At 38.5% G+C, this 121541-nt stretch overlaps 1 pseudogene; it reads right to left on the reverse strand.

The window, feature by feature from the left end:
• Positions 1-19669: 19669 nt before the first annotated feature.
• On the reverse strand, positions 19670-98205 carry LOC125348489 (annotated as a pseudogene).
• Between the last annotated feature and the right edge of the window lie 23336 nt (positions 98206-121541).

Genomic DNA, 121541 nt, shown 5'->3' on the forward strand with positions numbered 1-121541 from the left:
TGACAGAGGTCCTTTTAATGTGCAAAAAGATAAGGTTTGCATCATGAAAATTATCAGTAGTTTATTTATTTTAACTATTATATTTTTCAACTCACTAATATTTAATGTCCTTTGAATTTTTTAAATTATCTTTAAATAATTGTACAAAGGAGATAGTATTAAACAGAGTAGTTTTATTAATGTTTGGCATCTTGATAATGTATCTTCAACTTTCTCACCCCACTTCTATCCAGGCCTTCACTTAGTTTTCAAATATTTGGGTATATACAACCCATTCTTTAGTTCATGCTCTCTCCTTTCCCCATGTAATCATCTGCCTTTCTATACCTTTCCCAACTCCTCTTTGCAACTACCCATATCTGGTCTTGATTTTATTAGTCATTTACCAAATGCTTCTAAACAATTATACTATTTCCACTCTCCACAGAGTCTGCTATGCGCCAGTGCATCCATTTGTAACCACTTGCATACTAACCAGAGTGTTTACTTACAGATTTATGCATTTTGTCTATCAAAAAATGAGAGAAACTACTCAACCTTATTTTCACTTGATCTCATTTACATAATAGGATTTTATCCCAATTCTTTCCCTTTCTTTATGAAGGGTACAATGTCATTCTTTCTAATGCATGAATAAAATTCCATGTCTATTATGACATATTCTTGACCGATTTGTCCATTGAGGAGCATATGAACTAATTCCACACCTTGGCTATGGTGAATAGTGGTATAGTGAAATGGTTGTGTTGATGACTTTAATGTAACCTTGTTTGTGTTCTATGGGATAAATGCCCAAGAATGGAATTGCCATGCCAGGGGGATATCTGTGTTTAGTTTTTTGAGTAACCTCTCAATGGCTTTCAGAGAGGTTGAACATAAATACATTCCCACTAACACAGTATCAATTGCCATTTTTACCACATCCACACAAAGACTGTTGTTGTTAGGTGACAATGGCCATTCTAACTGGGGTGAAAGTGAATGTTGCTTTGATTTGCATTTCCTTTATGGCCAGAGCCATTGGGGATTTCTTTATGTGTCTGTTTATCATTTTTATTTCTCCTTCTGAGAATTCTCTTTATTTTGTGCCTCTATCATACTGTGTAGATCCCTTAATTATTATCATTGTAATTGTTTTTGCTTTTATTTGTCTGTTGTCATGCTTAAACTGTGGGCCTGGGCACTGTCCCTGTACACATCAGCTCAAGGCTAGTGCCCTATGATTTTAGTCAAAGTGCTACTTTGTTTCATAATCATATACAAACCTTTAGAATGCAGAGAATTCCCTCCTATTCCGTATTTTCCAGACAGAAGCGCAGTACTTCTCCTTAATTGCGTACTTGGGTCCCATACTAGAACTTCAAGTCAAGTGAGTTATTTTCTTGTTTTTATTGGATAGGTTGGGCCCATTCCTCAGAGAGGATGAGTGGTTTGGTGCATTGCTGAGCCCTAGCAGACAGCAGCAGGGATCCCTGGAATATCACAATGCACCTGTGTGTGGTCACTGTCTCCTGTGGAATGTAACAGCCTACTAGTGTGTTTCCAGCTCTCTTATCTGTTCAAATGTGACCTTCTCACTAATGTTCTCTTGGCTTCATTTTCTGAGAGAAAATTCGTTATGAAACTAGAAATCTTTTCTAATTGGTTCCCTTATATTTTCTCTCTCTCTCTTTTTTTTATTTGATAGAAATTGAATACACAACTTGCATATATAATGCATGTCGTGTAGTAATTGTCAACCCTGTATTCTTCTTTGGTTATTTACTATAAGAAAATTTCACCATTAATATAACTCATTTTATTTTGTCTTGCTTTTTTCCTGCACTTTCATTCCGGATTTCACAATGTAATATTGTGTGTGTGTGTGTGTGTGTGTGTATGTATATTTGCGTGTGTGAATATGTGTGTGTGCACACGTGCTGTGTGTGCCAGTTCTGGGACTGGTAGCTATCTCTTAGCTTTTGCATTCAAGGTTTTTGTCCTACTGCTTGACAGTCATAGCTCCACTTCTGGCTTTTTGTTGTTTACTAGGAGAAAAGAATCTCATGGTCTTCCATGCCTGAGGTGGCTTTGAACCATGACCCTTAGATCTCAGCCTCCTGAATAGGTAGGATTCCAGGTGTGCGCCATTGGAACCTGGCTTCAATATACAATTTTTAGAAGTCTGTAAGTATAAAATTACATACAAGGTTTGGGGTACCAAAATAAACAACAATCAAAACAGGGGCCAAACCAAAGGAAAAAAAATGAAAGAAAAAAGAAATAACTTCAAACAGTACATTCAAAAACAAAATAAACACTGAGGGAGAGAGTGTGGGGGCTGGGGGTGAGTGGGAGAAAACAAGGAAGGAGGTAGCAATGTTTCACAAAAAAAAAATTCATTATTGTATGTAACTGTAACCCATCTGAAATCACCCTTACAATAAAATAAAATAAAAATTATTAAAAAGTGTGTAAAGAATAGGATGTTGATATGTTTTTCTCATTACTGTTTATTAAGTGTTCTTGACACATGATCATGCTGTATGAGTGGTATTATAGAATGAACAAACTGAATCTTTTTTTTTTTTTTTTTTTTTTTTTTGCCAGTTCTGGGCTCAAACTCAGGGCCTGAGCACTTTCCCTGGCGTATTTTTGCTCATGGCTTGCACTCTGCCAACTTGAGCCACAGTACACTTCTGTCCTTTTCTGTATGTGTGGTGCTGACAAATCGAACCTAGGGCCTCATGTATACAAGGGCAAGCACTCTTGTTAATAGGCCATATTCCCAGCCCCAACAAACTGAATCTATGAAGGCAGCAATTGCTACATTTTTTCCCCTCCTTACTCAGAATACAGTGAGGTCAGATTTAACTCTTTGGAGTTTTTAGAATTCCTCTGCCTGAGGCCAGGTGGGCTTCTCCATGGGTCAGTAATCACAGAAGGAGAAATCCAAATTCTGTCCCGGAAAGGCTGGTTTCTCAACCTTGCAGCTCTAGCCTGAAAATTGCGGTGGAAATGTTTTATGGCAGACAATGTTATAAAATTATAAATTGGAGGATGTTTGGAAGCAGAAGTTCATAGATCAGGGAGATATGCTTGGGGCATATCAAGTTATTAAGAGGAGATGAAAAACTGGATTTCTAAGTTACAGGGGAGAAAAATCTGAAGGGGATATTGTTACCTGGACCATAATTAAAACAGGATATCTTGAGATGGCATCGATAAGAGTCAAGGAGTGAAGGTCATGACCTTTACAGATGGTTCTGGCCGTGCTCTTGATTCTTCCCTATTTACTAAGCATCAAACTTTCCTGGCAGTAGCTATCCAAGTAAGTTGTCACCTGGAAATTCTTTTTTTTTTAAGTTTTTATTATAAAACTGATGTACAGAGAGGTTACAGTTTCATACCTTAGGCATTGGATACATTTCTTGTACTGTTTGTTACCTTGTCCCTCATACCCCCTCTCTCCTCCCCCTTTCCCCCCCCCAGGTGTTCAGTTCGCTTACACCATACAGTTTTGCAAGTATTGCTTTTGTTGTTGTTTTTCTTAATTTACCCTTTGTCTCTCAATTTTGATATTCTCTTTCCCTTTCCTAGTTCTAACACACATAATGTCCTTTCTGAGGAATGGGCTCAAGCTAGTAAATACAAACAAGGGAAGAACTTCACTTCACAATCGAGTATGGGTCCCAGCCAGGGCCCTAAGTAGAAGTGCTGCACTTCTGTCTAGAATATATAGAATAGGAGGGAATTTTCTACATTCTTTAGGCTTGCCTTCAGTTCTCTCATTAAAGAATTAAGTGAACCAAACAGCACATACTGGCACAAAGATAGACCTGTGGTCCAGGGAATAGAATAGAAGATCCAGAAATGAACACAAAGTTCTACACCCAGTTCATATTCACTTGGGAAGCCAAAAACATAAAATGGAAGAAACACAGTCTCTTTCACAAATGGTGCTTGCAAAGCTAGATATCCACGTACAGAAGACCAAAACTAGATCCTCATATATCACCTTACACCAGCATCAACTCAAAATGGATTGAAGACCTCAGTGTAAGACCAAAAACCTTTAAATTATTCCCCAAAGCAGTAGGGAACACCAGGCTCCAGACACAAGTCAAACCTTCTAAGTAACGATCCAGATGTGCAATAAAAAAGAACGATTTCATAAACAGATTTGTATCAAACATAAAAGTGTTTGTACAGCAAAAAAATAGCTAACAAAACAAATAGCCCACAAAATGGAAGAGAATTTTTATGAGCTATACATCAGAAAAGTCACTAATAGGATATACTTAGAGCTCAAAACATTACACCCCCAAATATTAAACCCAGAAAGAAACAACAACCCACAGTAATAATTGGGCTAATGATTTCAAGAAAGACTTCTCAGAAGAAGTAAAAATGACCAAAAGACACATGAAGAAATGCTCAGTATCTCTGTCCATAAAGGAAATGCAAACCAAAACAACACTGAGATTCTACATCATCAATAGAATGGCCATTATCAAAAATGAACAATGGCAAATGCTAGCTTGGATGTGGCCAAAAAGGGGGAATCTACTACACTGTTGGTATACCTATGTTTCTCTGGGTCTAGCTAACTTCACTTAATATAATTTTTTCTACATCTTTCCATTCCTCACAAAATGGAACAATATCATTAATTCTGATGGATGAGTGGAATTCTATTGTGTATATCTCCTCACATTTTCTTGATGCATTCATCCACTAAGAGGCTTCTGAGCTGCTTCTAGATCTTGGCTGTGGTAAACAATGCTGCAAAGACCATGTTTGTGCTGGTGGATTTAGTGTGCCTTTCTTTGTGTTCTACTGGATAAATGCTTAGGAGTGCATTTTCTGGGTTGCAAGGAAGCTGTTTGTTCCAATTTGGAGCAACTACTGCACTACTTTCCAGAGTGGTTGGTTGGACAAGTTTACGTTCTTACCAATAGTGCAATAGTGTTCCCTTTTGACCATGTCCCCACCAGCATCTGTTATTGTTAGTTTTCTTGATGTGGCCCTTCTAACCTGGGTGAGATAGAATCTCATTGTTGTCTTGATTTTCATTCCATTTATGGCAGGACATGTTGAACATTACTTCATGTGTCTATTAGCCATTCCTACTTATTCTTCAGAGAAGCCTTTCTTTAAGTCTTTAGCCCATATATTAATTGGGTTGTTGTCTCTTTAAATGTTACCTTGTCAACCCTTGTGTCTCCATGTCTGTGCATCCCCTTATAATCCCAAAGATATGTAAATAAACAAGACAAAGATGAAACAAAAACAACAAAGTCAAAAATATTATACACATATATATACCTGTATGTGTATGTATATAAATATTTTTTTCATTATTTCATTTTGCCCTCCTTTATTTGAATTGAAATCCCATTCCAAGGTCTCTTCTTTCTTGTATTAATTCTTATTTTTCTTAGATTTTTTTTGTAATGACAAAAATTGAGTCCACACCACGTACATGCTACAAAAATGTTCTCCCATTGGTCTACCTACACACAGATCTCTACTGGTATTCATCACGAGACAATTTTACCTCACATATTTACTTTCTTGGATTTTTCAAAGTAATATATTTTGACTGTATATGGAATGTAAACTTCTTGTTTTTAGTGGTAGTCATGGACAGGAATGTTAACTTTTATTGTTCTACACATTACTGTTTTTGTTTTTATTGTTTCTGACAGAGAATAATGCTCCATCTGTAGTGTTGATTGAATAAACTGATAAAATGTATGCAGCAATTTTTTATGATTGTTAATTCTCTTCTTACTCTTGGACTTTGCTTTAGTGAGTGAGTGCCAGTCCTAGAGCTTGAACTCAGAGCCTGGGTGATGTCCATGGGCTTCTTTGTCTCGGGCTGTTGTTCTACCTCTGGGAATACAGGTCTACTTTTGGCTTTTTACTAGCTAAGTGAAGATAAGAGTCTCACCAATTTTCCTGTCTGGTGGACTCCAGCCATTGGTTCCTGGATGGATTTTGCATATTTAAACTAGAATTGCTTCAATCCAGAGAGGTCTGGTTGGAATTCTCTTACATTAGTGTTGATATCCACATGCCTGAGGGCAGATGAACCACCATATATGTGCAGGATGGAAATCAAAGTTTGAACAACCCACACCCTGGACTACAAAGGCTTCTAAGGTTGCTACTCTCCTTCAAAGATTCTCTTCAAAATCATACATGTCTATTAATGTACAAGGTTTTAATTTTAGAAAGGAGCAGTTCATATATCAAGAAGACTGGTCTTTAGACTCTCCCAACTTGACAAAAAATATTATGACAATAAAGCTACAAGTCCAGAGTAAGAAGTAGGTAAGAAGTTGTGGCCTGGAACACATCTAATATAAACATCATTCAAGTGAACCTGTGTTATCAGAATCAAGATCCCAAGTCGTGACCTTTTCAAATGACTTCTGGCTATTATCTTGTATATCTTCTCACTGTGCCCCAACTTCTCCATGAATTACCCAGCCAGATACTAACCTGGAAATTCCTGATTGGTGCTCTCAACATACATAATGTCAGTTTCAGAGTCATGGTATCACCTTATTTTCTCCAGGTACTAGAGTTGTCTTGTGGGTATTCTAAATCTCCAGCTCAGCACCATGAAGTTCTTGGCAGTCCTTGTATTATTGGGGCTTTCTGCTGTCCTGGTTTATGCTGGTAAGTAATAGATTTATCAAACTGAAAGTTTGTGTGCAAGTATGCTGTCTCTAGACAGTGACTTTAGAGGTTTTTATGAAGCTGCACATTCCTGACCTGATGTTCAGAACCTACTTCTATTTCCATTTTTATTGTTAAGCTATCATAGCACTGGATTCTGTTTTCCTAATTCAGTCAGATGTTTTCTCTTTTGTGAACTTCACAGTCTAATGCCAATTATTGTTATTACATGGTGATTTTATTTTTTACTATTATCTTTATGTATTTTACATAGGAGTTCACATTGAAGAAACAGTTAATACAGTTTATCTTAATGTTCCTTCTTTCCTTATACTTACCTCACCTTCCCCTACCCAGCCTTTCTCTTATTTTTTTCAACCTGATAGAGAATAGATTCATTTCTTGCCTGCATACCTCCCCCCCTTTCCTCTTCAGCTATGTTTCCCCCTATATGTGGAAGCTACATTTAGCTTACAAACTCATAAGTAAATGTGTTGAATGGTATGCAACTACATAAAAAAGTTTGAATTGGACTAGATTCATGGAAGACTTCAAAATTGCAATTCCTTAGAAAGCCAATATCAAAGTTCAGCAAAATAAAAGATGAGGAAACTAATACTCAGAAGGAATGGGATGTAGTTAAGGAGAAAGAGTACACATATAAAGACGAATAGTAATCCTTAGAAGGTAATTAATCAATGGGTTATGTAAAGAAGTATAAGAAAACTATGTTGTCTTGTCCAGGCATCATTATCTTCAATCCAACCACTCAAAATATCCGAGAATAAACATTCCAAGTAATAATCACATTCTGTTTTCCCTCTCAAATGTTTTTCATGTTTTTTGATCTTTCAGAGAATGATTCATTAAAGTCTACATCTGATGCCTTAGGTATTGGAAACCTGCTCTGCCATTCTTGTCCTTTTTTTTTTTTTTTTTTTTTTTTTGACCATTTCTTTCCAGGCTTATGCCTGTCAGCTTCCATGGACATATTCTATTTTATAAAGACTTCAAAGATGAGGACAGATATATTCCTGTTGATGAAATTCATTTTGAAAACAAATGATTCCTCCTTTCTTACATATTGTTATAAATTATAAAAGGAAGCCTCTCACACAGAATTATCAGATCTGTAGATATTGTTCCACTTTGCTTAGCACAATGCTCAAAACATGAGGCCACAAATGAGGGGCTAAGTACTTTTGGTTTTCCTTTCTTGTTTGTGCCACTCCTGGAGCTTGAACTCTTATGTTGAGTGATGTCCCTGAACTTTTCTCATCATGCACTCAATCATTTGAGCCACAACTCCACTTCTGACCTTCTTGGTAGCCTACTGGACATAAGAGTCTCATGAACTTCCCTGCCACGGACTGACTTTGACCATGATCTTCAGATCTCAGCCACCTGAGTGGCTAGAATTGCAAGCATGAACCATCAGCACTATAATTTAGAATAATATTGCTGATGTTTACTGTATATACCTTTTCATAATTTGCAGGTTCAAATATATGGCTAATGTTAAAAATAAGACAACTTTTACTGTCTTGAAGTAAGGTGGAATGAAGCCTATAGATGTTGTTTATTGAGGAAGGTATTGCCTGCAGCATAGGATTCTGTAATCATGAAGAGAGTGGGGTGTAATGTGTGTTGCTACAAGTGGGGAATATATCTATTGATTAGAACAATGTTCACTTTCAATCTCCAGCTTCACAACCAAAATTATAGACTGTAAGTTCCCTTAAGGCTTCTGGGCAACAGTTTTCTGTGGATAAGGAAACAGGTAGATTTGACCTTTGTGCTCATTCCTGGGACAAAGAATTTTCCTGTCTTCTCAATCAATGTCACTGCACAAGGAAAGAGGTTTCCATACATCTGTCTCTGAACAAATACAAGTGTCATAAGGAATGAGGAAGAGAGGAAATTTATAGAAAGAATGAAGATGTACGCCACTTAACAACAAGACTGTAGACATGATTTTGCAACAAAATATCTCTCCAGCACTGGGTGGGACAGTTACTACATGAAGGAGAGAAAATGTGAAACCTAACAGTCTTTTCTTCATTTGAAATGTCCTTCAGATGACTCCATTGCTGATGACTCTGTTGTAGATGTGTCTCTGTGGATGGCTATTTTCCTCAATAGCTCTGATGATGTTATCTGGAACCTACCAGGTGAGAAGATTTCATCTAAATGATTCTTTTTTTTTATGAATATAAGGAAATTGCAGTGCTCCTCGTTTGTCCTCCTTACCTTAGCAAATTCTGTAAGGAAGAAAGAGTGGCAGAAATAAGCTTCAATTGTCTTCCATGACTCCCTTAATGCTTTGTGTTCTGATTCAGGTTAATATATAAATTTCAAAGTAGCCAAGAGGTTGAGGTTTCTTGGTTGTCAATTGTAACTGTATCCTTGCTATAATAATGGCATTAGAGAACGTTTATCCCTAATAGAAATTATTGGAAGAACAAAATATCTCCTTCTAGCATGCACACATTTTATTTTAATTGAAAACACTGTTATCTTTGGTAATTATTCAGAAACTATAAATGATTTGATAATGAGGCTTCTGCAGGTAGACTCCTTTGTGAGATATTCAGGGCAATGTTGAGAAGACGAAACTTCATTAGCATTGAGTTCCATTTCTCAAAGATTCCTTTGTTTCCCCCTTTTCATTCAATGTGCCACATTTAACGTATTATTTTATTTAAAGTAGTATTTTGTAGTTGTTTATCTCAATTCAGATACCAAGACTCTTAAGACACAGTCGGCATCCTTATTATCAACTTCTTCACATTACTTTTTTCATTTTCAGAAGATATTAAAGTCATATTTCAAAGGCCACTGGAATCAATATTGGAGTGAGAATGAAAACATTTTCATCGTGAATATTTGTTCTTCAGGACTGGATCAGAACATCTTTTCATTTAATTTGATCCAATAAACTCCTGCCCTTGGTAATGTAGCTTCTCATCTCCACTCACTTCAATCATCTTGCAAATAAATATTGATTGTGAGCTTCATCATACATGCTTTATTTTATTATGCATTTCTGGGATTTCCCATTGTTTAGACAATCCATTTGAGATACTGACTTTTATTTAAACACCTCTGTGGTTTATTTGATAACCTGACTTTATCTTTGCTTTCTATGGTTTTAGACATAATACCAGAGCCCTGTCATTTCTTTGCATAATCACACTAAATCAACACTTTCAAGGTTTCAGTGTCCAGGTTCTTGCCATCATACCCTTCTATCACATAATATAAAACGAACGTCTTTTCTGGAATTTGATGACTAGAAAAGAAACAGTCAAGGGCAGCTCAGTTTAGCTACGGTACAGTCAGTGTCCAGAGCGGTAAGTGATGAACTGCTGCTATCAAATAACCAAAGGAAAGTTTATGGATGGGATCCAGAAAGCTCTCAAGTTATCATCAGCAGAGAAATCACTCAGTGACAAAGATAAAATTAGATTAGCAAGCTATCTTTAAAAAAAAATCCACCCCTTCCCTATGATGCTTGGTTTGGGAGCAGGAGAGGCATGGGATCAAGTCTAAAGGTAAAAGTCCATCAAGGAAGAACAGTATGCCACATTCTGTCTGCAATTAACTAGCAATAAACCAGTCTGTAGGCCTAACTAAACTGGGAGAAAACAAGCCCAGTAGCATGCAGAGTAAGAATTGGTGGTAAGTTCAACTTATTAGCAGAAAATGAAAAACCAACATCTCCCACTCCACTTGAGTAATAAAACAAAACAGAAAAGGAAAGGTACATTTAAATTATTATGGCAGTGGGAAAACCCACAAGATAACAAATATGCTTTTCTCTGTGCTAATGTTAGGTTTGCTTCTTCATCACAACTTGAGTAATAAAACATTCTATACTCTTGGACATGTAATGCAAATCAATCCTTTGGAAAATTTAGCCAGAAAAAGGAAGTTATTAGTTCAGCTATCACTCTAGAGACATGAAAAGCTTGTTGCCTCAGTAGTCTTTGATGAAAGAAAAACAGAATTCTCTTATTTCCTGTATGAAATATTTCTGTGACTCTGAATTCCAAACTTTATGTCTCTAATGTCAGAAATGTGGAGAGAGTTCATTTCTCAAACTCACATACCTACAATAAAGTACTTAACAATATTAAAATTTCCCATGCAAACACACATTGTATTCTAGGAGAGATTCCATAAGAAATTGGTACTGGGAAACATTTCTGATTAACTACATGTAACAAGCATTGAAAGACAGAAAACTCAGCCTGGTTCACATGGAATTATCCTGACATGAGGGACAGGAACCAGCCTTCCCAAAAGGATCTGGTAAAGGGGTGTTATACAGCATTGGGACCAAGTGATAGTTTTTTTTTTCTAATCCAGATACCTGATTACCTAGTTTAATTGAAAACATATTTTTGTCTTCCTCTAATATACAAAAAATAATAATTTCCAATGCTGGTGGCATCTACAACTTCCTTTCCATTTGCAAAACCCAAAAGCATCCATTGTGGGCATGAGCAGTGGGTGCTGTACCTGTGTGTGTTTGGTGGATTATATTTTCATAGTTGTAGATTGAACATCATTTTTTGTTTTTTGTTGTTTTTTTTTTTGCCAGTCCTGCAGCTTGGACTCAAGGTCTGAGCACTGTCCCTGGCTTCTTTTTGCTGAAGGCTAGCACTCTGCTACTTGAGCCATAGCGCCACTGCTGGCCATTTTCTGTATATGTGGTGCTGGGGAATCAAACCCAGGGCTTCATGTATACGAGGCAAGCACTCTTGCCACTAGGCCATATTCCCAGCCCCATTTTCTGTATTCTTGAGGAGATAACTGAGAAGAAATTTGACAACACACAGAATTCCCAACTAGCAATATGTTTCATAGCATTTAAGTCCTTCCCCTGGGGCCCTGGCTGGGTTCAAAACCAGGGTATTATTGATGTGCAGACTTGCCCCTTGTATTTATTTCTGTTGAGCCTGTTACCACCAAGGACAAGTGCACAAGCACTAGGTTCCTTTACTTGCAATAAACTGTGCACACAAATACATGGGAGAGTACCACCTCCTCCTTCTATCTACTCAGTTGTCACTTTTCAGAAATGTCAGTTTGGGTCACTTTATCTGGAACTTCATTCCCATTTTCTTCCTTCCAGCATAAGATTCTATTATCCATCCTGTATGATTTATTTGCAGGCCCTCCAATTTCAAACGTATGTATGCTTGCCTCATTTCTCTCTATTTCATTACTTTTCAGTGTTCTGATATTTCTGTAAATCCAGATGGCATGAGGTTTCTCTCTATTTTTTTCACTATCCTTCTTCATCAATAGGTACTAAATGATTTGATACATATTACACAGATTTATGGAAATCAGTTGAGTATTTTTTATTATCTCTAAGAACTCCATTCAATTTTATCTCCTCTTGCTCTTCATAAATGAAGCTTTATGCAAGACTTGCCATAATAGAAAAATTCTTAGCTCATTTTTGTTGTTGTTTGCTTTGTGTTTTTTGAGGGGGGTGCAGGGTGGTGTTTGCTTTGTATCTGGTGGTTGGTTGCTTTTCTTTTTGTTTTGGTCATGGGGCTTGTACTCAGGGCCTGGGTTTTGTCACAGACTTGTTTTTGCAGGCTAGTGCTTTACCTCTTGGAGCCACAATGCCAAATCTGGTTTTCTTGTACTTAATTGGAGTTAGAGTCTCATAGACTCAGATCCCAGGCTCCCGAGTAGCTAGAATTAGAGGCACGAGCCACCAGCACCAACCTGAGAGTCTTCTTTTCTTAGACTACTGTATTTCTCACTCAGTAGGACACCAGTGAATTCACTATATGTAGAGAAGAGAGGCCCTTATGTGAAGAAATCACAGCCTGACAGACTCAGGACTGGCCTTGGAACTGGCTACTCTGTACTGATTTTTTTCCTAGGAGCAGGAGTGAAGTGTAATGGGGTGGAATTTTATACTCTAATGGCTTTGAAATTAGCACAGTGGTGAGTAGGATGGGAAGTCATGGGTTTCTCCATCTTTCCAGAAGTGCTGGTATACCTGTTTTCCACAAAGAGGCGAAAACTTGGAGAAGTTGTGACCTGAAAAGAACTTAAGATTGGAAACAGTAGAATTCAATCCTGTCTCACAGACTCAGGAACTTGACAAGTGTTTGACATCTTGACATTTACAAATGGCCTTGAGCTGTACTGATGTTTCTGCTCAGCCTCTCTCTTTGCCAAACTTCCTGGCATTCAGTAAACAAAATTGTGGTCTGTGGTCTGAGAGTTCCTCTCTGTGTTAGGTGGTATTAAGTGTCATGGTGTGGAATCCTGGGGTCAGCACATTGCCTTGGTCTAAAGCAGTCTTGATAATGCTACATGGCTTTCAATTACCACCATGAAATATTTATTCCCATGATTCTTTGGAATTTTCTACATTCCTGGTCTCTGGCTATAAGGATTTATGTAAAAATTATTACCAGAAGAGACGTATATAACAAATCTAACTACAGTTGAGGAAGTTGGTTGCCAGAGCCTACAAAGAGAGTGGATAGCAACTCCTGTTATTTTATTCCACCACCTGCTTAATCTTGTTTTTGGTGGTTATTCCATGTATCTTTTGCTTGGCTATTAAATTTTCCTTTCAGCCACATCTTCTATTCTAAACTGACATTCAAAGGCATTTTCTTTTGTGTCCACAGTATATATTTAAGAAAGTAAGCATAAGCTTATGACAAGGCAAGAAAGAATGAACACATATGCAGTTTCTAAACCTTTTCCATTTTCTGTGCATTTTTTCTCAATGTGTCCACACAAGGCTAAAGATTTTCAAGTTTTAACACCTAGAATATTGGTCAAAGGTTCTCTTTTCTATACAAAGTGAAGTTTGTATTATTTTTCCCACGTTTCAGACTCTACATTGAACTCAGTCATCTCAGTTTTGCTCCAATTCCTTGATCAAAGCAAGAACTCTCCAACATGAGCTTTGCCTGTAGCCCAGATGTTTTTGTCCGTGCCAACTGGACATGGAATAAATACTTTTTTGGTTACCGCCTCTACTGGTTCACACTGCAATCATGCAGGTAACAGCCCCTAATTATGTGCAGTTGGAAGCATAAGCCAATGGCACTTTAACACAATATCATAGTATTCTTTGGGTCTTGATTGCATCTATCCTACCAGTAAGTGCCTGCTTTCACCATTCTTTCTCCATGGAACATGGAAATATTTTATTGTTTTAACTAAACATTCTGTTTAATTCAGGGATTATTCCAAAGCTACAAATAGCTTTATGATGAGCACTCTTCAAGTCTGACTTTTTCATGACTTATTTAGGATACTTGGACAACTTGCAAAATCATGAAAGATCAAGTTCCATGTCTGACTTCTTTGTTCATTTCTCCCTGGCTCTCCAGGTGACTCCATTGAATTTAGTGGCACCTGATAGTTGTAATTCCCACTAAGGTTCCAATGAGTTCTTCATCCTGTTTGCCAAACTCTTTTTATTGTAAGTTCATTTTCTGATTTTATGTATTGGCTACCTGCTATGAATAGAAATTAATATATAACTCATAACAAAGACATTTGTATCTTCTAGATTTATTCTTTTTTGTGTTTAAAAATATTTTATCATCTTTAAGTAGTTGTACAAAGGAGTTTCCATTTGCCAAAGCAGTTTATGAACACAGAACATCTTGATCCATGTCAGCCCTTTCAATATTCTTACCCATCCATCTCAATCAACCTTTGTTATGGGGTCCACGAGAGGGGAATCTGCGTCCCTCCAAGAGTGCACCACACAGAAAGAGTCTCAAGCAAATTGATGAATTTATTTGGGAAGTGGAAAGCAAACTGACTGGCTAGGAAAGCAGCACAGACTTGGGAACTATAACTGCGACCCCTAGCAGTCTTCAAGCTGGGGTTTATAAAGTTAGAAGCTACATATTCTATAGCAGGTGGTCACGTAGCACTGACACAGTGGGTTAATGCAAGGAGTAGAGCAAGTCACAAATGGGTTAAACAAGCCAGTTACAGAAGCAGAATTTCGTGGGCAGGCTGACCTAATATCAATTTTATTTTAACAATTGTTACCATGTTCCCCTAATATCACTAAGCAAGCATGAGTGGGCTAAAACCATCCAATACTCAATCATAAGTGGACCAACCTGAGAGTTGCCATGGCATTATTGTAACTACTACTATGGTTTCTACCTAGATACAGAGAGGAACAAGGGCTACACATGTTTTTTAATGTCAAACTACAAGGAACTAGTCTCACAGGTGGGGATGCATACCTCTAGCATGGAGTCACCATCAGTGTTTAGAATCTTCTATAACATTGATACTAAAAATTATTATATTTCTCACTCTAAAACCCCAGGCACATAGATCTAAGAAAATGGAGAGATCCATGGTCACTATGTTCACACTTTGTTACAGTTCTGTGGATGGGGGGCAGGGAGGGGGAAACTTAGCACATTCAAGATGGAGTCAGCTCTGCTCCCCCCAATACCTTTTCCCTTACTTATCTTAATTTTGTTATATATTGAACTGTTTGCTATTGAAGATAGCAGTTCATGTGTATAATGAATCTTGATCTTTGTCAACACAAAACTGAAAACAGTACCCTCAAACCATTCAACTCCAATGGAGAGCTAAGTGGGACACCATGGTGACTGGAAAAGAGCCATGGGGCCAAGTGTAATGGTAATAGCACATGAACTGGTCCAGGCCTAAATAGTGTAGAGCCAGGGGTCAAGGTCACAGGAAACTCCCAGTCTCAGGCAATAAGCCCAGGAAGTCCGGTGTCTGCCCCTGCCTCCTGGGTTAAGTCACACCCATCACTTCGGGGGAGGGGCTGGGATGCCAGGGATTCACCTTACCCCACTATGAAGACAAGATTCCCAACCCTACCATCCCCCATGTGGCCACTGTATCTGATTTGCTTCTCTTTCTGAAAATTCCACAAAGGCTACCCCATCTCTGCTACTGGTCATCGTTCTTTTGCCTTTCTTCCCTCCTTTTTTGTAATGATCATTTTTCAATTTCAAACTCAAGTCACTCAAATTCCCTGTGGAAACTCTCAACTTAAGGACTGTTGGACAGAAACAATCCATGACAGATTGGCAGATATGCATTCAGGATGAAGGGTGTGTGCCCGAGTATGAACAGGACTAACGTTTTTCTTAGGAATTGTCAACATCTCTTCTTCTGCTTGTTCTCCTAATTCATCCAGTCTGTAACAAAAAGCATTTATTGTTCGATTATTTATTTTTTGCTGGAGATTGAAACCGGAGCATTGGTTCTTATCCACAAACCAAAACAAATATTTTAAAAATGAAAAAAAGAGGAATTTGCCATGAGAGACATTTCCTTGAGCACCTAAGGAAGTATGACACAGAACTAAAATTGCAACATGGTACTTGAAGTCCTAACCATTCTTCTACCTCTTCTAGAATTTTCTTTATTTCTGATCAGTGGTTTGTATTTTGTTCAACACGATGTACTCAGTCAGTTCACTAAATAGTAAAATCACGTTATCTTTTAGATGTAGGCAACATTGTTTTGTGTTTCACTACAAAACAAACTAATTTATTTTGTTCTTTTTCCTCTTTTCTGCAAACTTTGACCCTATTTAGGATTCTGTCCTTTTTTTTTTTCTTAAATGCTCTATTCTTTCTTCATTTCCCTAGACCTCTGGGAAAAGATCCAAGAAGCACAAAGTATGGTGGGAGTGAAGAGGACATTCTTTAAAGCTGGTCATTGGAGAAGCAAACCCTGGGCAGCACAAAGTGTGTTGTTAGCCCCATTGCACCTCTCAGTAGTTGGGAGAGAAGCAAACAAGTCCCAGAGTTCAGATGGGAGAAGACAGTAAATATCTGGGTTAGTGAGCATGCAGATGCATCTAAGGGGGGCACTGAGCATGGGGCCAACAATGATTCTCACACTTTATTTTTCCACAATTTTCATATTTTCATGATGCTGAATCAGGCAAAAGATGTAGGTAGTGAAGGAGAAATCTCCCTTGTAATGGAGCATCTCAGTCATACAGTGGCGCCAGTTCCTGGCCAAATAAATAGTGCTTGTAGATTGCTGTAGTTTTTCTTTCAAAAGGAGGAAGGTCTGGGAATATGGCCTAGTAGTAGAGTGCTTGCCTTGCATGCATGAAGCCCTGGGTTCAATTCCTCAGTACCACATAAACTGAAAAAGCCAGAAGTGGCACTGTGGATCAAGAGGTACAGTGCTACCCTTGAGCAAAATATCCAGGGACAATTATCAGGAAAACTAACAATAACAAATGCTGGAGGGGATGTGGCCAAAGGGAACCCTACTTCATTGTTGGTGGAAATATAAACTTGTTCAACCACTCTGGAAAGCAGTATGGAGATTCCTCAGAAGGCTACACATAGAACTCCCCTATGACCCAGCAGCCTCACTCTTGGGCCTCTACCTAAAAGATTACAAACAAGAACACACTAAAGCCACCAGCACAACAATGTTCATTGCAGCAAAATTTGTCATTGTTAAAATATGGAACCAACTCAGATGCTCCTCACTAGACTAATGGATCAGAAAAATGTGGCACATATACACAATGGAATTTTATGCCTCTATCAGAATGACATTGCCCCATTTGTAAGGAAATGGATGGACTTTGAAAAATTTATACTAAGTGAAATGAGCCAGACCCAAAGAAACATGGACTCTATGGTTTCCCTCATAGGGAATTATCAGCACAGATTTAGGCTAGTCACAGCAGAGAATCACAAGAGCCCAATAGCTATGCCCTTATGAACACATAAGATGAGGCTAAGTGAAATGAACTCCATGTTATGGAAATGAGTGTTATATCACTGTTGTAGTTACTTTCAACATTCCATCTGAAACTGTAGATTTTTTGTTATTGTTGATGATCCTCTTGTATCCCCTTCTTTTGTTTGTTCCCGTGCTATCACTTTATCTCATCTGAGTACCCTGAATACTGTTTATATGGGTATTAGAATTAGAGAAGAGAAAGAGAATATCAAAATTGAGATACAAAGGATAAAAAGACAAATGACTCCAAAAGCAATACTTACAAAACCATTTGGTTTAAACCAACTGTACACCTCACTGGCGGGGGTTGGGGGGGGAGAGGGAAAGGTGGAGGGGAAGGGGGAAAATGAGGGAGGAGGTAACAAATTTTACAAGAAATGTACTCACTGCCTTATGTATGAAACTGTAGCCCCTCTGTACATCACTTTGACAAAAAATATAAGTAATTATTTTTTTAAATCCAGGGACAGTGCTCAGTTCCTGAGTTTAAGCCCCAGGAATGGAAAAAAAAAGTTAAAAAGGAGGAAGGCTAGACTGGAAAAACCGCTTTTATGCAAATGTGTCTGCTTTCTGCACACCAACAATCCTGGCAAGTGCTCTCAGTGAGAATTTTCAGTCAAAGAAAGAACCAAGTTTCACTGTTATTTGAAAATCATGAGAGTCCCTCCAATGTGTGTTTGACACAAAGGACATCATTTTTATGACCATGAAAATCATTTACATGTTTAAATGGGAGAGAGAAGGATGCATCTTTTGAATGTAGGAACTTCCTAATAACTAAGTGGCCCTAGAGAGAAGTTCAGCACTATAGTTTGGGGACTCGGTTGGTTTTAATACTGCAATGTGATGTTACATTAGATTTTGTTTCCTTGTTGTTTTATTTAATAACTTGAATTCATCACCACAAAAGACAACTACTTTGACATGTGTATCAGTGAAGCACAGAGACCTAAAAGCAGGGACAACTGAAAAACCACAAGGCTTAGGTGCTCACTGTTTTTTTCTCCTTCCCTTAGAATGCACTAGTCGATCACTCCTCAGGTAGAATTTAAAGTTCCTTTGCCTCTTTATTGTCTGAATGCATTTTCATTGTCATTGTAAAGATGATGTACAGAGAGGGTACAGTTATATAAGTCAGGGTACATTTAAAGGAGTATATTTCTTTTTTATTTGGAATTATAATTATCTGTTTAATAAAACTATACATCTAATATAAGATATACATTTAAAGTAACTATGCCATCTAATAATGTAAAGAACAGAGGTGAGATAGGAAATGTCTATGCAGAGCTGAAACTAAACCACCCCCCATACTACATTTTATCTCCCTTGTCTAATTATCTCACCTGATGGTATATAAAAATTATTTTACTATGTGACCATAAAAATATCAGTTCTACTGCTGCCAATAAGGGATCAATAATTGCTGCAGTTGCTACAGTCGCTGCAGGCCAGCGGCTTGGAGGGCAAGTGGAGACAGAGTCACAGAAGAAGAGGGGGCCCCGGTCGAGACAGACTCCGGAGACCAGACTCCAGGTACAGATCTAGTTTATTGCACAGTTTCAAAGCCTGTATAGGCAAATCGCCCAGTATATGATGTAATCAAGAGCCAATAGGTAACAGACACCTGTATTTAGGGACTCTTTTGAATAGGGACTTTCCAGGAGGTGTAGGCCTGGGGCAGAGCCAATTCATGCCTTAATGCCCATTGGGTTTGCCCCAGAGCATGTAGTGACTCTGCGGTTTGCAGCAGAGTTCCGGGCATCCGTGGCTCTACACAGATAGCTGCTAGCTCTCCTGGAGCATTCCCCACAAATAATTGTTTTTATAACATTAAGTTATTTGTGAAAACTGTCACAATCTTAAAATCACGATTCCAGAAATGATTCCAGTCATGCCTAGAACAGAAAAGAGAGCCCAACGACCTCACAGGCTTTGCTATACCAAACAAATGGAAAGCAGATTGATTTTAGAAAAATCCCATACTTTTTCCCTCTGTGTATGCTTAGATTTCTTACACAAATAACAAAAACATTCATTTCAAGAATAAACTCCTTAGAAAAAGTCCAACAGTTGATAATCAGCTAGTAAGTTTTATGCATGTTTTTTCTACTTCAATCAATTTCTTACATCTATCAATTTCAAACACACTTAAGCAGGAAAGTCTTCTTAATGTGAACACATGAATTTCTTAAGTGTTCTGAGCTCTGCAAGGTTACATTTGTCCCATGCTGCTTTTGGTTTCCCATCTCTTCTTTGCTTTAAACCCCCATGCCAGTTTCTTCTTTCCAGCAGCGTGTTAATTTTCAGCTTCCTTTTTGGCTTCTACAAACTTGTGGCAGGCAATTAATTGCTTTGGCAATTTTTACACCAAGCTCTTGTGTGGCTAGCTGGTTGCTGAGTTTTTCAGCCTTCTCGACATCCTACTCCTCCACAGCCTGGTCTATCCTCTTTCCGAGACTTGATTTTTCAACCTTTTTCTTTTTCACAGGAGGTTCAAATCTATCACTGGCTCCAAAATTGTGAGTAAGCTCCTTCCACTGAGCTTTATTTGACGACTGTTCTCTATGAGATTCTTTTCCATTCTTCAACTTATCTTTTCTGGAGTGCTTTCTTTTTCTCCCTCTGAATCTTCAGGCTGAAGTTTTCTGTTCAGAATGTTTTTTATGCAATTATTGAAATGTATTCCACATATTTATGGGAATTATAGAAGGTCACTCCTTATATGCATTTGCCTGGACCCCAGGCTCAGTTTCTGGCCCATCTTCGGGGAACTCTGAGGTATCTGATTGCCAACTGGTCCCATCCTCCTTAACTGCTTATATGTTTAACTTCGACTAAGGTATGGCTTCATCTTCAGAATTAGACTCAATATCACTTTCATTTAGGCCAGGAGGCAGTAAGTATCCCACTCCACATCCTTTCTTCGACCAGCAAATGGCTGCCAGGCAGCCATCTTAGGACCCTGTCAATATCCTAAAGGAGTTTATTTCTTTGTGGGCAATGTCACCCCTTCCCTCATGCTCTCCCACTTTTTTCCTCCCATCGTTCATTTTCATCATAGTGTCTATTAAACACTGCTGCTGATCTTTCCATCATTTGTCCAACCATTTCTTTGCCCCCCATAGTCCTCCCAAATACAATAAAAGAACAAACTGGACAAAAGGGGGGGGCGGGAAACAGGCATCATTGTCTCCCACTTGTAATCCTAGCTATTCAGGAGGATGAGATTTGAGGATGGCAGTTCAACGGCAGCCCAAACAAGAAAGTCCGTGAGACCCTCATGTCTAATACAAAATGTTTGGAAGTACATCTGTGACTCATGTAACTGAGCACTAGAATTGAGCAAGAGAGTCTGAAGGACAATGCCCCAATAATGAGTGAAAAACATCAATCAATCAATAAGATAGGCACCAGTGGCTCACACCTGTAATCCTAGCTACTCACAAGGCTGTGATTTGAGGATTGCCATTAAAAGCCAGCCTTGCAGGAACGTTCATGAGACTCTTATCTCCAATTAACCACCAGAAAATTGGAAGTGGCACTTGACTCAAGTGGTAGAGTGCTAGCCTTGAGTGAAGAGCTCAGGGACAGTTCCCAGACCAAGGATTCAAGCCCCATGACCAAAAAAAAAAAAAAAAAAAAAAAAAAAGAAAGAAAAAAGACAGAAAATGAAGAATAAAACATAAAAATAGCAACAAAGGAAAAAAATCCCTTTGTTTCCATTTCCTAGAGTTCATATCAGTAAATACTCTTTAGTCTCACTGTGTGTGAATGCCTAGATGCCTATATAATTTATCATGTTCCAGTATAATTTTTTTACATTGAGTGTGTTTGTAGATGAAAAGGCATATTGTGACTACCACAAATAAAGGAAAGCATGCAACCTGACATTCAATATGAGAATATTTCATCTTGCATATGACTCATTCAATTCTTTCTTCCTGTTTTGATCTTTGCTTTCTTGGCTTTTGAATATACTGTATTTTGACAGTGTGTATAGAAGGTAAAGTTTTATTGCTCTGCCCATTATTGGTTTTCTTTTATTGTTTCTGACATAGAATAATACTCAATAGGCATTTTCCAATGAATAAACTGGTTCAGTGAATGCAGAAAATTTTTATAAATCTTTATTCCCTTCTTACTCTTGGATTTTGCTTTTCCTATGGTGCCAGTTCTGTGCCTTGAACAGAGCTTGGATGATATCTCTGAGTTTCTTTTGCTCAAGGCTATTGCTCTAGCTCTTGAGCCACAGCTCTAATTTTGAGTTTTGGGTAATTTAGTAGAGATAAAATTCTATCAGAATTTCTGGTCTGACTAAGTCTAGAGTAGCTAGATTTCCAGGAAGGAGCCATTGGTGTATGCCTGGGTTTTGCATTTTAAAATGAGAATTGCTTGAATTCAGATAGGTGAGATTTTTTTTTTTTTACATAAGAGATAGAATCCATCTGCTTGAGGCCAGATGAACCTCTTCACATGTTCAAGATGGAAGTCACAATTTCAAAAATGCACAGCCTAGCCATGGAAGGCTCTGGAGATTGCTACTTAACCTTAAATATAGTATAAAATGTAATAAGATAGTAATTTTAGAAGGAGCAGTTCATATCATAGGGACTGGCCGTGAGATTCTCCAGCTTGACAGAAGTGATTACAACAATGAAGCTAAAAGTCCAGAGTAAGAAGTAGCTGGGAGAAAGCTGTGGGGCAGAACACATTAAATAAAAAAAAAAATCCTTGATTTGAAACCTGTGCCATCCAAATCAAGGATCAGAAGTAATGACTTTTTCAAATGACTTCTGGCTTTAATCTTGAATTACCTCTGTCCAGTATGCGCCAACTGCTCCAGGAATTAACTAGCCAGATACTTACCTGGAAATTCATGATTGGTTCACAAAACATACATAATGTCAGTTCTAGAGTCCTGGTGTCAGCACCTTGCCTTCTCCTGGTTCTGGAGTTTTCAGGTGTGCTACTGTAAATCAACTCAGCACCCTGAAGTTCTTGGTACTCCTTGTATTACTAGGGCTTTCTACCTTTCTGGTTTCTTCTGGTAAGTAAAAAATTTATCCAAGTGAAAGTTTGTGTGCAAATATGCTCTCTCTGAGACAGTGACTTCAGAGGTTTTCATGAAGCTTAACCTTCCTGACCTGATGTTCAGAACCTACTTCCATCTCCATTTCAATATTAATCTATAATGGCACTGGAGAGTATTTTCCTAATTCAATCAAATGTTTTCTGTATTGTGAACTTCAGAGAGTAATGCCAATTATTGTGAGTGCAAGGATTATTTTGATCTCTAAATAGTTGTAGGCAGTAGTTCCCATTTAAGTAGCAGTGGATAGAGTATATCTTAATGTCACTTCTTTCAACATTCTCTCCTAGCCTTCCCCTACCTATCCTTTGCCTTACTTTCTCAATTTTATAGAATATAGATTCAATTATTATCTGCATTTCCCCTCTCCTTTCACTTTATCCATGTCTTCTCCTATGTGGAAGCGAGATTTAGCTTATAAACTCATAAATGAATGTGTTGGATGGCATGCAAGTATGTACAATAAAAACCACTGAAATATGGTAGAGTCATGGGAGATATCAAAGAGTGCAATTCCTTACAATGCCAAAATCAAAGTTCAACAACTTAAAACACTAAGCAGCTAATATACAGAAGGGATGGGATGGTGCTAAGAGTAAAGAGTAGGCAAATGAAGAGGGGTAATAATGTTTAGAAAGGAATCAGTGGCTTATTTCAAGAAATATAGGAGGACTATGTAGTCTTGTCCAGGTGTCATTTGTCTTCAGTCTGACCCCACAGGACCACTGCTTTCTAAGAAGAGACATTCCCATTACTTGTCATAGTCTGTCTTCCCTCTCAATTTTTTTTCTTTTTTTGATCTTTTTTTTTAAGTTTTTATTATAAAACTGATGTACATAGAGGTTACAGTTTCATACGTTAGGCATTGGGTACATTTCTTGTACTGTTTGTTACCTTGTCCCTCATACCCCCTTCCCTCCCCCCCTTTCCCTTCCCCCCCCCCCCCCACGGAGGTGTTCAGTTCACTTACACCAAACAGTTTTGCAAGTATTGCTTTTGTAGTTGTTTCTCTTTTTTTACCCTGTGTCTCTCAAATTTGGTATTCCCTTTGAATTTCCTACTTCCAATACCAGTAAACACTGTTTCCAATATACTCAGATAAGATTACAGAGATAGTGTAGGTACAACCACAGGAAGGTGATACAAGAACATCATCAATAATAGAAGCTACAGATAAACATAGGACGTTGAAAGTAGTTACAACTGTGATATAACAATTGTTTCCACAACATGGAGTTCATTTCTCTTAGCATCTTCTTTTTTTGATCTTTCAAAGAATGAATCAACAGAGACAACATCTGACATAGCTATTGGAAACCTGTTCAGTCATTATTCTTCTTCTTCTTTCTAAGACTGTTTCTTTCCCAGCCTCATTCCTGTCAGCTTTCATATATATATTCCATTTTATGAAAGCTTCTAAGAAAAGTCTGGGGAAGATACATTTATGATGATGAAATTTCTTTTGAAACCAAATATCTCCTCTTTCCTTAGATCTTGTTATGAATTATAAAAGGAATCCTCTCACACAGAATTAAGAGATCTGTAGCTATTTTCCCTCCTTCCTTAGCCAAATTCTCAAAGCTATGAGGCTAGATATGAGGGGTCCAGCAATTTGTGTTTTTCTTTATTGTTTGTGCCACTCCTGGGGCTTGAACTCTGGACTTGAGTCTTCTCCCTGAGCTTTTGTCCTTATGCACTCAACCACTTGATCCACAGCTCCACTTCTGGTCCTAATGGTAGCTAATTTCAAATAAGACTCTCATGGACTTTCCTACCAGGGACTTTGACTCTTGGTCCCAGAACTCAGCAAATGGAGTAGCTAGAATTACAAGCATGAACCATCAGTGACCTGATTTAGAATATACTTGTTGTTGTTTAATATATATATGTACCTTTTCATAATTTTCAGGAACAAAAACGAGGCTTATGTTAAAAGTAAGACAACTGTCACTGAAAAAAATTAAAATGGAATAAATCTTCTAGATGCAGCCTAATGAGGAAGGTATTGGGCACAGGACAGGATACTGTGATCATGAAGACAGTGCGGTCTAATATGTGCTGCTACAAGTGGTACATAGATTTAATATGTGTGCAAATATGCTCTCTCTGAGACAGTGACTTTAGAGGTTTTCATAAACCTGAACCTTCCTGACCTGATGTTCAGAACCTACTTCCATCTCCATGTTCACTTTCATTCTCTCACTTGACAAATGAGGTTGTAGAGTGTGAGTTCCCTTATTGCTTCTGGGCAACAGTTTCCATGAAAGAAGAAATGAGGGGGAGTTGATATTTTTGCTCTGGAACAAAGAAGTAGTCTGTGTTCTCCATCAATGAAACTGAACAAGAAAGAAGGCTTCAATAATATATTTGTCTATCAATAAATGCAGTTGACAAAATGAATGGGGAATGATGGAAGTTTATAGAAATCATGAAGATGGAAGCCACTTAACAACAGGAATGTAGAGATAATTTTGGAACAAACTAATGTATGTGCAATAATGAGGGAAACACGTCTTTCAGATGACTTAGCTGCAGATGGCTCTACTTTAGAGGACTCTTCGAGGATAGCTGCATTCCCCAGTCACTTTTGATGTGTAACAGAAACTAAAAGGTAAGTCTTTTTTAGTGACACTCTTTATATTTAAACCCTGTCTAATTTTCCAAACCTCAGTAAAACCTATGAGGAAGAGAGAGGTGCAGGAACAAACTATTATTTTCTTCCCACAATTCCCTAAATCTTTGAGTTCTGATTCAAGTTAAAAGATAATTTCAAAGGGGCCAAGAGGTTGAAGTTTCTGCCTTATCAATTTTAACTGCATAATGGTGGTACAGAAAGTTTATCCTGAGTAAAAATGATTGGAAAAACTAAGTATCTCCTTGTAGCATGCACACATTTCATTTTAAATTGAAAACACTATTATCTTTGGAATACTCAGAAATTACAAATGAACTGATAATCAGGCTTTGCATGGAGCCTGTCTTTTGAGATATTGAATTCAAATTTGGGACCATGAAGCTCCATCAGTGCTGACATCCATTGTCCAACGTCACATTCATCTCCTCTTTGCTCTCAAGTTGACTTCTTTAAAATTGGTAGCAAATTGTACTTGTTCATCTCCATGCAGACCCCAAGCTTCTGAGAATACAGTCTGCATCTTTATTATGAACCTCTACATTTTCAGACCTATTGTGGGGCTATTACAATGGCCATAGAGATAAATAGGGCAGTAAGAATGAAAACATTTTCATCTTGAAGACTTGTTCCTCAGGACTGGACCAGAACAACTTTTCATTTGCTTTGACTTGCTTTGCTGGACCTGTCCATGTCCTTTTGTATTCTACCAGTTTGAACCACAGCTCCACTCCTTGTTTACTTGTACTTAATAGGAGGCTTTCCTGACAAGAGGGACTTCAAATCAGAATCCTCAGATTTCAGCCTTCTGAGTATCTAGAATTGCAAGCATGAGCCACTGACATTCTCTTCTTGATTCTTTCTTCCTCTAAACACAGTGCACAACGATTGGTTCTTTAGATCAGTGTATTGCTCACTCGGAATGACATCACTGAATTTATTGCATGGAAGCCCTAATGTAAACAAGTCACAGCCCGATTGACTCAGGGTAGGCCTTCAAAATCACTGCTCTACATTGATTACCTAAAAGGTGAAGTAAGGTATGAAGGGCTGTAGGGTTCTACAACCCTTACACCTGGTGCCAAAACCCTTAGGGGCTTATGTCAGAAGTCATTGGATCGACTCTGCTTCCCTTTCCAAGGGCCAGGTCCCCTCCAGGCTGTTCCTCCTAGAGCCCAGATTGCCCAAGGAAGGAGGATATCCAACTCAGATCTCTCCCCTTCTCCACTGTTGGCTGTGCATTCACTACATAATCTCCTGTCTCCTGTTTATGTCTGATGAGAGAGTCTGTCTTCATCTGTTCACCTCTATCTGTTCTCTCTCTTTCTCTCTCTCTCTCTCTCTCCCTCTCTCACTCACTTTCTGTCTCCTTCCCTCCTCTTGAGAACACCCACCTGCTATTAGTGTGTGACACTTGCTTTCTGTTACTCTGTGGGCTTTTTTTAAAATTTGCGTTTTATCTGCCTGTCTGTTTGCTTGCTCACTTACTCAATAAAGCTCTGTCAAGTTATCTTACCATCATGACTTGCCAAGAAATTCACCATTTTAGCCACATGGTGGGTTTTCATGAGACTCCAACACTTCTCCCAAGCCCTCCCTTTCAACCTTCTGGTCTGCCATTTCAGACTTCCAATTCAAACTAATGTGCTTCTGTTAAATATTAAATTTTTAATTCTGAAATGATTTGCTTTTTTATTTCAATTATAACAATTACCTCTGCTTCTTGTGACAAAAATTAGGGAATAGTCCTCTTGGCAATCAATTACATTGGAATGTGGGCATAACTTCTTGGTAAGGAGGAAAGTCAGTTTGGATTAGGAGAAAATCCTTGCAAATTTATCTGCCCAGGCAGCCTTGCTCTAGATAGATTAACAAACAGCAAAGGCTTTGAGAAGAGTCATTGGGCAGTTCTAACAAAACCAAGACTTAACTAGCTCCACAGGCCAGAAGAAAAAAAATGAGCAGTTTGAAATTCAAAGTGCAAAGAAGCTCATCAGATTTAGGTGCGAACAAATGTGTCTAAGGGTTATTACCTTACATTGATTGGTTGTATAATATTAAGATTAGCAAGTTTTACATACCTCAACCAAAGTTCACTTAAGCATTTGTTTATGTCAAGGTCCTTCAAATGAGTTAAAAGGCTTAACTCAAATGCTACTTTTCCTGTCTAATATGGCTTTTCCATACCGAGCTGACTTTTTTATCTTAATTAGTACCCTAATGTGTTATATTCAGGCTGTTTCATCAGTTACTGTTTCAAAACTCTCATTGTGACCACTATTGAGTTTGTCATTATAGATTTGATCCTCTGAGCATTTCCAGTCTGATCCACAGAGGGATAAATAAGTCTTGCAAGTATTTATTGGTCAAACTTAATGTTTTTTCTTAGTGAGTTCCAGGAAAGCCCTGTTTAGAAATGATTTCCATTGATTTCCTTGTTTTTTTTTCAATTGGGAATTAAAAGGGTCTCTTTGCATCAACTCTTACCTGTTCTTTCAGAATCCCCCCTCAAAGTGGGATGCAATTAACTAACACATGCTATCCCAGCAATGTGCAAAAACACCAACTGGGACATCATCCCAGCAAGAACAAGAGAACCACCAGACAGAGCTTGTGCTGGCAATGGGGGTAACAGAAGTGGGACAACGGTGCAGTAAGTTAAGAGGGGCTAGTGTCAGATTTTAAATGGAATCACTTTTGGCTTGCCCTTTCAAAATTCTCCATAGTAGAAGGTCAAAATAAAATGGTGAATAAGTATTCCTATCTAAGGTTTATACCTGGGCAGGAACTAATGTCTACTAACTGCTATTTCTGTTTATAGTAGGTCTCCCATCCACACTCTATATGCCAGACCTCTATCATCCAGTAAATGTACAAGGTCTCCCACCAGGCCATTAACCACTCAATTCCACCCTAAATTCTGACTAGTTATTCTTTACCAATCCACCATTCTCTCCCAAACAGTGTCACCAGAAGTGAATCAGTCAGAAATAGTCAGGGATATGATCCACCAATGACAGGACCACCAGAAATACAGGAGACTAGAAATAACAAAGTCTTTCAACTTTTAATTCTTTGCCCCTAACAGATGGCTGCTCTAATAATGTTTTTGTTTCTTATTCAGCCCAACCCTCATAAGACTTCTTTCAGATTTGATCCAAGGATGCATATGAACATTGACCACAAAGGAACTGGTACTGCTGCCTTCTCCACAGCAGACACCAGCTCCACCTTCTACCCCTAAGGTGGATGCATGCTGCCAGCTGGAAGCAGCCAGAAAGAGTTAGCACCTCTGTACAACTACCTAAATGCTGGAATGTTAGGTCCACCCCCCAAAAAGAGCCCCTTCTCTTGTTTTCTCTCTGTCTAAAACCACATGTAGACCACACCCTCTTTGTTCTCTGTGCAAGACTACATATGGTCCTCCCAAGAAGTCCCTGCCCAGCACATGTAACCCAGGTAACTGGCACACCTAGGGGTGGGAGATCCCCCAGGCTCTGAAGTCACTTCCTCATCCTGGGAGATTACTTCTTCATTCACTGTTGCCACATCTCCTCCTGGCTTTTTCCTGTATAATCTCTCTCTGCCCTATGTTTTCACCCTGAACAACAACCTCTGGTGTTGGCTTGCAGTTTGGTTATCCTAATAAACTCTTCAGCTTGAGCCACATGGAGGTCACCTTTCTCAAATCCTAACAGGTTTCATCATCTGTGCTCCTGTCTGGGACAAAGCCTTTGGCTATATTCTTTGTCGGCATTACTGCACAAGAAGTTGAAACCCAGATTCTTTGTGCACTATACCAGCACAGATTAAGTGTTGCAAAAATAATTGCATCACCATTTTTTCCTCTAGTGTTACTACTCTTTCATCTCTCTGCCTTAGTTTTTTGGGAACTTTTCATTCTCACACATGACACATTGACCAATTCTCTTCTTTCCCTTCTTATACCTGTACTCTTCAATACACTGGTTTTCTGAAAGAGTAGACAGCATGAAGTCTTGTTATACTTTGCTTCTAGGTCACACTTCCAATAACTTTTATTGTCTGTACCTCTCAAAACTTGATGAACCAACTGGTACATGGGCTCATTAATTCATGTATGTAAGTTCATTTCATGTCCTTTTTACTCTTTGCTCTTGAATTGTATACAAGAGGTGCAAATCTAGTGAGAACCAATTTGGTTTTTTATATCACTGTTGACCTTGATCACAATGAAATCCTGTGACCTCACTACAGGTAGAGACAAGAGGCCCTTATATGAAGGATGAACTCCCTTCTCACAAGATGCAGTTGAAATTTTCTTAAGTTTCTCTTTAAAGGTAGGGACTCTTCAATTAGGGTCCTTGTCTTGGACAGGAAATGAAGAATTTCTAGATGTCACAATGGTAAGAACACTTGACAAAGCTTTCTTGAGTATGTAAACAAGCAGGTAAGCAGAGAAGTTTAAATGCAGGAGCATTCTCTAACAGAGTGTGGGTGCTCTCAAAGGGAGAAAGAGAGACAGAGACAGAGAGACAGTTCTTTGGCCTAAAGGGTATTTACATAGTAAAGGTAGGGGGTCTGACTTCAAAATTATGCAAAGACACCTGCAGTATCTTTGTTGTAATCATTCCTGGTGTCACACTTTCTGAGTTCCTGGATGGTTTTGGACATTTTTTCCAGAAAAGAATGAATTTTGCCATAAAACTGTTGCTTTTCCTTGAGACAAGAGATCTGCTCGCATTTGGTTAGGATGTTGCTTAAGGTTTTGGGAAGCATTTTTCTCAGGAAGGCATACCTCAGGAATAAATGCATCCTGTGGTCTGTCTTTGAGGCAAAAACAGTGCTTCTGTATTTCTAAATACCATGTTTCTACATTCACCAGGTCTCATTTTCCTCAGTTCATCATGCCTCAGCCTGACAGACTCAGGACACATGCCTGCTCAACTCTAATACTATCCAAAGAGATGTGTGCTGTGTAAGTGTGCTTCTACATGTGCTGTAAGTTTGTCACTTCTAAACCTTTCAAAAGGACAAATCAGGTACCAGGTTGGTGGGTATGGGTTTCTTCAACTTGCCAGAAGTGCTGATAAGCACTGTACTATGCAAGCTCTGTTTCCCCACAAGGAACAAGAATCCTAGAAGAGTTGTTTTTGGAAAAGTACTTAATATGGTAAATGATTGGATTAAAACACAGGTTCTAGAATAAGAATCTGCCATGCATTTGAACTTCTGAGGCTAACAAATGGCAATCTGCTGTGCTGTTCATTGGGCTCCACTGCTCTCTTCCCCAAACTTCCTGGAATTAAGTAAATGAGTTTCAGGATTGGAAGGTCCTGGTTGTGTGCTTTGTGGATTAGGTGGCTTGATGGAGACTCCTGGGATCAACACCTGACTGTTATCTGAAGCAACCTTCACAGTGCTGCTTGGGTTTTATTTACTACTACAAAGTTCTCACAAACCTGGTTCTAGTAAGAATTTCTACTTTTCTGGTCTCTGGCAGCAGAGAAGTAAGGATTCTTACTTGAAAAGAACTTTGGGGGCCTGGAAATAAATATATTTACTCTTGAAAAGTTGGTCATCTGTGTCAAGACTGATAGTAGAGAATAACTCACGTTCTGTGTTTCTCAAACTTTTCCATCCTTGTTCTGATTATATGATGTGGACTTGATTGGCTGTGAGGATTTCCACATCTGTCACATCTTTCTCTGATGCTAAGGGTGACATTCAAGTACATTTTTGTGCCTGCTGAATATATATATATATATTTTTTTTTTGAAAGTCCAAATTTTGGAGTCTTTATTGGGACACTGGCGGTCTGTTGACTGGCCAATTACAAAAACCTCCAGCCCCCAACAGAGCTTGCACCAAACTTTTAAAGACAAAGGTCACATGTTGGGTGGAGAACAAGCCTCCAGAAAGCAGTATACAGAAACACAGCACTAGGAGCAGGGCTCCCCTGGGCCTAAACAACACAAGGTATCTACATATCCCCCAAAGCTGGGCCTTCCTGGCTCCACTCATAGAGCCAGGCATCACAATTAGGCTTTGAGCTGTGTGGACAGCCCCCCGTCTCCAGGCTAGGCTCCAGGATGTCTGTGAAAGCAATAGCCCCATCCCCCCAGCACCTGGCAAGGCAAGAGATGGCTGTGACTCAGTTTCCACATTACATTCTCCACTGTTCTTACATAAATGAAATCAAATATTTGATTTCCTCATTTTATCTCCCACTACTCTGTGCACATGAAATTAAATTATTGATCTTTCTTTCTCCAATGCTAAGGGTGATATTCAAGTACATTTTTGTGCCTGCTGAATATATTTTTAAAATAATTGAGGGGCTGGGGATATAGCCTAGTGGCAAGAGTGCCTGCCTCGGATACACGAGGCCCTAGGTTCGATTCCCCAGCACCACATACACAGAAAACGGCCAGAAGCGGCGCTGTGGCTCAAGTGGCAGAGTGCTAGCCTTGAGCGGGAAGAAGCCAGGGACAGTGCTCAGGCCCTGAGTCCAAGGCCCAGGACTGGCAAAAAAAAAAATAATAATAATCGAATGCTTAATCATACTAAGTTTTTATTAGTTCTCTAAGTGTTTTATTATACGTCTGATTTCCCTTAATGTGTCCACTCACAAATAAAGCCTTTGTAGTATGACCATCTAGAGTGTTGATCACATTACCGTTTTCTGTCATAGTACTGGTTATGGCCTATCTTCTTTCCTTCCCTCCACTAGATTTAAGTTGGAACTTAGTTGTCTCAGGCTTGCTTGGCTTACATGTTCAAACTGAAGCACTCCTATTGGAACCATACCTCCTTCCTTTTTACTGGTTAATTAATGTAGACAACATGCGATGTTCTTCTGCTACGGCCTTGAAACAACAATCCTCCAGGTCCCAGCTTCTTATGTAGTTGTTTTTATAGATAGGAGCCACTGCCACTATATCTTATTTTCCTCTTCTCCTTATGAAAATTCCTCAATTTCTACCTGATCTTTTGCCTTTCTGCACCTTTCCCAATGATCTTTTTTTACTCTTCTTAGCCTCAAGTTTGTCAACAACCCTGCACAAACTCTCAGCTCAAGGACAGTTGGGCATGTACAATCAATTCCAGATTGGTAGAGATACACTCAGGATGAAGGACGTTTGTCCATGCATGAGCAGGACTTCTTTCCCTGAGGAACTGGAAACATTCCTCTTTTAGCTTTCCCTCCAAAGTGATTTATTCTTGGAGCTATACTATGAGTTGTTTGTTTGTTTTTCTATTTATTTTTGTTGATGTAGATTGAAACCAGGGCCTTGTTAGGCAAACACTCTGTCACTGAACTCAACGCAAAGACCCAAATAAACATTTTAAAAGTGCAAAATACAAAAGAGGAATTTGAAATGAGAAACATTTCCTTGAGCACCAGTGAAATAAGATATGGAACTGAAATTGCATTAAAATACTTGAATGCCTAAAATTTCATGCAGTTCTTTTTTTTTTTTTTTTGCTGCTTAAATTTTTTTCACTTTCTTACAGAGGGGTTACAGTTTCATACTTAAGGCAGTGAGTACATTTCTAATTTAACTTGTTACCTCCTCCCTCACTTTTTCCTCTGCCTCCCCTTCCCCATTTCCCTACTCTCCATGAGTTGTACAGTTGGTTTACACCATACAGTTTTGTAAGTATTGCTGTTGCATTGATTTGCCTTTTTATCATTTGTCTCTTGATCTTGCTATTCCTTTTCCCATCCTTCATTTCAATACACATATACAGTAGCCAAGGTATGGATACTGTATATATGTGTAATTTGGTCTATTTAAAAACAAGTCCCTTACTGTTGTGCTTGTGGAATGTTACAAGCAATGGTTGCATCACCTCCTAGCACTGTTCCCAGCTGCTCTATTCCCGTGACTCTTCACTCTTCCTTGTGTTTTAAGCCTGAGGTATAGAAGTACCTATCTGCCACGAGTAGTAAACTCTTGCATATCACAGTGCCCTTGCTTCGATTTTCAGCCTTTCTAACACCTTAGTAGTCATTCTTTACATGGAGTTTTGTAACTTGTGCTCTCTGTTTTTCTTTTTTTCTTTTTTTAATTTTATTATCAAACTGATGTCCTGTTTTAACTATGGCCCAGGCAACAGTATTCCTTTCAGATTATTGTCCCCATGTAATTTGGATCTCTATTGTTATAATCTCCTCTTAAAAACTTGAGATGCTCTAGACATATCTCTCTTATCTATGGACTTCTGCTCCCAAGACATTTTCAGCACCATAACTTTTTCACAAGAATCTTCAGGATAGAGCAGCAAGGTCAAGAGATCAGCCTTTCCAGGCTAGTATGTGGATTCCTCAATCTGTGATTACTTACCCTCCTGAACCTGTGGAGAAGCTTGTCTGGCCTCAGGGAAAGGATTTCTAATAACTCCCAAGAATCAAATCTGACTTTACTACATGTAAGAGATTCATGTATAAAAATACAAAATCTAAGACTAAGAAGGGAAAAAAGATGTATTAGTTGCTGAATTCAGTTTATTCATTCTATAATTCTACTTATAGAGTATTATCATAAGTTAAGAACAGTGAAAAGACAGTGAGCAAAGTATGCCAATATCCTATTACTTACACACTTTTAAAATTTTTATTTATTTTACTGGTAGGGTGGTGTCAAAGGGTGACAGTACAGTTACAGATAATCAGTAGGCTTCTTGTGGAACATTGTTACCTCCTCCCTTGTTTTCTCCCACTTTCCCTCCTCCTCCCTGACTTCTCTCTCCCTAAAGTTTCTTGTGTTTTTCAGTGTATTGTGTGAAGTTATTTCTTTGTTCTTTCATTTTTTTTCCTTTGGTTTATCCCCTGTTGTTGTTTTTTTTTATTTTGGTACCCTGTGTCTTATATGTAATTTTATATTTACATACTTTTAAAAATAGGATATTGAAATCACACCTGGAATGTTACTTATTCAGGAGGCTAAGATCTAAGGGAAGTGGTTCAAAGCTACCTCAGGCAGGGAAGACTTACCTCTCAGGAAACAACAAATAAGACAGAAGTGGAACTGTGGCTCTTAAGAGGTAGAGCACTAGCCTTGAACACAAAAGCTAAGAGATAACATTCAGTCCCAGAAATCACACACACACACACACACACACACACACACACACACACACACACTAATACATTGAGAAATCAGGAAAGAAAAGGGAAAGGAAAAAAAAGCAAAAATAAAATCAGTTATATGTGTGGTGAAATTTTCTTATAGTTAATAACAAAGGAAGAATACAGGATTGACAATTAGTAGAGGACCTGCTTAATACATGCAAAGTTATGTATTCAATTCCCATCACACACAAAAAAGAAAAAAAAGAATAAGTACACAAAAAAGAAAAATATTGTTTGTGTCAGAATGGAATTTTCCTTCAGATAAGGAAGCCAAGAAGGCATTAGTGAAAAGGTAACAATTGAACAGGTAACAGAACTAGGAATTCACCAGTAGACTGTTGTATTTGCATTTGGCATCCTTACCTTTACAAATGCCCTTGAGCTGTGCTGATGTTTCTGCTTGGTCAATCTCCTCCTTCACACTTGCTGGCATTCAGGGAACAAAACTGATCTGGAAGTTCCTTTGTTTGCTCTGAGTATTAAGTGCAATCACATGGAATCCTTGGGTCACACACTGTCTTTGTCTAAATAAGTGTTGATAATGCTGCTTGACTTTCAATTTCTCCAATGAAATATTTACATGCTTGGTTCTGAGGACATTTCTACAATCCTGGTCTCTAGCTCTAAGTAATTATGTAAGAATAGAAGTACATAGTTAACCTATTTACTGTTGAGAAAGTTGGTCACCAGAGGCTACAAAGAGTGGTGAAAAACTCATGTTGTTTTAGTGTATCACCTTTTTAATCTTCTTTTCAGTGTTTATTCCAGGTAGAGTTGACTTGCCCTTAACTTTCCTCCTTCTGCCATGCCTTTCTTGTGCTTCAAACTGTCATTCAAAAGGGACCAGTCAGGAGAAAGAAACCATGCTGGGTTAAGCATGATAAGTTAGATCTGTAGGATGAAAGAAGCCTGATGAATGTGTAAGCACAAATCCTAGGGCTCAGGTGAAAGATCCATGATGCAAGAATGGTACTAGACACATTCTATACCTCTATCAGAAAGAATGACATCGCCCCATTCGTAAGGAAATGGAAGGACTTGGGAAAAAATCATACTAAATGAAATGAGCCAGATCCAAAGAAACATAGACTCTATGGTTTCCCTCATTGGGAATAATTAGTACACATCTTGGATAATCCTACCAAAAGATCACAGTAGCTCAATAGCTATATCCATATTAATACCTAAGATGATGCTAAGAAAAATGAACCCAAGATATGGAAATAAGTGTTTTATTGTTGTTGTTGTCCTTTTCAAAATACCATGTAAAATTATCCCCTTTTTCTTTTGTAGTTGTTTCCTATGGTTTTACCCCTGGTATCACTGCAACTGATTTTGGTATCCTGGATATTGTATATATATATATATATATATATATGTGTGTGTGTGTGTGTGTGTGTGTGTGTGTGTGTGTGTGTGTGTGTGTGTGTGTATGTGTGTGTTGATACTAGGGAAGGGTAGGGATATATCAAATTGAGAAACAAATGATAGAAAGACAAACCAATGCAACAGCAATACTTACAAAACTATATAGTGTAAACCAACTGTACAACTCATGGGGGGAAGGATATTGAGAGGGGGAATAGGAGAGAAAAATGAGGGAGGAAGTAACAAGTTGGATAAGAAATTACAAGAAGTGAATAAATTAAAAATACACACACACACATATATACATACATACATACATACATACATACATACATACATACATACATACATACATATGAATGGTAATAGCGAGGACACTCCTTAAAGCTGCTCATTGGAGAAGCAAACCCTGGGCAACTCTAAGTGTACTCTTAGCCCAGGTTGCATCTTCACAGCAATTGGTGGAAAAGCAAAGAACAAGATCTAGAGTTCAGATGCAGAAGACTGTCAGGAGTCAGGCTATTAAACATGCAGATACATCTAAAAGGGCCGCAGAGCAGGAGGCCAGAAACAATTTTGAAGTTTTACTTTTCTGAATTTTTCAGATTTTCACTATGTCTGCTCAGGCAAAAGATGCAGGTTTAAGGTAGATATAGGATGTAATGTAGCGTCTCAATCATATGGTGAATCAAATTCCTAGCTCAGTAGTGTCTCTGATTAATAGTTTGTTGTTTTTCTAAAAAAAAAAAAAAAAAAGAGGAGAGACAGAGAAAGGCACTATGTATCTAAATACCTTTGCTTTCTCCACCTGAAACAAAAACAATTCTGGCAAGTGCTTTCGGTGAGAATTGTCAATCAAAGGGGAAGCTAGTTTTCAGTGTTATTTCAAGATAAGAGAGACCTTTCAATGAGGGTTTGTCACAAAAGACATTGTTTTTTTCAGCAAGAAAATCAGTTAAGTCTTTAAATGAGAGAATGGAAAACATGCCTTTTGAGTGTAGAGAATCCCGTACTACTTACCTTTTCCATAGAGAAATTCAACATTGTAGCTTGTGGACACAGTTGGCTCTAAGACTAGGATGTGACATTAAGTTAAGTTTTCTGTCCTTGTTTTTTTTTTTAATTTAATAGCATCAATTTATTCCACAAAAGAAAGTAGTTTGACAGTATATCAGTGAATCACTAAGACTATAGCAGACACCCAGAAGGCCACAATGCTCATGTGTTCCCTGTTTCTTCTCCTTTCCTCAAAATGTACTAGGCTACCAATCAGCTTGAGTTTACAGTTCCTTTGAGTCTTTATTTTCTTAATGCATTTTATTATTGTAATGGTGATGGATAGAAGTGACTCAGTTACTTAAGTCAGATAAAAGAGTACATTTCCTTTTGGACAATGTCATCCTTTCCCTTGCTCTCTCCCCATTTTTTTTTCTCCCATGGTCACCCACATGTCATGTTGTTCATTTGCAATGTAATGTCTAGTGATTACTGCTGCTAATTTGTTCACCCTTTCTCCCACCATTTCTGTGCCACCCCCCCTTACCTTCCCAAAGACAAATAAATGAACAAACAAGACAAAAAGAAAATGCCAGGTGTCATTGTATTACACGTATAATACTAGCTACTCAGGAGGCTGGTATCTGAGCATCTCAGTTCAAAGCCAGGCAGGACAAGAAAGTCTGTGAAACTCTCATCTACAATAAACTACTCCTAAAAAGCCTGAAGTGGTGCTGTGGTTCAAGTGATAGAGCACTAGTCTTGAGCAGAAGTTCAGGGACAGAAACCAAGGCCTGAGTTCAAGGCCAAGTAACAGAAAAAGACAGAAAAAGACAGAAAGAAAGAAAGAAAGAAAGAAAGAAAGAAAGAAAGAAAGAAAGAAAGAAAGAAAGAAAGAAGAGAGAGAGAAAGAAAGAAAGAAAGAAAGAAAGAAAGAAAGATAAAAATCAACAACAAATCAAATACTTCTTGTTTCCATTTCCACAAATATCACTTTATATGATCAGATACACACAGTAATTGAGATTTTCTGTTCCACTACTACGAATATCCTCCTTTTGTTATACTGTGTGTGGATGCCTAGAAACCCACATAATTTATCATATTCCAGTGTATTTGTTATTTTAGCACCCACTGTGATTACTTGTAGATGTTTAGACTCATGGTGGATAGCTACCACAAATGAAGGAAATCAGGCAACCTATGTTTCTCTGGGTCTAGTTAACTCCATTTAATAATTTTTCCCAAATCTTTCCATTCATTACAAATGGAACACTATAAATCATTCTGATGGATGGCTGGAATTCCATTGTATATATCTCCAGCATTTTTTTTTTTATCAATTCATTCACCGTGGGTCATCTGGGTTTCTTCCATATCTTGGCTGTGGTAAACAATGCTGTAATGAACATGATTTTGCTGGTAGCTTTCAAGTGGCCGTGTTTGGGCCCAGGAGTGAAATTTCTGGATTATAAGGAAGCTCTACATTTAGTCTTTTGAGGAACCTCCCTAGTGCTTTACAGACTGGTTGAACAAGTTTACATTTTCACCAACTATCTAATAGAGTTCCCTTTTGTCCATATCCATTTGTTAAAATTAGTTTCTTTGGTAATGACCATTCTAAGTAGGCTTAGGTGGAATTTCAATGTTGTTTTGATTCACAATTCCTTTTTAGACAGACATGTTAAACATTTCTTCATGTGTCTATTGGCCATACTTATTTCTCCTTCAGAGAAGGCTCTCTTTATGTCTCTAACCCATTTATTAATTGGGTTCTTGTCTCTTTCACTGTTACATTTACAATTAAATTTTTTTTTAAAATAAAATGAAATTTAAAAAGTTACTTTTTAACCCTTAGTCTCTTCATGCCTATGCCTCTTCCAGTCCCAATGATAGAGAAATGAACAAACAAGACAAAAAAATACAATCTATATTTTATATGTGAATATATGTATGTGGTATGTTGTATTTGTGTATGCATGTATATATGTTGCCTTTCATTATTTCCTATTTGGCCCCTTATCTGAAATTGACATATGGTTCCAAGATTTCTTCTTTCTTGTATTAATTCTTCTTTTTCTCAGATTCTGTTTTTGTGGTAATGATGAGAAATAAGTGCAAACCATGTTCGTGCTAAGAAAATGCTCTCCCATTGGTCTACCCACAGATCTCCATTGATATTCCACTTGAGAATACTAACCTCATATATTGTATTATCTTGGCTTTTGAATAGATGGAAGGTAAACTTCTTTTTTGTTGTTGATCATAGCATAAAATGTAAGATTTTATAGTTCTGCCCATTACTAGTTTTCATTTATTGTTTCTGACACAGAATAATGCTCCATCAATATTGTTGAGTGAATAAACTGGTTCAGAGAATGAAAAGATTTTTTTTAAAGTTCATTCTGTTCTTTCTATTGGATTTTTGCTTTTGATGAGTGCTTGCCAGTACTTGGGCTTGAAATCAGGGCCTGGATGATCTCCCTGGGCTTCTTTTACTCAATGCTATTGTTCTACCTCTACAGTTCCAGCTTGGGTTTTTTGGTAGTTTAGTGGTGATACGTCACACAGATTTTGCTGCCAGGCTGCCTCCTGAGTAGCTAGGATTCCAGGCAGGAGCACCTGTGCCTGTCTGGATTTTGCATATTTAAACTAGAATTGCTTAACTATAGAGGGATCAGTTGTGATTTCCTTTTCACATTAGTGTTCAAATCCAAGCAACTAAGGCCAGATAAACCAACACATATATGCAGGATGGAAGTAGGCAAGATAAACAGAAAACCAACAGATTGGGAGAAGATCATAACTAGCCATACAATGGACAAAGGCCTCATATCTAAAATATATGTAGAACTCAAAAAATTAAATTCCCTCAAAACAAATCCTCAAAGACCCATTGGCCCTCTCAACTAGAGGGCTCAAGACATAAAAAGAGACTTCTCTGAAGAGGAAATGATCATGTACAAGAGACATGAAGAAGTGCTCTACATCACTGGCCATGAAAGAAATGCAAATCAAAACAACATTGAGATTTCACTTCACCCCAGTAAGAATGTCCATTATCAGGAAAACTAACAACAACGAATGCTGGAGGTATTGTAGGGAACCCTACTGCATTGTTGGTAGGAATGTAAACTTGTTCAATCACCTTGGAAAGTGGTATGGAGGTTCCTCAGAAGGCTAAACTTAGAGCTCCCCTTTGACCCAGCAGCCCCACTCTTGGGCATCTATCCAAAAGATTACAAGCAAGACCACACAAAAGCCACCAGCACAACAATGCTCATCACAGCACAATTTGTCATTGCTAACATATGGAACCAACCCAGATGCCTCTCAGTAGACGAGTGGATCAGGAAAATGTGGTGCATACACACAATCGAATTGTATGCCCCTATCAGAAAGAATGACATTGCCACATTTGTAAGTAAATAGAAGGACTTGGAAAAAACTATACTACATGAAGTGAGCCAGACACAAAGAATCAAGGACTCTATGGTTTCTCTCATAGGGAATAATTAGTACAGGTTTAGGCTACTCATAACAGAACATGACAATAACCCAATAGCTATGCCCTTATGAACACATAAGATGATGCTAAGTGAAATGAATTCCATGTTATTGAAACAAATGTTATAGCATTGTTGTAATTATTTTCAACATGCCATATGAAACCATACCCTTTTTTTTTTCCTCTTGTATTCCCTTCCAATGGTTTAACTCCCACTATCACTGTATCTGATCTTAGTACCCTGGATACTGTATATACATGTATTAGAACTAGGGAAGGGAAAGGGAATGCCAAACTCGAGAGTCAAAGGATAAAAAGACAATCCATTCCAAAAGCAACACTTACATTTCTCTTAGCGCTCTTATGTGTTCATAAGGGCATAGCTATTGGGCTCTTGTGATCCTCTGCTGTGACTAGCCTGTGCTAATTATTCCCTATGAGGGAGACTATAGAGTCCATGTTTCTTTGGGTCTGGCTCACTTCACTTAGTATAATTTTTTCCAAGTCCTTCCATTTCCTTATGAATGGGGTAATGTCATTCTTTCTGATAGAGGCATAAAATTCCATTGTGTATATATACCACATTTTCCTGATCCATTTGTCTACTGAGGGGCAGCTGGGTTGGTTCCATACTTTAGCAAAGACAAATTGTGCTGCGATGAACATTGTTGTACTAATGGCTTTAGTGTGTTCTTGTTTGTGGTCTTTTGGGTAGATGCCCCAAAGTGGGGATGCTGGGTCATTGGGGAGCTCTATGTTTAGCCTTCTGAGGAATCTCCATATGGCTTTCCAGAGTAGCTGAACGAGTTTACATTCGCACCAACAATGAAGTAGGGTTCCCTTTTGGCCACATCCCCTCCAACATTTATTATTGTTAGTTTTCTTGATATAGGACATTCTTACTGGGGTAAGATGGAATCTCAGTGTTGTTTTGATTTGCATTTCTTTTATGGCCAGTGATGTAGAGCACTTTTTCATATGTCTCTTGACCATTATCATTTCCTCATCAGAGAGAACTCCATGTTATGGAAATGACCGTTATATCACTGTTGTAATTATTTTAAACATGCCATGTGAAACAGTAGCTTCTATTGTTGATGATCCTCTTGTATCCCCTTCCTGTGATTGTACCTGCACTATCAATGTATCTTATTTGAGTACATTGGAAACTGTGTATACTGGTAGTAGAAATAGGAAAGTGAAAGGGAATACCAAAATTGAGAGACACTGGATAAAATGACAAACAATTAAAAAGCAATGCTTGCAAAACTGTTTGGTGTAAACCAACTGAACAACTCATGGGGGTAGAGGGAAAGTGGGATGGGGAAGGGGGGAATGCTGGAGGTGGTAACAAATAGTACAAGAAATGTATCCAATGCCTAACGTATGAAACTGTAACCTCTCTGTACATCAGTTTGACAATAAGAATAAATAAATTTTTTAAAAATCTCATAAAAAAGCAATACTTACAAACCTATTTGGTGTAAACCAACTGTACAACTCATGGGAGAGAGGCAGAAAAGGAAAGTGGTGAGGGGAAATGAGGGAGGGGGCAACAAGTTGAACAAGAAATGTACTCACTGCCTTACATATAAAACTGTGACCCCTCTGTACTTTACTTTGACAATGAAGGAAAAACAAACAAAAAAAAAAGAGATAGATGGGAGGAAGTTTTGGCTTGAAACACACTTAATATACAACATCCTTGAGTGTCATCAGAATCAGCAATCAAATGTAATGACCTTTTCAAGTGACTTCTGGCTTCAATCTTGATAACCTGTGCCCTAGGTTATCCAGGAAATACCAAGTCAGATACTTACCTCAGACATCCTGATTGATGCTCTCAATATGCATAAAGTCAGTCCCTTGTCCCAAGGTGTCAGCACCTTGCCTTCTCCTGGTACTGGTGTTGTCTTGTGGGGATTCTAAATCTTCAACTCAGCACCATGAAGTTCTTGGCTCTCCTGCTATTCCTTGGGATTTCTACCATCCTCGCTTCTGCTGGTAAGTAAAAGATTTATCCAAGTGAAAGTTTGTGTACAATTATGCTCTCTCTTAGATGGTGACTTTAGAAGTTTTCTTTTTTTTTTTCAAATTTTTATTATCAAACTGATGTACAGAAAGGTTACAGTTTCATATGTTAAGCTTTGGATACATTTCTTGTACTGTTTTGCCTTGTCCCTCATACCCCCCTCATTCCTCCCCCTTTCCCTTTCTCCCCCTGAGGTGTTCAGTTCACTTTCACCAAACAGTTTTGCAAGTATTGCTTTTGTAGTTGTTTGTCTTTTTTTACCCTGTGTCTCTCAATTTTGGTATTCCCTTTCAATTTCCCACTTCTAATACCAGTATACACAGTTTCCAATATACTCAGATAAGATTACAGAGATAGTGTAGGTACAACCACAGGAAGGTGATACAAGAACATCATCAATAATAGAAGCTACAGATACAGATGGGACGTTGAAAGTAGTTACAACTTTGATATAACAACTGTTTCCATAACATGGAGTTCATTTCACTTAGCATCGTCTTATGTGTTCATAAGGGTATAGCTATTGGGCTCTTGTGATGCTCTGCTATGACTTGACTAAACCTGTACTAATTATTCCCAATAAGGAAGACCATAGAGTCCATGTTTCTTTGGGTCTGGCTCACTTCACTTAGTATAATTTTTTCCAAGTCCTTCCATTTCCTTACAAATAGGGCAATGTCATTCTTTCTGATAGAGGCATAAAATTCCATTGTGTATATGTACCACATTTTCCTGATCCATTCGTCTACTGAGGGGCATCTGGGTTGGTTCCAGATTCTAGCTATGACAAATTGTGCTGCGGTGAACATTTTTGTGCTGGTGGCATTACTGTGATTTTGTTTGTGGTCTTTTGGATAGATACCCAAAAGTGGGGCTGCTGGGTCATAGGGGAGTTCTATATTTAGCCTTCTGAGGAATCTCCATACTGCTTGCCAGAGTGGCTGAATCAGTCTATATTCCCACCAACAATGAAGTAGGGTTCCTTTTTGGCCACATCCCCTACAACAATTGTTATTGTTAGTTTTCTTGATATATGACATTCTTACTGGGGTGAGATGGAATCTCAATGTTGTTTTGATTTGCATTTCTTTTATGGCCAGTGATGTAAAGCACTTTTTCATATGTCTCTTGGCCATTCTCATTTCCTCATCAGAGAAGTCTCTTTGTAAGTCTTTAGCCCACTTGATGAGGGGGCTATTGGTTCTTTGCAGTTTTATTTTGATGAAGCTTAACCTTCCTGACCTGAAGTTCAGAACCTCCTTCCATCTCCATTTGAATATTTATCTATCATTACACTGGGTTCTGTTTTACTAATTCAATCTGATGTCTTCTCTGTTGTGACCTTCACAGTCTAGTGCCAATTATTGTTCCTATAAGGTGGTTTATTTTTTATTATTATCTTTAAGTAGTTGTACAGAGGAGTTGCCATTTAAGAATAGTGAATACAGTCTATCATAATCAATGTCACTTCTTTACAAATTCTCACTTAGCCTTCCTCTACCTACATGTTCCCATACTTTTCACAATATTATAGAATATAGATTTAATTCTTGTATGCATTTTATCACCCCTCTCCTCTTCATCCATGTTTTCCCCTTATGTGGAATCTAGATTTAACTTACAAACTCTTAAGCAAATAAGTTTAAGGGTATGCAAGTATGTACAACCAAAAACATTGAAATATAGTCTAGTCACACGTGATCTCAAAGATTGCAATTCCTTAGAAAGCCCAAATCAAAGCTCTGCAAAATAAAACATTAGTAAGCTAATAGTCAGAAGGGAAGAGAAGGGGTTAAGGGAAGCAAGTAGGAAAATGGTAATAATAATGTTTAGAAGGGGATCATTGGCTTATTTCGAGAATACTAAGACTGTGTTGTCTTGTCCAGGTATCATTTATCTTCAGTCTTACCACTCAGGACCACTGCTACCCAAGAATAAACACGACCATTAGTGCTCACATTCTATCATCCCTCTCTCTCTCTTTTTTTTTTTTTTTTTTTTTTTTTTTTTTTTAGTTTTTCAAAGAGTGAGTCAACAGAGACTACATCTGACACCATAGGTATTGGATTCCTGCTCTGCCTTTCTTCTCCTTCTTTCTAATACCATTTTCCCCAGCCTCATTCCTATCACCTTTCATGGACATATTTTATATAATAGACTTCTAAGGAAAGCCATGGAAAGATACATTTCTGATGTTGAAATGCATTTTGAAGCCTAAAAATCTCATTTCTTTACATATTATAATAAATCATAAAAGGAAGCCTCTCACAAAGAGTTATCAGATCTGTGGATCTGATCATTCCTCCTTCCTTAGACTAAGGCTCAAAGCTTTGAGGCCAGATATGAGAGGGCTGAGTGGTTTTTGTTTTGCTTTAATGTTTGTACCACTCCTAGGGCTTCAACTCTAGGCCTGAGTGCTGTACCTGAGCCTTTTTGAACATGCACTCAATCACTTGAGCCACAACTCCATTTTGGACTATATACTAGGTAATTAGACATAATAATCTCCTGCACTTTCTTCCCAGGGACTGACTTTGACTCTTGCTCTTCAGATCTCAGCCACCTGAGTAGCTAGAATTACAACTATGAACCACCAATGCCCTGCTTTAGAGCATTATTATTGCTGTTTAATGTATATGCACCTTTTCATAATTCTGAGGATCAAATATGTGGCCAATGCTCCTAAGGCAACTTTTACTGTCCTTAAGTAGATTGGAATGAATCCTACAGAAGTTGTTTAATGAAGAAGGTACTGGGTACAGAAAAGGATGCTGTAATCATGAAGACAGTGCTGCTGTAAGTGAGGCATATGGTTAATGCCTAGACCAATGTTCACTTTCAATCTCTGACTTGACAACTAAGGTTGTAGGCTTTAGGCTCCCTCATTGCTTCTGTGCAACAGTTTTCTGTGGATAAGAAAACAGGTAGATTTACCCTTTTTGCTCACACTTAGTACACAAAACAAGCCTGTCTTCTCAGTTAGTGTCATTGGACATGCAGGGAGGTGTCAATGTATTTGTCTCTCAACAAATACACATGACAAAAGAATGATGGAAGTTTCTAGGATAAATGAAGATGTGAGCTACTTAAAAACAGGAATGGAGAGATACTTTTAGAACAAAAATATGTGTGCCCAATACTGTGTGGTACACATGTTATATTACCTGAGTGAGAGAGGATTGTCACCTGACAGTTTTCTCTTCATTTCAAATGTCCCTCAGATAACTCGGCAACAGGTGATTCAGCTGCCAGTGACCATTCTGAAGAGGACTATCTGTTGATAGATGAATTCGTCAAAGCCTTTTATTTACTTCTTAGGTACCGACCAGGTAAGAAGATTCAATTTTTTTTTAAAAGATTCCATCTTAACAAGTCTTTTCTTTGTGTGTATGTATGTAAAGAAATGACAGAGCTCTCTATTTCTTCTTACATCATCAAAGTTTATGAGACAGTATGAATAGCAGGAATAAACTTTGATTTTCTTCCCATGGCTCTCTTAATTCCTTGTGCTCTGATTCATGTTAATATATAAATTACAAAGGAGTCAAGAGGTTGAAGTTTCTTGGGTGTCAATTTTAACTGCATCCTTGCTATAATTATGGCATTAGAGAAAGCTTATCCTTAGTAGAAATTATTAGAAGTGCAAAATATATCCTTAAGGATGAACACATCTTATTTTAATTGTAAACACTGTTATCTCTGGAAATTGTTTAAGAACTACAAATGGTTTGATAATGAGGCTTGTGCAGGTAGACTCTTTTGTGAGATACTCAGAACTTTGGGAAGATGAATCTTTATCAGCACTGAGGTCCATTTTACAATGCTACCTTCATCTCCATTTGTGTTCAAAGTGACCCCTTTACAGTTCTTATTTTGTAGTTATACTCTACATTCAGAGTCCTAAACCCTGAGAACATAGTCCACACTGTTATTACCACATCTTGATATTATTTTTCATTTTCAGGCCCTCCTAAAATTTTATCTCAATGGCAAAAGAAACAAAAAGAGGAGTTTATATGGCCTCAGGCAGAGGAATTCTAATAACTCTAAAAAGATAAATCTGACATCCCTGCATTTCAGAGATTCTTGAATAAAAATTCAAAGTCCAAGAATAATAAGGGAAAAAACATATATAAATTGCTACATTTTTAGACTCAGTTTTTCATTCTATAATACAGAACAATAATTCTATAATACAGAGCATGATCATGTGTCAAGAACACTCAAAAAAACAGTAATGAGCAAAGCATAGAAACTGCCTATTCCTTACAAACTTTTTAATATTTTTATTTCATTGTAAGGGTGATTTCAGAGGGGTTAAGTTACATAAGTAAGATAACGAATATATTTTTTGTGAAACATTGTTATGTCCACCCTTATTTTTTTCCAGTCACCTCCCCACAACCCCCAAGTCTCTCCCGCAATGTTTGTTTTGTTTTGTTAATGCACTGTTTGAAGTTATTTATTTTTTCTTTCATTTTTTTCCTTTGGTTTGTCCCTGTTGAGACTGTTTTTATATTTTGGTACCTTGCAACTTGTATGTGCTTTTATATTTAAACACTTTTCAAAATACTATATTGAAGCTAGGTTACATGGCTCATACCTGGAGTCCTACCTATTCAGGAGGCTGACATCAAAGGGTCAGACAGGGAAAACTATGTAATTCTTTTCTCCGAGTAAACAACAAAATCCAGAAGGAGAGCAATGACTGTCAAGTGGTAGAGCAATAACCTTGAGTGCAAAAGCTAAGACATGGCAAAAAGTCCCATACTGACACACACACACACACATACACACACACACACACACACACACACACACACAATATTACATTGAGAAATCAGGAAAGAAAGGACAGAAAAAAAGCAAGGAAAAATAAAATGGATTATAGGTGTAGATAACTTTTCTTACAATAAATAACAAAAGAAGAATACAGTGTTTACAATTATTTGATCATCTGTTTAATATGTGCAAAATCATGTATTCAATTCTCATCAAATAAAAAAAAGAAGAAAAAATGATAAGGAAACAAAGTAGGAAAGATTGTGAGTGTCAGTAAGGATTTCTTCCTCAAATAAGGAAGCCAGAGGACCATAATGAAAAGGTTACATTTTAATAAATAACAGAGCTGTAGCTCACCAATAGACTTTTTCATTCTAGTGCATTCCACAGGAGACAGTGAGCAAACACAGGTGCATTGTGATGTTCCATGGGTCCCTGCTGCTCTCTGTTTGGGTTCAGCACTGAACCAAACCACTCATTCTTTCTGAGGAATGGACCCAAGCTATTCAAGAAAAACATTACTTCTCTTGAAATTCTAGTTCGGGACCCAAGTACTAAGAAGAAGTGGTGCACTTCTGTGTGGAAAATACAGATAAGGGGGAATTCTCTACATTCTAAAGGCTTGTTTGTACTCACTCCTATGTTTAAATACTTATGAGAGGAAGGGGCAGTGTGGCTCAAGTGGTAGAGCACAAGACTTGAGCTGAAGAGTTCAGAGATAGCACCCAGGCCCAGGTTTCAAGCCCCACAACAGGCTAATCATACTAATAGTAATAATAAATGATATAAAGAGCTTGATATTGGCACAAAATAATGAAAATTTACAAAAGGAGAAGAAATACCCAAAGGCTCTGGCTATAGATGAACTACAAATCGAAACAAGGCTGAGAATCCACTTCAGCGAGATAGGATGGCCAATGTCACCTAACAATAACAATCCCAGTGTGGATGTGGTCAAAGGGCACCCTAATACAGTGTCAGTGGGAATGTAATCATGTTCTACCATTCTGAAAACAATATGGAAGGTTCTCCAGACAGAAATGATAGAGATACCCCGTGAACAAGCAATTCCATTACTGATCATTTAATCCAATAAAACACAAAGTAAGTTACATTAAAGCCATGAACACAAACATGTTCACTGCAGCCTTATTCACCATAGCTAAGGTATGGAGTCTAGCTATATGCCCCTCAATTAGTAAATGGGTTGAGAAGATGTGTTATATAGATACTTTGGAATTTTATTCATCCATTACAAATAATGATATGCCATTTATTAAGAAAGGGAAAGCCTTGGGGTAATTCCTACTAAGTAAACCAGATCCAGAAAAACAAAGGTTGTCATAGATACAATGTACCTATAAAATTGCAAGTAAATACACTGGTTAGTGTGCAAGTGGTTACAAATGGATTCACTGAAGTATAGTAGATTGTATGGAGAGCAAAAATAGTATAGTGTTTAAGAAACATTAGCTCAATGACTGACAAAACCAAAACCAGAAACAGATGCTTGCAAAGAGTAGTGGGGACAGGTGGAGAGGGGAAGATAAATAAATGTGGAACGGAAGGAGAATAGACTAAAATATTCATTGTATATTCCACAAAACTATGGGAAGGGGTAGATAGAAGTGGGGTGAGAATGTTGAAGATACATTATCAAGATGCATTAGATTCATAAACTGCTTTGTTAAATACCACCTCCTTTGTAAATCTACTTAGAGATAATTTTTAAAAAATTTAAAGGACATTAAGTATTGGAGAGTTGAAACATATAATGGTTAAAAAAAACAAATAAACCAGTGATATTCTTAGGTAAACCATATCTGTGCCCACAATAAAAAAGACCTCTATCATTTGCAACCACACTGACAATATATTTCCCTTTGTGCTCAAAATTCTCAAAGATAGCACCAGGAACCACACTAGTCAGAATTTGATGATGTATCACTGTAGGAAGAGAAAGAAAGGTATGAGGAGAGAGCATGCCTTTCGGGCCTCTAAAAGTCAGTAAGATTCCTTGTCATGAGAAATCATGGCCCAAGGTAATGAGACAAAAGGAATGACTCTTGTCTTGGTGAGCCTTTATCACAAAAAAAGTGGTATTCATTAAACCAGTTAATTCACTGGGCAATACCTATGTAGTATTATTCCATGTCAGAAACAATAAAAGAAGACCAAATTGGGCAAAGCAATCAAACTCTACCTTCCATACATACTGTCAAAATACAACATATCCATAGGCCAAGAAGCAAAGATAGAAACAGGAAGGAAGAATTGAATGAGTCATATGTGAGGTGAAATATTCTCATATTGAATATCAGTGCAGAACTAGGTGTGAAGGACAATTTCACTTGCCTAGCTTGGGCATGTTCTCAAATTCAATTCTCTTCATTACCAAAACCCGAATCTTAGAGAAAAAAGAACCAATACAGGAAATAAGAAACCTTGGAATAGAATTGCAATATCAGTTAAGGGGTGAGGGTCATAAAAAGAAATAATAAAAGGGAATATTTAAATATATAAAAATACATTATACATATATATTTATATGCTTATATATAAGTATATGTATTTGTTTATTTTTTGTTTTCTTTTTCTCTTGGTTATTCATTTATTTGTCTTTGGGATTGAAATGAGAGGCAATGACATGAAGGGACTATGGGTGGGAAAGTAACATTGAAAGACACAACAGCCAAATTATTGAATTGGCTAAAGACTTAAAGACAGGAATTTCAGATGAAGAAGTAAGAATGGCCGATAGACACATGAAGAGAACTTTAACATCTCAAGTGGGGCAATGTCATTCTTTCTGATAGAGGCATAAAATTCCATTGTGTATATGTACCACATTTTCCCGATCCATTCATCTACTGAGGGGCATCTGGGTTGGTTCCAGATTCTAGCTATGACAAATTGTGCTGCAATGAATATTGTTGTGCTGGTGGCATTACTGTGATTTTGTTTGTGGTCTTTTGGATAGATACACAAAAGTGGGGCTGCTGGGTCATAGGGGAGTTCTATCTTTAGCCTTCTGAGGAATCTCCATACTGATTTCCAGAGTGGCTGAACTAGTTTACATTCCCACCAACAATGAAGAAGGGTTCCCTTTTGGCCACATCCCCTCCAACAATTGTTATTGTTAGTTTTCTTGATATATGACATTCTTACTGGGGTGAGATGGAATTTCAATGTTGTTTTGATTTGCATTTCTTTTATGGCCAGTGATGTAGATCACTTTTTCATATGTCTCTTGGCCATTCTCATTTCCTCATCAGAGAAGTCTCTTTGTCAGCCTTTAGCCCACTTGATGAGGGGGCTATTGGTTCTTTGCGGTTTTGTTTTGGAAGAAGGTAATTTTTTTAGTTTTGCATATATTTTAGAGATGAGGCCTTTGTCCTTTGAATGGCCAGTAAAGATCTTCTCCCAGTCTGTGGGCTTTCTGTTTATCTTGGGAGCTATGTCCTTTGCCCTGCAGAAGCTCTGCAATTTGATGCAGTCCCATTTGTCCAACCTTTCTTTGATTTGTAGCCTTTCTGGGTCATTGCTAAGGAAGTTCCGTCCTGTACCAAGGAGCCCAAGTGTTTCTCCTACTCTTTCCTTTAGTGTTTTCAGGGTGTCTGTTTTGATTTGAGGTCTTTAATCCATTTGGAATTGATTTTGGTGCAGGGTGATAAGGATCTAGTTTTAGTTTGTTGCATGTGTTAAGCCAGTTTTGCCAGCACCATTTGTTAAAGAGGCTATCTTTCTTCCAAACTGTTGTTTTAGCTTCTTTATCAAAGATTAAGTAGGCATGGTTCTGTGGGTTCATTTCCGGGTCTTCAATTCTGTTCCATTGGTCTTCAGGCCTGTTCAGGTGCCAATACCAAGCTGTTTTTATTACTATAGCTTTATAATACAGCTTGATGTTGGGAATTGTAATTCCTCTAGCACTGTTCTTTCTGCTTAGGATTGTTTATGCTATTCTAGGTCTTTTATTGTTCCATATGAATTTCTGGATTGCTTCCTCTATTTCATTAAAAAATGGTGTTGGGATATTAATAGGTATTGCATTGAATTTGTAGATAGCCTTTGGCAATATTGCCATTTTGATTATATTAATCCTCCCAATCCAGGAGCATGGGAAGTTTTTCCATTTCCTTAGTTCTGAGATAATTTCATTTTTCAAGCTTTTAAAGTTCTCCTCAAAGAGGTCTTTCACTTCTTTAGTTAAGGTTATTCCTAGGTATTTTATGTTTTTGTGGGCTATTATAAAAGGAGTTGCTTTCCTTATTTCCGCCTCGGTCTTCAGGTCGTTAGCATAGAGAAAGGCCGTTGATTTCTGAGGGTTTATTTTATATCCTACAACTTTGTCAAAGTTTTGGATCAGCTCTAGTATCTTGGTGGTAGAGTCTATGGGATTCTTTAGGTATAGGATCATGTCATCTGCAAAGAGAGAAAGTTTAACTTCATCTTTTCCTATTTGGATACTCTTTATATTTTCTTCTTGCCTGATTGCTCTGGCTAGGAATTCTTGTACTACGTTGAAGAGCACGGGAGAGAGTGGACATCCCTGCTTTGTTCCTGATTTTAAAGGGAATGGCTTTAGTTTTTCACCATTTAGAGTTATTCTTGCTGTTGGTTTGTCATAAACTGCCTTGATTATATTCAGGAATGTTGCCTGGAATCCCAGTTTTTCCAGGGCTTTAACATAAATGGTTGCTGGATTTTATCCAATGCTTTTTCCGCATCCAGAGATAAAGTGGTTCTTTACCTTGCTCTGGTTGATGTGGTGGATTACATTAATTGACTTGTGTATACTAAACCAACTTTGCATCCCTGGGATGAATCCAGTTTGATCGTGGTGTATGATTTTTTTGATGAACTGTTGAAGTCGATTGGCCAGAATTTTGTTGAGAATTTTTGCGTCTATGTTCATCAGGGAAATCGGTCTATAGTGCTCTTTCCATGATGAGTCCCTGCCTGGTTTTGGGATGAGGGTTATACTGGCTTCATAGAATGAGTCTGGTAGTGAACGGGGATTCTAAGGTTACTTTGCCCTTTCTCCCCTTTCGTTCACATAACTCCCTGTCCTTGGTCCCCAATTCGAATTTGAGTAGCTCATTCTTGGTGGTTATTGTATTGGTGACTTAGTCTCTCACGTTTCGTTTTTTTGAAGGATATGACGTGCCTTCTTGAATCATTTTTTCCTCATTTCAGATGCCCCTGAGGATGAGAATAATGTTGACATCTAAAACATCAGGGATCCATCACTACTGGACTTTTCCCTTATCCATATTAATGTCCAAGGTAAGAATTGTTTATCTAATTGATCTTTAATGTGGTTAACCGACACTCAGTTTCCACTGTTACAGAAAAATATGGGGCAAAGAGAAAGAATCAAGATATTCACCTGGGTTTTGCTCATTGCTCTCTTAATTCCTTGTGCAGGAATCAAGTTACCATGTAAATTTAAATTTAAAAGGAGACAAAGTTTGCAGATTTTTTTCCCATAACATGGAATTCATTTTACTTAGCATCATCTTATGTGTTCATAAGGGCATAGCTATTGGGCTCTTGTGATCCTCTACTGTGACTAGCCTAAACCTGTGCTAATTATTCCCTATGAGGGAAATCACAGAGTCCATGTTTATTTGGGTCTGGCTCACTTCACTTAGTATAATTTTTTTCCAAGTTCTTCCATTTCCTTACAAATGGGGTAATGTCATTCTTTTTGATAGAGGCATAAAATTCCATTGTGTATATATACCACATTTTCTTGATCCACTCATCTACTGAGGGGCATCTGGGTTGGTTCCATATTTTAGCAATGACAAATTGTGCTGAGATGAACATTGTTGTGCTGGTGGCTTTAGTGTGTTCTTGTTTGTAATTTTGGGGGTAGATACAATTTATTTTATTTTTTTGTGCCGGCTTTTGTAGTTTGTTAATTCCCAAGTGTGTTTGTGTAAGTGTTCATGGGTTCACATGTGTGTGTGTGCATGCTCACTAACTAGTCCTTCCTTTCTTTGTTGTTTTAGAATTCTTCTAGACTATAACTATTAGTGATCTCAATGTGTTCTAATCTTTTAGAAGCTTTGTTGGATGTTGGTCCTGGGGCTTGAACTCAGGGACTGAGTTGTCAGGACTGCACTGTCCCTGAGCACATTTACTCTACAATTGGAAGCAAAGCTCTATTTCTGACTTTTTAGTGTTTAATTGAAAAGAAGAATCTCCCAGTCTTTCCTGGCCAGGCTGGATTCAAAGCACAATTCTCATATATCAGTCTCCTCAATAGCTATGATTTCAAGTATGCTCCATTGGCATCCAGCATCAATTTTCCCTGCATCATATTTATGATATCGGCATTAGAGAGGAGATTGTCTTTAGCAGAAATCATTGGAATGCACATTTTCTTTATGAATTATGTGATTCTTTAATTTACCTCTATTTGAAAACTCTTTATTCTTTGGAGGTTTTCTTTTGTTGGTCATGGGGCTCGAACTATGGGCCTGGTCACTGTCTCTGACCTCTTCAGCTCCAGGATAGCCCTCTAACACTTGAGCCACAGCACCACTTCAGGCTTGTCTCCTAGATAACTGGAGATAAAAGTCTTATAGACTTTTTTCTTTCTCTGCTTGCTACCAGCCATGATCATCAGATCTCATCCTCTTGAGTAGCTAGGATTACAGGCATGAGCCACCACTGTTAGGCTTTTGTAGATATTTTAAAAGTAGAAATGGTTTTAGGATGAATCTTCTCATTGTCAGTGCTTTTTCTGATACTTACATTACTTTGGACATTTGCAAATTCATGTGGCATCAAGATTTAGTTTTCAATTTAGGTTTATTGCCTTTTGAATTCAAAGTTACTACAGTAAATTCAATGCCCCCTGATGGTTTTCAGTTCCCATTTAGATATCAGAGTGGAGCACATTCTTCCGAACCTTGACACTCCATTTTCAATTTCAGCCTTGTTATAGGGATATGAATTTTAGTAGAAAAAGTGCTTTTATTGGTTTTGTAGCTTTAGATTTGTACCTCTGTACTTGTCCAGAATATCTCTTCATTCAATTTCTTCCAACAAAGTAGCTTTTGCCTACCCTGGTTGATCATCACTCATCATTTTAATGTTTTTTTCAAAGAAATCATAGTTGTGAGCATTATCATGGATGATTTTCTTTCTTATGGACTGGTGCTGATTTTCCACTGTATAGACCACCCATTGAAGACACCGCATGTTTTCTAATACATCTTTGTCCTTTTTAAATAAGTGGGCTTTTTCTTCATTTTTCATGAATACTTTCATTTTGATACATAATAATGCTCCAGGTTTTTAGTATAATATTACATGCAGGAATTTCATTGTATGAATACACTATATGAACACTTAGCAGGTTTCAATGTCCATTCCACCAAACTCATCTATCTCCTAATTGATTTTATCTTGATGTTTGATGTTTACAAATGAGAGAGAAGACAGAAACTGCTAACATGGAGTATGGCCCAAGACTCACCAGTCAGTGTTGAGAGATATTATGGCTTGCTTGTTGTCTTATCTAACCAACTAAAGGATTTTGTATAGGATACAGCAGTCTCACAAAATACTATCACCAGGCTTGCTAATTCAGTGGGCAGTTTAAAATCAAGAAATGAATAAAACCGCACAATCCCACAAATAAAAACAGTGCAAGTAAAATGATAAACAAATGAATAAAATTCAGTGTAAAACCCTACAAATGGGCAAACATCACTGAGTAAGTCTTAGCCATTTGTCTTGTGCATCAGTACCAACTGAGAAGAAAGCATTTTCCATCACCTTTCCTCTCCCTGTTCCACTCTTCTATACTCTTCCTCTATGTTGCCCAAACTCTGCCATGCCATCAGTCTCCCCAAACTTCATTATACCCAGCCTTCATCTAGACCCAGCTTCTCCTCCCTCTGCCCTGCCTTCCCTGTTCTTTGCCTAAACTTTACCCTACATTTACTCACCTGTTGCTCACTTCCCACGGCTCCCCCTCTATCCTAGTCTCCCTTCTCTTGCTTTTAGTCTTCCCCAAATTCACACTTGTAAACTTTACTCTAATTTGCTTCCTTCCTAATCAGGCTTAGTTAATCAAAGTATTTTCAAACTTTATCCACAGTTTGCTTTATTTATACAGAATCAAGGATTTAAAGGTATACCTTTTCTGAAAGGCCTCTGGCTGAGCAGCTGAATCCCTTTTCTATTTTTGCACCAATTCAAGTTATGAATTTAGCAATTAGTACACGAATTGGCGCCTATCTATAATTCTAGTGACTCAGGAAGCTGAGATCTGAGGATGGAGGTTGGAAGCCAGCTCGGACAGGAATGTCTGCGTTGTGTAAAACATTATCTCCAATTACGTATATGTAAAAAAGGCAGAAGTAGAACTGTGGCTTTATTGGCATAATATCAAGTTTAATTGAAATATCTCAAGAAATAGTATGGACAACAAACCAACCAAACAACCAAAAATGCAGAATTAAACAGATTATCACCTGGCAACTCATTATTGGTGCTCTCTGATCATACAGTAATGAAATCTGCTGTTCTGCTGTCAGTATCTAGCATTGTCTTGGAATTGAATCCTTCTTATGTATATCTCCTTGTCCTCAACTCATGACCATGAGGATCTTGGAAGTCCCTCTGTTGCTGGAAATTTCTCCTATCCTGGTTTGTGACAGCAAGTAAACTCTTACTTAAGTATAAGATAAGGGTCTAGTACATTATGTTACCTACTTTTGGGGGTTGTGGGTTCAAGCGTGCCTAGGATGCTGGAAACTCCTGTTCTGTGGTCAAGTACCTGCTTCTGTCTAAATTAAATGGATGAAAAGAGGTGACATCATGCACTGGTTAGCCAGTACAGTTAGATATTCTATCTGTTCAAAACTCGACACTCGGAAATGCACAATTATGTGTCAGAGAAGGAGACCAGCAGGGGATTCAAGATATTTCTTTCTCAGAAGTAATTTCCCAGGTACTTACTAAAATCTTACTTACTGGTCTCTATACTGTGGAAAATCACTGGCTCTTTTTCTGTTTTGGAAGAATCTAGACCATGTCATGTCAAATGATAAAAGATATCAAAATGGAATTTGACCCGCGGTAAACTTGGTAATGTCCCATTTTACTCATTGCCAACCAGAAGATGCATATCCAAACATATCAGATCATATTTTGCTGTATTTTTCTTTGAAATTTAAAGCTCATATTCTTTTAGATTTCATTTGACTCTAATGTCATTGCAGAGTTTTCCTCCTAAGTTGAGAGATTCTACAGTAAGGCCTCTTTCTTCATACCTCATGGAAACTTCATATTATTGTTTATTCTGTCTTTCATGGAAGAAGCTCTCACAATTATGTTTTGGTGACCATGGAGACATTTGATGCTTTTGATTCCATTTGGCTGAAACAGAACTCATCATTTGACCTCATCCAGCAAGTTACCTTACAGTTACCTTACCTCCCTCACCTTTAACCAGTTTATCTTCTGTCAAATAAAGAGTATTTGAGAAAAACATTGGATTTTCTCTGTTTGTTTTTGTTAGTTTACTAATTTTCTATTTTGGGCCAATCAATTGAAGATACTGAATTTCATACAATTGTTTCTTTGTTGAAGTTCTTTAGATCAGTATTGAGTCTACTTTTAAAGAAGACAAATATTTTTAACAACTACATTTGAAGTGAGGCAATAAATCAAAACATGTCCAATATGACTTATGTAAGCTGGTTTTTGGATCTGCTTCTAGAAAACCAGTAACTTTTAGAGGAGACATGGCGCTGCACGTGCTGCGTGTTTAGGGCTTCTGATGGCCTTTGTAAGAAGCAGTGTAAATGTCAGGTAGACTAGTCCTGGGAATCTTTAGTTGTCACAAGCAAATATTACAATGCTACTTCATTTCCTTCTTGTTTTGGCTCTTCTACTTCAACTAATGAGACATCTCAGGTAATGGAAATCTGATCTGTCCTTCTTCTCCTCCCTTCTTTGACCATTTGCTTTTGAGCCACATTCCTGTCAGGTCTCATGACAATGTTGTATGTTATATGGAATCCTAAGCAGATGACTGGGAATGCTGCTATGTTCAGTGAAAAAATGTCAAGGTATATAGAATTTGAATATAATCAATGGAAGACAAAAATACTTTTATTAAAAAGTAAAATTTGGATGTGATGTCAGAATGGTAAAATGCCTGCACTGTGAGTACTACAATGGAGATCTAAACTTATTAAATATAAAAAGAGCCAAATTAAACCATGAAGTAAGAATTCATTATGTAACAGTCAAAAGAAACTTAAGTAGCTTAGATATTTGCTAAGAACAGAAAAAAGGAAAAATAAGTATGTTTCTTCCTCAGAAGAATACAAAATTCTCACCCTCTTCTAAGATCAAAATGTTATGTTATTACTTAGCCTACTGATTGAGTTCATTTTGGTGAACAACATAACAATGGGCTGATCAGAGATCAACAAGATTCCATAAGAATTCCACAAAATTCTAGGCGTTCAAGTATTTTAATGGCATTTCAATTCCATGTCCTACTTCACTGGTGCTCAAGAAAAAGTTTCTCATTGCAAATTGCTCTTTTGTACTTTTCACTTTTAAAATGTTTATTTGGGGCTGTGGGTTGAGTTCAATGATAGAGTGCTAACCTAACAAGTGCAAAGCCTTGCTTTCAATTTTCATCATGAAAAAGAACTAAGGTAAACCAACAGCACATATTTTAACTGCAAGAGTAAATGATTTAGGAGGAAAAGCTAAAAGAGAGATGTTTTCTGTTTCTCGGGGAAAGAAGGTTGTCCTGCTCATGCATGGACATATATTCTTCATCCTTAGTGCTTATGTAACAATTAGTCACTGATTGTTTATGCTAACCAGTCCTTAACCTGAGAGCAAGTGCAGGGTAGTTGACAGACTTGTGGTTAAGGACAGAAAAAAGTGATCATTACAAAAAGAAGAAAGACAAAGGATGAGATAGCAACTGTGGGATTTTCATTAGGAGAAGAGGAAAATGAGACATAGTGGACCATGGCTCATGTCTGTGCTCACAACTACATAGGAGGCTGAGACCAGGAGGACTGCTGTTTCAAGGCAATAAGGGAAGAAAAGCCCATGTTATTTTATTTAATTAACCAACAAAAAGGAAGGAGATATGACTCCAATAGGAGACCTGCAGTATGAGTGTGCTAGCCAGCAAGCCTGAGACCTCTGATTTCAATCTTCAATCTGGTGCAGGGAGGAAAGTAAGACAGACCATAACCAGTACTATGACGGAAAAGGGGAATATGATCAATACTCAAGATGGTCCTACTACAAAGGCCTTTGTACCAAGTGGACACATTAGGAAAATCAAAAGTGTAGTAAATGTAAAATGTCTAGTGTTGTTATCCTTAAACTATACCTTTGATTATTTTCTCAAATATGTCCAGCAGGCATAAAAATGCACTTGAATGTCATCCTTAGCACAGAGGGACCATGTGACAGTTTGAGGAAATTCTCAAAAAAAATGAAGTCCACAACAAGTAATAAAAACAAGGATGGAAAAGATAAACAGACATGAAGCATTGTTCTGAATTCTCATTATAGACACTGAGAATACATTTTTCAAAGTGATATATTCTTTTTCTAGGACCCTCGAAACCAGAGATCAGAAAAGCAGAAATTTAGTACCAGGTTCTAAAAATCTTCATGGTAATAAATGAAAACCAAGCAGCCCTCTGAAGGATGTTTCAGAAGACAGCCAGATGCTGGCTCCAGGATTCTCCATCAAGCCACCTAATCCACAGAGCACACAATCAGGAGCTGCCAATCCTGAATCTGATTTACTTAATTCCAGGAAGGTTGGGGAAGGGAGCAATCAAGCCCAATGAACAGCACAGCAGATGACCATTTGTAAACCTCAGCAGTTCAAATGATTGCCAGATTCTTATTCTGTGACCTGTGTTTTAATTCAATTGTTCATCATATTAAATGCTTTTCATGAAACAACTTCTCTTCCAGGATTCCTCTTACTTGTGGGGAAACAGAGCTTGCATAGCACAGTGCTTTCCAGCACTACTGGCAAGTTGCAGAACCCATACCAACCAACATGGTACTTGATTTGTCATTTTGAAAGGTTCAGAAGTGACAAAATTACAGTACACGCATAAGCACACTCACACAGCCCACATCTCCTTGAAAAGAGTTAGAGTTGAGCAGGATTGTGTCTTGAGTCATTAAGGATTAGGCAGTATCATCTGAGGGAAATGTGGCCTGGTGAAGGTAATGCAGAAAACTTTAATTTCAAACACAGAAGCAGTGCCTGCTTCAATGAGGGACCACAGGAAACATTCTTTCTAAGAGATTCATTTCTCCTTATCTGAGGGAGAATTGCATGATCACACTAACAATATTTTCCAGTTTTTGTTTTCTTTCTATTCTTTTTTTAATATTAGTTGAATGCATGACGTTGCACCTACTAAGCACGTGCTTTGCTAATTGTCAATCCTATATTCTTCCTTTGTTATTTACTAAAAGAAAATTTCACCACACATAAAGCTCATTTTATTTTTCTTGCTTTTTTTCCTGTCCTTTCTTTCCAGATTTCTCAAGGTACTTTATTGTTTGTGTTTGTGTGTGTATATGTGTGTGTGCCAGTTCTGAAACTGGTTGCTATATCTTAGCCTTTGTGTACAAGGCTAGTGCTATACCACTCAACGTAGCTCCCCTTCTGGCTTTGTGTTGTTTACTAGAAAATAAGAATCTCATGGTCCAGGCTGGGAATGTGGGCTAGTGGCAGACTGCTTGCCTTGCATGCATGAAAATCTTGGTTTGAATCCTCAGTACCATATATATGCCAAAAGTGGTGCTGTGAATCAAGTGGTAGACTGCTAACATTGAGCAAAAACAATCCAGGGACAATGTTCAGGTCCTGAGTCCAAGCTCCATGATTGGCAATAATGAATGAATAAATGATCAAACAAAACTTAAAAAAAAAAAGAAACTCATTGTCTTCCCAGCCTGAGGTAACTTTCAACTGTGATCCTGAGATCTCAGCCTCCTGAATAGATAGGATTCCATGTGTGAACCATCAGAACCTTGCTTCAATATACTATATTTTAAAGTGTGTAAGTATAAAAACACATATAAGATACAGTGTAACCAAATAAAATTCCCTAACAACAGGGGATAAGCCAAAGTATAAAAATGAAAGAAAAAAAATAACTTCCAAAAGTGCATCAAAACACAAAAGACACATTGGGAGGCGAAGACTCATTTAGGGTGGAGTGGAAGAAAACAAGTGAGGAGGTACCAATATTCCACAAGAAATATATTCATTAGCTTATTTATATAACTGTAACCCCTCTGACATCACCTTTAAAATAAAATAAAACAGCAATTTTTTAAAACTGTTTGTGTGCTTTGTTCCTGAAACATGATCATACTTTTTTTTTTTTAGTGTTCCTGAAACATGATCATTCTCTATCAGTAGATTAAGGAATAAATAAAAGGAATCAGTGAATGCTAATTGCTCTTAGAGTTTGTATTTTTATCTAAGAATTTCTTATATTTAGTGAAGTCAGATTTGACTTTTTAGAGTTATTGGGATTCCTCTGCATGAGGCCAGATGAGCTTCTCCAGAGGTGCAGGAGGGAAATTTCAGGTTGATGAAGGCACAGACTGGCCTGGAAAGCCTGGCCTCCGATTCTTGATGCTCTATCCCAAAGATTTCTGTAGAAAAGATATGTGGGTGCAAAGGTTATAGGATTATGCAGTGTGGTATTTTTGGAAGCAGAAGTTCATAGATCAGGCAGATTTGTCTGGGACATCTGCTTTTTTTCAGAGAAGATGATAACAGTGGAGCTTCAAATTACACAGGGACAAAAATCTGAAGGGGAATTTGTTACAGGGACCATAGTTAAAACTTTGAGATGACATGTTTATCATCTGAGTAAAGGAGTGAAAGTCATGAGCTCTACAGGTGTTTCTGGCTGTGCTCTTCATTCTTTCCTGTTACTGGGCATCAGTGTTTCCATGGAAAGATACATTTCTGATGATGAAATGCATTTTGAAGCCTGATAATCTCCTCCTATCTTTACATATTGTTATAAATCATAAAAGGAAACCTCTCACACAGATTTATGAGATCTGTGGATCTGATCATCCCTCCTTCCTTAGACTGGGGCTCATAGGTATGAGACCAGATGTGAGAGGATTGAGTGGTTTTTGTTTTGCTTTATGTTTGAACCACTCCTGGGGCTTCAACTCTAGGTCTGAGTGCTCTCATTAAGCTTCTTTTTTTTTTTTTGCCAGTCATGAGGCTTAGACTCAGGGCCTGAGCACTGTCCCTGGCCTCTTTTTGCTCAAGGCTAGCACTCTACCACTTGAGCCACAGCACCACTTCTGGCTTTTTCTCTATATATATGGTGCTGAGGAATCGAACTGGGAACTCCATGCAAGCTAGGCAAGCACTAGGCCATATTCCCAGCCGAGGCCCCCTGAACTTTTTTGATCAAGCGGGCACTCAATCACTTGAGTCACAGCTCCATTTCTGGACTTTCTGGACATAATAGTCTCATGCACTTTCCTCCCAGGGACTGACTTTGACTCTTGATCTTCAGATATCAGCCACCTGAGTAGCTAGAATTACAAGTATGAACCACCAGTGCCCTGCTTTAGAGTATTATTGTTGTTGTCTAATATATATGTACCTTTTCTTAATTTTGAGGATCAAATATGTGGCAAAAGCTAAAACTGAGGCAACTTTTACTGTCCTGAAGTATGATGGAATGAATCCTGTAGAGATTATTTAATGAAGAAGGTAGTGGGTACAGGAAAGGATGCTGTAATCATGAAGACAGTGGGATCGAAACTGTGCTGCTTAAATTTGGGCATATGTCTAATGCCTACACCGATGTTCACTTTCAATCATTGACTTGACAACCAAGGTTGTAGACTGTATATTCCTTCGTTGCTTCTGTGCAACAGTTTTCTGTGGATGAGAAAACAGGTACCTTTAACTTTTTGCTTATACTTTGGACACAGAACTAGCCTGTCTTCTCAGTCAGTACCATTGCACAAGCAGGGAAGTGTCAATACATTTGTCTCTCAACAAATACACGTGAATAAAGAATGATGGAAGTATCTAGGATGAATGAAGATGTGAGCCACTAAAAACAGGAATGCACAGATGATTTTTGGAACAAAATGATGTGTGTCCGATACTATGTGGGACACATGCTATTACTTGAGAAAGGATCGTCACCTGACAGTTTTCATTTCAAATGTCCCTCAGATGACTCGGCAGCAGGTGATTCAGCTGCCAATGACCCTGCTACAGAGGACTATCTATTGGTAGCTGAAATCCTTGAAAGCTTTACTTTTGATTTTGTATACCTACCAGGTAAGAAGATTTCATCTAAATAAGTCTTTTCTTTGTGTGTATGGATGTAAAGAAATGACATCGTTCTCTGTTTCTCCTTGTTTCAGCAAAGTCTATGAGGAAGAAAGAGTAGCAGAAATAAACTTTGATTTCTTCCCATGTCCCTCTTTATTCCTTCTGTTCTCATTCATGTTAATATATAAATTCCAAAGGAGTCAAGAGGTTGAAGTTTCTTGGTTGTCAATTTGCATAATTTGCATCCTTGCTATAATTATGGCATTAGAGAAAGCTTATCCTTAGTAGAAATTATTAGAAGTGAAAAAATCTCCTTGTAGCATACACAGATTTTATTTTTAATTGAAAGGGGGAGGAGGGTGGGGGGGGTACGAGGGACAAGGTAACAAACAGTACAAGTAATGTATCCAATGCCTAACGTATGAAACTGTAACCTCTCTGTACATCAGTTTGATAATAAAAATTTGAAGAAAAAAAAAGAAAGCACTGTTACCTCTGGGAATTATTCAAGAACTACAAATGGTTTGATAATGAAGCTTCTTCAGGTAGAATCTTTTGTGAGATATTCAGAACAACTTTGGGAAGATGAAACTTGATCAGCACTGAGGTCCATTTTACAATGCTTCATTCATCTCCATTTGTGTTCAAGGTGACCCCTTTACATTTCTTATTTTGTAGTTCAACTCTACATTCAGAGTCCTAAACCCTGAGAACATAGTCCACACTGTTATTGCCAACATCTTGATATTATTTTTTTCATTTTCAGGAACTCCTAAATGTTTATCTCAAGAACAAAGGAAACATAAAGGGGAGTGAGAATGAAAAGATTTTCACCTTCAAGATTTGTTCTTCAGGACGGGACCAGAACATCCTTTCATTTGATTTGATCCCATCAAACCCCTCCCCGTGCAGTGTAGCTTCTCATCTCCAATCACATCAATGTTCTTTCAATTAAATAGTAATAGTGAGCATCATCATTGCTACTTTTCTGTATTATGAATTTTTGGTATTTCCCATCTTTTACAAAATATGTGTGAGACACTGACTTTTATTTAAACACATCTGTGGTTTTTGGTAACTGGACTTTATGTTTGCTTGGTATGGATTTGGACATAATACCACATCCCTCTCATTTCTTTACATAAACAGAGTAAATCAACATATAGAAGGTTTCAAGTCCAGGTTCCTTCCATCAAACCGTTCTATCACATGACATGCAGAGACTCCTTTTCTGAATTGATTGACTAGAAAAGAATAGAAAGAATCTTAGGTACAGCTCAGGTGCAGTCAGTCAGTGTTCAGAGTGGTTAGTGCTGAACTGCTGCTATCAAATAACCAAGGGCAGGCTTCTGGTTGAGACACAGCAAGCTCCTAATATACCATCAGCAGACAAGAGCACTCAGTGACAAGGATAAAATTAGAATAATAAGCCATCTTCAAAAAAAATATCTACCCCTTCCATATGGTGTTTGTTTGGGAACAACAGAACTATAGAACCCTGCCAAGTGATAAAAGCCAACCATGGCAAAAAAGTTTACCACATTCAGTCTCCAATTTGTAGCAAAAAGCCAGGCTAGAAGCCTCAATATACTGGGAGAATGTAAGCCATGAGGAGCAAGCAGAAAAAGAATTTGAGGCAGGTTTAAACCATTAGCAGAAAAAGAACAATACAAAACCCAACATCTCACTCCCTTGAGGAAAACAAGAAAAGAGAGAAAGAAAGAAAGATTCAAATCAATATGGGACTGTGAAAACCCAAAAACAGCAAATATGCTTTTCTCTGTGCTAAAGTTATTCTTGCTTCTTCATCACCACTTGAGTCATAAAGCACTCTATTCTATGGACATATAATGCAAATCAATCGTTTGGAAATTTAGACGCAAAAAGGAATGGACTAGTTCCATGAAAATCCTGTTGCTTCATAAGTCTTTGATAAAAGAAAAACGTAAAACTCTTGTTTACTGCATGGAATATTACTGTGATTCTGATTTCCAAATTTTATATCTTTAACATCAGAAACATGGAGAGAATTCATTTCTTTTTTTTTTTTTTGGCCAGTCCTGGGCCTTGAAATCAGGGCCTAAGCACTGTCCCTGGCTTCTTCCCGCTCAAGGCTAGCACTCTGCCACTTGAGCCACAGCGCCGCTTCTGGCCGTTTTCTGTATATGTGGTGCTGGGGAATCGAACCTAGGGGCACTCTTGCCACTAGGCTATATCCCCAGCCCGAGAATTCATTTCTTAAACTCATCCACCTATCAAGACATGAGGGATGGGCACCAGCCTTCCAAAAGAAAGCTGGGAACAGGAAGTTATACAGGATGGAACAAAGTAATTTTTTTTTTTTTTTTTGGCCAGTCCTGGGCTTGGACTCAGGGCCTGAGCACTGTCCCTGGCTTCTTTTTGCTCAAGGCTAGCACTCTGTCACTTGAGCCACAGTGCCACTTCTGGCCATTTTCTGTATATGTGGTGCTGGGGAATTGAACCCAGGGCCTCATGTATACGAGGCAAGCACCCTTGCCACTAGGCCATATCCCCAGCCCCAAAGTAATAATTTTTAAAAAAAATCATTTGCCTGACTACCCAGTTTAATTCTAAACAAATTTATATTCTTCTAATGGATCAAAAAATACTTTGCAATGCCAATTGGTATCTACAGCTTGCTCTCCAGTGGACATACCCAAAAGCACCCCTTTTGGGCATGGGCAGTGTGTGCTGTACCTGTGTGTGTTTGGTGGATTATATGTTGGCAGTGCCAGGTGAGACATCATCTTCTGATTTCTTGAGAAGATAACTTTGGAAAAACTTTTAGAATGTACAGAATTCCCAACTACCATTATTAAACTACCATGCATTAAACAGCATTTAAGTCCTTCCCCTGCTACCCTGGCTGGGTAAAAACATTGGGTATAATAAGCCTGCAGACATTTCCCTTGCATTTATATCTTTTTAGCCTGAATCTACCAAGGACAAGTGCGTAAGCACTCAGTTTCCTTTTCTTAAAATCCACTGTACACACTGATACATGAGAGAGTTTCACCTTCTATCTATTCTGGTGTCATTTTCTAGAAATGTCACGTTGGGTCACCTTATCTAAAACTACATCCCATTTTCTTCCTCCAAAAATACTGTTCTTTTAATCCTCCTGTATAATTTCTGAGGGAGCCGTTCAACGTCAAACGTGTATGATTCCTTCTTGCCCATTTATTGCTTTACTTCTCAGTTGACTAATGTTTCTCAAAGCTTCTCTGTTTCTCAGTGCATAGAGTTTCTCTGTGCTTTGCTCATTCTTCAAATACCTTTCATTACACTCCCATCAATGGGCACTGAATGAATGGATATGTGTTTCACAATGATTCATGATATCTGTTAAGTTTATTATTCTTGTCTTTAAGTACTCAGTAATCTTGTTCCTCATTTTAAATTTCATGCTTTGAGTTTTATTCAAGAGTTAAAAAAAAACAGATAGATTCTTAGTTCTTTTATTTGTTTGTGTTGTTTTGCAGTTTTTGGTTTATAATATGCTTTATTAGCTTTAAGTAGTTGTACAAAGGTGTTAACATTCATCAAAGCAGTTTACAAATACAATGCATCTTGATCAATGTCACCCCTTTAATGACTCCACTTCACCCTTTTCAAATATCCGTTGCCTGTTGTTGACAATGCTGAGCTTTGATTTGACATTTCTAAGGAATGATGCTATTTGAGATCGCTCCTGAGTCCACTGTATTGCAGTTAAAATGTTTGTATGCCTGCATAGCACCAAAAGAATTTACTTACATATTTGTAAATTAATTCAGGATTCCACATGAAAGAGAACACCTGACACCTTTGTCTCTCTCTCTCCTGACTCACTATATGAAGCTGATGCTAGCTAGCTTTTGACTGCTTAGGGTGAAAACTTAAGTTTCAGCCTCATGAATGTGTATTCAGTTCAGATAAGAGTAATTCAACGAGGACGCTTCAAGCATCTGATAGTTCTTATATTTATGTCTGTGCAAACACATAGACATAATGAGTTCACTACATGTTAAACTCTCAAATTTATGATTACATGAAAATCACCATGCTTCAATATTTTTCAGTGTCTACTTTAGCTCATATCAATATCTATCTGCCCATGAAAACTCTTTCAACTTCCAATCCTGTTTGCTATAAAGCTTCTTCTTAAAATTTTATTTATTTATTTATTGTCAAAGTGATGTACAGAGCAGATGCAGTTTCATATGTAAGGCTATGAGTAAATTTCTTATCAAACTGGTTACCTCCTCCCTCAATTTTCTCCCACCTTTCCCCCTCCCCAATTCCCTACACCACCCCGAGTTGTACAGGTGGTTTATAGTACATTGTCTTCTAAGTATTGCTGTTGCCTTGCTTTGCCTTTTACCCTTTGTCTCTCCATTTTGATGTTCCCCTTCCATTCCCTACATACGATAAACATGTATACAAGACCCAGGGTACCAAAATCAGTTTCAGTGACATCAGGAGTAAAACCATGGGGACAAAAGAAAAACATAGAGCCCCCCTACGACCCAGCAGCCCCACTCTTGGGCATCGACCGAAAAGATTACAAACAAGAACACACTAAAGCCACCAGCACAACAATGTTCATCAAAGCACAATTTATCATTGCTAAAATATGGAACCAACCCGGATGGCCCTCAGTAGATGAATGGATCAGGAAAAAGTGGTACGTATACACAATGGAATTTTATTCCTCTATCAGAAAGAATGCCATTAGCCCATTCCTAAGGAAATGGAAGGACTTGATAAAAATTATACTAAGCGAAGTGAGCCAGACCCAAAGTAACATGGATGCTATGGTTTCCCTCATAGGGAGTACAGGTTTAGTCTAGTCACAGCGGACCATCACAAGAGCGCAATAGCTCTGCCCTTATGAACACATAAGATGATGCTAAGTGAAATGAACTCCACGTTATGTAAATGAGTCTTATATCACTGTTGTAATTATTTTCAACATGCCATGTGAAACCATAGCTTTTGTTGATGTTGTTGTTCATCCTCTTGTATCCCCTTCCTGTGGTTATCCTGCGCTATCGCTGTATCTCATCTAAGTACCCTAGGTACTGTATATACTGGTATTATAACTAGGGAAGGGAAAAAGAATATCAAAATCGAGAGACAAAGGATAAAAAGACAAACAACTCCAATAGCAACACTTGAAAAACCATTTGATGTAAGCCAACCAAACAACTCATGGGGGGAGAGGGAAAGGGGGAAAGAGAGGGGAAAAATGAGGGAGGAGGTAACAAATAGTACAAGAAATGTGTCCACTGCCTTACGTATGAAACTCTAACCCCTCTGTACATCACTTTGACAACAAATAAATAATTATTCAGAAAAAAATAAAAAGGCATAATTTCACATGGCATGTTTGTCATAAATAAGAAAAACAACGAAAAACTACTTATTTACCTAACTTGGAATTTAGTTCACTTAGCATCATCTTATGTGTTTATATCCATAGCTATTGAGCTATTGTGATCTTCTGCTAGGACTATCCTAGACATGTATTAATTATGACCAATGAGGGAAGTCATAGAGTCGATGCTTCTTTGGGTCTGGCTCACTTCACACTTCACTTAGTATGATTTTTTCCAAGTCCTTCCCTTTCCTTACAAATGGGCCAATGCCATTCTTTCTGATAAAGACATAGAATTCCACTGTATATATGTAGCACGTTTTCCTGATCAATTCATCTACTGAGGGGGATCTGAGTTGGATCCATATTTTAGCAATGACAAATTGTGCTGCAGTGAACATAGTTGTACTGGTTTCTTTAGGGTGGTCTTGCTTGTAATCTTTTGGGTATTGACAATCTTTGGAATTGAACTCAAGGACCAGGCTCTGTCCTTGAGCTTTTTGGGCAAAAGCTGGTATTCTGCCACTTTGAGCCACAGCTCCACTTCTTGTGTGTGAGTAAATAATTCAAGATAACTGCCACATGGACTCAAATTTGAGCTGCCTGAATACCTAGAATTACAAGGGAGAGCCATCAGCACCCACATGCAATTCTTTATTCTTTTGATCACTCAGCATGAGATCATACTCACTCAGTAAAACCTCACTAAATTTTCAACATATACAGGGGGGTGGGAGGTCCTGGCATGAGGAAATCACAGCCTGGTTTACTCGGTAGAAACCTCGTAAATCACTATTCTACAATGAATTTTTCTTAGGAGGAAAAGTGAGGTGTAAGTGACTGTACCTTTATAAGGTATAATGGCTTTGCAAGTAGCGCAATGGTTACTAGGGTGGAGGGTGATGGGTTTCTCCAACTTTGTGAAAGTGCTAGTAACTGTGCATGATCTGTTTCCTACAGAGAGGAGAAAACCTGAAGATGACTTTATGACCTAAAAAGTACTTGAGATTAAAAACAGTAGAATTCAACTCTGTCTCTTGGAATCAGGAACTTGACAAGTATTTCATGTCCTGACATTTACAAATGGCCTTGAGCTGTGCTGATGTTGCTGTTTGGTCAGTCTCTCCTCCAACATTCCTGCGATTTAGTAAACAAAACTGTGGTCTGACAGTTCCTCTCTATGTGCTCTGTGTATTAAGAATCATGACGTGAAATCCTTGGACCGGAACACAGTGATGTCTAAAGAAGTCTTCATAATGCTGCTTCACTATCAGTTATCACCATGGAATATTTACACCATTGGTTCTGAGGATGTTTCTACTTCCCTGGTCTTTAGCTCTAAAAAATAACATAAGGATTCTTCTTTAAATCCATCACTGGTTTAATGTTCTTTTCAGTGATTATTCCATGTACATATGACTTGTCCCTTAACTTTTCCTCCTTCTGGAAAGCCTTTTTTTCTGTTAGAAATTGTCATTCAGAAGAGATCAGTCAGAAGAAAGAATCTAGGCTGGATTAACCATGGGAAGTTAAACATGGAAGATGAACAAACAGTGAAAAATGTCCAAGTACAAACTCTGCCTCAGGAAAAAGATCTATGATGCAAGTATGGTAATAAAGAAGACATTCCTTAAAGCAACTCATTGGAGAAACAAACCCTGGGCAGCTCAAAGTGTGTTATTAGCCAGGGTTGGTTCCTCTTAGCAGTTGGTAGAGAAGCAAAGACCAAGATACACATTTCATTCGCAGTGCACAGTCAGGAGCCGGGTCACTGAGCACACAGATGTACTTAAGAGGGCCACGGAACATGGGGCCACCAACAATTTTGAGCCTTTACTGCTCTGAATATATCATATTTTCACCATGCTGAATCAGGCAAAAGATGCAGTTAAGGTAGAGATTGTTGTAATGTAGCATCTCATCATATGGTGGTGCAAATCCCTAGCTAAATAGTGCCTCTGATGAGAACATTGTTGTTTACTAAAAAATGGAAAGGAAACAGGAAAAGCCACTATGTATCTAAACACCCCTTCTTCCTCCACCTAAACATCAACAATTCTGGTACATGATCTCAGCGAGAATTTTCACTCAAATAAGAAACCAATTTTCAGTATTATTTCAAGATGACAACAGATTCCTTACAATGTGGCTGTGGCATAAAAGGCATGTTTTTTTGTCAACATGAAAACCATTTAAGTCTTTTATTGAGAGAACTGAAGACATACTTTTATTCCCCTTTCTTTATTGTCAAAGTGATGTACAGAGGGGTTATAGTTTCATAAGTAAGGCAGTGCATACATTTCTTATCCAACTTGTTACCTCCTCTCTTATGCCCCACCGCCCCCTTTCCACTTCCTATTCCCTCCCACCCCAATGTGATATACAATTGGTTTACACCATATAGTTTTGTGAGTATTGCTGTTGCATTAGTTTGTCTTTTTATCTTTGTCTCTCCATTTTGGTATTTCCTTCCTTATCCCTAGTTGCAATACATGTATATACAATATCCAAGGTACCGAAATCAGTTTGAATGATAGCAGGGGTATTACCACAGGAAATATGACAAAAGAAACAGGGCATATTTTCACATGGTATTTTGAAAATAACAACAACAATGATAAACCACAAAGACATACCTTTTGAATTTGGAGAAACTCAGCATTGCAGCTTGGGGACCTGGTTTGTTCTAACACTGGGAAGTGATATCAGGTTAGGTTTTGTTTCCTTGTTGTTTTTATTTAATAGTTTGAGATCATTTCCACAAAAGAAAGCAGTTTAATGTGTATGTCAGGGAAGCACTGAGACTACAGCAGAGACACCCAGAAGGCCACAAGGCTCATGTGTTCTCTATTTCTTCTCCTTTCCTTAGAATGTGCTAGACTTATCAGGCATGAGTCTACAGATCCTTGGCTGCTTTATTTTCTTAATGCATTGTCAATGTTATTGTAAAGGTGATGGACAGAAGGGTTGCAGTTATATAAGCCAGATAAAGGAGTATGTTCCTTTTTGGACAATGTCACCCCTTCCTTATTATCATCCTCCCAGTTTTCATTTTCAGTGTAGTATCCAGTGAGTACTGGTCCTGAATTCATTCATTCTTTCTCCCACAACTTCTGTGCCCTCCTCCTTACCTAACCAAAGAGAAATCAATGAACAAACAAGAAAAAAGGAAAAAGCCAGGTGTCAGTGTCTCCCACATGTATTCCTAGAGGCTGAGATCTGAAGCTCTCAGTTCATAGGCAGCCCATACAGGGAAGTCCCTGAGACTCCTATGTACAGTGAACACTCAGGAAAGGCCTGAAGTCATGCTCTAGCTCACATGGTAGAGCACAAGCCTTGAGCAGAACAACCTCAGGCCAGTGCACAGATAATGAGCTCAAAAACAAGAACAGGAAAAAAAAAAAAAAAGGAAAAGAAACCAAAATCCAAAAGCAAAATACTTTGCTTTTGGGGCTGGGGATATGGCCTAGTGGCAAGAGTGCCTGCTTCATATACATGAGGCCCTGGGTTCAATTCCCCAGCACCACATATACAGAAAATGGCCAGAAGTGGCGCTGTGACTCAAGTGGCAGGGTGCTAGCCTTGAGCAAAAAGAAGCCAGGGACAGTGCTCAGGCCTTGAGTCCAAGCCCCAGGACTGGCCAAAAAAAAAAAAAAATACTTTGCTTCCATTTCCTCATATTCATTTCAATAAATATTATATTAGATGATCAGATGAACATAACTATTGTGCTTTTGTCATCCTCTCCTAAGAATATCCTCCTTTGGTCTCACTATTTGTGAATGCCTAGATACCTGTATAATTTAATATTTCCCAGTGTATTTGTTTTTGAACAGCCTGTGTGCTTACTTGTAGATGTATAGGCCCATTGTGGCTATCACAAATAAAGGAAAGCATGCAATCTATGTTGCTCTGGGTCTAGGTGACTTCACTCAATGTACTTTTTGTAAAACTTTCCATTCCTTACAAATAGTAGATTATTATTCATTCTGAGAGATGAGTGGAAATTCATTGTGTATATATTCACCATTTTCTTAATTCATTCATCCACTGAAGAGCATCTGGGTTGTTTCCATATTCTTGGCTATGGTAAGCAATGCTGCAAAGAACATAGTTGTGCCCTTACCTGTCTTGGGGCTGTGTTTGTGTCCTACTAGATAAATGTCCTGGATGAAATTGCTCAGCTATAGGGAAGCTCTATGTGTACTCTTTTGAACGATCTCCATACTGCTTAACAGAGTGGTTGAACAAGTTTACATTCTCACAAACTGTTTAATAGAGTTTCCTATTGACAGACTCATTTGGATGATTCATTTGTTTTCTTGATAATGCCATCCTAACAGGGGTCAGGTGGAATGATGTTTTGATTCACATCTCTTTATGGACAAAGATTTTGAACATTTCTTCATGTGTCGATTGGCCATTCTTAATTTTTCTTCTGAGAAATGTGTCTTTAAGCCTTTAGTTCATTTTTTAATTGTATTGTTGTCTGTTTAAATGTTATCTTTTCACTCTTAGTCTCTCCATATCTGTGACTCCCCTAACACCTCCAAAGATAGATAAATTAACAAGCAGAAAAAATAAAACAAAAGCAACAACAGAAACAATATATATTTATTGTATAAATATCTAATATATATATTTGTATATGTTTTCTTTCACTATTTAATTTTCTCCTCCTTATCTGAAATTTCAAACTAACTACAGGCTTTTTTCTTTCTTGTATTAATTCGTTTTTCTCTTAGAATTTCTTTTGTAATGAAGATAATTGAGTCCACACGATGTACATGCTACAAAAATGGTACTCACAGATATCCACTGAGATTCAATATTGAGAATTATTCATCAATAGTCAATTAATGAATATGCTGTAAGGTAAATCCAGCCAGGAGAAACAGAGAAGCCACATTTTGAAAGGGTGATTTAGGAATCTTTATTAGAAATATGGCATCTGAAGACAAACTCCTGTCACAAAGATCTGTACCCCACAAATACACTTACCACTTGATAAAAGATACAAACACTGTGAATGGTTAACACTGTTAGAAATCTGAGCCATGAGAGACAAGGAGGAAGGAAGAAGAGAAAAACAATACCACCAAACCAGATAAATTCCAATGGGGAGCTGATGTGGAATGCTACGGGTGACCTGACGAGACACGGGAGACAGGAGACAGAAGAACATGAGACTTGTTGCAATGGCACCTGAGCTGATCTGGTCTGAACAGTGGCAGGGGCAGGGGGCATGGTCATATGAAAGTTGAGAATCTCAGAAGTTCACAACCTAGGACTGACAGGTCTGTAACCTATTGTTCAAATCCCCACCTCTGCTTCTAGGAATTTAGGCACACCCATCATTTGAGAAGCCACCATGAAATCATGATGGCCCTAGTTAAATCCAATTCCCAATATACCACGTGGCCAATATAGCACCTCGTAGACCCAGCATTCTCACTTCAAATAAACTCATTCAATAAAGAGAACAATTCGTAAATGTCCATAAACTTCTTACATTGAATTTTGCATTTTTAAACAAAAATCACTTAAATACAGTAAAGTCAGATGTGATTCTTAAGAACACTGCTGGAATCCCTCTGCATAACACCAAATAAGTCTCTCCCAATGTCCAGCATGGAGAATGTTCAGCTTTGAACAATGCATAGGCTGACCTAGAAAGGCTAATCTCTAGAAACTGCTGCTCTATATTGACTATTTGCTTGGGAGAAATATGGGTTGAGCATATTGGAAGAATGTTAATTGTGAAGACTTTGGAAGTAGAAGTGCATATAACAGACAGACTGGTCCTTTAAATCTCCATCCAGTGTAAACAGATTCTAAACAAAGAAATACATAATACACAGAAAAAGGGACAAGGAAGAGAAACTGTGGCTTGAAACATATTTAATATAGGAAATATTTAAATTAAAACCAACCTTAGAATGAATTATTTGAAATCATTTCCTCTTTGAATACTTGCCAGTGAGGCTCTCAATTTTCAAGTATTTGTTATGCTCCCACCTTTCCTGTAGCTAACAAAATCCTAAAATTCTCACCTGACATCTTCTGACTGACTGACACACTTTGCATATACAGTGACTGATCTGGAGTCCTGGTGTCAGCACCTTGCTTTCTCCTAACACTACAGTTTTCCTATGTGTAATTCCCAATCTTCAGTTCATCACCATATAGTTAATGGAAATCCTGGCATTGCTGGGAATTTCTACTGTCCTGGTTTATGGTCATAGGTAAGAGAAAAGGAAATGAAAGGAGAGAACAGTTGAAAAAAAGTCATTTATCAAGGTTCATAGGAATTCAATCACAAGAAACAGAGAAGCCACATTTTGAAAGGTTGAATCAAGAGCCTTTATTAGAAAGCTGGTAACTGCAGGTAGACTCCTGTCCTAAAGACTTACAACCCTGGAAGTAACTGGAACAAAGATTTAAAAGGCAAGACCACATGTTTGGTGTAGGGACCCAAGCACAAAAAAAGCAAATTATATAGGGTAACAATCCTTCATACTATTGCATATGACTGTGATATTACTATGGCATTTTCTAAGAAATGTTACCTAATCAATGGCGATTTGTAAAAGTAACTCTGATTAATTAAAAGCTCTAAGAATTAAGTGGTTAAAAAAATACAATTTTTACAAAGAAGCTTTGATCCTGGCTGCATGGAAAAGTACCAACTTTGGTTAGGAATAGGTAATGAATGGAGACCACATGCCTGTTAAAACATCAGATTAACTCTGACCAGTTCACTTGCCTCTGCCATTAAGGTCCAAGCCTTAGGTCTGGCACTTGAACTAAACATGCAGACTGACTTCCCATTAATTTACTTACTATCCCACCTCAGTTACCACAATGGAGAAGTGATTGCACATATGTTGGTACCATGATTGGCACAACAAAGTACTGCAGAAAACTGTGGAAAAAATCAAAGTGTGCAAATGCTCAGTTTCAGATCATGGAAACGCATCATAGATAATCACATACACACAAGGCCACATACACACAATCACAAACACACAATCACATGGATAAAACACCAAGAACCAGCTATCTCTAGTCAACTGTGTGTGTAGTTTCTTTGTATTTTGGTTTAAGCATTTTTTTAGACATGTTCCTTCAGGTCAGCTGATCTAAAAACTGCATCACATTATTCTTCCTCCTGTGTTACTATCCTTTCATCTCCCCGTATTAGTTTTTAGGGGATTTTTTATCCTCACACATGACACATTGTCTGATTCCCTCCTTTCTCTTCTTTATTCCTGTACTTCTCAATGCACTGATTTTCTGAAAGAGTAGATGACATGAAGTGTTGTTGTACTATGCTTCTAGGGCATTGTTCCAATAAATTTCATTGTCTGTACCCATCAATACCTGATGAACCGACTGATATAATGGGAGCATTAATTCATGAATGTCAGTTCATTTTGAATTCTTTCTACTCTTTGCTCTTGAATGTTTTACAAGAGGTGCAAATCTAGTGAGAGCAGATTTGGTTCTTTATATCACTGCTGATCTCACTCACTGTGGATTCATGAGACCTCATTATAGATTGAGGAGGGAGGCCATGATATGAGAAATTCCCTGCCTTGTCACCAGAGGCAGGCGTAGACTTGTGAAGTTTCCCTTTAAAAATAGGACTCTTTGATTTCTATAGCAGAAAAAGAATTTCTGGATGTCAAAATGGTTAAAAAGAAAAAAAAAAACTTGGCAGAGCTTTCTTGAGTAAGTAAGCAAACAGGTAAGCAGATAAACAGACAAAAAGCAGACAAACCTCAAGGAGAAAGGCAGGGGCACAACAGAGATAATGTGTTATCTTTGCTCTAATCATTCCTGGTGTCACACCTTTTGAGTTGCTGAATGTTTTGGACATTTTTTTTCCTGGTAAGAATGCATCTTGCCATAAGCAGATGCTTATCCTTGAGATAAGAAAGGAAGGCTTCCTGTTGTCTGCATTCAAGGGAAGCATTTTTCTCAGGGAGGCATACATCCTGACAGACAATTGTTGATTCTTTGGGTGAAAATTGCATCTCTCAGGGAAAAAAAAAGCATTCCAGTAGTCTCTCTTTGAAGCAAAGTTAGTGCTTCTGTGTTTCTAAATACCAAGTTACTACATTGCCTTCACCAGGCCTCATTTTGCTCTGTTTATCCTGCCTCAGCTGTGTAAGTGTGCTTATTATACATGTGCTGTAAGTTTGTCACTTCTAACCCTTTCAAAAGGTCACATAAGGTACCAAGTTAGTGGGTATGGGTTTCTTCACATCACCAGAAGTGCTGGCAAGCGCTGTGCTATGCAAGCTCTGATCCCCATGAGGAAGAGGAAGCCCAGAAGATAAATTGTTTTCTGAAAAACAATTCAATTAAAACACAGGTCATAGAATAAGAATCTGGCAGGCATTTGAACTTGTGATGTTTACAAATGGCAATCTGCTAGGCTATTCACTCTGCATGGTGGCTCTCTTCCCCAAACTTCCTGGAATTAAGTAAATAAGATACAGGATTGCCAGTTCCTGATTGTGTGCTCTGTGGATTCGGGTCCTAATGGAGAATCCTGGTATCAGCACCCTGATGTCTTCTCAATCAATCTTCCCAGAGCTGCTTGGTTTTCATTTACTACCATGAGGCGCTCACAAACCTGGTACCAATTTGAATTTCTACTTTTCTGGTCTCTAGCAATATAGAAGTTAGGACTCTTACTTGAACAGAATTTTGAGGGCCCTAGAAAAGAATATATCTACTGGCAGAAAGTTGGTCATCAGTGTCTAGAATGAGAATAGAGAACCACTCCTATTGTATGGTTCTCAACCTTTTCCATTCTTATTCTGATTAGGTGATGTGGACTTCATTTGCTCTTTCACATCTTTATTCTGTGCTAAGGGTGACATTCAAGTGCACTTTTGGGCCCACTGAATATATTTAAGAAAATAATTGAAGGTATGATTTAAGGAGAAAAACACTAGGTATTTTATAACTGTTTTTCATTTACTATACTTCTGAATTCCATTAGTGTGTCCACTCATGATGAAAGCCTTTGTAGTATGACCATCTAGAGTGTTGATCATATTCTCCACTCCTGTCCTACCACTGGTTATGGGCTATCTTACTTCCCTCCCTGCCCCAGATTGAAGATTGAACTAAGGGGCCTCAGGCTAGCTAGATTGCATGCTCAAATTGGAACTCTTCTATTGGAGCCATATCTCCTCCTTTTTGTTGGTTAATTAAGATATCATGGACTTTCCTTAACATACTATCTTGAAATGACAATCCTCTAGATCTCAGCCTCCTGTGTGGTTGTGATTATAGACATGAGCCACTGGCTCCTATATCTTATTTCCTCTCACCCTTGTGAAAATTCCCCAATGGCTACTCCATCTTTTGTATTTATTCTCTTTTGCAATGATCTTTTTTTTCTATTCTTAATGGCTACCCCATCTTTTGTCTTTCTTCTCCTTTTTCTAATAATCTCTTTTTTTTTTTTGTATTCTTAGCCTAAAGTCTGTCAACTACTCTGCACATACTCTCAGCTTAAGAACAGGAGAGCATACACAATCAATGACAGATTTGTAGAGAGGCACTCAGGATGAAGGATGATTGTCCATGCATGAGGAGGACAAACTTCTTTCCCTTGAGGAACTGTCAACACCTCTTCTTTAGCACTTACTCCTAACTCATTTTCTATTGGAGTTAAAATGTGTGCTGTTTGTTGTTTTGCTATTTATTTTTGTGAATGTAGATTGAAATCAGGGCTTGCACTTGTTAGGCAAGCAATCTATCACTGAACTTTATCCACAGCCTGAAATAAGCATTTTAAAAATGAAAAATGCAAAAGAGGAATTCACAATGAGAAACGTTTCCTTGAGCAATACTGATCAGTACTTGGTATCATGTTGACCAAAATGAACACAGACAGTAGACTAAATTATAATATAACTTTTTCTGCTTCAGAAGAAGGTGAGATTATTTTGTGTTATGCTACAGAAGGAACTTATTCATGTTGTCCTTTTTCCTGTTCTCTACAAACTTCAAAGTTACATAGGTTTCTATTGATTGTTACATGCCGAATTCTTCATTGTTGATTTTGGCTTTTTTTCTTTCTCATAAGTTTGGATTTGCCATCTTAGTAATCATAATGCATACATTCTATCACACCACCAGTACATACAAATTGTAGGTTTTTAATAAAAATGTGTTTTATCTTCTATTGTTTCTTTTCGACTTCTATATGCCTTGAGGTTACACTGAACTTATTGGCATCACTCATGATTAGTTCTGATTTTAACCAAAAAAAAATGAAGCCAAAATTTTGTTCTTGGTGCAATACTCTTAATGATACTTAATATTAGGCTGTCTAACAAGTAATTTTTAAAAGCCTGTGCAAAGGTCTTCTCACTGGGGATGGCCTCTTCCTGCTCCTCTGCACGAGGTCCTGCTCAGGTGCCCCAGAACCATGTTCACATGATTTCATCTAAGAGTTTCCCTGTTAACACATTTCTAACGAGCTTAGCTTCATTCAAATATACAGCCACCTGGAAGCCACTGGCACCAGCCCAAGTAGGAATGTCCATGGGATTCTTACCTCCAAGTGACCAAACAAGAACAGTTATAAGTGGACCTACAGCACAAGTTGTAGACTTCTAGCAGCGAGTAAATAAACCTAAGGTACAGAGCCCAGGTCCTGAGTTCAAGCTCCAGGATTACCACCAAAGAAATAAATAAATAAATTATTACGACTCCTCACAAATGCTAATTGTTCCAGGTTATAGTAGGTTTTCCTAAATTTTATAAAATCTAAGTAACAGAAAATTCAACCTTTGTCCACCATTTGATTCATGATAGTAAATGATTTTTTTGATAAGTAATCCAACTTTTACCATTTTTAAATGAGGCACATGTTTACATCATAATAATCTCGAGTAGGAAATTCTCTCACATTGATGTGCTCATCAATACAAGATACAAGCATTCCATTTAATTCCCTCACAGTGTCCTTCCCACCAACTTTTACATTTCATTTCATTGGTAGTGACTTAAATGTAATAGAAAAAAGAAGCTGTTAATATCTAGACATTATCCTCACGTAGCCAGGCAATATTTAGAAATTTGGGGAGGTAATTTTCTCTTCAAAGTACCCAATGCATTGTTTTTGTGGGACAGATAATCTATGGGAGCAGCAGAATCAAAACCCCAAAATCTAACAACAGCTTCATTTAGGCACCAAACAAGGATATTTTAAAACTGCCAAGAAGCAATTAGCCACCTATCCAAGATAAGGAAGGTCTGTCACTTTATTACCCATGACAAGTTTAACTTCACCTGGATGGATTTCCTATAGACCCAGTTGGTCAAAGCACCTACACTTACTAATAAAAGAGCTGGCTTCCTGACACTGCCAATTAAGCCTTCTCTTTCAGTTTTTGCGTGGTTAATTGCAGATAAAAGTTTCACTAATTTGTTTGTTCAGGCTGGCTTCAAACTATAAACCTCAGATCTCAGCCTCTAAAATAGCTAGCGTTACAATTGTGAGGCACCAGGGCCTGATCTATTAATTTTCTCTTTTCATTTGTGAGCATTGATCAAATAATTTTAAACAAATTATTGGGTAGAAATGAATACAATTATATTTTCCTAACATTGTTTACTTCTTTACAGCCCCTTTGCGTAATCTAACTGTGATTATCTTTTATCAAAAAATTGACAATCAGCTAAAAAGTTTTTGAGAGCATTTAATTTGCGTGATAATTCATTATTCAGTCACTAGAAACACTCACATATTTAACCTTCATGTCAAATTCCTAATAACCATCCATTTTATATCTGCAGTTTGAACCCATCATGGAAATGCATGTGTTCTGCATGGACAAGAAATGTGGTTTCCTTTAGAAAGGCTGGATGTCAGTCAGCTTTCAATAGGTTTAAAAATAAGTAGACATTCCTTGTAATGAAGCTGTCTTTATGCCTGTACCCTCATTTTCAAATTACTGACCTAACCGTCTATAGTCTCCATCATTTATTTAGGAACTGAATGTTACATAATAATCAATCTAAGCTAATGTGTAAACTATATCAATCAGTCCATGGAAATCAATCAAGTAATTAATCAATTTAATGTAAAAACTATATAATAGATGGCAACTGGTGAATAGTTATTAAAAATGTAAAACAAAATGTTCGGCTCATTCCTGTTATCCTAGCTACTGAAGAAAAAGACCTAAGGTTGGGGTTCCAATCCCACTGCACACAAAAATTCAGGGGACTCTAATCTCAAATTAACCACCAATAAGCCAGAAGAGGAGCTGTGGCTCAAGTGGTGCACTGTCCTTGAGCCATAAAGCTCAGAAACAGTGGCTAGACTCTGAATTCAAGACCCAGAAATTTTTTGCCACCTAAATAATGTAAAACAGAGAGCAAAAGAAAGGGTATTTCACCCTATGAGAAGTGGTTAAAAGGTTCAGAAAGGACAAGTAAGAGTGGGGACACTGATATCTGGGTTTATTATTTATAAATAATTGTGAACAAGTGCAGAAGTCATGAGGGTGCACCAGTAAAGTCTGAAATTCTGGATGGTGAAAGCTGACCCATGGGGTCTCCTTGGAGACTAAGGAGAAATGCAATGGAACTGAACAATGGGATTTGCTTCTGAATGAATTTTCCAATTCCCAGGCATATCCTGAGTATCACATAAAAGAAGTAGGCTGCAAAAGCACATGTCATAAAGCCATCCCAACATGTAGAATAATCTCTAAGGGACACAGAACTACTGTTTAAACAGATATAAAATTACACATGTTCATGCGAACATTTTGTTTTTCCAATTATTTCCAGTAACAATTTTCTCTAATAACAGGAACTATTACAGGCAGGATACAGTTAAAGTTGGTATCAGAAAATATGCAACATCCTGGCTCCTTTGAAATTTACATATCAACTTGAACCTGAATGCAAAGCAATAGAGAGCAATGGGAAGAAAACCAGGGTTTATTCCTTTCAGTTTACTGTGCCAATAGGGAATTGAAAAGATATAAGTAGAAGAAGTGACATAAAGAAAGGTGTCTCTCCTAGCCAGAGCAATAAGACAACATGCAAATATAAAGGGCATGCATCCAAGTATGGAAAGGTCAAGTAAAACTTTCTCATTGTAGATGAAATAATCCTGTATTCAACAACCTCATAGATTACTCTCAAGTTACTTGAGATGATCCAAACCTTCGGAAAATGCACAGGATATACAATAAATTCCACAGGATATAAAATAAATTCCACAATCAATGGCTTTTCTCTATGTAAACATGCCAATATCAAAGGCTGAAATCAGGAAAGCAACTCTTTTTGCAATAGCCTCAAGAAAACTAAAGTATTTAGGAATACCCTTAAGCAAAGAAGTGAAAGACCTCTATGATGAAAGCTTTAAAAACCTGAAAAAGAAAAAGCAGAATTATGGAAGTGGAAAATCTTCCCATGCTCCTTGAATTGGAGGATTAGCATCGGGAAAAGGGCAATACTGCCAAAGGCTATCTACAAAATCAATGGAATACCCATCAATATCCCAACATTATTCTTTAATTAAATAGAGGAAGCAATCTAAAAATTCATATGGAACAATAAAAAAAAACCTGAATAGCAAAAACAATCCTTAGCAGGAAGAATAGTATTGGAGGAATACCAGTACCAAACTTCAGACTCTATTACAAAGCAATAGTGATAAAAAAAAAAAAAACAGCTTGGCATTAGCACAGGCCTGAGGACCAACTGAATAGAATTGAATACCCAGAAAAGGACCCACAGACCTATTTGATAAAGGAGATTTAAAAAAAAAAAAAGAATGGAAGAAAGCCTCTTCAATAAATTTTGCTGGCAAAATTGGCTAAAATCTGAAAAAAAAAAAAAAAACCCTAAATGTAGATCCTTATATATCACCTTGAATCAGAATCAATTGCAAATGGGTCAAAGACCTCAAGGTAAAAGCAAATTGTTAGCATTTCTCCTGCCTCAGGTCCTCAGCTCCTCCCATTAGCCCCCAGATCCAGCCATACCTAATGAGCCACTCCTACTCACTATTAAGACCTACCTACTTCCCCTTTAGCCTCAGAGAGAAGCTGCCACCTAGTTAAAGGGGCAGATGCCATGTTGCTCCCTCTCTCACGGGAGATATGGCCCCACTAATAAACTTCCTTATAAACCTGGTTCTCCTGTCTGTGACTATCTCCACATGGTCCCCTGGGATGGCTGGGATATATCCTTTCTCAGATACCCTGAAAGCATTACAGGAAGGACTAGAGAAAAACTAGCACTCCTCCATACAGGTTGAAACTTTATTAATCAAAGCCCAGAAACACAACAAATCGAAGAAACGATGGACAAATGGTATTGCATGAAACTGCAGAGCTTCTGCACAATACATGACATACCTTGCAAGATACAAAGAAAGCCCTCAAATTGGGAGATCTTCACTGGCAATACGACAGACAAGGGTTTCATATCTAAAATATGCTTAGAACTCAAAAAATTAAATGCCCCCAAAACATGTCTTCAAAGAAAGAACTGCCCTGTTAGTAACTGGGCTAAAGACATGAAGAGATACTTCTCTGAAGAGGAAATGAGAATGGCCAAGAGGCACATGAAGAAGTGCTCAACATCACTGGCCATAAAAGAAATCCAATCCAAACAACACAGAGATTCTACCTCACATCAGTAAGAATGCACATTATAAAGAAAACTAATAACAACAGATGCCAGCAGGGATGTAGCTGAAAGGAAAACCCTACTACACTGTTGGTGGGAGTGTAAACTTGTTCCACCAGTCTGGTACAGTATGGAAGTTCCTCAAAAGGCTAAACATAAAGTTCCCCTATGACCCAGCAATCCCATTTTTGGGCATTTATCTGAAGGATCACAAGCAAGACCATACTAAAGCACAACCATGTTCATTGCAGCACAATTTGCCATCGCTAAAATACTGAACCAACCCAGATGCCCCTTGTACAGAAATAGATCAAGAAAATGTGGTACATATACACAGTGGACTTCTATGCCTCTATCAAATAGAATGGCATTGGCCCATTCATAAGGAAATGGAAAGCCTTGGAAAAAATCATACTAAGTAAAGTGAGCCAGAACCAAAAGAACATAGACTCTATGGTTTCCCTCATTGGTAATTATTAGTACATGTCTAGGATAGTCCTAGCAGAGGATCACAAAATAGCTATGTACATGTGATCATATAAGTTGATGCTAAGAGAAATGAACTCCAAATTATGAAAATAAGTGTTTTATCATTGTTGTTATTATTTTCACTATGATGTGAAATTATGAATTTTTCTTTGGTATTACTTCCCTATGGTTTTACCGCTGTTGTCATGATTTTATTTTGGCACCCCGGGTATTGTATATACATTGATCTGCACTAGAGAAGGGAAGAGGAACATCAAAATGGTGAGACAAAGAGTAAAAGGCGAACCAATGCAACAGCAATACTTACAAGAGAATATGCTGTAAATCAACTGTATGACTTGGGTTGGGGGGGGAGTGGGCAGGGGAGAGGGTGGGAGAAAAATGAGGGAGGAAGTAACAAGCTTGACAAGAAATGTATTCACTGTCTTCTGTATGAAACCATAACATCCCTGTACATCACCTTGACAATAAAAATTTTAAACTAAACTACTTTGTTAAATGGAAAAAATTTCAATACATAACCTGAAATTAAGAAAACAGAAGGGATGGGGAGATGGGGGTGATACCGTTGAAAGGGGTGACATTGATCAGGTTGTGCTGTGTTTATAAACTTCTTTATACTACTTCAAGATAATAAAGAGTATTCAAAAAAAACAAAAGAAATGGGGCTTGGAATGTGGTTTGGTGGTAGAGTACTTGCCTAGCATGCATCAAGCCATGGGTTCGATTCCTCAGTACCACATAAATAGAAAAAGCTGGAAGTAGCGCTGTGGCTCAATCGGTAGAGTGCTAGCTTTGAGCAAAAGAAGCTTGGGGATAGTGTTCAGGCCCTGACTTCAAGCCCCAGGACTGGCAACAACAACCAAAAAAGGGTCACTCATGTATGATGCTCTTCTTTGGTAACTAGTCAGAAGCAGCACTGCTGTGTTAGGCACGGGTATGATTATGGAACTTACAACAGATGACAAATCTGCAGGAATACCTGAAAAAAAGTTTCTAATAACACAAGGTCTATCTCTCTCTCTTTCTCTTTCTCTATGTCTCTCTCAGAATGAAATGTGTTCACAAAGGATTAGACACATTTTATCATTGAAATATTGTAGGCTACGTAGAAAAATTTACATTCTACTTACAAACTTCTTTCACTCTTCATCTGTCTACTTATATTCTTGCTGGGACACTGAGAATTTGGGGTTTCCCTTTGTGTAAATGACATTGATAGAGGAGACAGTCACAAGCCCAGAAGATCAAATTCACCTGAGTTCCTATTCAGTCACAGTGCCTAGAAACAATGAGAGAATCCCACAGTCCCAAGCAATTGGGGAAGCCAGCATTGTGGTGAGCATTAGACATATGCAACACTTCTAGCAGAAAATCTTAGACCCTTCTTACCAGATAAGGATTCCTATACTTTACCTTGGTCTTTTTTTTTTTACTTGTTCTTCCTTTTATTTTATTTTTTTTAAGTTTTTATTATAAAACTGATGTACAGAGGGGTTACAGTTTCACACGTTAGGCATTGGATACATTTCTTGTACTGTTTGTTACCTTGTCCCTCATACCCCCTCCCCCCTCCACCTGTCCCCCCCTGAGGTGTTCAGTTCATTTACACCAAACAGTTTTGCAAGTATTGCTTCTGTTGTTGTTTCTCGTATTTTACCCTTTCTCTCAATTTTGGTATTCCCTTTGAATTTCCTAATTCTAATACCAGTACACACTGTTTCCCATACACTCAGATAAGATTACAGAGATAGTGTAGATACAATCACAAGAAGGTGATACACGAACATCATCAATAGTAGAGACTACAAAAAGGAAATGGCCCTAGAAGGGAGGAGATGAAGGATAGAGCAGGTTTCCAGTGTCAGAGACAACTCACTCTTTTCACTAGGGGAATTGAAATAATATGGAACGTGAACCTCCATTGTAATAAGCTCAGCTGAGAATTAGAGACCCAGGAGTAGTCTCCTTAATATTAGCACTGCTTCATTTAAAAGTGTCAGAAGTCATAAACACACAAACACAGCACCATGACCCCTCTAAAACCTATTTGTGCTATAGCAGCAGATCCGACAAACAGCTTACATAAGTCAGGTTGGACAGGTTTTGAATTGTTGCCTCCCTTCTAATGTATTTGTTACAGATATTTGTCTTCCTACAGAGTAGATTCAATTCTGATCTAAAGAAACAGAACAAAGGAAGTACTACATACAATTCAGTATCTTCAGTGGATTTTCAAATAATAGAAAATTAGCATACTAACAAAACACAGAATCTAATGTTTGCCTCAAATACTCTATTTGAAAGAAGATAAACTGATTGAAGATGAGGGAGATGCAAAGGATAATGTGATTTGTTGGATAAGTTGAATGGTGAGTTCTGTTCCAGCCAAAAGGAATGTGGTAAAAGCAGCAAACATCTCCATGGGCAGTCAAGAATTCTTTCGATAATAACTTCCTATTAAGGAGAAAAGAAACAATAGAATGAAGTGTCTATAAGGAATCAAGAATCCCTTTCTTTTTTCAAATTTTTATTATCAAACTGATGTACAGAGAGGTTACAGTTTCATACGTTAGGCATTGGATACATTTCTTGTACTGTTTGCTAACTTGTCCCTCATACCCCCCTCACTACTCCCCCTTTCCCTTTCCCCCCCTGGTGTTCAGTTCACTTTCACCAAACAGTTTTGCAAGTATTGCTTTTGTAGTTGTTTGTCTTTTTTTACCCGGTGTCTCTCAATTTTGGTATTCCCATTCAATTTCCTACTTCTAATACCAGTATACACAGTTTCCAATATACTCAGATAAGATTACAGAGATAGTGTAGGTACAACCACTGGAAGGTGATACAAGAACATCATCAATAATAGAAGATACGGATACAGATGGGACGTTGAAAGAAGTTACAACTGTGATATAACAATCATTTCCATAACATGGCGTTCATTTCACTTAGCATCATCTTATGTGTTCATAAGGGTATAGCTATTGGGCTCTTGTGATGCTCTGCTATGACTTGCCTAAACTGTACTAACTATTCCCAATAAGGGAGACCATAGAGTCTATGTTTCTTTGGGTCTGGCTCACTTCACTTAGTATAATTTTTTCCAAGTCCTTCCATTTCCTTACAAATGGGGCAATGTCATTTTTTCTGATAGAGGCATAAAATTCCATTGTGTATATGTACCACATTTTCCTGATCCATTCGTCTACGGAGGGGCATCTGGGTTGGTTCCAGATCCTAGCTATGACAACTTGCGCTGCGATGAACATTGTTGTGCTGGTGGCATTACTGTGATTTTGTTTGTGGTCTTTTGGATAGATACCCAAAAGTGGGGCTGCTGGGTCATAGGGGAGTTCTATATTTAGCCTTCTGAGGAATCTCCATACTGCTTGCCAGAGTGGCTGAACCAGTTTACATTCCCACCAACAATGAAGTAGGGTTCCCTTTTGACCACATCCCCTCCAACAATTGTTATTGTTAGCTTTCTTGATATATGACATTCTTACTGTGGTGAGATGGAATCTCAATGTTGTTTTGATTTGCATTTCTTTTATGGCCAGTGATGTAGAGCACGTTTCCATATGTCTCTTGGCCATTCTCATTTCCTCATCAGAGAAGTCTCTTTGTAAGTCTTTAGCCCACTTGGTGAGGGGGCTAATGGTTCTCTACGGTTTTGTTTTGGAAGAAGGTAGTTTTTTTAGTTCTGTATATATTTTAGAGATGAGGCCTTTGTCCGTTGAATGGCCAGTACAGATCTTCTCCCAGTCTGTGGCATTTCTGTTTATCTTGCGAGCTATGTCCTTTGCCGTGCAGAAGCTCTGCAGTTTGATGTAGTCCCATTTGTCCAACCTTTCTTTGATTTGTAGCCTTTCTGGGTCATTGTTAAAGAAGTTCCATCCTGCGCCAAGGAGCCCAAGTGATTCTCCTACTCCTTCCTTTAGTGTTTTCAGGGTGTCTGTTTTGATTTCGAGGTCTTTAATCCATTTGGAATTGATTTTGGTGCAGGGTGATATGTAAGGATCTAGTTTTAGTTTGTTGCATGTGTTGAGCCAGTTTTGCCAGCACCATTTGTTAAAGAGGCTATCTTTCTTCCAAACTACTATTTTAGCTCCTTTATCAAAGATTAAGTAGGCATAGTTCTGTGGGTCCATTTTTGGGTCTTCAATTCTGTTCCATTGGACTTCAGGTCTGTTCCGGTGCCAATACCAAGCTGTTTTTATTACTATAGCTTTATAATACAGCTTGAAGTTGGGTATTGTAATTCCTCCAGCACTGCTTTTTCTGCTCAGGATTGTTTTTGCTATTCTAGGTCTTTTACTGTTCCATATGAATTTCTGGATTGCTTCCTCTATTTCATTAAAAAACGGTGTTGGGATATTAATAGGTATTGCATTGAATTTGTAGATAGCTTTGGCAATATTGCCATTTTGATTATATTAATCCTCCCAATCCAGGAGCATGGGAGGTTTTTCCATTTCCTTAGTTCTGACATAATTTCATTTTTCAAGCTTTTAAAGTTCTCCTCAAAGAGATCTTTCACTTCTTTAGTTAAGGTTATTCCAAGGTATTTTATGTTTTGGGGGGTATTGCAAAAGGAGTTGCTTTCTTTATTTCTACCTCGGTCTTCGGGTTATTAGCATAGAGAAAGGCCTTTGATTTTTGAGGGTTTATTTTATATCCTGCAACTTTGCCAAAGTTTTGGATCAGCTCTAGTAGCTTAGGGGTAGAGTCTATGGGATTCTTTAGGTATAGGATCATGTCATCTGCGAAGAGAGAAAGTTTAACTTCATCTTTTCCTATTTGGATCCCCTTTATATTTTCTTCTTGCCTAATTGCTCTGGCTAGGAATTCTAGTACTATGTTGAAGAGCAGGGGAGAGAGTGGACATCCCTGCCTTGTTCCTGATTTTAAAGGGAATGGCTTTAGTTTTTCACCATTTAGAGTTATGCTTGCTGTTGGTTTGTGATAAACTGCCTTGATTATATTCAGGAATGTTCCCTGGAATCCCTTTTTTTCCAGGGCTTTTAGCATAAATGGTTGCTGGATTTTATCGAATGCTTTTTCCTCATCCAGAGATAAAACCATGTGGTTCTTTACCTTGCTCTGGTTGATGTGGTGGATTACATTAATTGACTAGCATATATTAAACCAACTTTGCATCCCTGGGATGAATCCAGTTTGATCGTGGTGTATGATTTTTTGATGACCTGTTGAAGTTGATTGGCCAGAATTTTGTTGAGAATTTTTGTGTCTATGTTCATCAGGGTAATCTGTCTATAGTCCTCTTTCCGTGATGAGTCTCTGCCTGGTTTTGGGATGAGGGTTATACTGGCTTCATAGAATGAGTCTGGGAGTGAACATTCTCTTTCAATTTCCTTGAAGAGTTTGAGAAATATTGGCGTGAGATCTGTTTTGAAGGCCTTGTAGAATTCTGCAGTGAATCTGTCTGGACCTGGGCTTTTCTTGGATGGGAGATCACTTATTGCTGTTTCTATTTCAATACTGGATATGGGTCTGTTTAGAAGGTTTAAATCTTCATGCTTAAGTTTGGGGATATGAATTTTTTCTAGGAAATCATCCATTTCTTCCAAGTTCTTGAATTTGTTGGCATAAAGGTTTGCAAAATAGTCCCTTATTATTTTCTGAATTTCGGTTATTTCTTGGTGATGTTACCTGTTTCATCTCTTATCTTGTTTATTTGAGTGTGCTGCCTTCGTTTTTTGGTCAGGTTTGCCAGGGGTCTGTCTATCTTGTTGATTTTTTCAAAGACCCACCTCTTTGTTTTGTTGATTCTTTCGATTTTTTTTTGTCTCTAATTGATTTAATTCTGATTTGATTTTAATCATTTGCTTCTGCCTATTGACTTGGGGTATGGCTTGTTGTTCTCTCTCAAGGAAATTAAGGTGCTTCCTTAAATTATTGAGTTGCTGCTTCTCCAGTTTGTTGATGTATGCACTCAGAGATATGAATTGTCTATAAGGAATCAAGAATCTCTTTATTATTTTATTGTTAATGTTCTTTAGAAGCTCTTAATTCAGACTAACAACTCTGAAATGACATTAATATCAAATGAATTCCAAAGGAATATAAGTTTAAAATTTTTAAATAAGAGAGTATGGTTTTTCTCTGATCTTTTTAGACATGTATTTTCTGGAGGACAATGAATAAACTGAGAAATTACAGAATTTGCCAAGGCTCCCGTTCCATAGGAATATATCATACAGTTTAACACAATGTGGTCTAGTTTCTTCGAAATTAGAAAGCCAATGATTTCCCACAGTGTGGGCAATAGAGAACAGTGAGTAAGACTTCAGTCGATGGCTAAGAAATTACATCTGGGAAACAAATACCTCAAATCCCATGACCTTCACACGTTTGAATGGAATTCTGGACATTTTTTTTTTACCACCAATGTGCACACATAAGTTTATCATTATAAGATTTTATCTCCCCCTCTTTACAATGTTTGCTTTGTAGATTGCCTATGAGATATAACTTATACTGCATATGTAACTTTCATAACATAGTGACCAATATGCATTTGGAATATGAAGTTTTATAATTAAAATTGTCTGGAAATTGAAGGACAAAGGGGAATGAATAAAATAGTGTATAAAACATACCAGAGCTCTGAAACAATCTCAAATTTCACAAAATAGCACTCAAAGCAGTTTCCCAATGAATACTTCATTTCAAACTGCTTTCTATTTTGGAATATTGTCCAACAGGATTTTCACTTACATGAAAAACACAGGAATAACATATGAGCACTTTTTCACATTTGCAGCTTTTGTCAAGGCTAACAGTGAGTTTCTGACTGGACACTCTACTCGACCTTGGCAGGTAAAACTGACTCCAGTCCTGAGAGCTGTTACAAATGTCTTCCCACAATGGACAAGCATACATGAGTCCAGAGAAATCATTCAGCTGAAGGTTCGCTTTAAATATTCCCACATCTATCCCACATTGTCTCTTAATACATTGTCATTCTCTTAAATCTTAATTTCCTTAGTTTTTTTTTTTTTTTTTTTTTTTTTTGTGGCCAGTCCTGGGCCTTGGACTCAGGGCCTGAGCACTGTCCCTGGCTTCCTTTTTGCTCAAGGCTAGTACTCTGCCACTTGAGCCACAGCGCCACTTCTGGCCGTTTTCTGTATATGTGGTGCTGGGGAATCGAACCCAGGGCCTCATGTATATGAGGCAAGCTCTCTCGCCACTAGGCCATATCCCCAGCTCCTTCCTTAGTTTTCTTAAGTATAATCAGCCATCCTACAAAAAAGGAATTGTAGTTTTATACTCATTTGTGGAAATTAAATAAAGAAAAACAAACACAATAATAAAATGCAAAAAGTCATAAAAAGAGAAGAAAAATACAAATAAATGAAAAGAAAATAGCAGGAGATGAAAAGCATAGAATAAAGGCTGGGTGACTATTATAATAGTATAATGAATAAGTATTGCAAAATGACAGAATGAATCTCTTTATTGGATAAAATGAATATACACCAAGAAAAACATGAAATGCCTGGTGCCAGTGGCTCTTGCCTCTAATCTTAGCTACTCAGCAGGTGATTATCCAGAAGATTAGGATGTCAATTCAGCCCAGTCATTAAATTTCACAATACTCCTCCAAAAGAACCAGCAAAAACTAGGATGGAGATGCATCTTAAATGATGGTGAACCCGAGGAGCAAGTAAGCCAGGCCTCTGCAGTTCACAAACATGTGACAAAATACTCAAACTCCTAACTGAACAAAACATTAAATATTCCTCAGCCACTAAGAAAAGACATAAGATTAGTTTATTTGCCACAATTGGGTGAAGCTAGAGATCAATACAGAGGTAGATATAGACACACAGACCAATACACACGCACAGGCGGATAAATTATAGAAAAAGAGGATAGAGATAAATAATTCATATTCTTGTTTGAGTTAAAAGGATAGCGTGAAGAACAGAAAGATGGGGAGAGAAATTATGGAGCCTATAAAAATAGTACGAAGATATTCACCTGAGATATATTGAACAATGGCTGTTAGAAGTGACCAAGAAACAAAAGGCAATATATTAGGTCAATCTATCTAATTTATCAGATATGCCTGTGTGACATGCCCTGGTGAAAATCCTTTGTACAATCAATATAGTCTATAAAATACTGCATCAAAGGGACTTAAAACAGGCCACATAGAGAGGATTGATACCAGGAGAATAGGGGATAGCCAATAAAGTGGGTGAATGAAGATGAGTATGGTCAAGTTATTTTAGATGTGCATATGAAAATAAATGAGTCTGATTCCAATTGAGAGAGAAATGTGGGTGAGAGGTAAAGTGGGTGAGTCTGAACAGGGTATATTGTATGTATATGTAAAAAGGTCACAATGTAACCACCTATTGTCAACTAATTTCTGGTAATGAAAATTTTTATAAAGCCATTCCTTGTGGCTATGGTGTTCTGGAGTCAGGTATGATGAAAGTCCTTATACTCTAAGAAGCATCTTTCCTCCTTTCTTTGTTGGTTTGGAATTCTTCTAGACTAGAACTATCAGTGATCTCAATGTGTTCTGTTCCTTTGGAGCCTTTTTGGGTATCAATCCTAAGGCTTGAACTCAAGTGGGGCTTGAACTCAGAGCCTGGGCACTGTCCTTGAACTATTTTGCTCAAGTCTAGCATTCTAACACTTGAGCCACAACTTGTGGCTTTTTGAATCTTGGCGATTCATTGGAGATACAAATCTTTTGGGCTATACTTCCCTGCCTGGCTTCAAATCACAGTCCTCAAGACTCAGCCTCCTGAGCAGCTCGGATTAGAGGCATGAGTCAGGAGCTCCAGTATACCTTTTCCTTCTATCCCCTTGGTTCAAGGATGGGAATGGAATTGGATAACTGAGGCTATCACTGATTGACTAGCACTCTCGCAATATAACCAGCCTCCAACCTTCAATGTATTCTAATGACTGGCTAATAGCCAAAATCAAAAACAAACCCTTTGATAACACTTGGAAAACAATGGCCCTGTAACAATGACTCTGACATTCAACTATTACATTTTTTTAATTTTCTCTTGTTCTGTGGAATGAACAAACTTGTCTTCAACATTGTGGAATGATGCCTTTGTATTATCTTGGATCACATACAGACCAAATTAGATTTCACCCACAAATAATAGCACTGTAAAGGCTAGAATCCTCAGAAACATACCTACATGGTGATGATCGTATCTTACACAACAGTGGCAAATCTATATGTGGGAGGAAAGACAACCTCCTTTGCAAAATGAATGTACAAGTGAAGAATAATAGTGCAACTAGTTCAATGCCACTCTGACAATATAAAATAAATCAACACAAAATGTAAGACCTCAGTCTTCAAAACTTCTAGAGCAAAACACTGGGAAACATGGAAAGCTACAGGATTAAGCAATTATATTCTGGAAATAAGATCAAGGATTGACATATGACATTGCATCAAACTGAAACCTCCATGATGGCACGATGGAGGACAGAGGCAAGAAAGTGTGGTATGCAGGAAACATAATTGAACTGATTACTATGAAAGTAAATAATAAAACCAACTGACTCTACCAATGATAGAAGAAAAAATATCAGAAATGACAGTAGGGTATCAAATCTGACTACATTGTTCCTCCCAGAACACCTGCTCTTAACTCAAAGGAATCTATTCTTCAGATTGTCATTTCTACTCTACATATATGAAAGACCTGTAAAGTGGTCATTTTAAATCAGTAGCAATTTAGAACTCATTGCTGTATGCAAAAATCCTACTAATGTGTCTTAGATTACAGAAATTGTACACATGGAAATGTACTGATATGAATATTAAACACGGATCTTTTACATACAAAAGATAGATTCGATTCAGAAAGAGCCAAATAGAGCAGTGCAGACATAAAGTTTAGTCTCTACTATATACCTTGAAGGAGAATGAAGTGAATTATAAGATGCAATATATTTTGAGAGGAAAAAGAAATATGAAAAATAGAGCAGAAATGCACAATTGGAAAAATTAATCCGTAGTGGACACCCTGAGGGCAAGCATATGCAGAGATAGGAGAAAGTCCTTTACAAACTACTACATGGTCATTTTTTTGTTTTCTGAAATAATATGCTGGCTTCTTTCCATGATACAAAACTAAGAGTATATTTCTAGTGCCTTGTTTTGAACATATAGAGTAGCAAACTGAACTTGCAAAACAACCAGGGCTTGATGTCACCCCTTTCAATCAGTTTAGCATAGAAAGAAGCAGTACTTAGCCACAGAAGAGGTTTTTCCAGCATGCTAGGCGCACCTTAACCCACAACAACCAAAAGTAGGTATCTTAATGTATCACATCCTTATCTTATAATCAAGTAAAATTTTAACTACTGCCAGAGACCAGGGCAAGAGAACGGCTAACAACCCAAGGACTGCCAAGATCCTCATGGTAATGAGTTGAGAGGATCAAGAAATAAACACAAGAAAGATCCAGTTCCAAGACAAAGCTAGATATGGACAATAGAACTCCAGATTGGGATACTACAACTTCAGAGAGCACCAAAGAGTTGCCAGTTGATAATCTGTTTTATTCTGAGTTTTTTCTGTTTGCTTGTATGATTTGGTGTTGGTACTGGTCCTGGAGCATTTTTGCTTAAGGTTAACATTTTGCCAATTGAGCCACAGTTCCATTTCTGCATTTTCTGAGAGTACTTAATTGGAGACAAGATTTTCACATACCACAGAATTCCCTACATGAGTTGGCTTCTAATCACCATCTTCAAATCTCAGCATCCAGAATCCACAAACTAAACAAGAGATTCAGCTGCTCAGCCAGAGGCCATTTGGAAATGCTATACATTCAAATACTTGATTCTGTATAAATAATGCAAACTGTATATAAAGGTTGAAAATACTCTTGATTATCTATGCCTGATTGAGAAGGAAGTAAATTAGAGTGAAGACTGAACTTGGGGAAGAATAGAGGCAAGGGAAATGAGAGCAGGATAGAGAGGGAGCAATGGGAAGTAAGCAAGAGGAGAATCAACGTAAGGTAGAGATTAGACATAGGAGAGGAAGGGCAGGGTAGCATGAGGATAAGGCTGATCAAGACAGAGTTGAATGAAGGCTGGGTATAGCAGAGGCAGAAGAAAGTGAAGGCATGGTAGAGTTTGGGCAGGGTAGAGCAAGAGTTAGGGGGAGTGAAGTAGGGGTGAGGAAAAGATTAGAAAATTCCTTTCTTTCAGTTGCTATTGAAGCACAAGATACATGTTTAAGACTTACGCCAAGGACGTTTGCCTATTTGTAGGGATTTATATTCAATTTTACTGATTTATCATTGTACCTGTGTTGATTTCTGGGTGGAATTTGGTCAGGTTCCTAGGTTGTGATTTGTCTTATTTTAGAATGACTACTTAATAGATAGCCTATTGGTATTATTTTGGCAGATTGCTGCATCCGATAAAAAAAATCCTTCCGTTGGTTTGATGAGAGCACTAAGAAAAGACTAATAACGCTAACACTTAGTGGTTACGAAGAACCACATACTCAGATCCACATACAGAGAAAACAGCCAGAAGTGGAGCTGTGGCTCAAGAGGTAGAGTGCTAGACCTGAGCAAAAAGAAACCATGGACAGTCAGTGCTCAGGCCATGGGCCCATGCCAAAGGACTGGCAAAACAGAAAAAGGTGATTAGTGGGAGCTAGGGGGTGTTTATAGTTACAGTAAGGTATTGATTACATTTGTTTTTAAACAATGTTACCCCATTCTTTATTTTCTCCCTCTAACTGCTCCCTTCTCCCCTTACATGCCTTTCCTCCAAGTTAAAAGGTTCATATCGAACATATTGATAAGGGAGTATTGTTTCTTCTTTTCTCTGCATTTTTTTGGGGGGAGTAGTGTTGGAAGCCAAAGCAGGAGCTAAATTCTTCCTGAACTCTGGCTGTGTTTTCATGGACATGCAAGGACATGGCTTAATGGAAAATCGGAAATGCTTTACTATGTCTGCCATGAGTCCATTCTTATGTTAGCCAACCTCATCCTGTCTTAGCTACCATCAAATATTGCTCTGGAGTCCATTCTTATGTTAACCAACCTCATCCTGTCTTAGCTATTGTCTGGTATTGCTAACTGCAAGCCTTTTTGTGTTCTGAAATTTTAAGCCTATTTTCTGGTTTACAAACCGCATATAAGCTGGAAGTTAAGAATAAGCATGGCTGCAGTCTTGAGTTACAATCTTGAGCTGCAGACCTCCCGTACCTCATCTTTGCCTCTTGTCCTTTTTTGCTTGTCTATCTTTCCTTTTCTTTAATCCTCGCCCCCCTCTTTCAGGATTCCCTTTCGCTGCTGGCTGGCTCTGGCAAAGTGTCGCCCGAACAGGGACCTCAACACCTGGGATGACAACAGAGGACCCCGCTCAGGTAAGGATATCAGGACACTTGGGAAGGAGAGGGGGAGAGAGAGTGTATTGTCATAGTAAGAAATTATGGGACAAGGTAACAGCTGCATGCTATACGTGCAGGCCCTCAAAGGGATGCTTCATGCCCGGGGAGTGAAAGTTGGCCAAAGTTAGTTAGAACGTTTCTTTCACTTTATTGAGGAAGCATGCCCCTGGTTCCCAGAGGAAGGAACCATTAACTTAGAAACTTGGCAGAAAATTGGAAAAAAAAAAATTCAGGGACATTATGATGCCAATGGCCCTGAGAAAACCCCAGTGGACAATATTACTCTCTGGAATCGGGTCCGAGATTGTTTGGATCCTAGACATGAATGGATTAGATTCAATCAGTCGATCAGAGAAACTGAACAGGGACCTGATGAGCGTTGTCCAGCCCCAGGAGCTTATGCAGCTGCCCGGGAAGAGCTGAGAAAATTAATAAAATCTGAACCCACTGGGATACATATTAAGGAAGACTCAGATGGCTCAGAAACTGAGGAAAAAATTATGCAATGAGCCTACTAAAGATAGATTGACCCATGTTGAGAATATGTTGGAATCAATTATAGCCCTATTGTCACAGCTTCATCCAAAACAACAAACTCCTGTAAAGGTAGAGATTTGTGGACCCCCGCCCACAATTCTGGCAGACTTTGATCCTTTCCCACCACCCCCTCCACCTGTTATTGTCTCACAGCCAGTACCATCTCAGTCTGTGCTGTTAAAGGTGCCTGGCCCTCCTAATGGTGAACTTCCCTTTGGGACAAGTTCTAATCTCACCCCTAAGCATAGCACCCTGCAACTCTCCTTGGCGCAGGCTGCTCAAAGAGGGGAGGACATTTCTGGTTTTCACTTATTCCCTGTAAGGAAGAATGAAGATAACAAAAGAGTTTATCAGCCTTTGCCATTTAAACAAATATGAGATCTAAAGAATGCTTGTGCACAATAAGGCCATACAGCGCCATTTACTCAAGTCATTCTTGAAACCTTGGCTACTGAAGCTTTATGCCCAAACAATTGGAAACAGTTGTCTAGGGCTTGTCTTAGTGGAGGAGATTACTTATTATGGAAGTCTGAATTTGTGGAACAGTGTCAGGCCACAGCAGAGGCCAACAAGACAAATAATGTACCTGCTTCATTTGCACAGCTTGCTGGGGAAGGTGCTTACACTGACACCCAGACCCAGTTAGATTACACTGCGGGCATTTATGGTCATATCAGTGCTTCTGCTAAACGTGCCTGGAATAGACTCCCTAACTCTAGTAAGACTGAAGACCTTCCCAAAATTAGACAGGGACCAGATGAACCTTATCAAGATTTTGCCTATCGGGGCTGGGAATATGGCCTAGTGGCAAGAGTGCTTGCCCTGTATACATGAAGCCCTGGGTTCGATTTCACAGCACCACATATATAGAAAATGGCCAGAAGTGGCGCTGTGGCTCAAGTGGCAGAGTGTTAGCTAGCCTTGAGCAAAAAGAAGCCAGGAACAGTGCTCAGGCCCTGAGTCCAAGGCCCAGGACTGGCCAAAAAAAAAAAAAAAAAAGATTTTGTCTCTCGATTATTAGAAGCAACAGGCCATCTGATCCAAGATGAGGATGCTGACAAGGTTCTTGTACAACAATTGGCGAATGAAAATGCTAATGCAGCTTGCCAAGTGGCCATCAGGCCTTTTAAGAAAAAGGGAGGAATAACTGACTATATTCAGCTTTGTGCAGACATTGGTCCATCCTATATGCAGGGCCTCACACTGGCTGCAGCGCTCCAAGGGCAGACTGTAACTGAGATCTTATGCACCCCCCCGTACAGGGGGAAAGGGAAGGGGACATCTACGTACTGCTAGGTCTCCCAGCAGCTGTTTTTCCTGTGGACAAATGGGCCACTTAATGGCTCACTGCCCTAATCAGAAAAGGAAAGCTATGCCTGGAATTTGTCCCCATTGTAAAAAGCGGAAGCATTGGGCTAAGAATTGCAGATCTACTTTGAATGACTCTGGCCACCTGATTTTGGGAAACTGGCAGAGGGGCCAGCCCCTGGCCCCATAAAAAAATTTTGGGGCTGCTCCTTCCTTCCCCCAACCTCAAGCCTATCCCCCAATACCCCGCAGCAACAATCAGTTTCCAGTCTCCTCCAAGCAACACCAGGGAGTGCAGGACTGGACCTCTGTTCCTTCATCTGCACAGTACTGACTCCAGAAATGGGAGTCTAGGGCCTCCCTATAGGAGTCATTGGCCCCCTTCCGAGGGAATCTGTTGGCTTACGGTTAGGCCTCAGAAGCTCTGCACTGAGGGGCCTTGTCGCATCCGCCTCAGCCAGCAAGGAAGACACAACGCCGGATTCTTCTGTAAGCAGTTTATTCCAAAACCTTGAAACAGTCTTTTCTCCCTCTTCCTTTCCCGGGGGCTTCCCCTCCCCTCGGGGAGCTTTCCCCCTTGGCCTTAAGTGCAAACTGGATAGCCAATCCCAGTAAGCTACGTGGGGATTACCGATAGGTCCAGGTACGCGGAAGCAAGCCAGAGTCCAAGCTTTAACCATATTAGGAGTTGTTTATCACAGAGAGCACTCGCCGTCGGGAGGGCGGAGGGCGGAAGCCGGCGCCATTTCAGGGCGCAGCTGCTCGCAGCTCTCTACAGTTCCCCCCTTTTTATTTTCTGAGCGGCAGGCAAGAGTAGAGGTCAGATCTCTGTGAATGTTATTTGAGGGACATTGTACTGGCCTTCACTTAGGTGGCGCCTTCCCAAGGACTACCAGACCCGTCCGATGCCTTTTTTACAGAGGTGGGGCCTAGGGCATCAACCCACATGCAATCTAACATGCTCTTCTTGGGGCTCGCGCCGGGATGCGTCTCCCAAGTGCAGTGCGCTGCCTCGCATCCTGCGCTATTTCTTAAGTGTGGCAAGCCACACATGGGGGGACTGTCCAGCCTCCATGGCAGTAAAGGCTTGGACAAGCATGGCTGTATTGTGACACTAGAAGCCTAATTCGGCAAATGCACCACAGGCACACCAGGATGACCATGGCCAGAAGGCCTATAAGGGCCCCCAACCCCGCCCACTCCTTCAGATGGTTCATGGCGTTTAAAATCCAGGAGGACAGCCCGTCCGCCAACCCGGCATCCACACGAGTTGAATTTACGGTAGTGATGGCGACCCTCAGTTGCTCCATCAGCACATCAAATTCTCCTGTCCAGTTCCCTAAAAGATAACTAGACAATTGTTTAGACAAATTTGCAGCATAGGTGTAATTATCATACTGAATATTTGTCACGCATAGACCAGCGTATTTCCACTGACAGCCAAGCTGGGCAATTTGCCAAAGCGTGTCAATCTGTTCCTGTACCAGGTCCACCCGTTGGTTACGGACCATCAGTCCCCCTTTCAACTGGGCACCACTCCATTCCCAGCACTCTGCTGGCTAATTAGAGACAAGTCTCTCACAGGGACATTTGTTTGCCCGGGCTGGCTTCGAACCGCAGATTCAGATCAGTGAGTCTTATAAGGGGCCACTTTACTCCAATTAGAAGTAACAAGGTGGTCCACACAGAAGTAGTTTTTAAGCATGCTCTCTTACCTGGAACTTATTAAGGGTCTGGAACTTATTAAGAGTCAGTATTAGATCTCGACAAACTTGTAGGAATCACCTGTGCTTCTCTGTGGGCCTGCTGGAAACTGTTACAAAAAAAAACCTACAAAGAAGCTGGAATGGCAATTAAACATTTTGGTAGCCATAATTCTCCTTTTCTCACTTTGCAATAATTATTTAGGACAATTTTACTTCCAAATTTCTTATCTAGAAATGTATTCTTGATTTCCAAAGCCTTTCTAACACTAACACAACACTTTAGCTTTTATCTGCATCAGGAAAACAAGCTCATAGGCAATCTGAAACCAGGTGCCGCCCTTTGCTTACGTGCTGCTTGTTTTAAAAGAGCCTCTTTTTTTTTTCTTCAGTCCCAGTTACTGCATGGCATGAAGACCTTTGAATTTAAACTTAGTTTCCATCATACTGCAGTCTTGAACATGTTCACACTCACACATGCACACACACATACAATTTCAAAAGATCTTAAAGCGCGCAGAACAAGCATCGGCCATACATTTTAAGATAAAAACCTTTAACAAATGATTTTAGCATTCTCCAGCCTCTCTTTCCAGGGCTTGATAGCCTCAATAAAACATTCTAGCGCACCAAACAATTTTCTGCTTAAGAAAGCTGGGTGGGGGTCCCCCTAGAGTTCTTTTTTTGTGGACATTCTCACTGATTGACTGATTGTGGGCTGTCACCTGTACATCTTTCCAGTGAGCTAAAGTCAAGTCCAGGGGAGTGGAAGGAACGTTCCCCATCATCCGTTTGTCAGTCAGGCACAGCGCAAGAAAGAAAAACACAAAAATAGACTAACAAACAACACAGAGATGACAGCGTGGCATGGTGAGGTCACTCCCTGCCACCTGTCCCCCAGTCTCCCCAGGATACCACGGTGAGGCTCCCCGAAACTGCAAACCAGGGGGCGACTGTGTCACATTCATCCAAAAATCTCTCCAAAGTACTCTTCTTTAACTTCTTTGAGTGCAACAGCTCGTTAAGAGCCAAAAAAATTGGGTGCGAGGCGCCCATAATTATAAGGTTTTGCTTTTGCTTTAGCCCGTTCCTCTTAACCTCTTTCCCTTGCCACCCGAGGGTTCCTGCTCCTCCTTTATCTACAGTGAGGAGCCTATTTTCTTTTCCTGCTCTTGTCGCGGATCCCCTTCTTTTCCGGGGACTTACTGGTGCACCACCCTGGCTGCAGAGAGTTCTGAATCCTTATAGAAACGGTGTTCCCCATACGGGCCACCACTTGTCGCATCCGCCTCGGCCAGCAAGGAAGACACAACGCCGGATTCTTCTCTAAGCAGTTTATTCCAGAACCTTAAACAGTCTTTTCTCCCTCTTCCTTTCCCGGGGGCTTCCCCCCGCCTCGGGGAGCTTTCCCCCTTGGCCTTAAGTGCAAACTGGATAGCCAATCCCGGTAAGGTACGTGGGGATTACCGATAGGTCCAGGTACGCGGAAGCAAGCCAGAGTCCAAGCTTTAACCATATTAGGAGTTGTTTATCACAGAGAGCACTCGCCATCGGGAGGGCGGAGGGTGGAAGCCGGCGCCATTTCAGGGCGCAGCTGCTCGCAGCTCTCTACAGGGCCTACATATTATTCCAGGAGTGATAGATCAGGACTATACTGGAGAAATAAAAATCATGGCTTCAGAGCCTGCTAGTGTTATCTCTATCCCTGCAGGATAAAGAATTGCTCAGCTCATCCTTGTTCCTTTAATTTCAGTTGGTGCCTCAGCCACTACAAACCCTAGGGGAGAAAGGAGTTTTGGGTCTTCAGACATATTTTGGGTTCAAAACATAAAATGGGAATGGTCTGAGCTTACAATTTATATACAAGTAAAGCCCTTCTGAGGCCTATTAGATACAGGAGCAGATGTGTCTGTGATAACCAAGAGATATTGGCCTTCCCATTGGCCCCTTACTGCATCTCTCACATCCTTACAGGGGATTGGCCATGCCACAGACCCCAACAAAGCAGTGCCATCCTTAACTGGAGAGAGGGTGAGGGCCATTCTGGGACTTTCTAACCTTATTTATTGGATCATTTGCCCATAAATTTGTGGGGGAGGGATATTATGGAAAAGATGGGAGTTTATTTGCTTAACCCTAGTGACACAATAACTTGACAACTCTTAACTCAAGGGCTACTGCCTTCAGGAGGATTGGGAATTCATCAACAAGGAATTAGAGAATCCATTCAACCCCAGCCCCGACCTCTTAGACCTCTTAGACAAGGGCTGGGATATTTTTAATGGGGGCTGCTGCGCATCCTGCCCTTCACACCTATCCTATCACATGGTTATCAGAGACCCCAGTGTGGGTGCATCAGTGGCCCCTATCAATGGAAAAGATTATTGTCACCCAAAAGCTGGTGCAGGAATAGCTGGACTTGAGCCACATTGCTCCTTCTACTTCCCCATGGAATTCACCTATTTTTGTTATTAAAAAGAAATCTGGTAAATGGAGACTTCTTCAGGATCTCCGACGAGTAAATGCCACAATGGAATTTATGGGGGCATTACAACCAGGTTAGCCCTCTCCTATGGCAATTCCTCAAAACATATACAAAATAATAATTGACTTAAAAGATTATTTTTATACCATACCCCTTACTCCTCAAGATTACAAACGCTTTGCATTTAGTGTCCCTTCAACTAATTTTAAAGAACCCATGAAACGATACCATTGGCTAGTGTTGCCCCAAGGCATGGCAAATAGCCCCACCTTATGCCAAAGCTTTGTAGCACTGGCTCTCTCTTCTACTTGCAAAAATTTTCCTTCTGTTTATATTATTCATTATATGGATAATATTTTATTAGCTCATCTAAACCCTGCAGTAGTACACCAAGCTTTTGGACAATTAAAACAAGATCTCACCTCTTTTGGGTTAATAATAGCTAGTGAAAAGGTGCAAGAGTATCCTCCGTATACGTATCTTGGTCATATTTTAGGTGCTTATTATTTTACTAGTCAGAAATTACAGATTAAGACTTCTTATTTGCGTACTTTGCATGATTTTCAAAAATTTCTGGGAGACATTAATTGGCTTCGCCCTTATCTTAAATTATCCACAGCTGAATTAAAACCCTTATTTGATCTATTAAAGGGGGACCCTGGCCCTAAATCTCCCAGACAAATGACAACTGAAGCAGCTAAAGCCTTAAGCATAGTAAATTCTGCCATTTCTTCTCAACATGTAAATTATATTGATTACTCAGCCCCTTGGGAAGCATATATTTTAACTACACCTCATTCTCCAACAGCGGTCCTCTGGCAGAAAGGACCCCCTCTATGGCTTTCCTTGCCTGCTACTCCCTCAAAAGTGTTATCTTCCTATTATGAATTGGTGGCCACCTTGGTCCATAAGTGCCGAGTGGAATCTTGTAAGTATCTTGGACTAGATGCACAGGTTATTTACATCCCCTATACTTTACAACAGCAAGAATGGCTTTATATTCATTGTGATTTCTGGGCCATTGCTTGGGCCAATTTTATGGGCACTATTTCACATCATTATCCCTCCAACAAATTACTTCACTTCGCCTCTTCTTACACCTTTATATTTCTTCGTATTGTATCTCTATCACCTCTTTCTATGGCTGCCTTGGTGTTTACAGACGGATCTTCCAATGGAATGGCCACCCTTACTATTGATGGTGAAACATCTTGGGACACTGGTCTTTCTTCTGCCCAGGAAGTTGAACTTCAAGCAGTTTTACAGGCCCTTACACTTTTACCTACTAAAGATTTTAATTTATATTCGGATAGTCATTATGTTATTTGAGCCCTTCAGGTCATTGAAACTGTCCCTTTTCTTGGAACTGCAAATTCCACTATCCAAACTCTTTTTCACCAGATACAACTTCTTCTTCACTCTCGCACCTGTCCGTGCTTTTTTGGATTTATACGTGCTCACACTAACCTTCCTGGAACATTAAGTGAGGGCAATGCTATTACGGATGAAGCTACTCAAATTTTTCTCTCAGATTGACTTAGCAAAGCAATCACATGCTGCCCACCATCAAAACAGTCGTGCCTTACGTCAGCATTTTCATATCATACGTGAGGCGGCTTGTCAAATTGTAAAAACTTGTCCCAACTGTACTACCTTCCTACCTGCACCCTCCAATGGCATTAACCCTCGAGGCTTAGTGGCTAACCATGTTTGGCAAATGGATGTTACCCACATTCCCTCTTTGGACAGCTCCGCTTTGTCCATGTTACCATAGACACTTACTCTAATTTTATTATGGCTAGTCCTCTTATCGGGGAAGCTAGCAAACATTGTATCTCCCATGCCTTATGCTGCTTTGTTACTCTGGGACTTCCTAAACAAATTAAAACTGATAATGGCCCAGGATATGTCAGACGAGCTTTTCAAACTTTTTGCAAATCTTACCAAATTGTTCACTCCACAGGAATTCCCAATAATCCTCAAGGTCAAGGAATTTTTGAACGGGCCAACAGTTTGTTAAAACACCAAATTTCTAAATTAAAATGGAGGGGGGGGAATTATATCCCCTCTCTCCTGTTAATATTCTTTCTCATGCTTTATTCATACTAAATTTTTTAAATTTTGTCTGCAATGGCCACTCCACAGCACAGCGGTTGTTGGAAAAGAGAGAGCAAAGAGCTTTTGCCCAAGTTAAGTGGAAAGATCCTTTAACAGGTGCTTCGCACGGGCCCGATCCAATATTGACATGGGGTCGAGGACATGTCCGTGTTTTTTCACAGGATGAAAATGACGCCCACTGGCTACCTGAGCATTGCGTTTGGATTGTGGAAGCTCATCAGAATGGTACAAGTGCTGACCTACTGGGCTTACATGCCAGATCCCCCGGTTGTGCACCCTGCGACTTGGGAAGGAGCTGAGGTGTTCATCCATGTCAACAGATCAGCATATGATACAGCTCCAAATCCTTTTGTCCAACACGTTAAAATGGGAGACTTTACAGCTTCTGGAATTGGAGCCCCTTTGTGTTTTACAACTGACTCCAACAGTTATATTCCAGGCTGCACTGTAATGCAATCCATAAATCATAGAATTTGGATTCCTGATAACACTCAACTATATAATATAAAAATGACTTCATTGCCTACTGGGTTCCCTGTACATGCTAATTCTACATCGTCCTTCATGATACCTGCTGCACCAATTCTTCTCAAATTGTAGAATCCACGGGAGAACTGCACCCCATAGAGTGTAGACATGAACATCCTTTTATAACCAATATTTCAGGAACGAATTTTCAATTGATGGACTGGTCCGAAGCCAATATCACCAACAAGTACAACCCAGGTCTGTGGTGGATGAATGGACACCATCAACACCATGTCTGGATGTTAGTGGCCGCCCTAAATAATATCTCCTGGCCCACGTCATATTTAAAAAATATTATGAGTTGTGTAACACCTCCTTATGCCATTATGTAAGGACCTTTTAATATTTCTATAGGAGCCATGTATTTAAATGTTACTTGTACTAACTGTTCTTTTACAAATTGCTTGTATAGTGGTCTTACTGATTCTGTAATTGTTATTAAGCAGCCTCCATTTGTCATGCTTCCTGTGAACATATCTGAAGCTTGGTATGAAGAAACAGGTATTCAAGTGTTAAAACATTTAAAAGAGCTCATGCACCCTAGACGATATATAGGGCTATTGATAGCAGGCATTGTAGCCTTTATTTCCTTGGCTGCCTCTGCTGCAGCAGCTACTGTGGCTTTAACACAAAGTGTGCAAAACAGCTCACTATGTTAATCAGCTTGCTCATAATACTATGCAAGCCCTGCACTTTCAAGGCAGGATTGATGATAAAGTAGAACAAAATTTAGAAGCATTGTATGAATCTGTGTTGTCTCTGGGAGAACAAATTCATGCTTTACAAACTTTGCAACAGGTGTGCTGTCATGTTGGGTTTGACTTTATTTGTGTGACCCTCCATAAATAGAATGGGTCAATCTATCCTTGGGAACAAGTGGTAGCATACCTTAATGGTATTTGGCACCATAATAGTTTGTCCTTAGATCTCTTTCAACTCCATAGGCAAATAGCTGGACTAGAACAAGCTCCGCCACTGGACTCTGAAGTGGCAAAAACAGCAAAAGAACTGTTTGAACAACTTCAACAGTATATCCCTTCCTTGACTAATGTTAAGAGGCTGCTAATGACATTACTCGGCCCAGGGATACTTTTGCTGATGGTTTTCCTATGCCTTCCTTGCATTATACGTTTATTTCAAAACTCTTTTATGAGTTTAGCCAGCCAGTTACATAAGATCAAGCTCCAAGTAAATGAGTTCCCCTGAGAGGAACTGCAGGCAGAGACAAGTAAGAGGGGATCCCCGGTTTGACTGCAATAAGACAGGGACTTCAGCTTTGCTCTGAAGGAGTTCCCGATGACGGGTAAGGCAGGCTAGGCAACTCACTCAACCTAAGACAGGGGGGTTCGCTGTTTTAAACAAAGACGGGGGAAATGTTGGGAGCCGAACCAGCAGCTAAATTCTTCCTGAACTCTGGCTGTGTTTTCAAAGACATGGCTTAATGGAAAAGCGGAAATGCTTTACTATGTCTGCCATGAGTCCATTCTTATGTTAACCAACCTCATCCTGTTTAGCTATCATCAGGTATTGCTAACTCCAAGCCTTTTTGTGTTCTGAAACTTTAAGCCTATGTATGCTATTTCCTGGTTTTCAAACTGCATATAAGCTGGAAGTTAAGAATAAACATGGCAGCAGTCTTGAGTTACAATTTTGAGCTGCAGACCTTCTGTACCCCATCTTTGCCTCTTGTCTTTTTTCTCTTGTCTATCTTTCCTTTTCTTTAATCCTCGCTCCCCTCATTCAGGATTCCCTTTCGCTGCCAGCTGGATCTGGGAGGGTGGGATCTGGTCCTGGAACTTGAACTCACAGTCTGAATGTTTTCCCTTACCTTATATGCTCAAGTCTAACGCTCTACCACTTGAGCCACAGTTCCACTTCTAACTTGGTAACCAAGGCCTAACATATGAAATTGTAAGCTCTCTGTACCTCACTTTGACAATAAATAAGAAAAAAAAGTAACACAATGAGAAAAAATAAAACAAAACAAGAATGAAAAAAAAAAGAGTTAAGAGCTTCACAGACTATCCAGCCTATGCTACCTTAGAACCACAAGCTCAGATCTCTGCCTCTTGAGTACCTAGGAGTGAACCACTGAGGCCTCAGATGAAGACACACTAATTTGATATTTTAGTCTCATCCATGACTCTACTCAGCCAGGCAGTTGAATTTCCTCATTAAATAGACCCTGCAGGAATGATCAATTATCTCTTACTTCACTCAAATAAAACTTCCTCTACTTTGAAAGAAAACCACATATCCACTCTTTCTAACAACGAGAAGACACATACATTCATAAGAGCATTTAAGCCACTGTCAGGACTCACAGTTGGTGCTATTAGGTGAGCAATAATTAATTAAGCCTACAGGTTTGAAAAAGTTCCGTCAGAGGCTTCCTTTTCTCCATACATATATAAGAAATAAGATCATCTACATCCAAAATGGACTTGATCATCAGGCATGTAGCTTTCCATGTCTTTTGCTTAGAAATTCTTATAACTTAGAATACACATACAGGAGCTCACAGGAATGGGAGAAGGTGACAGAAGGAAGGAGAAGAATGGAAGAGCAGATTTTCAGTACCTGAGGTATCAGAGGCAGCATCTGGTGCCTCATTCTCTGTAATACAAAAACAAAAGGATGTAAGATGATGATTCTTACAGGGAAGATAGGAGGTGACCAATACCGGAGATGTTCACACATGGAAAGCATTCATCCTGAGTGGACATACTGAGGATAAAGCAGATGCCTACAGGAGAGAAATGTGGTCCTTTCACACTTCCTGAAATAAAAGCTGATAACCTTCTCAATCAAGATTTATTTACAATAATTAGCACTAGAGAGCCAAGTTTATAACGTAGTAAACTCCTACTGGATTAGGTAACTTAAGTCTCCTGGGTTAGGTCAGGTTAATAGTCACTTAGAGACGGAATCAGGTACTAAACAATAGGTCAAGAAGTGACAGAATCCTGGGATTTCCTAAACCCAGAGCCCCAGATTTGGTAATATTTTTGTTATGTTATTGCCTCAAACTTCCATTTGGGTGAGAATGTTTACTTTTTTTTTTCAAATTTTTATTATTAAACTGAGGTACAGAGAGGTTACAGTTTCATACATTAGGCATTACACTATCTCTGTAATCTTATCTGAGTATATTGGAAACCATGTACACTGGTATTAGAACTAGGAAATTGAAAGGGAATACCAAAATTGAGAGACACAAGGTAAAAAAAAAAGACAAACAACTACAAAAGCAATACTTGCAAAACTGTTTGGTGTAAGTGAACTGAACAACTCATGGGGGGAAAGGGAAAGGGGTAGGAGAGAATGTTTACTTATGACCAAAAACCAGGATGGGAGAAATTCCAAGCAATACAAGGAGGGACAAGGTCTTTATGGTACTTGAGTTGAAGATTAGGAATCACAGACAAAATACTCCAGAAACCAGGAGAGGCCAAGGTGCTAATACTGGAAATTCCGGATCTGACAAAATATATGTTGAATGTACCAATCAAAATTTGCCAGGGGAGAACTTGTATCACTACTACCAGGAAACATTGATTCCCAGTAACAGGAAAGAATGAAAAGCATAGCCAGAATATTCTGTAAAGGTCATGACTTTCACTCCTTGACTCTGTTGATGCACATGTCATCTCAAAGATGTCCTGCTTCAACCATGTTCCAAGCAACACATTCCCATTCAGACTTTTATCCCTGTGTAACTTGGAGCTTCATTGTTACTATCTTCTCTTACAAAATTGACATGTCCCACACATATCACTCTAATCAATGAATTTATGCTCCCCAAATACCCCAATTCATAATCCTATAACCTTTTCAACTCCATAACTTTTCCAAAGGAATCATCATGATAGAACAGCCAGATTGGAAGAACAACCTTTCCAGGACAGTCTGTGCATTCGTCAATCTGGGATTTCCCCCTGAACCTGTGGAGAAGCTCATCTGGCTTCAGGCAGAAAAATTCTATTAACTCTATAGAGTCAAATCTGACCTTACTCATTAAAGAAATCCTTACATAAAAATACAAAATCTAGGAATAGGAAGGGAAATGACATTTATTAATTGCTGCATTCATTTGGTTTATTTATTCCATCATACTTTTGATAGAGTATTATCATGCATCAGGAACACTGAAAGAAAACAATGAACAAAGCAAACCAATATCCTATTACTTTCACACTTATGAAAATTACTGTTTCATTTTATTTTAAGTGTGATGTCAGGGGGTTATTGTTACATAACTAAGGTAATTAATATACTTTTTGTAAAACATTGGTAGCTCCTCCCTTATTTTCTCCCACTTCCCTCCACCCCTTGCCCCACTGAGTTCTCTCCCCAAAAATTTCTTTCGTTTTTTAATGCCCAGTTTGAAGTTATTTTAGTTTTTCCTTTGGTTTATCCCGTTGCTAGTGTTTTTGATTTTGTTACCCTGTCTCTTATCTGTACTTTTATACTTAGATACATGTATTTTTAATATTTTTATTAATAATTTTTTATTTATTGTCAAAATGATGTACAGAGGGCTTACAGTTACATATGTTAGGCCATGGGTACATTCCTTGTACTGTTTTTTACCTCCTCCCTCATTCCCACCTTCTCCCTCCCCATTCCCCTCTCCCCCATGAGTTGTTCACTTGGTTTACACTAAACGGTTTTGCAAGTATTGCTTTTGGACACGTTTGTCTTTTTATCCTTTGTGTCTCAATTTTGATATTCCCTTTCATTTCCCTAGTTCCCTAGTTCCCCATTAATATCCCAACACCATTTCTTAATGAAATAGAGGAAGCAATCCAGAAATTCATATGGAACAGTAAAAGACCCTGAATACACAAAACAATCATAAGCATAAAGAATAGAGCTGGAGGAATTACAATACCCAATTTCAAGCTGTATTATAAAGCTATAGTAATAAAAACAGCTTGGTATTGGCACAGAAACAGGACTGAAGACCAATGAATGGAACAGAACTGAAGACCCAGAAATGAACCCGCAGAACTATGCCTGCTTAATCTTTGAAAAAGGAGCTAAAAAAGTAGTCTGGAAGAAAGATAGCCTCTTTAACAAATGGTGCTGGCAAAGCTGGTTCAACACATGCAACAAACTAAAACTAGATCCTTATATATCACCCTCCACCAAAATCAATTCCAAATGGATCAAAGACCTCAAAATAAAAACAGATACCCTGAAACTAATCGAAGGAGTAGGAGAAACACTTGGGCTCCTTGGCATAGGATGCAACTTCCTCAATAAAGGCCCAGAAATGCTATAAATCAAAGAAATGTTGGACAAATAGGATTGCATCAAACTGCAGAGCTTCTGCAGCGCAAAGGACATAGCTCCCAAGATGCCTAAACAGAAAGCCCACAGAGTGGTCGAGTGGTTAAGGTGATGGACCAGAAAGCCCACACATTGGGAAAAGATCTTTACTGGCCATACTTACACACTGTTAAATATAGTATATTGAAGCAAGGTACCAATGGCTCACACCTGGAATCCTACTTATGCAGAAGGCTGAGATCTAAGGGCCAGAAGCTACCTCAGGCAGGGAAGACCATGAGATTCTTATCTCTTAGTAAACAACACAAAAGCGAGAATAGGGACTATGACTGTTGAGTGGTAAAGCATAGCCTTGTGCACAAAGACTAAGATATAGCAACCAGTCTCAAAATTGGCACACACACACACACACACACACACACACACACACACACACACCATAGCTTGAGAATTCAGAAAAGTAAGGATGGAAAAAAGCAAGAAAATAAAAATGAGTTTTACGTGTGGTACAATTTTCAATAATAAATAGCAAATAAAGAATACAGTGTTGACAATTAGTAGATCACCTGCCTAATAGGTGCAAAGTTATGTATTCAACTAACATCAAAATAGAAGAAAAAGAAACAAAACAAGGAAAGTATTGGTAGTACAAGAATGGGATTCTGGGCTGGGAATGTGGCCTAGTGGCTAGAGTGCTTGTCTCCCATACATGAAGCCCTGGGTTCAATTCCCCAGCACCACATATACAGAAAACGGCCAGAAGTGGCGCTGTGGCTCAAGTGGCTCAGTGCCCTGAGTTCAAGCCCCAGGACTGGCAAAAAAAAAAAAAAAAGAATGGGATTCTATCTCAGATAAGGAGAAATGCGTCCTGTGGTCTCTCTCTGAAGGAGACATTGCTTCTGTGTTTGTAAATACAATGTCTCTGCATTGCCTACATCAGACCTCATTTCCCTCAGATGATCCCACCTCATCCTGAATGACTCAAAACACAAGTCTGCTCAACTCTAATACTTTCCAAAAAGATGTGGGCTATTTAAGTGTGCTTATACTTATACTACAATTTTGTCACTTCTGAACCTTTCAAAAGGACACATCAGGTTACAGGTTGGTTGGTATGGGTTTCTGCAACTTGCCAGAAGTGCTGGCAAGCACTGTGCTATGCAAGTCCTGCTTTCCCACAAGGAAGAATAATCCTGGAAGAGAAGTTGTTTTCTGAAAAGTACTAAATGTGATGAACAATTGAATTAAAACACAGGTCACAGAATAAGAATCTGGCAATCATTTGAACTTCTGAGGTTTACAAATGACAATCTGCTGTGTTGTTCATTGGGTTTGATTGCTCCCTTCCCCAAACTTCCTGGAATTAAGTAAATCAGATTCAGGATTGGCAGTTCCTGATTGTGTGCTCTGTGGATTAGGTGCCCTGATGGACAATCTGGACTCTGCATCTGGATGTCTTCTGAAACAATCTTCAAAGGGATGCTTGGTTTTCATTTATTACCCTGAAGATTTTTCAAACCTCTACTAATGTGAATTTCTACTTTTCTGATCTCTGGTTTCTTACATGAACAGATGATTGAAGGCCCTAGAAAAAATATATCTACTGTTGGAAAGTTTGTCCTCAGTTTCTAAAATGAGAATTCAGAACAACCCTTCTTGTTTGGTTCTCTATCTTTTCCATCCTTATTTTTATTAAGTGATATGTACCTCATTTGATCTGAGGATTTCCTCAAACTGTCAGATCTTTCTTCTGTGCTAAGGGTGACATTCAAGTGTATTTTGGTGCCTGCTGAATATATTTGAGAAAATAATCAAAGGTTTAATTTAAGGAGAACAAGACTAGACGTTTATTAGACTTCTAAGTGATTACAATTATTATACTTCTGATTTTCCTTAATGTGGCCACTCAATAATAATTTATTTTTAATAGAACCATCATGACTGTTGATCATATTCCCCTTTCTGTCATAGTACTGATTATGGTCTACCTTCCATTCCTCCCTCCACCAGATTGAATATTAACATCAGAGGTCTCAGGCTTGCTGGCTTGCATGCTCATACTCAAGCTCTCCTATTGCACCCATATCTCCTTCCTTTTGTGCCTAATTAACTGAAACATCATGGGCTTTTCTTCCCCTACTGCCTAGAAACAGCAATCCTCCATGTCTCTGCCTCCTATGTAGTTGTGAATATATTTATGACCCACCCTCTACTATGTCTTCTTTTCCTCTTCTCCTTATGAAAATCCCACAATTTCCATCCTATTATTGCCTTTGTTCTTCAATGTTTTTTCTCTCCTTACCCACAATTCTGTCAACTACCCTGCACATGATCTCAGCTTAAGGACGTTTAAGCATACACAATGATTATTTGTTACATAAACACTCAGGTTGAAGAATGTCTGTCTATGCATGAGCAGGACAAATTTCTTTCCCCAAGAAACTGTTAATATCTCTCTTTTAGCTCTTCCACCTAAATAATTTACTCCTGGAGTTAAAATATGTGTTTGTTTGTTTGTATATGTATTTGTTTCTCCTCTAAAAATTACTGCTGCTGTAGAAGCAGATCCAAAAACCAACTGACATTAGTTAGATTGAACATGTTTTGAATTATTAGCTCACCTCTCATGTATTTGATAAAGATACTTGTTTTCTTAAAGAGTAGATTCAACTCTGATCTAAAGATCCAAAACAAAGTAAAATTGTATGAAATTCTTAATCTTCAATGAACTAACCAACATAAAAAATTAGTAAGCTAAAAATATCAACCACAGGGAATCCAAAGTTTTCCTCAAATAATCTTTATTTGAAAGAAGATAAAATGATTGAAGTTGAGGGATAGGCAAACCATAAGGTTATTTGTTGGATGAAGTCAAAGGATGTGTTCTGTTCTGGCCAAACGGAATGTGGTAAAATCACAAATCTGCTCAAGGGTCACCAGAAGAACTTCTGAGAATTTGTTCTATGAAGGAGAGAATAGACAATATTATGTAGTTTCCATGAGGAATGAGGAAAGAGTCCTCACACTTTGGAATCGCTCAATTCAGAAAAAAACTTTGAAGTGGCATTAAATTCAAAGGAAATACTAAGGAGTATGAGTCTTAAATTTCAAAATAATAGACCAAAGTTTCATCTGACATATTTGAATATTCATCTTCTGATTCACAATGAGTAAACAAGGAGATTACAGAGTTTATCATGGGTCAAATTCCATATTTGTCACAACATGATCAACCTTCTTCCAGAATAGAAAGAGAGCCAGTGATTTCCCACAGCATGGATACAAGAAATGAGTGAGGAAGATTTCAATAAGTGGGAAATTACATCTGGGAAAGAAGTATCTCAAATCCCATGCTGGTCTCCTTCTCTGACACATAACTGTGAATTTCTGAGTGATGAGTTTTGAACAGCTGGAATATCTAATTGAATTTGCTAACCTGGATTTAGTGTAAACTCTTTTCTCCATTTAATTTGGAAAGAACCAGATACTTGACCACAGAACAGGAGTTTCCAGTATCCTAGGCACACCTGAACTAACAACCCCCCAAGGCAGGTAACAATGTACTATGCCTCAATCTCATACTCAAGTAAGAATTTTACTTGCTACTAGAAACCAGGATAGGAAAAATTGCCAGCCACAGAAGGACTTCCAAGATCCTCATGGTTATGAGTTGAGTGAGGATCAGGAAATATACACAAGAAAGATCCACTTACAAGACAATGCTAGATACTGAGAGCAGAAGAACAGATTGCATTACTGTATCTTCAGAAAGTACCAGTAATGAGTTACCAGGTCACAATCTGTTCAATTCTGGGTTTTTGGTTTGTTGCTTGGTTTGGTGCTAGTACTGGTCCTGGAGATTTTTTGCTTCAGTTTAACATTTTGTCAATTGATACACAGTTCTACTTCTGCTTTTTTTTTTTTTTATTTTTTTGCCAGTCCTGGGCCTTGGAATCAGGGCCTGAGCACTGTCCCTGGCTTCTTTTTGCTCAAGGCTAGCACTCTGCCTCTTGATCCACAGCACCACTTCTGGCCATTTTCTGTATATGTGGTGCTGGGGAATCGAACCCAGGGCCTCATGTATATGAGGCAGGCACTCTTGCCACTAGGCCATATCCCCAGCCCCTACTTCTGCTTTTATATACACTAAATGGGAGATAATGTTCTCACACAAAATAAGCCTTGCTGGCTTGCAAACTCCATTGCCAAATCTCAGACTCCAGAGTAGCTAGAATTTTAGATGTGAGCCAATTTGTGAACTATTTGTTAAATTCATGACTAGAATTAGAGCACAAAATAAAAGAGAGATTCAGCAGCTTACCTGGGGGGCCATTTAGAAAAGCTATGCCTTCATGTCTTTGATTCTATATAAGTAATGCAAGCTGTGTTTAAAGATGGTAAATACTCTAGGTTAACTAAGCTTGATTAAGAAGGAAGCAAATGAAAGTGAAGGTTGACAAGTGAGAAATGGGGAAGCCTGAAGGCAATGGAAGAGAGACTAGAATAGAGGGAGAGCAGTGGGAAGTGATCAAGAGTTAAGTGAAGGTGGGGTAGAGTTTAGACACGGGACAATGAAGGCAGGATAGAGTGAGAGAAAGCTGGGTCCAGACAGAGTTGACTGAAGGCTGGGAGTAATGAAGGAAGAAAAAACTGAAGGTATGATAGAGTTGCAGGGTATAGGGAGAGTAGGGAAGTTTGGAGTGGAGGAGAGGAAGAACATGGGAAACTGCTTTCTTCCCAGTTGGTATTGAAGCACAAGACACATTTTCAAGACTTCCTCAAGGATGTTTGCCAGTTTGTGGGAATTTACATTGAATTTTATTGTTATGTTTATCATTGAACTTGCTTTGTTTTTCTGTGTGGGATTGTGTTTTCTGTTTGTTTGTTGTTGTTTTTCTTTTTTGTTTCCTGAGTTGTGGTTATTCATCGGATTTTAAACTGCCCACTGAATTAGAAAACCTGGGGATAGTATATTATGATATTGCTGGATCCTATGCAAATCCCTTAGTTGGGAAGATGAGGACAGCAAGAAATCCCTAATAACTCTCCAAAATTACTGGTAAGTCTTGAACAATACTCAGTTTCTGTCTTATCTCTAAATTGTAAACATCAAACACCAAAATAAAACTCTATCAGGAGATAGATGAGTTTGGTAGATTGGGACAGAACATTGATGCCTTCTAAGTGTTGATGTTGAATATTCCTACAAAGAAATTCCTGTACATATTATACTCAGTACCCACTTCCTTATTTAAAAAAATAAAGGTATGTAGAAAAAACATTAAAAACTCCACTTATTTAAAAAGCATAGACATATTTGAAAACATGCAGTTTCTTCAATGGGTGGTCTAAACAATGGGAAATCAGCTCCAGTCTATAAGGAAGACAATGATCCATAATAATGCTCTCAACTATGATTTCTTTGAAAGCAGATCAAAATGATCAGTGATGGTAATTCTGGGTAGGCAAAAGCTAGGCTATGGGAATAAAGTAAATGAAGGGCTATTCTGCACAAGTTCAGAAATAAAAATCTGCAAGCTACAAAACAAATAAAGTACTTTTTTCTACTAAAATTCATAGCCCTGTAAAAAGGCCACCATTGAAAATAAAGTGTCAAGGTGATGAAGTATATAGCCTACTCTGGAATGTAAATGCACACTGAAAAATATCAGGACACATTGACTTCCATGGATTCACCTTGAATTCAAAAGAAAATGATCCAAAATCAAAAACTAAATCTGGATGATAAATAAATTCACATATTCCCAAAAGATTGTCAATATCACATAAAGCAGTTGGCAATGAGAGGCCTCAACATAAAGCTATCCATAGCACTGGTGGCTCATGAATGTAACCTTAACTACAGGAAGCTGAGATCTGAGGATCATGGTTCAAAACTAGCCCCAAAATAAAACATCCAAGAAGCTCCTGTTTTCAATTAACCACCAGAAAAACTGGAAGTGGTGCTGTCACTCAAGTGTTAGAACTCTAGCCTGAGTGCCCAAAGGACAAGTTTGAGCCTCATGACCAATAAAATAAAATCTCCAAAGAACACAGAATTTTCAACCAAAAGTAAATTAATGTATCACATGACTCACATAGAAAATGTGTATTCAAATAATGTCTGCTAAAAATACTGTTCTCTCCAATGCAAGTAATATAAAAAGATGCAGTAAAAATTGTTGCTGTGGGCCAATGAAATCTAGTTGCAATCATAACTACTGAGGAGGTGAGATATGAGAATTGTGCTCTAAACCCAGGCTGGCCAGGAAAGTCTAGATGAGTCTTCGGTAAAATGAAATACTAAAAAGTCAGACATTGAGCCTTGCTTCCAATTGTAGAGTAAATATGCTCAGAGATAGTGCAAAGTCCCTGAGTTCAAACCCCAGGACCAACACCCAAAAAAGCCTCTAAATGACTAGAGCACAATGAGATCACTAATAGTTCTTGTCTAGAAGAATTCCAAAACAACAAAGAAAGGAAACACTAGTGCACATGCACACACCCATGAACACTTACACAAACACACTTGATAATTTGAAAAACTGCAACAACTGGCACACAAAAATAAAATGTAATTAATACTATCTGAAAAACTGCAACCTGTTGGCTCCTTTTAAGTTTAAATTTATACAACCCTGATTCCAGCACAAGGAATTAAGGAGAAATGGCCAAGAAAAAGATAGATTTCTTGATTGTCTCTCTGTGCCCCATAGTTTTCTGTAACACTGGAAAATAACAGTATACAATAGCCATGTAAAGAAAAAATTAGATAAACAATGCTTACCTTCGAATTTAAACAACAAATTGCTTATTTCAAGTAGATTTAAAACTTGAGAGATGTCAACAATAGGTTCACCTTCAGGGACATCTGAAATGAGGAGAAAAAATTCAAGTGACACATCACCTCTTTAAAGAAATGAAATGTGAGAAAGGCTAAATCACAAATATCAAAGCCACCAAGAATGAGGTCCTTGATATAGGATTGGGGACCAAGGGCAGTGGGTTACATTAATGAAAACAGGAGAGAAGGCAAAGTAATCAGACAATTCAATGCATGTTCTACAAAACTAAGAAAATTGAACAAAGGGGCAGGAATGGGAGGTTTGGGAGGAAGATGAAAGGAGAGACATGTTCTGCATATATTTTAGATATGAGGCCTTTGTCCGTTGAATGGCCAGTAAAGATCTTCTCCCAATCTGTGGGATTCCTGTTTATCTTGTGAGCTATGTCCTTTGCCCTGCAGAAGGTCTGCAGTTTGATGCAGTCCCATTTGTTCAACCTTTCTTTGATTTGTAGCCTTTCTGGGTCTTTGTTAAGGAAGTTCCGTCCTGTGCCAAGGAGCCCAAGTGTTTCTCCTACTCCTTCGATTAGTGTTTTCATGGTGTCTGTTTTGACTTTGAGGTCTTTGATCCATTTGGAATTGATTTTGGTGTAGGGTGATATATAAGGATCTAGTTTTAGTTTGTTGCATGTGTTGAACCAGCTTTGCCAGCACCATTTGTTAATGAGGCTATCTTTCTTCCAAACTATTGTTTTAGCTCCTTTATCAAAGATTAAGTAGGCATAGTTCTGTGGGTTCATTTCTGGGTCTTCAATTCTGTTCCATTGGTCTTCAGGCCTGTTCCTGTGCCAATACCAAGCTGTTTTTTATTACTATAGCTTTATAATATAGCTTGAAGTTGGGTATTGTCATTCCTCCAGCACCGTTCTTTCTGCTTAGGATTGTTTTTGCTATTCTTGGTCTTTTATTGTTCCATATGAATTTCTGGATTGCTTCCTCTATTTCATTAAAAAATGGTGTTGGGATATTAATGGGTATTGCATTGAATTTGTAGATAGCCTTTGGCAATATTGCCATCTTGATTATATTAATCCTCCCAATCCAGGAGCATGGGAGGTTTTTCCATTTCCTTAGTTCTGCCTTCATTTCATTTTTCATGTTTTTAAAGTTCTCATCGTAGAGGTCTTTCACTTCTTTGGTTAAGGTTATTCCTAGGTACTTTATGTTTTTGAGGCTATTGTAAAAGTAGTTGTTTTCCTGATTTCAGCCTCGGTCTTTGGGTCATTAGCATAGAGGAAGGCCATTCATTTTTGAGGGTTTATTTTATATCCTGCAACTTTGCCAAAGTTTTGGATCAGCTCTAGTAGCTTGGGAGTAGAGCTTATGGGGTTCTTTGGGTATAGGATCATGTCATCTGCAAAGAGAGAAAGTTTAACTACATCTTTTCCTATTTGGATCCCCTTTAGATTCCATCTCACACCAGTAAGAATGTCCTATATCAAGAAAACTAACAATAACAACTGTTGGAGGGGATGTGGCCAAAAGGGAACCCTACTTCATTGTTGGTGGGAATGTAAACTGGTTCAGCCACTCTGGCAAGCAGTATGGAGATTCCTCAGAAGGCTCAACATAGAACTCCCCTATGACCCAGCAGCCCCACTTTTGGGTATTTATCCAAAAGACCACAAACATAATCACATAAAGCCACCAGTACAACAATGTTCATCGCAGCACAATTTGTCATAGCTAAAATATGGAACCAAACCAGATGCCCCTCAGTAGAAGAATGGATCAGGAAAATGTGGTACATACACACAATGGAATTTTATGCCTCTTTCAGAAAGAATGACATTGCCCCACTTGTAAGGAAATGGAAGGACTTGGAAAAATTTATACTAAGTGAAGTGAGCCAGACCCAAAGAAACATGGACTCTATGGTCTCCCTTATAGGGAATAATTAGCACAGGTTTAGGCAAGTTTCAGCAGAGGATCACAGGAGCCCAATAGCTATACCCTTACGAACACATAAGATAATGCTAAGTGAAATGAACTACATGTTATGGAAATGATTGTTATATCACAGTCATAACTACATTCAATGTGACATATGTAATTGTAGCCTATATTATTGATAATCTTCTTGTATCACCTTCCTGTGGTTGTAGCTACACTTTCTCTGTATCTTATTTGAGTATACTGGAAACCGGGTATACTGGTATTAGAACTAGGAAATTGTAAACGAATACCAAAATCAAGAGACACAAGGTAATAAAAGACAAACAACTACAAAAGCAAAACTTGCAAAACTGTTTGGTGTAAATGAACTGAACAACTCATGGGGGGAGGTGTGGGGAAGGGAAAGGGGGAGGGCAGAGGGGGGAATGAAGGACGAGGTAACAAACAGTACAAGAAATGTATCCAATGCCTAATGTATGAAACTGTAACCTCTCTGTAATTCAGTTTGATAATAATATTTTTTTAAAGAAAGGAGGGGCATGGACTGACTCATTTTGTTCCTAAACTTCATCATTCAATGCTAAGCCCTTTCTGCAAATAATGTAAGATAAAAATGAATTTGAGCTATGTGCTTGTGGATCAAGCTTGTAATCCTAGCTATTCACGAGGATATGGCAGGAGTCTCAAGTTTCAAGCACACCTCTGAGGAAAGTCCATGACACTCTCATCTCTGATTAATCAGAAATAAAAAGAGAAGTCATGCTATACCCCAAGTATCTAGCTTAAACCAAAAAAGCTGAGGAAGAGTGCCCAGACCCAGCATTTAAGGCCCACAACCTACAATATAAATCAATACATTTTTAACTTCACACAGGAATTCACATTCATTTCCTCTTCAATCCTCTCATCCATCAGTGTGGTCCCATCTTCACTCTAACCACAATCGTCACTTATTCTTCATCCTATATCCTCAACCTTTGATGTAACACCAAAAATTGGGGATTTACCACCTTGTAGCATGACACAGAGGAGACAAGAAAGCATTTAGTCCAAGCAGGATCAAGAAGATCAAATCCACTTGGATGATTATTCACACACACTGCTGCTCAGAAGCTACAAGGAAATCCCACCATCCACATTTTTGCCTGTCAACTCAGAGAAGGTAAGCCCACATTGGTGTGGGCCTTTGAAATATGGACTATTACTAACAACAAACCATAGACCCCTTCTTCCTTACTTCCCTTTTTTGTTGAGTGTTTTATTGAGGATAAGAGGTTCACAGACTTTGCTGATTGAGCTGGCTTTGAAACTCAACCTCTGATCTAAGCTTCTAGATTGGCTAGGATTTTCTAAATGAGCCACTGGCACAAGAAGGAAAACATCCTTCCTTGACTTTAGTATGCCAGGTGTTTGAATCCCCTCATTAAACAGTATATACACGAATGATCAATTATATCTTTTATGAGCCAAGAAAAATTTCCTCTACTTTGGAAAGAAAAGCCACATATCCAGTCGTTCTAATTAATGAGCAGCCACAGACATCCAAAGATCACTCAAATCACTCTCAGGATCCATGGTTGATGCTATTAGGTGAGCAACAATGACTACAGGTTTGAAAAAGTTGTGTCAGAGGCTTCTCCCTAGATATATAAGGAATAACATTATGCACATTCAAAAAGGAATTTGATCATCAGGAATGTAGCTTTTTCTGGTTTTTGCTTAGAAATATTTATTACTTAGAATATGCACACAGAAGCTCATAAAGAGAGGACATGATTAGAGAAGGGAGAAGACATATGGAAGAGCCGATTTCTGATACCTGTGGTGGAAGAAGATGCATCTGGTGCCTCATTCTCTGTAGACAAAAACAAAACGAAGGCATAAGTTGCCCATTTTTAGAGAGAAGATACCTGGTGACAAATACTGGAGATGTTTGCACATGGAAAGCCTTTATCCTGAGTGGTCACACTGAGGATAAAACAGAAGCCCACAGGAGGGAAATGTCATCCTTTTTCACTTCCTGAAATAAACCAGTGATTACCTTCTCAAGGAAATCACATTTACAATTGTTAGCACTACAAAGCCCAGTTTACAATTTAGTGAACAGTTACTGAATTCGATAACATAAGTCTGCTGAATTTAGTCATGTGAATAGTATCTTAGAAATGGAGTCTGGTACTCAACAAGATCAAGAAGTACAGAATATTGGGAACCCAAAACCCAGACCCCCAGACATAGAAATTTCTTTATTTTGTACTGCAAAACATCCATTCATGTGAGAACTTTTACTTACGACAAGAAACAAGGATGATAGAAACTCCCAGCAGTACAAGGAGGGCCAAGAACTTCATGTTGCTGAGTTGATGATTAGGAATCACATAAGAAATCTCTAGTACCAAGAATAGGCTATCTGTTAATACTAGAAATTCCAGATCTGACTTTTTAAATGTTGGGTGTACCAATGAAGAATTGCCAGGTGAGAACTTGGATAGATACTACCAGGAAGCATTGATGCCCAGTAAACAGGAAAGTATCAAGAGCACAGCCAGAAGCATCTGGAAAGGTCATGACCATCATTCCTTGACTCTGATGATGCACATTTAATCTCAAAGTTGTTCTGTTTTAAATATGGTCCAGGCAACAATATCCCCTTCAGATTTTCCACCCCATGCAAGTTGGAGCTCCACTGTTTTCATCTCCTCATAAAAACTTGAAATGCCCAGGACATATCTCCCAGATCTATGAACTTCTGCTTCCAAAAATACCCCAATTTATAATTTCATACTATTGTCAACCCCATAAACATTCCACAAATATTTTCAGGATAGAGCAGCAAGGTCAAGAGACCAGCGTTTCCAGGCCCCAATGTGCCTGAATCTATGAAGAAGTTTATATGGCCTCAAGCAGAGAAATTCTAATAACTGCAAAAAGTTAAATCTGACATAACTGCATTTCAGAGATTCGTGAATAAAAATTCAAAGTCCAAGAATAATAAGGGGAAAAATGTATAAATTGCTACATTCGTAGACTCAGTTTTTTCATTCTCTAATAGAGAACAATAATTGTATAGTACAGATCATGATCATGTGTGAAGAACACTGAGAAAAACAGTAATGAGCAAAGCATAGCAACAGGCTATTCCTTACACACTTTTTAATATTTTTATTTCATTGTAAGGGTGATTTCAGAGGGTTTAAGTTACATAAGTAAGATAATGAATATATTTTTGTGAAACATTGTTATCTGCTCCCTTTTTTTCCCACTCACCTCCCAACAACCCCTAAGTTCTCTCCCCCAATGTTTGTTTTGTTTTGTTAATGCACTGTTTGAAGGTATTTATTTTTTATTTCATTTTTTTCCTTTTGTTTGTCCCTGTTGAAATTGTTGAGACTGTTTTTATATTTTGGTACCTTGCAACTTGTACATGCTTTTATATTTACGCACTTTTCAAAAAACTACATTGAAGCCAGGTTACAATGGCTCAT

The sequence above is a fragment of the Perognathus longimembris genome, chromosome 1, assembly GCF_023159225.1.
Source record: "Perognathus longimembris pacificus isolate PPM17 chromosome 1, ASM2315922v1, whole genome shotgun sequence".
Classification (NCBI taxonomy): Eukaryota; Metazoa; Chordata; class Mammalia; order Rodentia; family Heteromyidae; genus Perognathus; species Perognathus longimembris.